Below are 144,179 nucleotides of genomic sequence, written 5' to 3' on the forward strand. Positions count from 1 at the left end.
TTCTTATATCACATGTTTTAGCAATAACGATAGCAATAGCACTTAAGGCTTATATACTGCCCCAATGCTCCATAGTGCTTTACAGCAGGGGTCCCCAATTACTGGGCTGTGGTCTGCTTGAAACTGGGCCATTTGCACATGAGCCCAAGCACCCTCCGTTCACATGCCCTGCGGAGTGAGTGGAGTGTGTGGAGGGTGCGTTCGCCCGCCTGCTCACACTAATGGAGCTGTGTGTATGCCTGTGCACCTGTCACTCACAACTCCTCCCCCCCACCCCCGTGCCATGCCGCCTAGGTGGAAAAGTTGGGGACTGCTCCTTTACAGCACTCTCTGAGTGGTTTACAGAGTCAGCATATTGCCCCCAACAATCTGGGTCCTCAATTTACCGACCTCAGAAGGATGGAAGGTTGAATCAACCTTGAGCCGGTCAGGATTGAACTCCGGGCTGTGAGCAGAGTTTACCTGCAATACTGCTTCTAACCACTGCGCCACCAGAGCTTTTTTAGTTTGTTTGATCATAGTATTATTTGAAGAAAGCACAACTGATTGGTTTCACATGATCCATTGTCACGAATAAATCACAGGAGCTGGGTGAAGGAAGCCCAAAGAAGCACAAGAGCTTAAGACAAATATGAATGGACTTCTAAGAAGACGACTGAGCTCAGGAAAGTTAGAAGTAAATACGATAACAGTGATAACTGAATAAGGTAGCCATAAGGTAGTCCCTCCTATCTATCTAGGTCAGGGGTCAGCAACCTGCGGCTCTGGAGCTGCATATGGTTCTTTCTGCTGCGGCTCCGTTGCTCAAAATATGCATCACAGCCGTTAATGTGTGACACCCGCCGGGACGCGATTTATTGAGCTTTTCGACTCCCGGTAGGCCAACCATGGATAAATCCAACTATATATGCTAGTTTTGTGGCAGCTCAGGAAGTAGTCAGGCACGGGAAGGGTTTTGTGGCTCCCGGTGTTTTCTTTTCTTTGGAAAACAGTTCCAAGTGGCTCTTTGAGTGTTTAAGGTTGCCGACTCCTGATCTAGGTCATAAATGAGAGCAGTGTCCACAGTGTCCACCAGCTGCCTGCAATTATTGCAGGGTTCGAATCTCACCAGGCTCAAGGTTGACTCAGCCTTCCATCCCTAAGGTAGGTGAAATGAGGACCCAGTTTGTGGGGGCAATAAGCTGACTTTGTATAAATATACAAAAGGATGAAGGCTATTGCTGAGCACATTGTAAGCCGCCCTGAGTCTTCGGAGAAGGGCGGCATATAAATCAAATTAAAAAAAAAAAATACCAGCAAGGTGTTGCCTGTGGCAAGCTACATTTAGAAATAAGGCATGCACATTCATGCAACTTCAAGTAAAGTTTGGCATGGGGTGATTTTGTTTGAAAGCAAAATTAAAACATGGGTTCTTCTGTATGTGGTGGTGGTGATGATGATGATGATGATGATGATGATATCCATCCAGTTGTGTCTGACTCTTGGCGATTCTATGGGCCTGGTCTCTCCACATCTTCTGATTTTGCACTGCTTCTTTGTGGGTTTTGTTTTGAATTTTTTTTTAATTTTATTTATAACACAACACAATATTACAAACACAAAACACATAGTATATGTTCCCTTTTTGCAACTGTTTCGTAGTGGTAATCTTCTGATATTTACATTTCCCCCAATTCCCCTTATACCATTCATTTCCTTCTTGTCCCTTTTCCTCTTAGACTATCATTCCTAACAATCATGATAACAATTTTATACATTTTATACATCTGTACATTATGCCTCTTTGCATTTAATATTTATTTATTTATTTATTTATTATTCAAATTTCTATACCGCCCTTCTCCTTTCGGACTCAGGGCGGTGAACAGCCAAAATAAAAACATCTATACATAACATTACAGTTAAAAATAGAGTTAAAATAATTTATAAATTTGGCCCATAATTTAAAACTTGTCAATTTAAAACCAATATTAAAATTTTAAAACTAACCCTAAAATCAAGACCGGCTAACTGAAAAAAATAAGTTTTTAGGGCCCGACAAAAAGTCTGGAGGTCGGAGATCACTCGTATCTCTGGGGGTAGATTGTTCCATAGGGTAGGTGCCACCACAGAGAAGGCTCTCCTCCATTGTCTGGCCGACGGCACCCTGAGGACGCCCTCTCTGTGGGAGCGAACCGGCCGGTGGGAGGCTATTGGTGGCAGAAGGCGGTCCTGTAAGTACCCGTAAATATGCTCTCTGGCTGGTGTCAGCTTTGATGGCGTCCAACTACCACGTTCTTTGACGGCCTGGTTTCCTTTTAGGGCTCATATTACCTCCTCAGTTACCTCCTGAGGTTGGGACCACCCCCACCCTATTGGCCTTCCGAAAAGCGGTGAAGACCTGACTTTTCCGGCAGGCCTGGGGCCGTTGATCTCGCTGTTGCGATCTTGTGAGATCCGGCCATGAATGGTGTGAATGGTTTTAATGTTTTAATTTTTAAATGTTTTTATAATGTTTTTTTAAATGCATTGTAAGCCGCCCTGAGTCTTCGGAGAAAGGCGGCATATAAATTGAACTAATAAATAATAAATAAATATATCTTCCAAATATAAGTGCTTCCTCCACTGAGCTCCCATGCGTAATTTTGGAGGCCTGGCTGGGAGCACTGATGTAGCTAAGCTCGCCCAGTTCGCTGAAGAATAAACTGCAATTGTCCATGCAACTTGGTCCGGGCCAAATCCTGCTTTCTCTTGCCAAGCAGTTCATGCTCCATTCCCAGAGTTATCAGGAGGAGAAGCAAAATCCAAAATGCCCTAGAATAATGCCAGAACAGGAACAGCCTCAAAGAAACCGTTTCATCCGCCAGATAGACAAATCGAAATGCTCTTTTAACAAATCTGGTTCTTAAAAGCTCTTTGATTGGGCCGGTCCAGATGCAGTCTTGTACTTCAAAGGCCCTTCCAAGTGGAAAGTTAAAAAAGAGTATATAGAAGAAGCAAGAGGGCCTTCTCAGATTCCAAATGCGCTCTTTCCCAAACTTTTTTTTTTTAATTCGCCTGATGGCCTTGGGCTTTATTTTTATTTTTTTCCCCTGCTGCAGCTTTCAAATCCATTGGCAAACAGCTCAAGCGCAGCTCCATGTAGAATCCTTTGGGGGTTAAAAGAAAGGTAGCTTGTGAACTCTGTTCTCCTTCAAAAACTAATGGACTCCTTTTCTTTTTTTCATTTCCTCCCCCCCCCAATCCCTTCTTTCTGTTTCACCTCTTCTCTGTGCCTTTCCTGCCCACAAACACAGCACGCTCGCTTGCGTGCACACATACACACACTCTCCTTCTCCCCTTTTGTCCACTTTTATGAATTGAAAAAATGCACTCCCAATGTGCACACACACGGGGAATCCAGCCCATTAATTAAAGGACTTGTCAACCCCAATCCTGGATTCTTACAGGGTAGGAAATCTCTCCCCTTTTAAGTGCAAAACCATAACATTACCATTTCCCCAGCGCTCTCTGTTTTAGGCTGCTTTCCTAATTAGAGGGATGATAACAGCCTTGCTGATTGGCATTATAAAAGCCGGAGTTTGGCTTCATCTGTCCCAGGTGTGCCATGTAATTTTTTTTCCCCCTTCCCCTCTTCTCACTATTTCAGAGCCGTACCTCTCTTTTTCATTGTTCCTTAAAGTTTTCATCTGAGGAATTAATTCAGATAAAAAGACATTAGAAAAGAACCTCAACTGCCAAAGCTCATCAGTGGAACCTTTTATCAAAAGTACAAACTATACAAGCCAGAGAGTTGCTCTTTTCTTTTTCTTACCCTTTTGTTTCAGAGGGTTAAAAGGGAAGGCGGAGGAGGGAAGGAGGGAGGGAAGGAGAGAGAGAGAGAGAGAGAGAGAGAGAGGGAGGGAGGGAGGGAGGGAGGGAGAAAGAAAGAAAGAAAGAAAGAAAGAAAGAAAGAAAGAAAGAAAGAAAGAAAGAAACCCCAAGAGTTCTGTCAATGGAGTGAATGCACCATTAAAACCCGCGTCACTACAAAGGTTAGCGTATATCTAACTGTCAATATAGTGAGTGGAGTCAAGTCCGGTGAAGGGAGGGAGTGTGAGCTTTGGTGAGAAAGAGATACTTTGATATTTTGGGATGTTAGAAGGGTGAATGTGAAAAATTGGAGGTTGGGGATCTAATTACCCAACCATAATTGGGGGCTAGGGAATAAGTTGCAGCCCTCTCAACTCACCGCAGATCAATTATGTTAAGAGAACATCTGTAAGTAGAACTTAATGAGGTCCATTAGAGCAACATGTACAGCCTTTTCTAACCGTCCTTGTCAGCTTCTTGGATGAGCCGAAGATTGCTGCTAACTAGGGACCTGCTTGGAGGTGTTTAAATAGTGAAGGAGGGCTGCCAGCGCACTCAGGTTTTTTTGCGCTGTGCTGAGGAAGAAAGTCAGGAAAGAGAGAGCAAGGAAGGAAGGAAGCAAGGAAGGAAGCAAGGGAAAGGAGGAATCGGAGGAAAAGAAGGAAGAAAAAGAGCTACAACTCAAACTTGGAGATAGAATTGAACAAGATGACCAAGGACCATTTGTACCTCCTGAAATAAGGGTGCTGCAGAAGTGGCTTCTTTGGGAAAAAAAAACAACAACCCAAAAACCTATACTTTGAAAGAGGGGGAGGGGAAAAAAAAACAAGATTATACATTTTATTCCTTCCCTTTGCTGCTTCGCAATCAGAGGCTTACCAATACGCCAGGCATCTCTCTGGGACTGTACAGAAATATTTCTCAACAGCAGGGAAGGAGGGGGGGAGATCCAAACAGATTTAAAAAAAACCTAAATATCTATATAATTGCAAGTGCCCCTTAAAAAAGTGTGTTTGTGGGGGACGGGAAAGCAGAAGTCTCGGAGCTGTGAAACTGGAAGGACTGCTGTGTCTCGGTATTTATTTTTCCTGCACAAGTCTGTTCTTGCACAAAAGGTAAGTCTCCCCCCCTTTTTTTAAAAGCAACTTTCTCTCCCCTCCTTTTCACTCCCCCCTTTGTGGGGGGGAAAGGCCCCTTTTTGGGGTGGATTTTATATACATAGGTGAACAAATAGCAAAAGGAAGAGGAAGCAAGCGGAGATTTGGGGGAGAAATGGAATCTTTCAAAGAGGGAAAGAGCTTAAATGCTGGAGATGTTTTTTTAAATAGCGAGTCTGTAGTTGTCTTTAAACTATCCTTCATCTCTTTCTCTCTCCCTCCCTCCCTAACCCCCCTCTTCAATCCTTGAACTGTAACTGAGAAAAGAAAAAAAAAAGGTTTTGTTTTGTCTAGATTGAGCCTTTACAGCTTGATTAAACAATAGAAGCAAATTCTGGCTGGTTTGGAGAGAGTGTTTGAACCACTTGTGAAGGGTGATTTGGGCCGGTGGTGGTATTTTCAGGGATGGGAGCAAAAAAAAACCCAACAAACTATACAATTTGTGGAGGGCAAGCAGGAGTCCAACTCAAACCAAGGGATTAAACTGTTTCTTTCCTGCCAGATGCCTTCGCTCTTCCCCACCCAGCCCCTTTCCTTACTTCTCCACCCCTACCTTCCCTGCATCCCATAGACCTGAATCTTTTCCAGCCTCGGCACACAAGATCAGGCAAACCCCGTGCATAGAAAGTGGTTTTCTTTTAAGCTAGTAACCCACTTCTCTATTTTTGTTCCTCTCCCTCCTTCCCTCCCTCCCCTTGCTTGTATGTGAATAATTCATAGGATCCCGAAGAAAGGATGAAACTTCCCCCCATTTTATTTTGCCTATATATATATATATCTATATATCTATAGATAGGCAACTTCCCCCCATTTTATTTTGCCTATATAATTATATATATATGAATGAGGGAAAGAGCCTGCTTTCAAATAATTTAATTCATGACAAAACCTAATTACTGTCAGGTAATACCCTGTCAGCTTTAATGCATTTCATCAGTCATAATGAAAAGAAGAGCATTTTTATGACCCATCTAATTATCATTACATTTTAGAGGGAAATGAATGGCATGGAGCGGAATGTTAAGTATTCTATTTTATTCCCTTACACATGTGGTTTGGCATATTACTCACCAAGTTTTTCTCTCCCACCCACCCCCCTTTCTCTCTCTCTCTCTCTCTCCCTCTCCCAAAAAGAGTCCTTGATTGGTAGAGTGGCGGTGGGGAGAGCAATTAAACGCTAAGCTGTTTGTTTCAGGCGCCCTTGCACACGCGCCCGCGCCCGCGCTCACGCGAAAAGTGACAAAGTGTTTAAAGGCTGGTGTTGACACCGGGTATCTTATTGCCGTAGTCCAAATAGAGGACTAATTACCGCGCGTGATGTCACCGTCGGCGGAGGAATAATCCCATCATTTAATTAGTTGAATGATTTAAACAAAGATTTGCATAGATGCACTAATCAGTTGCCATGAATTACGGGGGAGCGCTGCCAGCGAGGGGTAACAGATCATACAGACGGCGGCGGTGGGGGGGGGGGTGTGTGTGGAAGGAAGGAAGGAAGGAGAAAAAAAAAAGGAAGAAGAAAAAAAAAATCAGTGCACGCGGATTTTCATCTCCTTTAGCGTAATTAATTTAATTGTCCTCATTAGCTGTACCATTTGTTCTGATTTTAATTCTCCCGTTCTCTCCGCGCGCACAGCTCCGGCTTTGCTTCTCTCTCTCTCTCTCTCTCTCTCTGTCTGTCTTGTCCTCGCCGGCCACCGAACGCTTTTGCTGGAAAGAGAACCGGAGAGGTCACTTTGGAGAAGGGGGAAAAAGTGGCGTTTGCAAGACGGGAGGCGGTCTGAGGTTGCAGGGTCCGTCCTTTGGGTGGGAAAAGGAGCCGCAAGCCTTACTACTTCTGGTCCCTGCTTTGGGAATCTACGGCAGCCAGCCCCGCGGCCCCAAATAGGGTACCAAAGGGAGAGGTTGCAAAACTCGGGATGACCCGCAAAAGGCAGCAAAGAGTTAATATGTCCTTTGCCCACCCTCTATCGGCCATTGGGAGTATTGCAACCCAGAGAGGGGTAAAACTTCTGCATAAACTTACACTTGGGACTTTTGCCCGGGCTTGACTGTCCTGGAGCGGTGGCTACATAGATGCCAAGATTGGGAAACGGGAGACCGGGTGCAGGGATTTAAATAGGGCTCTTCCAAAACTGCAATTCTGCTCTTCTTTTGTGGCTTTGATGATTAATGCGGTTAGGGGTCAGGACTGCTGGATTATCAAGGAGTTTTTTGGGGGGTGGGAGGGGTGGGGAAGCGAGGTAGGATGTCAGATCTTCCAAAGCTTGAGATGATTTACAGGAGGGGTGGCCTTGAAAAGGGCCCTTTCCAATAAGAGATTTAACAAAAAAAATTAAAGGAGGAAAATCTAAACTGGCACCTTTAAAGAAAAAAAAAAGGGGGGGGGGGTTGAAGCGGGCTGTGGCTTAGTGCGAAGTTCCAAGCAAGCAGACAAGAGAGAATCCCTTTGAAGTCTGCAAAGTGCATTCACAAATTTTAATCGGTTCCCCACCCTTTTTCTCTCGCTCCCTAGATTGACTTAGAAATGGAAGAGAGGGGAGGGGAGGGGGGGTTATTTGCACAGTAAGTAGATCCGTTGTTGACCGACGGGTGTTTTACCATCCCAAGGTACGCCGAAAGAACACAGCCTCGCTTTTAAGAAATCCGTTGACTTTCATTGAGAGAGAGGGGGGGGGAGATCCATAGATTCCAATGGAACTGGGAGCAGAGTTTGGGCCAGGACAGCAACTCTGATCAACACCCCCCCCCCCGATGCTAAGACATGCTTCTTTTGGAAGGACGTCCCCGTCCCTCTGGCACCCAGGAAAGTTTAAAGGGCGGCCCGTCCCAACGACCCTTGAGGGCCCGGGATCCACGGCGCACAGGTCTTCGCGGAGGTGGCCTACGGAACTCACCGCTACAAAAGCCCTTTTCGGCTTTCTTATAAAAGCCTTAAAAGAGACGCGGCTCAAGACAGTGCGGAAAAACCTGAGCCGAGCACGGTCTCAAACTTTCCAAGAAAGTTTTTTTTTCTTTCTGGGCTCTCTTAGAAAGAGAGAGAGAGAGAGGGAGAAAAAAAATCTTCCCACTTTCCCAGGCGCCCGGATCGGCGATCGACCAAAGGGAGAAGAGCCCCAAAGTTTTACAAAACAGGCAGGCTTCATAATCCAAACATCATCATCTCAACCGGGGGGGGGGGGAAGCTTTTGCGAATACAATCCCACCAAACTCAGGGGGCGTTGGGCTCGGGGGTGGGATTGGCGGGGTGGAAGGCAAGGCGAGCCTTTCCAAACCGAGGAGGAAGAGGAGGAGGAGGAGAGGCGCCTGCAAGAGAGACCCCCGCTTGCACCGAGCCGTTACCCGCTGGGTTAACAGTGGAGAGTAGCCGCTCCGCTCCTTTTTTTTTTTCTTTTCTCTCCTTCGGCCAAGCGCGTCTCGTCGCCCCGCAGCAGCCCGCTCGCCCACCAGCCACAAAAGGTCGCGGCGGAGGCGTCTTCGCCAGCCCGCCACCAACAACCGTCCCCGCGGCTCGCCTCCAAGCGGGCGCGTGTGCAGCTGCTTGCTTTTTTCTTTTCTTTTTTTTTTTTTGCTGACTTGAAGTCGCAGGCTGGTAAATGTTCACCCTGGGAAATTAGCGACAAAACTCAATCTGTCTCCCGGCTGCTTTGCACTTTCCGAGCTGCAGATCGAGGGCGGGCTGTGGGGGGGGGGCGGAGAAGAGAGAGCGAGGGAGGGAGGGAGGGAAGGAAGGAAGGAGGAGGGAAAAGGAGGCGTCTGTATAAGTGTGTGTGAGTGAGTGTGCGTGCGCGCGCGTGTCTGGGTATATGTCAGAAAGACGGGCGGGGGGGGGGACCGGGAGAGAGTCGCGGTAAATAAGCCTGAAGCCGGCCACGAGACGCAGCCCCCATTCCGGCTTTTGGCAAGCGACGCCGCTCTTCTCCTCCTCTTCTTCTTCTTCTCCGCCGCCGCCGCCGCCTAACAAGAGTGACCTTTTTCCCTCCGCTGTATTATGTCTGGCTGCTTAAGGGATTGCGTGCAGCAACTGATACAGCGCCTGACTTCCTCCAGCTCGGCTCCAAGCAAGCTGCTTTAGGTAAGTTGCTTGCTGCAAAACCCGGACTTCCACTCGGGAGTGGGGTGGGAGGGTAGGAAAGATCTCTCTCTGTGTGTGTGTGTGTGTGTGTTGCAAGTGTGTGTGTGTGTTGCAAAGCGTCATACGGACACCATCCCGGGCCGGGAGTAGCCAGCTTCTTAACGTCGCGAGCCCAGTCTGGGGAAGACACCTGTAGCTCCGCCGCGAGCGAGCAAACCTGATTTGGCGGATGGTGGAGAGGAGATCCGTTCCCTTTTTTTAAAAAAACGCGCAGCTTCCCCACGTTCTCTGATTCCCTCCCCCCCCCGCAGCCTTTTCTTTTAACCTTCTGCAGGCTTTGCATTGACTCCTTCCTCCCGACCCCCCATATAAGCGATGCTGCTTTTATTTTTATTTTATTTTTTATCTTTTCCAAGGATTCCAAAAAAAACAACAACTACAAAGCAGCTTCGGGGTGGTGGTAGTGGGGGGCTTGAATTCACCTTTGCACAATCGGATTAGAGGTAAATTGAGGTCCTCGCCGAGAAAAGGGGGTGGGAGGGGGGTGCGGAGAAGGAAGAGAGAAAGTCGCGGTTTTATTTAGCTGCCTGCTTGCCTGGAGTTGTGCGGGTGGGGGGTTGAGAGGGGGGAGGAAAGTCGCCCCTCGCCGATGTCCTGAGTCACAAATTCTGGGTCTTGCGCTTCCTCCCCTTTTTTGCACCCCCTCCCCATCTTTTCTCTCTCTCTCTCTCTCTCTCTCTCTGTGTCTCACGCTCGCTCTTGTTTTCTTTCGGCGTTGGAACTTTATGCATCGGAAGCTGAGAAGGCAAAGGAAAGTGTGTGTACGTGTGAGTTTGTGTGTGTATGTGTGAGCGCGCGCCTGCCTGCCTTGTCTTTAAATCACGCGTGCCTTTCATTATTATTATATATTTTTTGTTATGATGACGAGGGAAAATTGCAGGAATAAGCGAGGGCCGGGCGAGATCGGGGCTTTTTGCAGGAGGGGGAAGAGCCGCGCGATTGGAGGGGCTTGGAGAGAAGCCGAGCAGGCGAACTTAAAACAATGAAAGCGAGAGTCCGCCTCGGCTCGCCCTTTCTCTCCGCCGCTTAAAAAGCCCATCACACGGCCTGCGCTCCCGAAACGCGATGGTGAGCAGCCCGGACTTCCATTTCCTCCCTTCTCAGCCTCGCAAAAAAAAACCCCACCGACTCTTTGTCGTCTCTCTCTTCTTCTTCTTCTTTCCCCCCCCCACCCCACCCCCAAATCTCCCCCCCCCCTATTTCAGAGCGTTGCAATTATAACCAGGCGTGTAATAAGGGGAAGGAGGGGAAGAGATGCTTTTAAGCCTTGATGCGTTCCTTCTTTAAAGGGAGCGGGGTGAATTTCAGCTCTGCAAGAACGAGGAGCTGGAAAGCCGGGGGCTCATTTGTAGGGAATTTGGGGTGGGGGGGGGAGGAAGTTGGTTTTTGATCGCGAAGGTGATCAAAACGCAGCCCCCAAAAATCAGTTCCGAGAAATCTACGCGGTCCGCGAAGTAGTTGAGCCGGCGCTGCATGGGACGGCTTAATCAAATCCATAATAGAGAGGAAAGATTAATATATATATATATATATATATATATATATGTTTAAAAAAAGTGGGTGGGTTTCCAGGGAAAATTAAGCGCGGAGTCTGAAGTCTGCCGTTTCGCCCTCTATATATTCCCTCTAATATATTCCATCGCTTTATATATTCCATCACAATCCGGATTGTGTGGGTTGCGTGTGTCCCTTTCCAACAACTCCTAACCTCCCCGTTTCCCAAAGCGGCCGCGCCGCCACCACAACCACCACCTCATTGGGGGGGGGGTGTCCCTCCTCCTGCGGGACTCGCTTCCACTTGACCCAAACTCGGAAGAGAGGACGGACGGACGGACCCGAGAAAGAGTCCGGCCCTGGCCGCTTCTTGCTTTTGCGCTCTTTTCTAAGGACTTCCGAACCCCCTTCCATGCCGGGAAAGGAGAAAAGTTTTGGTAAGATTGCCCTCGCGTCCTCCCACTCCCACCCACTTCCCCCTCCCATTCCATTTGTGTCACTTTCTCTCTCTCTCTATTCCTCCCTCTCCCGGCTCTTTCTTTCTTTCTTTCCCAGCGTGGGGTTGAGCCGCGTGTCTGTTTCAGTCTGGACACTTGGGGTTGGGGAGGGGGAAAAACGGGGGGATCGGACGTGTCCCCTCCTCCACGACGCCCCAAAAGACCCCTGCTTTAAAAAAAACACCCCGAGATTCTTAAAAAAACAAAAAAAAAGCTTTTTGAATTATTTCTCCTCCGGGTTGTTGTTTTTCTCGAGTTGATGCATCCACCAAAGGTGCTACTACAGACACCCCTTATTCTTCTATCACTGCCCACCCACCCCCCAAAAAACAACTCCTTTCCCTTCTTCCCTTCCAGCGGGTGGCAGATACTAAAACACCGACGGTAACAAAGCCAGCCCGGAGCCATCCTTCCTTCCTTCCCCGGCTTTGGCGGGGGCGGGGAGGAGAGGAAAAAAGAAATTAGCGCTGCTGGGTTTAAGGCTGAACTACACACACAGTCACACCAAAAGGAGAGGAGGAGGGGGCCGTTCTTTGTTGTTAAAAGTGTGTTTTCCCTCCAGGATGCCCTTTTCTTTTCTTTTCTTTTCTTTTTTTTTTTCCTTCTCCCCATGTTTCTTTCTTCCTTTCTTTTTTTTTTTAAAGAGGGGAGGGGGAAGCGTCCTTTATTTATTTATTTATTTATTTCATGTGAACCGCATCAAAATTGAGTTCACTCTTGCAAATCTCTGGTTGGCCTTTGCCAACCGCTAGTACTTTGCTGCCATGGTAACTGTAATTAAACTGATAAGAGTGGGAAAATGTCAGTATCTCTTGGAGTCTTACAGCTGCATTGGAAGGAAAGGGGGGGGGAGAGAATAAAATTAGCTTCTTCCACCCATGGTTCTCTATGGCTTGTCTCTTGTTTTGGAGAGTGGGAGTGGAATTGGTGGTCCTGTTTATTTAAATAGCATGGGGGGGGGAGGGACACTCTTTTAAAAAAAGGTCTCTTCTTGAGATCTTACTGGGTGTTTTGGAAAATAAATGTTTATATTAAAAGAAACTTTGGGTGCATGGAAGCTCTTGGGGGGGGGCAAAGAAAGGGGAAACTTTTCAGGCTGCAAACTTCCAAGAGGCTTCCAAAATTGTGCAAGAGTCCCCAGGGAGTTGGGCGGCATAGAAATGCCACAAATAAATAAATAAATAAACATGGTGACACTTTCTACCCTGCTTAGCAGTTAACCAGATTTTTTTTTTTTTGAAATGGGCCACACCAGTTGTGTGCCTTGCCTTTTTTGCCTCCTTTTCCCCTTTCATCAGTAACTCATTTTATTTTCTCCTTTATGTTCCTGAGATAGTTCTTCTTTTCTTCTTCTTTAATTGAATTGAGTTAATTGAATCCCACCCAGATTTCTGGCATGCATTAAGGGGGAAGTCAATGGGGAGGTAGGGATTAAGCTGGAGGAAGATGCCAATAATAATAATAATAAATATTGTGTCCCCCTCCTTTTTTTTTTTTTGGCGGAGCAATTAATGCAAAGTAGACATAAAAGTCCCATGTTCAGGAGTGGAAACGGATGACAATTTACTGTGGTGCAAACAAGCTGGCAGTTACTTTGTTTTGAGGAGGGGGGGCTGAATAACATTGAACATAATGGAGGCAATGGAGCATTGGGGAACCCGTACAAGGCAATCCAATCCAGGCAATTAAAAGCTCACCAGATTTCTTAAAAAATAAAACGGCCTGCCTTTTCTCCTCCCTCGCCATGCTTTTCCGACTATTATTTGTCTCTCTCTTCTTAATTATGATTTTCCTTAAAACTGTCAAACAACGGGCAAAGGCACAGGAGCCCTCTGGAACCATAGGACATTTTCTACCAACAATTTACATGCCAATCTTGATGACTCCTGAGGTGGTTGGGTTGTGTGTGGGGGGGTGGGGGGGCAGAATTTAAGAAGCTGTCTGTTGAGGAAAATGGCTTTTCCTCAGAATAGGCCTCTTTCTCTCCTTCTCCCACCCCCAAGCTCCTTTGCTCTCCCTCCCTGAATAATTATCTGTAGTGAAGGGAACTCGGCAATTACTTTTTGTGTTTGCCAAGCATTGCCTCAACAACTTGATCTGTCAGTCCTGGGGGGCGGGGAGGGGAGATTTTAGTTTTGGGAAAAGATCTTTGTTTCTTCTGGGGGCAATCTTCAATCTTGCAACTGGGGTGGGGGGGAGGGGCGAGTCCCGCAAAAAGCAAAAATTAGGTGGCCTTGCTTCCTAAACTCTTATGTCTTCGGGCTTTGCTTCATGCGCAAGCTTTGTAATCTAGCCCTGTATGCGCTTGGCCTGAAGTGAGCCACACTGGGGCCAGAGGGATAAGCTTCCAATTAATTGCAGCATTTTGCTTTTCCTTGATGAGCTGTTTTATACGTAAAAGGGAATTTCTGAAGGCTTGGCTGGTGTGCCGGTGCTGTTTGCAAGGAATCTTCTGCAAAGGATGTCTTTATTGCTGAATGAAAGGCATAGTTTTTCCTCAGTTATGCCAAATCATATTATTCGAAAAGTGAGGAAAATAGCTATATACAGAGTGCAGATAATAATTTTTTTAGGCCTTAAGGCCATTGTCCATGGTCCTATATCTCTAGAATTTTTATACACAGTATAGAACGCATCCTGAGCTCTAGCTAAAATTACTGCTCCTTACTTAGTTAAACCTCTGCTTAAAACCAACCATTCCAATTCCAGGGTTTGAAAGATCCTAGTATCTAGGTATCTTAAGGAAGGGTTATGAAGTCAGTATGTTTACGCCTCGCAGAATCGACATCTAATCCAAATTTCCATGTTTCTTGGTATCCTGAAGCTAACTTCCCATGTTTTCTGTTTTCTGGACTTGTTAGAGGTGCAGTGGAAGCATATCTACAAGGTGTCAGGATTGGGGAAGGCTAATCTAAAATCATCTTTTAACAGAAAAGTGGTTACTGATACATCATGCCAAATGTAGATTTGGCTTTAGCTTAGTTGGCTGTCAAGACATAACCAACTGTGAGATCTTCAGTCAACAATTTAAAAAATGGTTGTATATCTAGATTCTCAATCGTCTAGGAGGTCGTGATTATCCCAAAGATACTCTTTCCAAAAGGCAAATGGACTTTTTTGTGTCCCCCCCAAAAAAACATTTCACTTCTCATCCAAGAAGCTTCTTCAGATCTATTTTCTGTTCAGTTTAAAATTTGGCTGAGTGTTATTGTGAAATGACTTACCAATTGTTCAAAGACTACCAGCTTTTGATACAGCTGGTCTTTGACCTGTCACATTTCCTACACTACGAAGTCTGAAATTAAGAGTGCAGGCTACTGTCAGTCCTCAGAGTTCTATTAATCTGCAAAACTCCACCTTAAGTCAAGCAAATCTAAGACTGTTTCTCATTTCAAAACTTGGCCAGCTATTGAGCTGTGACAGGACCGGTGTCAAAGCCACAGTTTTGCTGGTAAGGAAAAGATCCTTTAAGTGGAACCTTCGGGAAAACTTAAAATTTGCTAATTAAGATGGGCTCATTGAGTTTTTGTTCGTGCTGGTTTGTTTGTACAGATACAAAATCCTAGAATTTTAAAGCTTAGAAGGGGCAGTTAGGCCATCCTTCCCTGCCCTATCCATAGTATAGGAATTAATATCAAAGCATGCTAGACTTGCTAGCCTCCCTTTGAACACATCCAGCAAAGAGGCAGTCACCACTTTGTGGGCAATTGGTTAAACTCTTAAACTAATTCCTGGACAGTTTGCTCTTCCAACATTCCTATAGCATTATTATGTGCAAAAGAGCATGTAATTGCAGTATATACGGTAGGTAGTCCTCTACTTAAAGCCGTTCATTCAGCGACTGTTCAAAGTTACAACAAAGTGACTTACAACCAGCCTTGCCCTTACAACCATTGCAGCATCCCCAGTAGTTACGTGATCAGAATACAGGTGCTTGGCAACCACTGTCTGCAGATTCCCAGGGTCTTGGGATCACCATTTTCTACCTTCCCAGCCAGCTTTCTATAAGCAAAGTTAATGGAAGGAGCCAGATTTGGTTAATGACTGCATGATTCATTTAACAACTGCAATGATTTGCTTAACAAGCATGGCCAAAAAAAGGTAAAAAAAAATAAATGAGCATGACTCGCTGAACAACTGCCTTCCTAAGCAGTGGGAATTCTAATCCCAATTGTCCTAGTTAAGGACTGCTAGTACTCTTGTGGGTCACAAATCTGAACTCCAGCTCCTACAGTCCATCACCACCAACACCATCACAGTGTTGATTCATTAGAATTAACCAGGTTCATTATTCCTGGTTACAGGTAGTCTCAACTTAGAATGATTCTTCGAAGTTACAACATACCTGCCCAGAGCTATTTATGACCTATTCTTGAACCTATGATGGCTATATGTGTTACACACATACACACAGTCACATGATGGCATTTGGGGTGTTTGACAATTAGCTCACCTTTATGGCTATTTGGAGTGTTTTGCTACCATGTGACTACAATTTGTGTCTTTTTTTCTGCTTTCTGGGTTTACTTCCAGTTTCATTGGGGGAAATAGGTTCGTTTAATGACTGATTTTCTCTTAATGACTGTTGCAAAAAATGTCAAAGAAAAATCAAGTCTGGTCACATAACACCTCAAATTACAACCACAATGATTTACAACCATAATTCCGCGTTCAATTAGGGTCATAAGTCAAGGACTACCTCTGTATTGTTTGGTGTAGTATATCTTCTCCAACCTGGTGCCTTCCAGGCAGGTTGAATTTTAGTTTTTATTGTTTCCAAATAACGAAACCAAGGGAAGTATGGGAGCTGAAGTTCAGCATTTAACAGAACTATGGGTCCGGAGAAAGCTGGCATGGGAAATCGATTTTAAAAGGAGTGAAAGAGCAGGAAGCTAGACCTAATCCTTTTTTATTATTTACGGTAATCTACCACTTTTAATAGAAAACAATAGTGCTGTATTGTTGCCTTTGCTTTCCTGCATGATGACCTGATACCCATAATAAAGAATTGATCACTCAAGGCTGAATATTTATTGGCTGATTACATTTTCTTTTAGAATTTCCTCTTGTTTCGGACTCCTCACAATTGGCATCCCTGGAGGTAGCTCAGGACCGCAATGATTTTAAAAGCGCACTCCCAAATCTGCAGCATTATTTTGAAAAGTTGATCAGGGTTTTTTTTTTTTTTTAATTTTGATTTATATGCCGCCCTTCTCTGGAGACTCAGGGCGGCTTACAATGTGCTAAGCAATAGCCTTCATCCTTTTGTATATTTATACAAAGTCAGCTTATTGCCCCCACAACTGGGTCCTCAATTTACCTACCTTAGAAAGGATGGAAGGCTGAGTCAACCTTGAGCCTGGCGAGATTCGAACCTGCAGTAATTTCAGGCAGCTGGTCTTAATAACAGGGTGCTTTAGACCACTGTACTACCAAGGCTCCTTGGTAAAACTTTTAACTCTGTGTTCCTCTTTCATGCAGAAACAACCAAACATTTGCACTAAGTTCTCATTCCCTAAGCTGTATTGCCGAACAACAAAGCTGTGGACTTGATAAGTCTACTACCATCACTATAGCTCAGTATGTAAAAATCCCTTTAAATAAAACTTTTTTTCTAGTAGCTTGTCATATTAAGGGGGGGGAGTCTTGTCTTGAAGTAGATTTTTTTTAGCTAATCTCCGATTGAAACCCAGCTTCCCTTACTAAGCCTTGCAAACATCGTGTATATTTTCCATCATGTTCTCAACGAGGTCCAAGTAGACTCTCTAACTTGATCTAGACTTGTCCGCAACTGTGTGTAGACACATTCCTACACTCTGCAGGGGTTGATGGATAAATGTAGGTTGCAGATGGTTGCAGACAATGCCGATGCACGCACCTCCCAAATCTCTACTATGCATTTTGTGGAGATTTGTGTCCTGCACGCTTGATTGGCTGATACAATTTCCTGTTGGGAGGCCGGCAGAAGGCAAGGCACATTCGCACGACAAAATTGGAGCAGCTAGATTTGCCAACCTTGGCAACTTTAAGCCCGGAGGACTTCAACTCCCAGAAGCCTGGCTGGGGGATTTTGGGAGTTGAGGTCCTCCAGGCTTAAAAGTTGCCAAGGTTGGAGACCCCTGAGCTAGAGGACAGACTTGTGGACGAAGTGAGGAGATATAAAGGCAGCATATAAGCATATAAGTCTAACCCTAACCTTACACAGAGTATCGGGGTAGGGTGGGATGGAGGCAGGCACCAGTATTATATCAAAGCATACCTATCCATCTGAAAACATCTTAGTCTTGGCGATTCTCAAGTCATCCAACTTGTCTCAAAAGTGCTTTTTTAAAGAGGCAACTGGACTTCCTTTGTTTTTCCTTGAAGATGTTTCACTTCTCATCCAAGAAGCTTCTTCAGCTCTAACTGAATGCCAGTCAGACCTGAAGACGCTTCTTGGATGGAGAAGCAAAACGTCTTCAAAGAAGAACCAGAAACTCCAGTGGCCTCTTGAAAAAGCACCTTTGGGGTGTCTTTAAGTGTGTGTATGTGTGTGTATAATGACAACTAGGAGAGGGTAAGGACTATGTGGGTTTTCTTCCCTTTCCCCTCCCTCCTCACCAGTGTAGGTCTTGAGAGTGACCATGAGTAGCCATAGCACGCTTGGGAAATAGCCTCGCTGGCATAGCTGAATGATGAGCAATCTAGCTGCGCAGGTCAATTCCAAAATGCTGCAGAATGCTGGTTCAGATGCTTCTTCTGTCTACCCTTCGAGAAATACAGGTAGTCCACGACCATTTGTTTAGTGACTAATTCAAAATTACAACAGCACTGCAAAAAATGACTTGCAGTAGATCCTCGCACTTAAGGACCGTCATAGCATTTCCCCGCCCCGCCCCCCTTCCCATTTACATGATCAAAATTCAGCCACTTGGCAATCCATTATTGTGACATTTGCGATGTCCCGGGGTCACGTGATCACCATTTGCAACTTTGCCCGCTGGCATCCAACAAGCAAAGTCGATGGAGGAAGAGCCAGATTCACTTAATAACGACAAGTCACTTAATAACTGCAGTGATTCACTTAACAATCATAGCAGAAAAGTTCGTAAAATTGGCTGTGACTTGCTGAACAACTGACTTGCTTAGCAACAAGGATTCTGGTCCCAATTGTGGTTGTAAGTCAAAGACTACCTGTCTTTTAGTTTCTCGGGCCAAAGGTAAGAATGATAGGTGAGGCTGGTGGGAACAGTGCAGTTTCTTCTATTTTGGATTAGTTTGATAAGTCAGGCATTCAAGCTAGATCAGGCTACTTCTATCGTAAACCTACAGTAAAAATCATGCATGTCTGAACTAGGGAAGTCTTGTCTGAGATGTTTACTCAGGTTACATTCCTGTCGTAGCCTCAGCCCTCATTTATCTATTGCCTTGGACAGCCTTCTTTCTGTACCTCATGGCCATTCCCCCAGCCCTCTACAATATACTGTATGTTCCTAGGCCCTGGATTTCCAAATCACAATTCATGGCTTAGTTTAGAGGTACATTAGAGGCTCCAAAGTTAAGAGGCAATCCCTGTATGCGAGTCTTTTCCACAGCTGTTTGCAAAAGCGGGAAAAATGCTAAGACCTTGGAATTAATCAGGGTGGAGGTTGGTTCTCCAAGCTTGTGGGTTGGTTTCCGAACGTTTCGTTACCAGACGAGTAACCAGGTAACATCTTCAGCGGAGTTTAAAAACTCCCTATACTCCCCTGAAGATGTTACCTAGCTTGGTAATGAAATGTTTGGAAACCAACCCACAAGCTCGGAGAACAAACCTCCACCCTCGTCGTCCACCCAAGCTGCAGATATTCATCACCATTGCAAACCCTTGGAATTATATTGACTCCATTAGCTTGTATATCACTATATCCTTTTTCTATTTTTGTCCTGACACCACATCCGTTTTTTCCTGAATCTACCTAACGGCTTGTGGGCATTTAGAACCTTAAAATGTCCTCAGGATATATGGAGGACATGAGGGATGTCACTTTTTAGCATTGCTGGTACTCTTCTAACTGGGTAGCAGAATCTGTGGAGATCATCTTGAAGTAAGTAAGTAGAAAGGGTCCAAGAATAGAATGCTAGGAACAATAATGGCAGGGGTTATGGCAGCCACAAAGATACAACCAAAGTCCCAGGTTTTTTTGTGTGTGTGTTTTTTTTTTCATGTGGTTGTAGCCACAATCTTTATTACTTTTGACTCCCTAGCAAAGACTCCTAGGAACATCTTTTGTACTTTGCTCTAAGGTCTAAATTCTTTCACATACTACCTATGCTTAGAGTTGTCTTTGCAATTTTTATATTCCCATTTCCAAATAATCCTAACTATAGCAATGAAAATAGAGTCTAAAAGAGCATAGCTAACTGGAATTGGCTTGCTTTTAATATAGCCTGGTTTTACATCTCCTAATTCTGGTTGGAAGTCTGAATATGTGTTGGGTTTGTTTTGTTATCTGCATTTTTTTAAAGTTTTAACTCCTGCTGTTTTTTAAAACAAACAAATGAAGGCAATGGCATATTTCCAAGGAAGGAATAGATCATGGTCTTGGCATCCTTTCTCAAAAAATCTATTCTGAATACCATCTGATTTTATGTAAGAAAAGACAAGGTCTCTATCTTAAATGTCAGGCAATTATTACACTGATATTTTCCACCAGTGTGAAGTCAGACCATAATAAATGCACAAACATGTGCCTGCTCCTGATTAGGCTACGATTCCCCTGGGGTGAGTGGGCACAGATATTTAAAATTCAGGTGTCAAGGCTGGTAGCCACGAGTCAAACGATGTTTCCCATTTTGGGTTCATTCTGCATTTGGAGTTGAACCATTTTAAAGATGTTCTGTTGATCAAGATATTTGCACATTTTGCAGACTTGTTAGCAAAAATGAAGTCAGGGAAAGTCTTACGTCTAATTCAATACACAGCTATTCCCTTGGTGCTCTCTGAGCTTGGTTGTTTTCTTGCAAATGCTTCATTACCCCAAACTAGGTAATATCATCACGCACTTTGATGTTACCTAGTTTGGGTAATGAAGCATTTGCAAGAAAACAACCAAGCTCAGAGAGCACCAAAGACCGTCTCATTTCAACCCTGAGCTACAAATATTCTCCTTTATCGGTACAGCTATTCCTGACATGGAGAACATCAGTTTTACTTTACTTTTAGTTGATATTAGAAACGAGGAGTCAGTCGGAAAAGCGGCCATGAATCAGGCAAGCTTAATTTGTCACCATAAATACAGCTGAACATACTGTGTTCAACGCCGGACTTTTAGAAGCGATCGAAACCTGTCTGACTGTATAGGGATCTTTTTTTAAAACTGAAGATCTGAATTCTTCCCATAAGGTTTTTGAATGCATGTTCCATTTTGATAATTACTTACGTGAAAAGCAAAAGAAAAGAAACTGAATTCTTCCCCATGTCTACTAAGTACAAGACAGAGCAACTAACACCCCATCATCAAACAAGATGAAGCTTTAAGAAACACTCAGAAATGTTTTGGGTTAGATTATAGAATGCTTTAGAGCCGGGGTATCAAACTCAATTTCATTGAGGGCCACGTCAGGATTGTGTTTGACCTCAGTGGGCCGGAGTGGGTGTGGCCAGGGTGAACATGGCTCAACATCACTTGTGTCAGGGGCGCCTGTGGTGGCCCAAGTGCTCTGCCAGTGAAAACGGGCTCCCAAGCTCTGTTTTTGGCTGCGATGGCCTCCTGCAACCCACTGCCAGCAAAAACAGAGCTCGGGAGGGCTGCCCGCGGCCCTCCCCAGCTCCGTTTTCACTGGCAGATGCACTGCGGGGCAGACGTTCGCTGTTTCCAGGGCGGCCCTGCGGATCAGATCTAAACACATGCGGGCTAGATGCGAACCGTGGGCCTTGAGTTTGACCCCCCTGCTTTAGAGCAACTAACTTAGCTGACTCTTGAATTGTACGTGTAAACAGTTTCTCCCGTAGGTAAGCCTTAAGCAGCCTTGACTCAGCAGTTGAGAGCATTCAGGTGACTTTCTGGTCTGGGAAACTAAGCCTTGGGAAGTTAAAATTATCCTGGAAGAAGGCACATTGTCAGGAGAATTACATGGATGGATCCACAAAGTCACAAAGAACAGTCCCGCCAATACTGATAGGGCATGCCACTAGTATATAAAAATAAAACAAACCCCTCTCATTTCCAGCACTGATGACGTAACCTAATTTGGTAATGAAACGTCTACAAGAAGACCACCAAGCTCGGAGAGCACCAAGGACTCCACAGTTCAACCCTGAGCTACAAATATTCTCTTCTATCTTAAGTCACAAAGAGTTAAGCTTGGATCAAAGGAGACTGCACTTGAAATTAGTTTTTTTTTTTCATCAATAATTTATTTCATTATATTTCTATCCGATTTTGATTTGTCTGGAATTCTGGTAGTTGTAATCCCAATGTGTGTGCAGTTTACTAAATTAGGGAATACTGCTGTGGACATTCAGATCGTGGACATTTTAAGATGGGTAGATTCAATTGGATCTGCCCATATGCTGTCTGTTCCAGTGTTACCTGAAATGGGAGCTGTGAGGGTGTGAACATGAAATGGTCTTCAGAAGATAGAGTGTTGTGCTGCTAATGATTTAGTAATGCTTTTACTCTGTTTTCATTGTTTTAGTTGGATTTATGTTTTTATTCTCTGTGCTACTTCTCTTGGGATTCTGTGGTAGAAGAAAGGTGGGATATGAATGAACGTATGTTAATTTACCAGGAATCAGATCTTGAACTGTTTTTTTCTGCAGAACATCTTCCAATTATTATCCGGCATTATCCAATTATTCTCTGCTGCTGATATGCCAACTTGATATAAAAGCTACAACACTTTGACCTGCTGTTAAACTACTTGATCCAATAATCTTCCTACCTACAATACGTGTTTGCTTATTTATAAACTTGATGTAGAACACCTCTCGGACCCATAGTAGCAATTGCAACGGCAAACAGTGTACTCTAAACCAAGTTGCAACCGATCTTGAGTTCTCTTGCATTGAAATGAACATTTAACGAAATATATATAAAGCATTTACTAACAAAGTTCCTGAAACAAAAAAACCCACACTTTTTAAAAAATAATAACCTCTGTTGCATTCATATCTTTGGAAAGATATTCTTTCCATTAACAAATTAAATAAATAAATATCCCTATACTAGTAAATGTCTAAACACCAACGGCATACAGCATGCATTTACAATATATTGCTTGCTGCTTGGGACAGCACAAAACTCTTCCAGAATAATACAGGTTTTAATCTTGATACCATCGTTACAACTGGCTCATAGTATTGGCTCTGCTTTCTGCACAGTAACCCTTAATGTTTTAGATACTACAATTAGGAAAGGGAGGGACAATAGACTGAATGCATGTAATTTCATCTTCTTGCACTGTATATAAGAATGAAACCTTAATTTCAAAATTTATACTTACCCGGTTTTGCATGATGGACACAGGTGTGCGCACATATTCATGACAATAATGGACAAAAGTAATTTTGCAGGTAAAACGCTGCTTGTAAAATCAGCTTGCTTTGCTAAAGTTTGAAGAAATATCCCTCCTCCCAAATACAATACAGTTTTTAGTATGAACTTTTAAGAGACAAAAGTTATGAGAAACCTCTTGCTAGATTTGCAAACTGCAGAAATAAAAATTGCTAGATTCTTCCATCTGGCTACTGCTGCACTTTCAGCCTTTTTGTTCTTTTTTTTAAAATTTGCAAACAGTTGCGGAAAGGGTACATTGCTTGACTTCAGCAGTGGGCGGGAAGGCATTTCTTTTTCTCCAAGTCTTGTAATTGAAACGTGTCCCTCCCCTTTTACTCTGACAGATGCCAGTCTGACCTTTGGCAAACCTCATGTATTTTTTTCCCAAGCCCCTCTCCTGAAGAACGGAGACAGTGATTCTGGCTGACAGTAGAATCTGGGATATAAAACCCGTTTTGCCTGTGAGTAAATACGGCCCAATCTTGCAAGCTTTCCTCTTATAATAATTCAAAACCAGCCAGGCTCACATGAATTAAATATGGATTTGCATATTTTCCCAGGAATACTTGCCATAGAATTTTTACTCCTAGAAAACCTGGAACATAACTGATGTGTTTTGCAGCAACATCAATGATGTATTAAAAATAATAAAAGTGGGTTTAAGGAAAAACCCACTTTATTTTCTGCTAAATTAATAATATCTGCATTCTCAGCTGAAGGAAGCTGTGTATATAAATGACACTTGCTCATATCCTGTTTTCGCTTCTCTCTCCCTCTCTCTCTTGCTGATACTTAAAATATTTATTTTATATCGATTTATTAAATTTATTTTATTGATTCATTAAATTTATATTGCCTCCCATCTCACAATTGTGACTCTGAGCAGGATATATAGTTAAAACATCGAGCAAAACAAGCAACATCATTAAAATAGAAATATTAAAATACAGTTAAAAACAGTTGAAAACTTAACCACAACAACTGAGTTCATTCTGGGTTTATACACAATGCAACCATTTAATGGGCTGCTTCCAAGTTTTAACGGTTTTTCAGAAGGGCTGGAGCAGGGGTAAAATCCAGCAGGTTCTGGAGAACCGGTAGTGAAAATTTTGAGTAGTTTGGAGAACCGGCAAATACCACCTCTGGCTGGCCCCAGAGTGGGGTGGGAATGGAGATTTTGCAATATCCTTCCCCTGCCATGCCCACCAAGCCATACCACGCCCACCAAGCCACACCCACAGAACCGGTAGTAAAAAAAATTGGATTTCACCACTGGGCTGGAGCCAAGCTTGCTTTGGGGAAGAATGATATTCCAAAAGGCATGTGCAACACCAAAAAAAAAATCTCCTTACCTTTTGTCATCCTGTCAATCAAAGCTTTGTGGTCACATGCAAAATGTAATATTTTAGAAATAAGGACTGGCTTTTTCCAGAAAATATTTTTGACTCTGGTAGCACTAGAATGTGTATAATTTCAAATCTCATGCATCGTCATATAGAAAAGATTTGACATGATGCTACACCAGGGGTGTCAAACTCGATTTCATTGAGGGCCACATCAGGGTTGTGTTTGACCTCGAGGGGCCGGGGTGGGCGTGGCCTGCTCAATGTCACTCATGTTGGGGGCGCCTGTGGCAGCCTGAGTGCTCTGCCAGCGAAAACAGGCTCCCAAGCTCCGTTGCTGGCTGCAACGGCCTCATGCAACCCTCTGCCAGCGAAAACTGAGCTCGGGAGGGCCGCGTGGAGCCTACTTTTTGCTGGCAGAGGCACCACGGGCCGGCCCCTCACTGTTTGTAGGGTGGCCCCACAAGCCAGATCTAAGCCTCCGCGGGCTGAATCAGGCCCCTGGGCCTTGAGTTTGACACCCTTGTACAATACTCTCATTTAAGCATTGTGCCATCCACAACAGTTTTGTAAATTGTTTCTACTGTGATGTGGATGTGTAGTTTTGCCTCAGAAGAATAGGGAAGCTGCTTTCAACCCTCAGCTAACCATGATTCACATCTGTGGATAGTTTTGTTGCATATATGAACAGGTGCCCTGTAGCTTTGGTTCGGTCTGATTATTATTTCAAGTAGTTCTGACGAGTAGCAGCCAAATAAATTCCACCATTGGTTTTCTTTAAAAAAAAAATAAAAAAATCTAGGGATGCACAATTCTGTCTCATGAAGGTTTACAGAACTGGCATTCAAGTCATGTGTCATGTTAAGCCGTTCTTTTACTTAGTTGCGGTTTATTGAATTAATCACAATTGGATGAATTCATATCATGAGCTAAGCCATCAACTGTGACTGGACTTGCCCCAAACCTTAAGCCAAAACCAGATAAACCACATTATTAATATAATTGGTGAGTTAAGTCAATATGTTTCCATGAGGCTTGCATATTCAATAAAACTATCTTTGATTATTCTAAAACAAGAACAATTGGTTGTATTTCCTTTCTTCATCTCCAACTAAATCTCTATTCCTTTGATATAAGGAATAGAACTGGTCCTTCTGAGGTAATCTCTCCCCCTCCTCCTCCTCCTCTTTATTACTTTTTTCTGCAGTAAGTTATACATTTGAGAATGCATTCAACCTCTTTAGGGACCTGGGAATGACCTGGTCCGGCTCAGAGAAAATTGTCTTGTTAAGGATCAAACAAATTCCTTGCCCAAGATCCGTGACTCCATTCTCCGTTTGGCAGTGGAGTTCCCCAGATTTACAATATTGGGGGACTTTAATCTGCTTTCCCTGGAAAATGGGCTCTGGGGTAGTTCAGAAATTCATGACTTCCATGGAAGTCATGACCTCAGGTCATCCAGAGTCCAATTTGGGACAGTGGTCTCACTTTGGATTTGATGTTCCTGTCAGAGCAGTGGCAAGGTGGAGTGTGAAGAGACCAGGTTCACACATGAAGGTCCAATGTAACTGATTTATGGCTAAACAGCCTATATACAGTAATCTTCTCAATGAATGGTTAGCACCTGCTTGGAGTTAGATAAAAGTTAATAGAATTCACGGGAGGTTGGACTTAGTCCGCTTGAGTCTATGTAGGGATTCTAGGCTGATCCCTCTTTTATCTTTACTTCCAGGTTCTGCCATTTCTTCTCCTACATCAGTAGAGCTCACACTGTCCCCTTTCGTCGTGGTTGGAGCATGCTGTGATTGTGTGCACCCACTGCATGGAGTTGGCTTGGTCCACTCCCAGTGACTGATGAATGCTAAGTGGTTTCAGAGGGAGCTGGGGGTTATTCCTATTGGTCTGTTGCATGGTCCATCCAAAGCCTTGGTTCTTGCTTGGAATAAGGGGATTGGATTGTATCCATGCATTCTCTCCTTTCTCAGGGATCCTGCCATTCCCCCTTGGTTTATGGAGGAGTTGAGGGAGATGAAAAAGGAGAAGAGACATCTAGAATGTCGCTGGCGCTCAACAAGAAACGAATTCAATCGAATGTGGGTTAGAGTTAAGGCCTTCGTTGACAGTAAGGATGACGAAGCCCCAATACTTCTCCATGCTTATTGTATGGCCCTTCTAGATAAGGGGGACTCAGAGTACTACTTATAGGGGCATGCAGAGGAATTTGCATTTCATCTGCTGGATAAAGTTGCTGGGAATAAAGTTATTCTCAATTGGACACTGGCATTGTCACAATCCAGAGGAGGTATTTGGGGAGGATTCTTGCCTGGTTGTCTAGGAACAGTTTGAGCCTGTTGGACCTAAGGAAGTGGACAGGATCCTCGGGACTATAGATTCACTGCTCTTTAGATCCATGACCCTCCTGGCTTATGAAACCAGGCCAGAGGGTGCTGTGTTAGCGGGTACTAGCAGTGCTTAATTCTTCTGTTAACTGAGGGGGTTTTTCCTTTACTTATAGAGGACTTGGCTTGCCTCCTTCTCAAGAAGCCATTGCTGAATCCCACCGTACTGGATAATTTTCATCCGGTTTCTCACTTCCCTTTCTTGGTGAAGGTGGCAGGGGAAGTGTTTGCTCAGCCGCTTCAGAGATTCACGGAAGAAATGGATTATCTACAGCAGTGGCCAAAATTGTGGAAACCTTTTGGGAAAAGTGTACTTTCTAAAACTAGCTAATAACACCACTTATTTTGGAGTAGTACCATAAAATTGTATATCAACGGAAAGATCATTTAATCAAGAATGTAATGCAATGATTTTTATGAAGGGATGGCTATTAGAATAGCAATTACAGTATAAAGAAGAAAAGTGAAACACGTAGAAAAAATGAGATATACAAAAATTATCACCATGTCAGTTAATACTTAGTTGGGTAACCTTTAGCATGAATTACGGTCTTACAACGTCTTCCCATGGAGTGAACCAAGTCTTTTAGTTCTGCAGCTGTTCTAATGTGAAACCAAGATTGAATTATTGCTTCTATTAACTGGGTTTTATTGCGGGGTTGCTTCTGACTAACAAGTTTCTTTAGTCGGCTCCATAGATTTTCAGTTGGGTTAAGGTCTGGGCTATTCCCAGGCCATTCCAGCAGTGGAATAGGATTATCTTGAATCTCAAAAAAAAAAAAAAAAAAAAGTGGTATTAGCCATAAAACCTCAAAAATGTACTTTTCCCAAAAGGTTTCCACAATTTTGGCCACTACTGTAGATCTTTTTTTTAGTCAATGTCATTTCTGTCAGGTATGGATCAGAAACAACACTGGTCGGGGTTTTTTCAGTGTGGTGGGATGGGATGGTGGTAGTACACTCATCCTTGCCCTACTTGACCTCTTAGTATCAGCTTTTGATACCATCAACCCTAGTGTCCCTCTGGACTGGCTTGGAGAAAGGGGAGGATGGCACAATGTTGTGTTGGTTCACTTCCTTGCTTCAGGATCAATTCCAGCCCAGGTTGATTGGAGTGGGTAGAGGTCCCTCCCACAGGACCTTCTATGGGACTTCACAAGAGTTTGATACTTCCTTCTGTCCATTTTAATATCTACAGGAGGCCACAGGATGAGTTCATCCATCACCATGCTGATGATGCTTAATTATATACCTCAACCCCTGGCAATTTAAGAGATGTCGTATCCTGTTGTTTGAAGATTGTAAGGGTCTGGATGGGGAACAATAGGTTCCAGAACTTGAAAAGACTGGCTCACTTTTCATTGTGGGGCCTTCTGGCTGCAAGATTTTGTCCTCTTTGGTGCTGAATGGGGTTGCAGTACCTCAGACCTGATGTACACACAGTCTGAGGGTTCTTCTAAAGTCATGACTCCTGCTTGATGAGCAGGTAAGAGCCATGGCTAAGAGGACGTTAGCTTGGCTTTTCTTGTGTCCAATTGCTCCCATTCCTGGATTAGCAAGCCTTACTTGTACTCACTCATGTCCTGATAACCTCCAGATTGAACAACTGTGATGCAGTCCATATGGAGCTTCCCTTGAAGAGTATTCAGAAACTTCAGCTAGTATGAAAAGCAGTGGTACAGGTAATTAGGGTGGGCACTCCAAGTACATGTTACACGTTTGATGAGTTGCATTGGTTGCTAGTTTGCTCCTAGGTCCAATTCAAGCTGCTGGTTTTAGCCTTTAAAGCCCTTCATGGGAGCCTTGGTAGTACAGGGGTTTAAGGCACCCTGTTATTAAGCTTATTAAGACCAGCTGCCTGCAATTACTGCAGGGTTCGAATCTTGCCAAGGCTCAAGGTTGACTCAGCCTTCCATCCTTTCTAAGGTAGATGAAATGAGGACCCAGTTGTGGGGGCAATAAGCTGACTTTGTATAAATATATACAAAAGGATGAAGGCTATTGCTGAGCACATTGTAAGCCGCCCTGAGTCTTCGGAGAAGGGCGACATATAAATCAAATTAAAATAAAAAAAAAATGGCAAGGGATTGATTATTATCTGAGGGACCCAATTACATCAGCCTGTTCCATTAGATCTGGCAGATAAGATGTGCTTCAGGTCCTGTCTGCTAGGGACTTATACTTGGTGGGCCCAAGGAGGTTTTATGGAATATTCTTCCCTGAAAAAATTAACCCCATCCTTTTTGATATCCCCAAAAGTCCAAAAGACTTTGCTATCTCCTCAGGCCTGGGGCTCCCAAGCAACCAAAAACACTTTCTGATGGCTCCACTAATGAATGCGCCATTTTATCCTTCTTTGCCCGGTGTTTGTAGGTCTAATTTTTATGGTATTTCTTAATACAGATTTTATATTTTCGCTTTTATTGGTTATTTTGATCAGAACTGTTGTTCTCCATCCAGAATCGCCTCTGGTGAGATGGGCAGCTACATAAACTTGATTAATAAATAAATAAAATCGGATTGATGTTTACATGCTCATTGCTGATTTTGTTTAAAGTATCTGTGTCCCAAGTGTGCCTGATTGAACCTAAAGAAAACAACAAATCCTAGTTACAGCAAATTACTTCTGCCTTCTAGTTGGCTAGTAACCAAATATACATCTGTACTGCTAAAAGTTGGGTTGCATAAAATCAGAGAAGGTTTTCAGCGGGAGGCAATCTTTAGATCCAACCTATTGAGAGTTCAGGTGATCATGGTGAACAGCTTTAAACATTAAGGTCACATGTGTAGTGGAGATAGTATATGAATCTCTTTATTTTATTTTACCTGTTGCATCTATTTTTCCTTTTCTCTGGAAGTTTGAGGTAAAATGCCTTCATTTTACCCTTGTGACCACAATCCCATAAGGTAGAGTGTGCTGAAGAATAATGGTTCCCCTAAAGCAGGGGTGTCAAACTGGATTTCTTGGAGGGCCGGATCAGCATTGTAGTTCTCTGCCGCAAGCTGGCAGGGAGGGGATGGGGAGCCGGAATGGACGCCTCCTGCAGCACCCTGCCGGTCAAAACGGGGCATGGGGGGGCGTACCCGGCACCTCATTTTTGGCCTCCATCGTTTCAGCAGCACTCTCCTGGCCGAAAATGCACCCCACAAGGCCCCTGTGCAGCCCATTTCTGGCTGGCAGAGTGCTTCTGGAGGCCAGGGTGGCTGAAAATGGGCCTTGCGGGGTCTCCACGTGGCCCATTTCTGGCTGGCGGAGTGCTGCTGGAGGCCAGGGAGGCTGAAAACGGGCCGGTTCTTTGATATTGGCCCTAAGGGCTGATGTGGGCCGCGGGCCTTGAGTTTGACACCCCTGCCCTAAAGCAATACAGTGAATTCTACAGTTGAGGGAATTAAATTGTGGAGTCTTCTTTCTCTTTTTTTTCTAATTTCATATTTATACAGGTGGTTGTTGAATTACAACCGTTCGAAGTAACAACGGGCGGCACTGGGGAAAAAAAGTGATTTACGATTGTTGCAGTATCCCCATGGTTACGTGATCAAAATTCAGGCATTTGGCAACTGGCATGTATTTATGATGGTTGCCATTTCCCAGGGTCATGTGATCACTGTTTGTAACCTTCCCAGAAAGCTTCCCACAAGCAAAGTCAATGGAGGAAGTTAGAATTGCCTAATGACTGATTGATTCATTTAACAACTAAAGTGATTCACTTTACGACTGTGGCAAAAAGGTCATAAAATGGAACAAAACTCATTTAACAACTGCCTTGCTTAGCAATGTTAATAAAAGGAAAAATAAGATGAATGGAACAAAATTAACAAAAACTAAAATGCCAAAAGCAGAAAAAGAGAAAAATGGAAATGGAAAAAGAAAGGATTCTCCCTTTTTTGTACATAATTTGCAATATTTATAGACATTTAGGTCCTCTTAGAAATCATATGGTATGTGCTTATATTTGTCTTGCTGTTATGATGTGTTGTATGTATGATCTTGTATGTATGTCATATTCTCACAAATATTTTAATGTTCACCTACTTTAAATAAAATTTACTCTCATGGAAAAGTAAAATGGGAGACTACGGTATCCTTTTAGGGTTGTTATTAAAATTGCTTAGATGCACTTTGGCTACAAGATCAAACAGGAACGTATAAAACTATGCATAGTATATAGAGAGTGGATAAAGAAAAGTCTTTATCTTGTAGTAGGAGAATGGCAGGGTCACCCGGTGAAAATTTATGGATAATACCTTCAGGAAGGACAATAGGAAGGAAGCTTTTTGTCATAGAGCACAAAATTAACTTGGGAGATTTATTGCCACAAGAGTTGGCAGTGATCATCAACTTTGATGACTCTAAACCAGGATTAGACAAATCCATGTTTAGGAAGGAAAATGTGTCACAACTGAAATATGGAACTTTGCTACATGTTTATGACCACAATTGAGCCCCATTTTTGCTCAATTTTTGCTCCATTTACGACCACAATTGAGTCCCATTTTTTGTCGCAAAAAAAAAAAAAAAGATCACATAAGCCTGGGACACTACAACTGTCATCAATATGAACCAGTTGCCAAGTGTCTAAATTTTGATCACATCACCATTAGGGATGCTGCAATGGTCGTAAGTGTGAAAAACAGTCATAAGTCACATTTTTCACTGCCATTGTAACTTTGGTCATTAAGTGAATAGTTGTAAATTGAGGACTACCTCTATTTAGGAGATGCTAGAAATCAACAAAAGAGACGTGGTGGCTCAGTGGCTAAGACGCTGAGCTTGTTGATCAAAAGGTCGGCAGTTCAGCGGTTTGAATCCCTAGTACCGCGTAACAGGGTGAGCTCCCGTTACTTGTCCCAGCTTCTGCCAACCTAGCAGTTCGAAAGCACATAAAAAATGCAAGTAGAAAAATAGGGATCACCTTTGTTGGGAAGGTAACAATGCTCCGTACGCCTTTGGCAGTTAGTCATGCCAGCCACATGACCGCGGAGACGTCTTCGGACAGCGCTGGCTCTTCGGTTTTGAAACAGAGATGAGCACCGCCCCCTAGAGTCGGGAACGACTAGCACATATGTGCGAGGGGAACCTTTACCTTTACCTTTTTAGGAAACAACAGTGGGAAGGCCAAAAGCCCTACTAAGCAGGTATATACAAAAGTATGAAGGCTATTGCTTAAAAGCATTGTAAGCCGCCCTGAGTCTCTGGAGAAGGGCGGCATATAAATCAAACTAATAAATAAATAAATAAATAAGGAGATTGTTGTTCTCAGGTGCTTTGGTGGACTTCTCTGGAAGGAGCAGGTGCCAGATCTGTCTTTGATCTAAGAATCTTTGTTGAGCTCTTCTGCCACTGAAGATGACTACCAATAAAATGGGAAGGGAAGTACTCTGGAGAAACTTTGAGGAACACCAAAGGAAGACCACCAGAATTCCTCTGTGGGACATGGGTCCATCCTGAATATCCCAAATAAATTCTCCTTTCTTCTTTCTTCTGCTTTTAGGTATACAAATGCTCTCTGTCCAGCCAGACACCAAACCGAAAGGTTGTGCTGGCTGCAACCGTAAGATCAAGGACAGGTATCTCCTCAAGGCCCTGGACAAATACTGGCATGAGGACTGCCTGAAATGTGCCTGCTGTGACTGCCGTTTGGGGGAAGTGGGCTCTACCTTGTACACCAAAGCCAACCTTATCCTCTGCCGCCGAGACTACCTGAGGTAGGACTGACATTCTTCAGCGCACCCATTGCAATTTTTTTTTTTTCATCATCCCTCTTTGGTTCCCTTCCCTTGCACCGCATGCCGTGTAGCCCAAATGAAGCCGGCCATTTTTGACTGTTGCTACGGATACCTTGCCACATGGATACACCATGGCAAGCATACAAATGTGGCTTCAAGCAGGGGGAGTAGCGCATAGTCTATAAACTGATTTGAGTCCATGCCTTCGCACATCTATTCCACTCAATGGGAGATTTTTTTTTTTAGACGCGCTAAAGTAGCTTTGTGCTGATATCAGTGTGTTCTGCCATGTCTTTATTAACACTAGTGACAAAATAAGTTTGTAGGCAACTGTTTAACACAATTGCTTAAAAATCTGTCAGATTCCTGTTTTTCTCTTTGCCTCTAAGCCAATAGTAAGAACATGATAAAACTATTCCCAGTGCAGACCAAGGATGCAGGTGATGGGAAGGTTGACAGGTAAAACAGTCAGGGGAAAAAAAATCCTTTCCTAATTTGCCACAGATCTTTGCTTTGCAGGACACTGCTATCAATACATTCTTGATTCAGTAAATTAAAAAGTAATATTTCTTGGGCTCAAATCCCAACCCTCCTTCTCTTTTTCCCCCCGAGTTTTCTGCAGTGAACATTGCTAGAATTTGGGCCATTAAGATTTCCTGACAGGACTTGACCTGCTTATTTTATTTTCCTAAATAACAGTCAAGTGTCGCTCTCACCTTTGTTCAAATTGTGTAACCACAAAGTCGTTTCTGTGCGGTGGTTGACAGCCAGCATTTTAAATATCAAGGAAGAAGAGGCAAGCCACAAAACACACAGGGCCAGAATGCAGGCTTATTTTCTGAATCTGATGATTATAAAAGTCTTTTTCAGAGCTTGTGAGGATTCATGGATGAACTGTTTTATTTTCGTCAAAAGACGAAACAATGATAAAATCTCTGAAGCAATGATGGTGACAATTATTGTTAGCAGAGACCTTGCCATTTATCTTTAGAATTTGTCCAACGCACTTTGTTATAGGCGAACAAGCTCAAAGACAATAAAAAAAAAACCTTCTTAATTTCAGCAATAGTTTGAGATATCTTATCCTATCCCCTTTGCACATTTTAAAGTTCCAAATGGGAAACAGTTCTTCATTCTTTCTTGTTAAGACTCGTGCAACATTTCATACAGAGATGCTTAAGTATGTGATATTGTATGCAAACATTTCAGATATTGCTGGCTATTATCCAGCTGATCCTGCTGAGAGCTGACAGTTCACATCAAAATTATTTTACGTGTCAGTCAGAGATGCTAACACATAATCAGCATGTTTGCTTTCAACATTCAGATGGGAATGTTTAAGGCAAACATCGGGACCTCTTTCGAGAGAACGTAGTAAGGGAAGTGAATTTGGTTGACATATGTTTGCAGCTGTCTAGATAGCTGCTGTGGTGGTGGACACAGAAATTCTCTTTTTTTAAAAAAAACAGTTTCATGGGGGGTGGGAGAGAGAGTTCTGATATCTTTCCATAGAACTGAATGGAAAAAATGAGAAACTGAGAAGCTGCTAATTTCTAGAGAGATAGTCCTGTACTTTTCCCACTACCAGAAGTCACACAAATACATATATATACCTCTTGGACACTTTGCTATTAAATAAATTTCAACACCCCATATTCCATCGATGAGTTTCCCCAAATTCCTCCTTTCGAAGAAATTTCAAGGCAAATTTCTTTTGTCCAGAACTTTGGTGAAAAGTTTCAAAAGGTCACTTCCTAACTTCAAGCAAATGCCAATGAGAATGTTAGAATGGGTCTTTCACAAAAAAGATATATATTGATCTTTTTCAGGAGAACTTGGTATGGTGGAATATACAGCTAGAGTGAGGAATGGAGTTCAGATATTACCGTACTTTTCGGAGTATAAGACACACTTCCCCCCCCCCTAAAAAAGGGTGGAAATTGTGTATTTTATACACCAAATACAGCCAATTTTGACCTCCCAAAACCCTGCACATCCCGTTTTTGCCAAAAACAGGGCCATTTTTCAAAACGGGTTTGGGAGGCTTGCAGAGTGCTCCTGGGGGGCGGGGAGGGCAAAAATGGGACGCACAGAGGCCAAACTATTTTTTTCTTGTTTTCCTCTTCGAAATCTTGGTGCGTCTTATACTGTTCTGCCCCAGCTCCGGATTCCCGAGGATATTGACACACACCAACGGTCCTTATCAAATTTATTAAGTAGCAAGAATAAACCAAAGTCTGGCAAAGGTTGGCAACCAGCCTAGAAAACAAGATACGATAAGACTTTTCCAAAAATGCTCTGATGATAATTTGATAATTAGAAGTTGTTTCCAGCAAGAAACTTACTAACAGTGTGTGACTTAAATAGGCTAAGGGAGTGGCCAATTATCCTCAAGCCCTTCTCTTGAGTAGACCTCCTCCTCCTGAGTAGCCACTCCTGCCTTTTGGCAGCCCTGCATTGCTCGAGCATTGAGGAGAGGCTCCTCCACTTCGCTCTCTCCACTTGAAGGAGCCTCTGGAGGTTCTGAAGGCCCTGGCTGAGTCTCTGCCTCTGGCACCACATCCTCTTCAGCCTCCTCGCTGTCCGACGTGAGCGCCGGCTGCGGGCCGCTGGTGGGCCACAACATATACTCTGGTGCATCTTCTAGTCCGAAAAATACGGTAACTAGCTTGGAATCACTGCATAGGTGGAAGCAACAGAGACTTGCGCCCCCCCCCCCCCCAGAAAAAAAATCCTTTGAAACTTTACCTGGTTGCTCCCAAGAGAGTGAAGTTAGTCTGAGAAGATTCTTGTTATAGGCGAGTGACAATCAAGAAACTTTGCTGATCATCTCATGGTGTCGTTCTGTATGAATCAGAATCAGAGTAGATTCTGGAAGGGACCTTGGAGGTCTTCTAGTCCAGTCCCCTGCTCAAGCAGGAAATCCTATACCATTTCAAACAAGTGAATGTCCAGTCACTTCTTAAAGTCTCTTCTGGTTCTTTGCATCTCACATTTGGCCATTTGATAAACTCAGATGTAATACAGGTAGTCCTCAACTTCCAACAGTTCATTCATTGACCGTTACAACGGCCCTGAAAAAAGTGACCGTTTTTCACACTTAACAACCTCTGCAGCCTCCTCACAGTCACGTGATCAAAATTCAAGTCTTTGGCAACTGACTCATATTTATGACGGTTGCAGTGTCCCAGGGTCATGTGATCCCTTTTTCCAATCTTCTGAAAAGCAAAGTCAGTGGAGAGGCCGGATTCACTTAGCATCCATGTTACTACCTTAACACCCTCAGTGAGTCACTTAACAACTGTGGCAAGAAAGGTTGTAAAAGAAATGTTGGGTTCCATTGTGGTCATAAGTCAAGGACTACAAGAGCCTTGGTGGCATAGTGCTGTTAAGTAGCACCAACTGCCTGCAATTACTACAAGTTCAAATCTCACCAGGCTCAAGGTTGACTCAGCCTTCCATCCTTTCGAGGTAGGTAAAATGAGGACCCGGATTGTGGGGGCAATAAGCTGACTTTGTATAAAAAAGAACACAGCTTGGGGTGGGGGGAAGCGAAAGCCCTACTAAGCAGGTATATACAAAAGTATGAAGGCTATTGCTTAACACATTCTAAGCCGCCCTGAGTCTCCGGAGAAGGGCGGTGTATAAATTGAACCAATAAATAAATAAATACCTGTAGTTCTTCAAGAATTCCCTTCCATTATTGGAATAAGACAAAAGCTGAGGAGAAAAGGACGCAGTATTCTCACCTACCCCACCCCCGGCCTTATTATCTGTCTTTGTTTTAATTTGTTGAGTACAATGAAAATAGGTAGCCTTATTAATTTAGAGAAAGTTAAATTAAAAGACTGAAACATGGAATTTTTTTTGGAACCCAGATGGACTAGGAAAAAAGTACCAGGATCAACCAATTTCTTCATAACACCTTTGATTATTTCTGGGGGAAAAAACCAAGTTGAGCTTTAGAAAATTCACCCGCCAACTGTCTAGTGAGCTCGTAAGCCAAGAAGCAAAATAAAATGGATTGCACAGCAACTTGATTGTTCTGTAACCCATGGGAAACATTAAAAGAAAATGAAATAATTGCCTAGGAATTCCACCGGGGAAAGTGACGGTTATTCAAAGTAGACTGCATGTTTTGCATACAAAAATTCCCAGGTTCAAGCCCTGGCATTTTCAATTAACAGGGTCAGATAAAGAGTGACGGGAGAATTATTCCTTGTCCTCCTGGGGCCAGGCCTGTGTTTACTACAGGTAGTCCTCAACTTAACAACAGTGACCATTCAAAGTTACAACAGCACTGAAAAAAGTGACTCAGTACCGTTTTTCACAGATATGACCTTTGCAGCATTCCCATGACCATGGGATCAAAATTCAAATGCTTGGCAACTGGTTCATATTTACAATCATTGCTGTGTCCCAAGATCATGTGATCACCTTTGCAACCTTCTGAGAAGCAAAGTCAACAGGGAAACCAGATTCACTTAACAACCGTATTACTAACTTAAAATTGCAGCGATTCACTTAACTACTGTGGCCAGAGAGGTCGTGAAACGGGGCAAAACTCACTTAACAAATGTCTCACTTAACAACAGAAATTTTGGGCCGAATTGTAAATCGAGGACTACCTGTAGTTATTTTGGATCAAAAAAGTTTTGAGCCAAAAAAAAAAAAAGCTTGATTCCTATGATTTCATGGACACGTCCGCCTAGATTCTTGCCCAGGAAGTATGGAAGTAGCTTACCACTTTCCTTGTGTTTTAGTATTCCTACATGGACTCCCACCCAAGTGTTAAATAGGCCGGATCCTCCTTACCTTTCAAACACAAAGTCAGACACCCCTGCCTGCAATGGCTCTCCTAATCCAGTGGTGGGTTGTCCCCAGTTCGGACTGGTTCGCAAGAACCGGTAGTAAAACCGGCGGGAGGCTCTGCCCACTGACTCGGACGTCATCAGGAAGCGCGCGGCCCCATTGCGAACCAGTAATAAAGGTAAGTAGAATCCACCCTGCCCTAATCCATAAATGTCTTGAGGTCTCCCAGTTAATACTTGCCTAAAGATTGCAGTACAGGAAATCCTCGACTTACGACCTTAGTTGAGCCCGAATGTTTACGTTGCTAAGCGAGAATTTGTTAAGTGAATTTTGCTCTATTTTAAGAACTTTTCTTGCCACACTTGTTAAGTGAATCCCTGTTAATAGCACTAGCAATAGCACTTAGACTTATATACCGCTTCACAGTGCTTTTACAGCCCTCTCTAAGCGATTTACAGACTCAGCATATTGCCCCCAACAATCTGGGTCCTCATTTTACCGACCTCGGAAGGATGGAAGGCTGAGTCCAACCTTGAGCCTGGTGAGATTCGATCTGCCAAACGGCTGGCAGCCAGTGATCAGCAGAAGTAGCCTGCAGTACTGCACTCTAACCACTGTGCCACCGCGGCTCTGTACTTAACTCTGTTAAGTTAGTAACAAGGTTGTAAGTGAATCTGGCTTTGACTTTGCTTGTCAGAAGGTTGAAAAAAGGTGAGATCACATGATCCCGGGTGTCTATGCAGGGGTGAAATCTACTTACCTTCCTTACTGGTTCGGAAGTGCACATGCCGTGTACGCAGACCTTCTGCACATGCACAAAACCAGCACATGCGTAGAGGGTAAAAAACACATTACTTCCTGGTTAAAACCAGGAAGTAACGACACCCGGGCGGGTGGGCGGAGCTTTGCGCCGCCATCGCTACCGGTTCTCCGAGCTACCGGCCATGATCGCTACCGGATCGTCTGATCCGGTCCAAACCGGGAGCATTTCACCCCTGGGTCTATGACAATTCACTATGGCCATCTTGCCACAGGACAAGTCACTGCAGGACAAGAGTTATACTAATAACAAAGAAATGGTATAATGGAATAATTATACTAATAACAAAGAAATGGAATAATTAAAGAAAGGATGCAAAAGGGAGGACAGAATAAAACCTTAATGGCAAAAATTGAAATATTTATTTGTTTATTTTAAATAATTAAATAGAATTGTTACACTGTCCTGCAGCAAGTTGTCCCATGGTGAGTTTCCCCACAGTGTGTTGGCCTGTGGTGAGTTGGCCATGGTGAGTTGGCAAGTTGACTATGCAAATTGTCCCATTCCCTGAGCCCGGGGCAGTGCGACCGTCATAAATATGAACCACTTGCCGAGCATTCAAATGTTGATCAGGTGACTATGAGGATGCTGCAACTGTTGTAAGTGTGAAAAACAGTCATAAGTTCACTTTTTTTTCCCAGTGATATTGTAACTTTGTATGGTCACTAAATGATCTGTTTGTGAGTCAAGGACTACCTGTAGTCTCTAGTGAGGTCAAACTACGCTAGATTAAACCAGCTAACATACCTCATATGTGGGCTCATTCTCCCATTTTCTGATCTAGCAATAGCACTTAGACTTATATACCACTTTACAGTGCTCTCTAAGTGGTTTACAGCCTATTGCCCTCAACAATTTGGGTCCTCATTTTACCCACCTCGGAAGGATGGAAGGCTGTGAGCCTGGTGAGATTCAAACTGCCAAATTGCAGGCAGCCAGCAGTCAGCAGAAGTAACCTGCAGTACTGCACTATAACCACTGCGCCACTGCGGCTCATCTAGCTAAGGAGCTCCCCCCTCCCCCACCCTGTTGCTTATGCTTAGACGTGCTATTTATGTTAAACTTCCAGTTGTTGCACTTAAAGTAATTGCAGATAGTCATTTGCCTCATTACATCCGTATGTACTTAGCTATGCGATGAACCTCTTTTTTTTTTAAAGCTCTCATTTTTAATGCTAATTTTGGAGGTCATTAAATGTGTTGTTCCCTTTTGTAGGCAAATAAGCTTTCCTATTGAGTCACTGATTTGATATGGATCTGAAGGATAAATTACATCTACTGATGATCAGATTCAGGTTAAGTTGTGGCTTCAAGGTATAAGCAGTCTTTAATTTGCCACCACATTCGGGCCTGAAATTTCTGGTAGCCATTAAGTGAGTCACACCCAATTTTACAGCCTATTTTGCAATGGTTGTTAAGTGAATCACATGGTTGTTAAGCAAATCCATCTTCCCCCATTGGCTTTATTTCAAGAGCCGTAGTGGTGCAGTGGTTAAAATGCAGTATTGCAGGCTAATTCTGCCAACCGTCACCAGTTCGATTCTCACGAGCTCAAGGTTGACTCAGCCTTCCATCCTTCCAAGGTCGGTAAAATGAGGACCTGGATTGTTGGCGGGGCAATATGCTGACTGTGTAAGCCGCTTAGGGAGGTCGGTAAAGCGGTATATAAGTCTTAGTGCTTTGCTAATTTGGGCACTTTGCTAAGGAGCTGGATAGCTCAACAGACAGAGCACTGTAATTTAACACCAGCTGTCTGCAATTAAAGTAAGTTCGAATCTCCCCAGGCTCAAGGTTGACTCAGCCTTCCATCCTTTCTAAGGTAGGTAAATTGAGGACCCAGTTTGTGGGGGCAATAAGCTGACTTTGTATAAATATACAAAAGTATGAAAGCTATTGCTTAACGCACTGTAAACCACCCTGAGTCTCCGGAGAAGGGCGGCATATAAATCAAATTTTTTTAAAAAAAATGGTTGTAAGACAGGTGGTAAGATCACAGATCAGGGGTGGTATTCACTTACCTTTGCTCCCAGTTCGCAAATGTGAGCGCGCGTGAGCATGCACAGAGCATCAAAAATGGGACGTGATGACATCTGGGTGGATGGGCGGAGCCTCCCGAGACCGCCACTACCGGTTTGCCCGAACCAGATATAATCGACTGACTATCACCCACTGTCACAGATCCATGTCAAATCAGTGTCTCCTAACCCCAAGGCACTGCAACCATCATAAAGACATGCCAATTGCCACGTGCTTGAATTTTGATCGTGTGACACGTCGGGACACTGCAGTGGTCATAAGTATGAGGATCAGTCATAAATCAGCGTTTTTTTAAAACGCTGTCATAATTTTGAACGGTCCTAAGCCAAGGACTACCTGCACCCCTTTCATAGGCTTTTAAGGAATCTATTCTTTTGTTTTAAGCATCTTCTGAGATGCTTAAAGATAGTTGTTGCAGATGATGTTTAAACTGTGTTGCTATTAACACGTAGGGTGGCTGTGCTTTGAGAGGAAATGGTGTTCTGCTTCAAGTCCTACCAGAAGGCAATTCCCTTTTTTTTTTTTTTTAAATCTATTTTACCCTCTGGTGAGAGGTGGGATCTTTGATGACTACGAAAGAGTCAAATAGGTTCATCTGATGAAAAAAACAGCATCACGCTGTTGTAATATAAGCCATGGCTCTTTGCATAGCGATATTGCACACCATTGAAAAAGGGGCAGTATTTATAACATGACACTGCTTTTGTCGTTTTGATAAAAGCAGCCAGAGCTGTGGACACCAACGGCAAAGTAGTTTTCCCTCTTCCTCCTCGGTTGTCATTTAGTGGCAGCCAAAACCTCTGATATCTCTGTTTCTCCAAGTGAGCCGTTTGAAAGAGCTGCAATTTTAGAACATGTTTCCTGCCCTCGTCTGTTCTTCCCTCTCTTTTCTTCCCCTTCCCTTTTTCCTTGTGTGTTGTGCAATTTTAGACATCAAGGATGGGGAGTCATTGCCCCCCCCAAATCTTTTTTTTTTTTAAGCTAATATGTCTTACTCGATATACTAAGAATTAGAATTTTTTAAAGATGTGTACCGGAATGGATGCAATAAAGAGGAAGGCTAATAACATTCAGCAAGACATATTTATCGGCTGCGAATTTGTACAAAAATGGGATCTTACATTTTATAGGTGGGAACTGTTTCTAGTAAGGTATGGGTAGTCCTCGGCCATATGACCATAATGGAGCCTGCCCATCACAGTTGTAAGTTGTAATGGTTGTGAAATGGGTTCACCCATCTGACCTGATTTTACTTTTGTGCAGTGGTTCTTAAGCAAAGGCCACAGTCATTAAATGAATCAATTTTGCTGAAAACAGGAAGTAAATGATGGGTTTGTTTGTTTGTTTGTTTATCTGTAAAACTTGTCATAAAACTAAGTCACATGACCATGAGTCACTGCATACGGCCGTACATGCAGGCTGGTTGTACGGTCGTCAGAACTTCAGAACGGAGTCATTAATACTCCCGAGGGGATTCGTTGTAACTTCAAATATTGACTAAGTGACCAGTTGTAAGTTGAGGACTACCTATTGCTTTCCTATCTACCCTAGATTGCTGATGCATTGCAGGAGATTATGGGCAAATCCCAACATTACCTTTTCAGCTGTTCACAGAAAGGACAGAATTGAAACGCTGATGAGCTACCGTATTTTTCAGAGTATAAGACGCACCTACCTTTTTTGGTGAGGAAAAGAAGAAAAGAAATCTCCCTCTGCCTCTGAGCAATTTTGCCTTGTTGTAGCAAATAGCCTGCTTCACTTTCATTTTCGTTTTCAGCATAGCTTGATTAGCACAAGAGGAAAAAAAATCTGCTCCAGCAATTTACCTCTTTGCAGCAAGCAGCAGAGCCCTGCGCAAACCAGCTGAGAGCAAATCAGCTGAGAGTCGGGAGGCCGATCCAATCAACTTGTGCTAATTAGGCTGTGCTGAAGCTGAAAGTAGCTGTTTTTTCTTGCTGTTTGCTTGCAAGGAGGTAACTGCTGCGAGGCAGAGGCCAAAGGGTAGGCGGGGCTATATTCGGTGTATAAGACGCACCTAAATTTTCACCCCCTTTTAGGGGGAAAAAAGGTGCGTCTTATACTCCGAAAAATACGGTAGTTTGCCACTTGACTTCTCTATGCGGGTTGACACAACTGCTCCAATTCCTCAATTTCACGGCTAGAAATTCTGCAAGTGATTGTCCCAACATCTCTGGACACAGAGCCAGGTTGTGGTAGATGACAAACAATTAGGCAATAAGAAAAACAAGGGACCGGCTAGGTTTTAGCTGTCTAAAACAGTGTTAAAAAGAAAGAGGGAGAGAGAAAGAGAGAGAAATATTGAGCCCAGTGTCAGAAACACAGAGGCAGAGGTGTGTTCTGCAGAAAACCAGCAATTCCCTTCTGTGTGTAGACATCACAATATTTAATTTATGAACCACTGTACTAGTACTGACACATCTTTCCCCCTCGGAGATGAAGGATGTTTGTTTAACGGGCTGATCTTTTCCCCGTCATTCAGATTGGCAGCGATTCCTCTTACAAGTACGATATTTCCACTTCTATACAATCTGTTATCTCTGACTAATGGCCAGGTGTTATCTTGAAGATGGTTTTTTTTTTCCCCCACTTTAAAAAAACTCATAGGTGTCATCTCAGGAAGGAGGTATTTGAATTCCAAATGCCTTTTCACACTTTTATTAGGAGGAATGTATACAATAGCTAAGAATCTAATTACAAACGAAAATCGAAACAAACCTTTCGTGCGCTTCCCAACTTAAATGTCTTCAGGCTGGTTTCCACTTCGCTTTGCATTAAAATCATTTTAAAACGTCTGTACAAGAAATGTTGTTCATCTCTCTGAATCACACGTTTGTAAACAGCATTCAGGTTTGCTGCATTGCCTACGTGTGGTTCATTATTTTCTGTAACGAAGATGTTTTTTAAGGTGCATTTTTACATTTGGAAACCCCTATTAACTTTTAAAGCGGCGTGGTTATTGAAGGACAATTACGCTAAATTTAAATATTAGTTCTGAAAGTATGAATAAAAGTTAAGTGCTTGGCTAAAATCCTTCACTGAGACTAACGATGCAAAGAAATAAGTTGCTAGTTATCAGGAACAATTTTGTTCTAATATAAGGATTAAAATGTGTACCCATCACAATGCTCTTCATCCATATCTCAGCCAAGTTAAATTATGTCTTCTTGTATAATATATATGGAATGGCAGTTAAGGTATTGGGAGACCCAGGTTCAAATCTATACTCAACCAAGGAAAATTACTGTGTTACTATTTTTCAGCCTAATCCATTTTATGTCTAAAACATATGAAGAACGGTTGCAGGAACTGGGTATGTCTAGTTTAATGAAAAGAAGGACTAGAGGAGACATGATAGCAGTGTTCTGATATCTCAGGGGCTGCCACAAAGAAGAAGGAGTCAAACTATTCTCCAAAGCACCCGAGGGCAGGACAAGAAGCAATGGGTGGAAACTAATCAAGGAGAGAAGCAACCTAGAACTAAGGAGAAATTTCCTGACAGAACAATTAATCAGTGGAACGACTTGCCTCCAGAACTTGTAAATGCTCCAACACTGGAAGGTTTTAAGAAGAGGTTGGATAACCACTTATCTGAAGTGGTGTAGGATTTTCTGCCTAAGCAGGGGGTTGGACTAGAAGACCTCCAATGTCCCTTTCAACTCTGTTATTCTATTCTAATCTATTCTTATAGGTTGAGATGGGAATCCTCCTTAATCTCTTGGGGGAATTTCAAGCTAGAAATCCCATTATTCTTGGTAAATCAGATAAATTGATGAGTCTTTTTAAAATATCTTTTATTAGAGTTTATTGTAGTATAAAATACAAAATGGGAATATAGATCAGGAAAGAAAGGAGTGCAAGAATACAAAGAAAAAGAAAGAAAAGCAGTGGTTCTGACTCTTTTCCGTGAAGTGGAATACAAAAATAAAATTGCAACCTCAACTTTTGGTTTTGCTATCCAGTGGATACAATCCATTTCTATAAAAGTAACATTAATTTAATCATCAAATCTAAAATCAAAATTTCATATATATTTTTTCTGTTTTGAGCAGAAAGCCCAGAAGCCATTTCCAAGTGAAAACAAAACTGGATAAGTTCTTTTCTTTAATTCAAACAATTAGCTTTGCTATCTCAGCCAATTCTATCACTTTTTAAATAACTGAGTCTTGAGTGAAAATGGTTCCTATGCCTTCTTTTTCAATCTCTTGCAAGTATTTAATATTAGTCCATCTTTATGTGGGTGCTCCAATACTGGAGGTTTTTAAGAAGAGATTGGACAACCATTTGTCTTAAATGGTATAGGGTTGGAGGTTGGTCTAGAAGACCTCCAAGGCCCCTTCCAATTCTGTTATTATGTTATTCATATTTAAATATTGTAGACCAGTTGGAACTTTCCGGATAAGCCCAGTTATATGCATCAGTCTCAGTTCCAGGGTTCTTTTGAGGAGGGAACCATTAATTATTTTGAGTCACTTATCAGTTGGTTGGTTGATTGATTGATGCAGTTGACATGAACTGTGGGCCCCCATGGTGAAATAAAATGGTTTGTGACAACTAGCATCATGTTCTTTCAAATAAATAACTAAATAAATAACTAAATAAATAACTAAATAACTAAATAATTTTATTTCTATACCACCCTTCTCCCGAAGGACTCAGGGCGGTGTACAGCCTATTAAAAGCACAAAGACAAACATCAGTTAAAAATAATTAAAATTATTAAATAATTTCAGCTCCAATTTAAAACCCCAAAAATTTAAAACACCCAATTTAAAAATCATTACATTGATAGCCCGGTCTGGCGGAACAACAGGGTCTTGAGGGCACAGCGAAATACACAGAGGTCGGAGATCTTACGCATTTCCGGGAGCAGTTCATTCCACAGGGCAGGGGCTCCCACAGAGAAGGCCCTCCCCCTGGGTGTCGCCAGCCGACATAACTTGGCTGATGGCACCCTGAGGAGACCCTCTCTGTGGGAGCGAACTGGCCGGTGGGAGGCTATTGGTGGCAGAAGTCGGTCTCGAAGGTACCCGGGTCCTATGCCATGGAGCGCTTTTCCATTTTCTGCCTTCAGTGAAGCTTTGGGTTCACTCCCCTTGTACATTTCTTTCCCCTAAATAATTTTATACCAACTTACAATGAGCACGCACTTTTGCAAAGTACCGTTAGAATTGCAGGGTAGCTGATTGTATCATTACATTTGGGTAGCTGCCCCTCACCAACCTGAAAGCTTGATGATTCTCTGTAAAAGGAGAGGGGTTGTTAATCCAAGCTCCCAACATGAAATGTCTTAAAAATTAACCTGCCCAGTTCTGTGGGTGTTTTTCTCCCTGGAGGACAACCTAGTCAGAAGATGAGAAGCTATTCCATTTTTTTCCTCCTCTGTGTGTGTGTGTGTTTGTGTGTGTGTTTATTGAGGGGGGGGGAGTAGCTAAACTGATGGGAGGATTAAACTGAGGATGCTGTCTAGTTCAGGGGTCCACAACCCCCGGTCCATGGACCGGCACCAGACCGCTTCATGCCAGAAACCGGGCATTTGTTGAGTGTTTAAGCCTTGCAAAGCTGAAGGCATCTCTGAAGGGCCTTAATTCTCCTCCCCAACAGAACCATCCCTGCCCCACCTTGTGATAACAACTGTCAAGCGCTGGAGAAATCAGGTAATCCAGGCAGTTCAAATGAACATAGCGGTTTATTACAAGCTTAAGCTCTCTACAAGAATCTGAACTACTAACGGTCAAAGTATAACTTGATGATAGATAAGAGTCAAAGGAATTGAAGGTGGGCCGAACTTATATCTCTTGTGGGTGTGAAATGACTTATGAATGAAGATGTGCTTGACTCCTCCCTTGGGCTCAGCCTGGTCATTTCCTAAAGAAGCCCTCAAAGGCCACCCAACTTTCTTGGGGTATCCACTGATCTAAAACTGCTCAATGGAGACTATCCACCCTATTGCATACAACCCTCAACTGCCCCTCCTCCCAAACAATCATTGTCCAATGACCTTCTCATTCTCCAATCAAGTTGACATACTGTGGGGTCCTTGGTGCTCTCTGAGCCTTGTTATTTTTCTTGTAGATGTTTCATGGCCTGCCTAGGTAACATCATCAGTCCTAGAAGAGAGTGTGGTTTGCTCTCTTTTTAAATAAAATGGCTTGCCCTGTCAGTGTTGGTGGGAGAGTTCTTGGTGGTTTTTTGATTAGGTTGTTATTTACTGTTTGACTGAGTTGGTAGTTGCTTGACTGTCAATTACAGGTACCGCAATTGAACCCAACATTTCTTTTGCTAAGTGACACAGTTGTTAAGAGAGTTTTGCCCCATTTTATGACCTTTCTTGCCACAGTTGTTAAGTGAATCTGGCTTCCCCATTGGCTTTGCTTGTCAGAAGGTCACAAAAGGTGACCGTATGACTCCAGGACACTGCAACCGTCGTTAAGGGTACCTACCCTCTGGAATCAGCTCCCCTTGGAGCTCCGGGTGGCCCCTGACCTTCGCTCTTTCCTCCGTGACCTTAAAACATCGTTGTTTCGCCAGGCTGGCCTGGACTGAATGGGGTTTTAATGGGAATTTTAGTTTCTTTTATTGTTTGAATTTTAATCTGGACTTGTTGCTGCTTATGGTTGTGAGCCGCCGTGAGTCCTTGTGGAGAAAGGGTGGCATATAAGTCCGATAAAATTAATTAATTAATTAATTAATACGAGTCAGTTCTGAAGCGCTGAATTTTGATCACATAACCATGGAGGTGCAGCAACGTTTGTCAGTGTGAAAAATGGTCATGAGTCACTTTCTTGACTGCCGTTGTACTTCGAACAGTCACTAAATGAACTGTTGTAAATTGAGGATTATTTGTACCAACTCAGACAAATGATCAAATCGTAAATAACAGCCTAATCAAGGCGGTTGACATCCAAGATCATTGCCGCCAACACTGACAGGCCAAGCCACTTGTATATAAACCCTCTCTCCCTTCCAGCATTGATGATGTTACCTAGGCAGGTTGTCAACTCTGAAGCTGGCCTGACCGAGGCCATCTTGGAGGCTTCAGTGTTGCCACAATGGTGCTGAGGGATAGGGAGGGGGGGAATAGAGATATTTATTTTATTTTATTTTATGAGATTTATATGCCGCCCTATCTCCAGCCGGACTAAGCACAGCTCACAACAGTAAAAATGAAAAAGTTAAAAAGAAACTAAATCCAAATCTCATAATTTAACCGTTAAAAGTGCAATTAAGACTAACAAGTTAAAAATTAAACCCCAGATAGCTGGGATCTTGTAGCCAAAACAAAATAGTTTTCCCTGAGAACCAAGGACATACCCACAGGTGGCTGAAAAGAGGAGGAGTGAAGTTTCCAAGCAACAGAACAGCACCTTGATTGGACCATGTGACTGATTGTTTGGGAAAGGGGGGAAAACTTTTAATTAGGTGAAAATTGTGTTACCTTTAGAGTCGGTTTTCAGCAGTCTGTGCCAGTGTGGTGTATCCAATAAACTTGTTCTTTGAGGAACCTGCTTGTCTCGGAGTTCTGTTTGGTATGGGTGTATTACTTGGAACCCTGACACAGGTAATGAAAACATCTAGAAGAAAACAATCAGGTTCAGAGGACACCAAGGACCGCACAGCTCAACCCTGATCTACAAATATTCTCATCTAACGTTGATATCCTGCCTGGCAGACCGAGAGCAAAGATTTTGACCTACTGCAGATCAAAAATTATCCTCGGTGGCAAAATTGCCGCATAGGCAGACCCAGCGGGGGAGCTCAGAAGTTCTCCTAGGAGTTTACATGGTGGGGTGCTGTGCCATCCTGCTGCTGAAGCTGCTATCTAGCCATGTGGCATGAAACTAAATGAAAGCTTGGCAACTATAGGCAATTCAGTTGCATTAACTAATGAGCTTCATCGAATGCGATGAAAAGGCGGAAGTGCAGCTGCGCCAATAGGAGCAATTTAGGTCAATCACCCTTTTCACTTTGGGTTTTTAACTAGGCATACCCTGCTGAGCATCCAATGACTACAAAGTGCCATTTCGTTTCCGATTTAATTTTGGCAGCATTTTTACCGAGGCACAAGCCATTCACACACGCAGCTAAATTATCTTGCAGTTGGAGACTTTAACTCCAGCACGGTGATGCTAAATATCGGAGTGTTTTGCATCTTGGCAAACAATACGGTTCCCTTCTCTGACTCTCAATTTTATCCACCCATCCCTTTCCGCCTAATGTGTCTTGAATTAATACACTACCTGCCACCATAATAATAATAATAAATATTTCGAATAGACAAAAGGCTGGCCTAGAGAAGATGACCCAACTGACTATATTCAGAGGCGGAGAGATGTAGAAATCTGTTTTCTCTTTTTTAATTCTCCTATGTCTATTAAAAGTCTCCTTAACAATCTTAATTAGGCTTACACTCTGTTGCAAGGATTTGCTTGGACAGACGGTTCTTTCATGGCTGAAGTAGTGCTGAATTGAAAGTTTGGATAGAAGCACAAATAGGCCGACGTAAATGCTGATACGGAAAAACGATTGGCGGCTTTTCTCCCATCCGTTCCCACAAAGCAGGGGTACAGCGTTGTGTTAACTGACTTGCAAGCCCCTCTTAGCGTTCCATCGTTTAAATTAAATTTACATTATTTCATTTTTTAAAAAAATCTGAAGATCTCCAACTCGCCTCTGAGTCTAGAAAGGGCTCTCGGCCAAATTGCAAGACGAAGAAATTTAATCTCAAAGTTATAAAACCAGTGGTTACAATTTGATAGTGTAATGAGGAAGAGACAGATGTGACCCTACAGAATAGCTTACATTGTAGATGTATGTAGATTAGTTTGATATTTGTGCCTAGAACAGCTTGGAGAAAACATTCAATGGCAATGACTTCGAGCAAAATTATGAGATCAGCCTGTGGAAACAAGGAAATATGCTCCTCCTTGGTTCTCTTTGAGAGCCAATTGGATTGAGATGGGTGGCTATTTCTGAATAAATACATTGAATAATTTTTTGTTATAACAGAGGTAGTCCTTGACTTGAGACTGAATGATACTGAAAGAACATTAAATTTTGAAAGTCTGTGGTTGTTTTCCCGTGTCCTTTTCTTAACACACTTTGTGATATTTTGATTTTGCAAGCATATAAAGGTTCTTACACTCTACAAAAGGATATATATTTTATAATAAAGATATTAAGAATTAAAATCAACAGCAATAGTCTATTCCAGTGGTGAAATGTAAAATTTGTTACTACCAGTTCTGTGGGCGTGGCTTGGTGGGAGTAATATGACTCGGTGGGCGTGGCCAACTTTTTTTTTTCTTTTACTTTTAAAAGCAATTTTTTTTACAGCCGAAGAGGTTGTAGAAAAAATGCTTTTAAAAGCCTCTGACGATCCCAGCTGAGCTGCCCAATCATCAGAAGCTATTTTATTTTTTACTTTTAAAAGCATTTTTTCGGCCGAAGAGGTTGTAGAAAAAATGCTTTTAAAATTTTTCTAAAAAGCCTCTGATGATTGCGTGACTCAGCTGAGCATGGGGAGAGGCAGGGATTTTTGCTACCGGTTCTCCGAATCACCCGCTGCCATCGCTACCGGATCGAGCGATCCGGTCCAAACCGGGAGCATTTCACCCCTGGTCTATTCCCATTCACTATATTTTTATTTATTTATTTGTATCCTAGTTTTATTATTTTTACAAATAACTCGAGGCAGCCAACAAATTCATCACACCTTCCTCCTCCTATGTTCCCCACAACCACAACTCTGTTAGGTGGGTTGGGCTAAGAGTGGATAACTGGCCAGAAGTCACCCACCCAGCTTTCATGGTTATAGAGAGGCTAGAACTCACAATCATCTGCTTTCTAGCCTGGTGCCTTAAAAATTGACCATTAAAAATGTTTTATATAACAAAATGTTATTCAGGTAAATTAATTTATATACTGTATTTCACAATATTTTCTGGAGGAGATTTTCAATTGTGCTAGAACAGTCTATATCAAGGCTCAGTAATGTGGTGCTTATAAAGGAAGAACCTGCTCCTAGATATTTATTTATTTACTTATTTATTCTTCCTAAATCTCCATCAGGTTTTTTGACCCATCTGACTTTTTTTTTTTAATTGCTAGCTTCTAGCTCTGTGTTTATTTGCAGGAATGCCTTTGGATCAAAAAGTTCTTATTGGGATGGAGAGAAAGAGGTATTGAGGTACCAGAATTCTAGGATTCTAGGACTATAGAATTCCATAGTGTCAGGCACAAGAAATCAGGAACCAAGGTTGTTCAAATGAGTTCATGTTTAATCCATCACTAGAAGAATCTGAAGTACTAATGGTCAAGGCAGAATCAACGGAATTCAAGGAGGGTTGGACTTAGTTAGATCTCTTGGGTATGAAGGGACTCCAAACTGATGATGCACTTGATCCCTCCCTCGGGCTTAGTCTGATCATCTCCTACACATAGGTCTCTAGGCATCATCATCCTTTTTTTAGGAAGGTGCCATCGTAGACACCATAATGAACAGCAAAAACTGCAGGTAAAATAAAATATTAGCCGCTCACTCCATGTGAACACTTCAATTCACTTTCCGGACCATGGCTCTGTCATTTGTTTTAATAATTCTGTTCTGTTTAGTTAGTCTGTTAGTGTGCATTTCTAAAAATAATCGGGCTGAAAATGAATACTTAAGCATGTTCTTAATTGCATAATTTTATGCACTTGTTCACAAAGAATGTGGGTTGATATTTATATATACCTCAGTACTGAAGGGCTGTCACAGAGCAGAGAGGGCCGTCCTATTCGCCAAAGCACCTGAGGGGCAGGACAAGAATTAAAGTGTGGGAGATCATTAAAGAGAGATCCAACCTAGAATTAAGGAGAAATTTCCTGACAGTGAGAGCAATTATTCAGTGGAATAGCTTGCCCCCAGAAGTTGAAGATGCTTCATCACTGGAAATTTTCACGTAGAGACTGGTCAGTCATTTGTCTAGAATGGTATAGAGCCGTGATGATGAACCTATGGCAGGCGTGCCCAAAGTAGCACACGAAGCCATGTCGGCCAGCACGCATGGCCTTGCCTGTTTGACTTCCAGGTTTCTGCCACATGTGCACGTGACGATCAGCTGTCCTTCACGCATGTGGCAGTGCCGAAAACCGCTGTTCACTTGTGCACGGCCAGCTGATCATCAGGCGTGTATGCGTGCTAGAACAACAGAAGTTCGGCTTTTCCGGAGCCGACGAGCGCGCATGCGGAAGCAACGTTTCTACGCAACCTTTTCAGCACTCGGTGCCAAAAAGGTTCGCCATCACTGGTATAGAGTCTTGTTTGAGTAGGAGAACTAGAAGACCTCCAAGGTTCCGTCCACCCCTTTTATTCTATGTTCTGTCGTCTATATAAATGCATTATATGGATCCATATAAATGTTGAAAACATTGTTTGCATGTACTGAACCAAGAATAGCATTATATAGTTCAGAACAGGGGTCGGCAACCTTAAACACTCAAAGAGCCACAAAGGTCCTAACCGGAAGCCCCCTGTTCAATTCTGGAGCCAACCGGAAGTCCAGTTCCCTCACCATAGAGTCTCCTCCTAGCATGGCGTCCTTTTCCCACTGCTGACAGGAAATCCAGTTCCCCCACCATAGAGTCTCCTCTTAGCGCGGCATCCTTTTTCCTCTACCTGTCCTAACCGAAAGCCCTATCAATTGTGGAGCCGACTGGTGACAGGGAGCCGCAGCAGAGTGATGAAAGAGCCATATGCAGCTCCAGAGCTGCGGGTTGCTGACCCCTGGTTCAGAAAAACAGAAAAGCTAAAAAGATTGTAGAGCATGAACCAACCTTGTGTGTTGACCAATCACACTTGGCCAATAAAGAATTCAATTCAATTCAATTAGCTGTGAAAGTGTGCATCCCAGCCACTTCCAATTAGAATTAATTAAGACCTATTTTCCGAAGTATCCCAAACTTAGGATGTTGTGTCGTGAAGCCAGATTTAATGCTTTACGTAGGGAGGGAGAGATATATGGCGTTCTAGTTAAAGATTTTTCTTATTATACATTCAAGAGGGTTTGTACCAGGGATGCACAGATTAGCTGCTGGGCACTGTCAGCCCCTGTGCTTCCAAATGTTGCTGAAAGTAATCAATTGAGATTTCTGGTAGGATAAAAGGACACCAATATTTTGGCAAGAGAATGAATGTTTCCTAAACATCTCCAGAAGAGGGGAAGATGCTTTACCTTAGAATCAATTTCCAGTTCTACTTCACTGAAGTTGAAAGCTGGGTGATTAAGCTGGTTCAGAGGTGGGGAGACAGAGTAAGGAGATACAGATTAGAGAGAAGTTAGATGCTGGAGCTGAGATTTAAGTTCAGTTGCTGGAATCCTGTCAAATCGTGTTGAGGTGGCAGGCAGAATATCTCTGTTGAGAATAGGGACTCGGGTTTTAAGTATGCAACAAAGAATAACAGAATTGGGAGGGACCTTGGAGGTCTTCTAGTCCAACCCCCTGCTCAGGCAGGAAACCCTGTACCATTTCAAACGAATGGTTATCCGATCTCTTAAAAACCTTCAGTGTTGGGGCATCCACAGCTTCTGGAGGCAAGTTGTTCTACTGATTAATTATTCTAGCTGTTAGGAAATTTCTCTTTAGTTCTAGGTTGGTTCTCTCCTTGATTAGTTTCCATCCATTGCTTCTTGTCCTGCCTTTAACTGCTTTGGAGAATAGCTTGACTCCCTCTTCTTTGTAGAAGCTCCTGAGATATTGGAACACTGCTATCATGACACCCCTAGTCCTTCTTTTCATTAAGCTAGACATACCCAATTCCAGCAAACATTCTTTATACGTTTTAGCCTCCACTCCCCTAATCATCTTTGTTGCTCTTCTCTGCACTCTTTCTAGAGTCTCAACATCTTTTTTACATTGTGGCGACCAAAACTGGATGCAATATCCCAATATGTGATCTTAACCAAGGCATTATAAAGTGATATGAGCACTTCACATGATCTTGATTCTATCCCTCTTATTAGTGCAGAGATTATTGTTAAAAGAAGCAGAGGATGAATTGGAAAACCTGTTTAAGATGGCTGAGTAAGCGCAACTGAGTAATGAATCTCAATCAATTGCATTCAGTAGGATGAATGGATTGCTTTCCGGCGGATATTGGCGTGCTTATTAAGGACAAAAGACTCCTTCTTGGTTCTTACTATTTCGCTACTTTTTGAGGCAGGAGAAGTCATCAAAATGTTTTTCCCCCCCATTTTCAGTTTCAAAGAAAAGAAGATGCTGGAATTCCATGCTAAAGCCAATTCTGCAAATTTGCTGTGTTCTTATCTGATATTACACAAACATGGGGCTATTACAAACAGTATTACAAATGCTTGTTTATTTTCAGGGCTGCGGTTTTATTGGAAATCACAAGATTTCATTGGAAATCACAAAAAAAGAGTGAATCCTTTTTTTCCCCCTCACTCCCCAGATTTTATTTTTATCTTATGATTTATTATCATCAATGACAGGTCAGCTTGAGGGAGAAGTATTAGATGCTAAACAATAGAACAAAGAAAATAATTTTGTAGTATTCTACTTATATAATTTTATTTTTAATATTGTAAGCAGCCCAGAGTTATCCTCGGTAACCAATGGGCGACCAATAAATTTGATACATAAGTAAGTAAAAAATAAAATATATAAGAAATAATCAAATTAGTGACAATCAACATAAAAAGGATGAAGACTATCAGAATATCTAAAACATGTTGTCTGGCCATGACCTAAAATCAAACCAAATTGCTGAGAGTAAGCTAAAATGTTGCTTGCGGTCAAGGGCGCACTTAAATACACTTATACAAGCAAAAATGAATACTGGAACCAAATTCTTTGTGATATAGAATTTAGTAGATTTGGAGGTCAGTTATAGATGAATCTACATCAGTCTAAGATCTGTGACCACAGATGATATCTGAAGAATATGGGGCTGTGGGAAGCTCTCGCTGACTTCATTCATATATAGCATTAAATTATGGTGTGCTTCAAAATTTGGTTTGAATAAGCAATAATAGGCAGGATTCATGCGACAACTTATAACCGCTATGCCAAACATTGCTTTATTTTTAGTGTACCAGAATCCTTTTTCCTTCTACTGAGTTGTTGAACTTGATCTATGTAGAAATCTTTAGGCGAGCCTTTTACGTGGAAAAAAGTTGATTTGTTTGTAGAGTTTCCCTACTTATAAAATCAGCTCATGTCTTGGAGATTGCTTTTGAACGTAGGAAAGTCCATTCAACTTTTCTTTCGAGCACAGCTAGATTCTACTAAGGTCTGCTTCCACTGACTTTAATCATAAAGTCAGCTGGGTGACTTTGAGCCAGTCCTTCTCTCTCTCTCTCTCTCAGCCCCAGGATAAAGAAGACAAGGAGGAGGAGGCAGGGAGTTTAAATGAATGTGTAAATTATCATTTACATAAAGAGCTGATTATGAGACCAGAAGGGAGCCCAAAAGATGCATCTTGGTAACGGAGAAGGTGCAAGGTTACTGTAACACAGTGTAATGAATTTTACAAACTCCCATGTCCTTGAGAGCGGTTTAAAAAGCCTTCAGTGGTCGATATGGGTGATCCAGGGGCCTTCAGATGATCTGTATTGACCATTCAATTTACTAATGCTGCGAAATTGCAACGGTGAACCTGTTAAATGCAGAAAGAGTTATGCGAATAGAGCAAAGGCTGAAAAAAAGGAAACAACCCTCCTCTCTCTCTCTCTCTCTCTCTCTCTCTCTCTCTCTCTCTCTCTCTCTCTCTCTCTCTCTCCCCCCTTTCTCTCTCTGTATTTCTCCTCTCGCTCTGTTCCTCGCTCTCGCTCTCTGTTTCTCTGTGTGTGTTTCTCTCTGTTTCTCTCTATTTCTCTCTCTGTGTTTCTCTCGCTCTCTGTTTCTCTCTGTCTGTGTTTCTCTGTTTCTCTCTCTCTCCCCGTTTCTCTCTATTTCTCTCTGTGTGTGTGTGTGTGTTTCTGTGTGTGTGTTTTTTTCTCTCTGTTTTTCTCTCTCTCTCCGTTTCTGTTTCTGCCTGTGTGTTTTTCTCTCTCTGTTTCTCTCTGTTTCTGTCTCTCTCTCTCCATTTCTGTTTCTCCGTGTGTGTGTGTTTCTCTCTGTTTCTGTCTCTCTCTATTTCTCTCTGTGTGTCTCTGTGTCTCTCCCCCATACACACACTCTCTCTCACACACACACAATTGTTAAACCTCTAGAAAAATCAACCTCTAGCAATTCACTGGTGGGTTACCTTGTGAATTCTCAGCCAGACGATTTGAGCAGAATTGTTTCTGATGTATTGTTTCTGATCACGGAGCTACAGAATTGGAAAGGGTTGTTTTAAGCTATCAGGCCCAGTCGGTGCTCCCTACAATAAAACAAATTCAAGTATCCATTAGCAAGTGGTTGTCCAACCCTCTGCTCAAAGCCATCCAGTGAGCAGACTTCTTTAGATTATTGGGCTGAGTGTCAAACTGCTCTTACTATAAGAACATTTTTTTGGGCTAACACTCAATTGGAATATGGTGTTTTTTTTCCAGTATAACTTAAACCCATTATTCCATAACCTCCCTTTCTCAATGATGGAGGACAAGCTTTCTTCTGTGACAAAATCTTTGAAGAGTGCTGTCATATCTGCAAACAGACGCGCAGGCTTCTTTTCCCAAGCCAGACATGTCCATTTCTTCAATCTGTCTTCCCTAAAACTTATTTTCTAGTTCTGTGATCCTCTTTATTACTCTTTTCTAAAGCTATTCCTGTACAAGCACTGGAAAATGCAGAATATAGTGGAGCAATTACTTCCCCTGATTTGGACTTCTGTGGAGGCAGCCTAGAATCACTCTTGCCCGTTTTATAGCTGTTTCGCACTCCCGGCTCGTATTCAAATTGTAAGCAACAACTGTGCCAAACTCATTCGCACAAGTATTTTTATCAAGCCAAACGTCCCCATGCAGGACTTGTGCGTTTTATTTTATTTCCTAGATGAATAACTTTCCAATTGTGTCTTGTATTTCCTGCTGGTGATTTTCAGAACATTTCTCTAACCAGTCAGGATCATGTTGACTTTTTTTAAAAAAAAATAATAATAATAATCCTAAGGAAGTAACTGAGCTATCCTTTTCAATTTTATGGCATCAGAAAATTTGATAAACATCTCTTCTGCCTCGTTGAAGATGTTAATAAAATGTTGAAGTATTCTTTTCTCATTTCTCTAGTTTGAAATAATCTAAAGACCATTTTTGTTGCCCAACAAACCCTGTTTATTCAGAACTTCAGGGTTTTTTATGGTCTTACTTTAGTTTTAAGCTGGTGAATAATCCTTCCTTCCATCTTTTTCTTCTTTTGTGTTTTTAGATCTGCATTATATTTTTCGTGCAGTTCTAGTGATTTATTCTGCCTTTCACTTTTCCCCTGCAGTGGACTACCGTAGTTTGCAATTCTGCTTTTAGTATCTTCATTGTTAGCAAGTCTCACCCATCAGCTTCTCTTGCTATGGAATTCTTCGTATTGTTGTTGTGAATTTATCAAAATCCACTTTCTTGAAGTTCAGAACGCATTCCTAACTAGTTCCTTGTTCAGTTTCTCTTAAAAACCAGAATTCCAACCTTGTATAAACACCTTCTCTCAGTTTTCCTATTCCTTTCAATTTCCTTGACCGAGACCTCCCTTATCTGTAAATATCAAGTCAAGGATAGCTGATCCTCGTGTTTTTTTTTTCCTATCGTCTAAAGAAGAAAGTTGTCAGCAAGAAAGTTAGAAAATTCGACAGAAGTACCATGTTGCCCACAGTTTGTCTCTCAATTTAGAGTAATTAAATTCCTCATTACTATTCACTTGAAGACGTTTCTCTTCTCATCCAAGAAGCTTCTTCAGTTCTCTTGGAAGCTTCTTGGATGAGAAGTGAAACACCTTCAAGCAAAAACAAAAACAAAGAAAACCCAGTTGCCTTTTGAAAAATATCACCTTTGAGATGTTCCTCCTATCTTTTATGCCCACTCAGATGTGGTTAAAAAGGTAAAGGTTCCCCTCGCACATACGTGCTAGTCGTTCCCGACTCTAAGGGGCGGTGCTCATCTCCGTTTCAAAGCCGAAGAGCCAGCGCTGTCTGAAGACGTCTCCATGGTCATGTGGCCAGCATGACTAAACGCCAAAGGCGCACGGAACGACGTTACCTTCCCACCAAAGGTGGTTCCTATTTTTTTACTTGCATTTTTTACTGCTTTCGAACTGCTAGGTTGGCAGAAGCTGGGACAAGTGACAGGAGCTCACCCTGTTACGCGGCATTAGGGATTCGAACCGCTGAACTGCTGACCTTTCAATCGACAAGCTCAGGGTCTTAGCCACTGAGCCACCGCGCCCCTCCAAAATGTGGTTAGAGACAGCATAAAGATTTGAGGATTTTCACAGAATATGTGGGTTAAAAACGATTTGAAGGTAATCTAGTCCGACTTCATGACTATTTCAGGAATCCTTTAGCATAACTTCTCCAATTCGTCTCCAGCACATGGCCATCAAATAGATCCCTTTTTAAAATCCTCCAGGGAAAGGGGTGGGGGAATTCAGCACTTTCCAAGGCAGACAGTTCCAAGGTGGAACAGTTTTTACTGCTAGGAATTCCTTTTCCAAAATCCAACGGAAATCTCCTTCCTTGTAATTGCAGTCCATTGCTTCTCACATGCAAATCCACATAAAGATAAGGGAGATTTCATGGAATTCCATTTGGAAAAAAAAAGACTGGGTATTTGTGGAGCACCACCTTTTGAAGCAACCTAGAACTAAGGAGAAGTTTCCTGACTTTTAAAACAATTCACCTGTGGAACAACTTGCCTCCAGAAGTTGTGGGTGCTCCAACACTGGAAGTTTTAAAGAAGAGATTGGACAACCATTTGTCTGAAATGGTATAGGTCAGTGATGGCTAACCTTTTTGCCATTGTGTGCCAAAAAAGCGGGGGTAACGCGAGGGGGGGTCGCGCGCACCCATAATGCAATGCACCCCATCCCCCCCGTGGATGCACTTGCTCCCCCCTGCTTTTGGCACATGATGGCCCGATGGGCCCGGTAGGCCTGTTTTTCACCCTCTCCAGGCTCCAGAGGCTTTCTTGGAACCTGGGGAGGGCAAAAACAGCCTTCCCCAACCCCCCAGAGGCTGGAAACAGCCTGTTTCCCAACTTCCGGTGGGCCCAGAAGGCCCAAAAATCAGCTGGCCGGCGCGCACAGGTGCGCTGCAGCTGAACTAGGACAACGCTCACGTGCCCACCAATATGGCTCCGCGTGCCACCTGTGGCAGGCGTGCCATAGGTTCGCCATCACGGATATAGGTTTTCCTGCCAGAGCGGGAGGTTCAATTAGAAGATCTCCAAAGTCCCTTCCAACTCTGTTATTCTGCTAAAACGTAGAACACAGTCCTTTTTTGACTTCAAATTGTACTCTGCGGAAAGAGCTGCTTATTTAGATTCTTATTCAAAAACTAAATTCATACTGGAGAAACCATTTGACTTTTTGCAGGGATCAAACCTTCTGGTATATCACCAGAAAGACCATATTCTTTATTTCAAAGGCCATTTCAAAGACTGAATATTTAGATTAGATTGAGATGACAACTTACTATGAACATGTCCTGTTGTTTCCTTTGTATCTCCTTATACATTTGCATTAGTTTTATACTTTCGATATGGTCAAGTGACTAAATCAATAAAGTTTCTAGATTATACTACAACCAAATCCTATTTGCATGCACTGCAGTCTGGACAACAAAACATGCACTGTCCCCACAGCCCTATCCTCATGCCTTTTGAATTTTCTTACAGCCAACAAGTAGACCTTTTTGTATTTATCCCTGTTGAATTTTATCTTTGCTGGCTTTTGCCCATTGTGCCAGCTTGTCAGGATCTTCCTGAATCTTAATAATGTCTGTTAAGGGTTTGCCATTCCCCTTATCTTTGTGTCCTCTGCAAATTTGGCCATCATATCATCGGTCGCATCATTTATAAACATATTGAATGGTATGGGGCCTAAATCGCAGCCCTGTTGCTACACCAGTCAATACTTCTTTCCAACTTGACGTTGAGACATTGACATAAACATGGTTGGCTATGATTGTTCAGTTAGGGTATATTGTATCTCTCTAATGGATAGCATAATTCACCCTGCCTTTTGCCATTCTTTTCTCCTAAAATCTCATGACAGATGCTTTGTTGAAATACCTGCATCCCCACACTCAGCTAAATTGGGGGTCATGTTATTTCCTCCCCCCCCCCCCCACACACACACACAAGACCTGGTTGTCTTGACAGGATTTATTTTTGCTAAATGCATGCTATCTCCTGTCAAAACAATGCACTGTTTTTCAAATCCTCTAAAACTTCGTGCAGGTTTTTTTTTTTCCCTTCCTTTTTTTGCTAATGCGAAATGCATCCATCCCTCCTTTCCGTTTCTGCCAATGCATTGTTACACCTCACTTTGGAGTACAAAATCTTTTCTGTAGGCTGCGTAGTATATTTATATCAAGGAAAAAGAAAACGTGAAGGTTTTCTATGTATCCCTCCCCCTGCTTCCCTCCTCTTCCTCCCCCCACCACCACCCCCAAGATTTTAAATAGACCCTAATCCGCCTTCCCTTATTTTCCCGCAGTCTCGCAAAAATAGTCAATCACGCTCTTGTTTTGTGAGAAATGTGACAGAGCATTGCTGGTACTTTACAAAAGTTCAGCCTTTGGCAATCATTAATGAGGCAAAGTTTCCCCCCTCCCATCGCCAGTCTACAGCCCAATGAAATTTTTTAGACAGATGAATGCTAGCAAACCTGTATGAACCAAAGGCAATGTTTACCGCAAAAAAAAAAAAAAATACATATCATTGTTTGTCTCCTGTAGTGAAAAATACTTGTGTCATGCTGTTAAAATGTACTTCTGACAGAACAATGGTTGCAATGATAGGGTCTGTTGCTTCCTTTACCCCCCTCTCTCCCTTTAAATGATATACTGACAGAAAATACAATTTACGAAAATTTAACACCAAGGGTAGTCAACCATAGAGGCTACTATTAAAGGGCCAAAAATTCAAGGCCAAGGTTTTCCTTGAAAAAAAAAGAAAGAAAGAAAGAAAGTCTGTACATTTGCCGCTAACTGGAAAACTTTTAAAATAAAAAGGAAAGAAAGTGGGGAGAGAGATTCACATTTCCACCCATAAGGTATACAAAGGGGGTAGGGGTGGGGGAGGGGAAACAGGTTGGTTGCAGGGATTGTTCTCTGAAAAGATCTGGATGATTTTAAACATGGTAAAATTATAGTCCAGAGCATTACATACATTGGTCTTCATTTGTAGATCAGTGTTGTTGGATCCCAGGTGGATACACAGCAGAGGTGGGTTTCAGCAGGTTCTGACCAGTTCTGGAGAACCGGTAGCGGAAATTTTGAGTAATTCGGAGAACCGGTAAATACCACCTCTGACTTGCTCCGCCCCCATCTATTCACTGCCTCCCGAGTCCCAGCTGATCGGGAGGAAATGGGGATTTTGCAGTAACCTACCCCTGGAGTGGGGAGGGAATGGGGATTTTACAGTATCCTTCCTCTGCTACGTCCACCAAGCCACACCCACAGAACTGTTAGTAAAAAAAATTTGAAACCCACCACTGATACACAGCCTTGATTTAAATGGATAAATGGAACTGGAAAGATTTAGTGATTAATGGCGGAACTTAAATCTTCAATGTGGCAGGTTTAGATAAAGGGTGAAGAAAAATGTGGAAATTTCTAGAAAAAAAAATACTTACTGAATACAGGTAGTACTGGACTTACAACAGTTTGTTTAGTGACTGTTCGAAGTTATTGGAAAAAGTGACTTATGACCATTTTTCCCATTTACGAGCATTGCAGCGTCCCCATGGTCATGGTATTAAAATTTGGATTCTTGGCAACCGATTCATATTTATGACGGTTAGAGTGTCCCTGGGTCATGTGATCAACTTTTGTGACCTTTTGACAAACAAAGTCAATGGGGAAGTTAGATTCACTTAACAGCTGTGTTACTAACTTAACTTCTGTAGTGATTCACTTAACAACTGTGTCAAGAAGGGTCGTAAAATGAGACAAAATTCATTCAACACCCATCTCAAATTTTGAGCTCTATTGTAGTTGTAAGTCAAGGACTACCTATACCGGAGATGCACTATTTGGAAATAGCTTGGCTCAGATCAAGACAATATCCATATGCTTGCATAATCATATTTAACTTAGTGGGATTGGGATCAGCAGTATGACATTACAGGAATTATGATAAACTTGAAATCCCTAGATATCAGTCACAGACTCCCAATATTTGCCTGTGGATATGTGTTTAAATGGCTGATAAATCTCAAGATCACCAAATATTTGGTGAGAATGCAGAAATGTCACGTGATTTTAAGGAACAAACCCAATGTATGTTCATTCTCCATTACTCTCCATCACTGGGGGTGTTTTTAAGGAGAGACTGGACAGCCATTCATCTGGAATGATATAGGGCAGCGGTGAAATCCTCTGAAGTCTGCTACCGGTTCTGTGAGTCTGCTACCGAGCGCGTGCTTCGTGCGCGCGTGCGTGTCTGACACGCACCCGCGCAATGCTAAAAAAGGAACATTTTGAAGCCTTCCGAGTCTGCAAAGGTAAGTAGAACAGCGAGGAGGGGGGGAATCCTCTATGCCACGCAATTTAGATTAGCTAGAAATCCAACAATTCTAGCTAATATAAATCGCGTGTCACAGCTGATCGTCACCCAGCTGATCGTCAGAAATACCAGTTTGCCTGAACCGGTACCATTTTTTACTACTGGTTCGTCTGAACCGGTCTGAACTAGTAGCATTTCACCCCTGGTATAGGGTCTCCTGCCTGAGCAGGGGGTTGGAATATGGAAGATCTCTTCCAACTGTCATTCATTCATTCTATTTGCAAAACCCATCAGAGTCACACTAATTGAATTGAACAGTCTAATAAATAATCTCATAAAATTTTGACTTACTTCATTTAAGACCTTGAGCAAACATTGCATCATATAAGACAGGGGTCGGCAACCTTAAACACTCAAAGAGCTACACAGGTCCTAACCGGAAGCCCCCCATTCAATTCTGGAACTGACCGGAAGTCCAGTTCCCCCTCCATAGAGTCTCCTCCTAGTGCAGTGTCCTTTTTCCTCTGCCGACTGGAAGTCCGGTTCCCCACCATAGAGTCTCCTCCTAGCACGGCGTCCTTTTTCCTATGCTGACCGGAGGTCTGGTTCCCCGCAGCATAGAGTCTCCTCCTAGCATGACGTCCTTTTTCCTCTACCTGTCCTAACCGAAAGCCCTATCAATTGTGGACCGACCGGTGACAAGGAGCCACAGCAGAGGGGTGAAAGAGCCACATGCGGCTCCAGAGCCACGGGTTGCTTACCCCTGATATAGGATGACCATCCTTTTTAATATTTTGCGGAAATTGTTTTGGACATAGCCAAAATATAGCCAATTTCCAGTGTGTTTTATGAGATATAATGTATCTCATTTTTTCATCCAGGAAGTTGAGAATGTGTGAACCCTTTATATAAGACCCACGTACACTTTACATGATTTAATGCTGCACAATTTTTCGAAGGAAAGAAGTTGCAATTTTTAAAGATACACATACTAAAGCCTGTATCTTAATATCGGATTGACTGCGAACTATATGAAGTAACCCAGTAGTGAAATCCAATTTTTTTTATTACCGGTTCTGTAGGCGTGGCTTGGTTGGTGTGGCGTGGTGGGTGTGGCAGGGGAAGGATACTCCAAAATCTCCATTCCCTCCCCACTCCTGGGGGAAGGATACTGCAAAATCACCATTCCCTCCCCATTCCAGGGGAAGGATACTGCAAAATCACCATTCCCTCCCCACTCGGGGGCCAGCCAGAGGTGGTATTTGCTGGTTCTCCAGACTACTCAAAATTTCCGCTACCGGTTCTCTAGAACCTGTCAAAACCTGCTGGATTTCACCCCTGAAGTAACCTAGTTCTGAACAAAGCTGTATGGCTGTCAGACGTTTTATAAACCCTGTTCTAACATCCCTGATTTAAATTCCTTGAAGTATAGTTATGCTAGGAACGGCTGTCTTATTGCAAACTCCCTGAGAAGCTAATAATCAAAAGGAAATTATTATTTTTTAAATAAACAGAACAAAAATACATCGCTGTGGTGTATACATATATTAATGATGATTGTGAAATGGCCTGTGTGGTGGAATGGTTAAGGTGCTGGATTAGGAGTGGGACAACCAATTTTTAATCCCCTCACAGCCACATATATGACTTACGGTCATTTTCTCTCAACCCCCCCCCCCTCCCCCCAACCTACAAGGAGGAAAAATATTATCTGTGCTGCCTTGAGCTTCTGAAGAGAAGACTGGATTTAAAACATATATAAAATGGCTGCCTTTCAAATTTGATTGCTTGTGCAATCCTGTATATGTCTTTTCAGAAATACATCCCACTGAGTTTAAAGGGGCCTTGCTCCCAATTAGATTATGACTACAGATAATAATAATAATACTTACAAAACCTGTGCCTTGACAAAATTTCCATCTGTCAATTGCAAAAGACCACACTGCTTGAATCCACACATATACCATGCCAATACATTATGACATCCTAGGTTATTGGGAGGAATTTGATGTGTATATATTTTCTAGTACACTTACAGCTTTTATTTATTTATATTTTTTTAAAAGAAAAACCTACTGCATTTTGTATAAATGGGAGACCAGAATTTAATAGGCAAGACTGATTTCTCTTTTCATCCCCTTGCTTTCCTCTATCAGCATGAATGAATAACCAAATTTCATTCAGCATTAAGCAAGCTAACATTTCCCAGAAGGGGAGTTTTTGAATAATTTTAGCCCCTTTTCTCTGAACTGTTAGCAAATTTTCCTTCTCTCCCCCAGGATGAGAAGCTGCACCCTCTCCTCTTTCTGTTTCTCACAAATATGTTGGATAATTTATAGCTGCTGCTTTTTGCTCTGATGTGATTTTTGCTATCGAGTCGGCCAAGTCTCAGAAAAGCAGAGAGGCCGTCGATCACCAAATCTTCCAAAGAAAGTGTCAAACTCATCTCTTTGGGTGGAAAAGTTGTGTTTGATGTTCTTCCCAGCTAGCCACATTTATAAAGCTAAAGTAAAGTATCTTTACCTACTGTACATCATATACAAGTATTCCTTGACTTACGAGCACAAGTGAAGCCTATTTCTATTGGTAAGTTGTTAAGAGAGTTTTGCCTCTTCTTACGACTTATCTTGCCAGAGTTGTTAAGTGAATCACTACAGTTATTAAGTCACTGTTGAGCCAAGGTGGCGCAGTGGTTAGAGTACAGTACTGCAGGCTACTTCAGCTGACTGCTAGCTGCAGTTCAGCAGATCGAATCTCACCGGCTCAAGGTTGACTCAGCCTTCCATCCTTCCGAGGTGGGTAAAATGAGGATCCAGATTGGTGGGGGCAATATGCTGACTCTGTAACCTCTTAGAAAGGGCTGTAAAAGCGCCTGAAGAAGCGGTATATAAGTCTAAGTGCTATTGCTATTGTTAAGTGGATCTGGTTTTCCCATTGACCATACATATCTGAAAGCACAAAAAGAGATCACATGAACCCAGGACACTGCAGCCATCATAAATATGAACCAGTCGCCATGTGTGTGAATTATCATGTGACCATGGGGATGCTGCAACGGACATAGATGTGAAAATGGTCATAAGTCACATTTTTCAAAGCTGTTGTAACTTCAGACCGTCAGTAAAAGAATAGTTATAAATCAAGGACTTCCTCTGCCGTGTACTTAATTCTGAAATCCATCATTCACTAGGGCTGTGTTCTGAATCCTCAGCACTTACTGTAGGCATACTGTTTCTGTAGCCCAGTTTTAAGTATTGAATTTCAGATCTTTCTCTTACATTATGTTGAGACTCTAGAAAGAGTGCAGAGAAAAGCAACAGAGATGATTAGGGGAGTGGAGGCTAAAACATGTAAAGAACGGTTGCTGGAATTGGGTATGTCCAGTTTAATGACAAGAAGGACTAGGGGTGACATGATAGCAGTGTTCCAATATCTCAGGGGCTGCCACAAAGAAGAGGGAGTCAAGCTATTCTCCAAAGCACCTGAGGGCAGGACAAGAAGCAATGGGTGGAAACTAATCAAGGAGAGATGCAACCTAGAACTAAGGAGAAATTTCCTGACAGAACAATTAACCAGTGGAACAACTTGCCTCCAGAAGTTGTGAATGCTGCAACACTGGAAGTTTTTAAGAAGAGATTGGATAACCATTTGTCTGAAATGCCTAAGCAAGGGGTTGGACTAGAAGACCTCCAAGGTCCCTTCCAGCTTCTATTCTATTCCATTCCATTCTATTCTATTCTGTTCCAGTGGGAAAGTTACAGTGCATGTACTTATGGGTCTGATAAAGCAGGCAGTTGCTCCCCCCTACCCCAGATATGCATTGTAATAAACCACTTAATCTTGCAATGAGAAGCTGCACCCTCTCCTGTTTCTGTTTCTCACAAATGCGTTCAGGTTTGCGCTCGGAACCCCCATCAAAAAAGGGTTGCCCTGAATCATGACCATCTGCATTATGGTAATGGAAGCTGCCTCTCGAGGTGGCATGGGCCGGCCACTTAAGTTTCCTCCTGATGCATTAGCAGGGTAATTCAAGCGGCTGCTTTGACCCTTCCGCTGATGTATGCTGAGTGGAAGGCAACACTGTAATCAAGGAACCCTCCCCTAACTCTGGTGTAAGAGGCAGACCAGAAATCATGGCTTGGCTTGATAAGGCCTACCTGATTGAAAGCCTGTGTGAATGCATGTTACCAAGGATGTTTCCGCTTTATCAGAGAAGCCAACGAGGCTCATTCGTCTAATAACCAAGATGGCTGTTGCCATCACACACACACACACACAGAGAGAGAGAGAGAGAGAGAGAGAGAGAGAGAGAGAGAGAGAGAGAGAGGGAGAATACTTGGGACCCCCTTCAAATGTGTTCCTTTCTCTAATCAACAAATAAAAAGGGAGAGAGAGTCATTTCTGGAAATGCGAATACCTGGACAAATTTAATTGCATGAAATGGAATAGAAATAGAAATAGAAATAGAAATAGAAATAGAAATAGAATAGACTAGACTAGACTAGACTAGACTAGAATAGAATAGAATAGAATAGAATAGAATAGAATAGAATAGAATAGAATAGAATAGAATAGAATTCTTTATTGGCCAAGTGTGATTGGACACACAAGGAATTTGTCTTGGTGCATACATTCTTGGTGTACATAAAAGAAAAGATACATTCATCAAGAATCATAAGGTACAATACTTAATGATAGTCATAGGGAAACAGTCAATATAATATTTTTGGCATGAAGCTTTACTGAACCTGTTTTTCTTCAGCAGGTACTTTATTCACTTTTCTTTGCTGAGTCGGAAACTTTTACCAATGACACATCATAACGGGGGTCCATCCTTCCAACTTGATTGTGTTAGCTTGTCATTCCAGACCTCTTTGTTTTCTCTGAGATACTTTTGGTGGAGTGGCTTGTTTACACGACATGTTTGCACGTATCCCTGGGGTTTTAGACCATCACTATCCTTGGAGTGGTGTTACTCGTTCCCTCAAGTCAAAGCAGTTAGTAACCCTGGCGTGTGGCATTCGTTGTGCCAATAGTATCAGGCAGCAAGGCAAGCAACCTCTGCCTTATTCTGAGTTGCAGGATTTCATCAGTTGGGCATACAAGGTAATATTAAAAATTCTAACTCTTTTTATAATGGAGAAGAAGCTGGAGAAGAAAATTCCAAAGTCTGATTATGCAATAATACTGAGCGAAACCAGGAATCTGTGTTTCTAAAATCCTGCTGAACTTTTTTTTTTACATCTCAAGATTTATGAGAAAAATTATTTTAAAATGAATGGGGATGTTTAGGAAGGCAAAAACAGAAGAGAATATTTGTAGTTTGGGTTTGGGACTGTGGGGTCCTTAGTTCTGTCTGACTTTGATTGTTGTCTTGCAGGCGTTTCACTACCCAATTAGTTAACATTATCAGGAGCAGAAGGGAGTAGGGTTTCCTCTCTGCTTATATACAAGTGGCTTGCCCTTGTTAGTATAAAAAATGCAAAATGGTAAGGAAACGATGAATCGTTGCTTTTACCTAAATCATCGACTTCTTTTTAAAAGTAAAAGAAAAATTACATATTTAATATAATGTCTTGTCTGGCCCTTATTTGGCAAACATGATAAAAAGAGTTACTGACATTTTTGGAGAAAGTGCCTGAGAATAATATAGAGAGCCAAGAAAAGAAACAGTAGGCTCATAAACGTAAAAGTAAAGGTTCTCCTCGCACATATGTGCTAGTCGTTCCCGACTCTAGGGGGCGGTGCTCATCTCCGTTTCAAAGCCAAAGAGCCAGCACTGTTCGAAGACGTCTCCGTAGTCATATGGCCGGCATGACTAAATGCCAAAGGCGCACAGAACACTGTTACCTTCCCACCAAAGGTGGTCCCTATTTTTCTACTTGCATTTTTTACTTGCTTTCGAACTGCTAGGTTGGCAGAAGCTGGGAGAAGTAACGGGAGCTCACCCTGTTACACAGCACTAGGGATTCAAACCGCTGAACTGCCGACCTTTCGATCGACAAGCTCAGCATCTTAGCCACTGAGCCACCGCGTCCGGTGTAGGCTCATAGAACAAAGCAATCCAGAGTTTCATTTAAGGTACAGATGATCAGTTTCCATTTTCATATTTTGTTCTAATGATGTGAAGACCTGGCTCCCCTGAGAAATACATAATGCTGGGAGGAATGGTAGGAAAAAGAAGTGGATGACCAACATCAAGGTGGATGGACTTGATTACATTGGCAATGAGTACATTTTTGGAAGACTTGAAGGACCAGGGAGAGAAGACAGATGATCCTGGAGAAAATATATGTGATCTCTAGATGTCAAGTTTGATTTGATGGCACATCATCAAAAAAAAACTACGGATTGTTTATCTGTCATATTAATGCAAATTGCCATCTCAGTTGGGGAAAGCTCCCTCTTGATAAAATGGCCTCTGTAAGGACCTCATATATCAAAGGGTTGAGAGTTTAGCAGTTTAATTAGAGTGTTCAGCTATTGCTACCAGGTTGAGTTGGCGTTGATATGTTTCCTTTCTTGTGGTCTTTAGTTTTTGTTTCCTTTTGCTCTCTCTTATAGATAGATATAAAGATATAGTATTGTAATTTATGTAGAGCATTTTTATCATTAGTAGATTAATTGAATGAATGAATGAATGAAAAAATTCTGAGCAATGAGTTCATCATTCATCCAGAGACAGGCATGAGAAATTTCCACCCTATAGGCCTAATATGACCCTTGAGATTGCATCTGGAGCTGTTGCGGCCCGCCAGTGGCCAGCAGAGCTGGCAGCAGATTCGGACAGTGAGGAGGTTGGGGAGGAACATGGGCCAGTCCTGGAGTCTGGGGAAGGCACTGATGAAGACTCTGCATCGGAGGCAGAGAGAGGGCCAGGGCCATATGCCAATCATCAGCTGTCTTCGGAGTCAGACATCAGTGAGGAAGACGAACAGCTGGAGCCTGTTCCCAGTGTGCGCATGCACAGAGTTGCCAGACGAAGGGAACAACTAAAGAACAAGGGTCGACTGGGGAGTAAGGCCACAGGTAGACGATGAATGGCCCCTCCCAGAGGGAATAAAAGAGTGAAAGGGGAGTGGAGTTTGCGGTTGGTGACTTCTTGCCAAGTTTTGAAAATATCGGCCTGGCAGCTCTCCAAGCCAGATAAGGTCTGTGACTGTAAATTCTCCTTTGAAAGACTTTGCTGGATGTGAATGAGAAGAATTCACAGTAACTTAATAAAAAGGGCTTTTTTGTCGGGACAAGGAGTCTGCTTCATGCTCTTGGGAAGCCTAGGTCAGAACAGGGGCCCATAAGTTCATTTTGCAGACCTTGTCCTCGTTTTAATAAAGCTAACAGAGCAAGGATGATGTCTTTCATAGCCGAAGAACCTTGAGAAGTGCCAAGGACCACATTTCAAAAAGCAATGCAACTTTTCCATTCCGTTTCAGTCATATATTTATTTTTCCTGTGCTAAGATATGTTTTTTAAAAGTACAATTTAGTAACAACTCCTGGAAATATCTGAGGGCCACATCTTTTAAGATGTCCAGGGACTCTTGACTGCACAATGCTGAACTGAAGCTTCAAAATAAGGCAGTGAAAGTTTCATTCAATCTAATAGGTTTAAGCAAAGTGGGATGCGCAGCACGGATTCAAGTATGTCTCTTGGTTACTTTCGCTCATGGTTGCCATTATCCTACATTGGATATGACGGAGCAAAAAATGGGCTGTATGCGAATGTGTATTCATGCATGCTTCTGATGATGGTTATTTTCAGGAAACAGGGAAATGCTGAAGTAGGTAAGAGTCTACTGAAAGGTCTAACTGGCTTCTAGAAAACTAACTATCTGCCTTTCAGCTATCAACATCTTTCTTGAAGATTCTGACTTTCCTGCACTTGGCATGAGCACTTCTGCATCATCCCTCTGAATGGTAGCTGATTGTCCTGAATGCTTCTCGGCCTCTTGATTAGAACCTCTTCAGTGTCAATTAAAACGCAGTCTGGAAAGCATGTTGCATTTCTTTTCTTTCCTTTTTTTCCCCTCCCTCTTCATCCTTTCTTCGCCTGCCTCTGATGATCCTGATTCTCTTTTCATCTCTGAAATCAAAACCCCAGTCTAAGCTCTAAAATTAGCCTTCCTTTTAATACAATTCAAATTCTAATAGGATGGAGGGGAAAGGAAAAGGGTTTTATAATTCCCCCCCCCCTTCTTCCTCCGTTCCTGCTTCTATCCTTATTGTGTTGCTGAAATTTCAGATAAAGGCTATGAAATATGCTCAGGGGATTAATCTAAAAATGTAAACGAAAGGAGGGGGAGAATTAGAGTTTTATACAAAATAATAATGGGGGAACCATATAAGCAAGGAAGGAAGTTCACATGGTTGGAAAGTGTTTCTAAATGGATGGTGTATCTCTCTCACACACATATGTGCCACACATCTACACACTTCTGTTACATCACTGAATTATATATCACATTGCTGAATTCTAGATTGAAATGAAAAATGGTTGCAGGAATTGGGGGTTCCTAGAAAAGGGGTGACGTGATAGCAGTGTTCCAATATTTGAGAGGCTGCCACAGAGAAGAGGGAGTCAACCTACCATACTTTCCAAAGCACCAGAAGGCAAGACAAGAAACAACGGATGGAAACTAATCAAGGAGAGAAACAACCTAGAATTAAGGAGAAATTCCATAACGGTGAGAACAATTAATCAGTGGAACTGGTTGTCTTCAAAAATTGTGGGTGTTCCATCACTGGAGGTATTTAAGAAGAGATTAGACAGTCATTTGCTAGAATGGTATAGGACTGTGATGGCGAACCTATGGCACGCGTGCCATAGGTGGCATGCGTAGCCATATCAGTGGGCATGCCAGCTCAGTTCTGCTGCGCGTGTGCACTCCGGCCAGCTGATTTTCGGGCCTTCTGGGCCCACCAGAAGTAGGGAAACAGGCTGTTTCCTGCCTCCTGGGGGGTGGGTGGGGAAGTCCCGTTTTTCTTTCTCACCTGGCTCCAGATCCTCTCTATGCATCTGGGGAGGGCGAAAAGAGAGGCTCTGGAGGCTGGGGACAGCAAAAAAAGTCATTTCCTATCCAACTGGGAGTTGGGAAATGGCCTGTTTCAGGCCTCCGGAGGGCCTCCGAGGGGGTAGGGAAGGCTGTTTTCACCCTCCCCAGATGCATAGAGAGGATCTGGAGCCAGGTGAGAAAGAAAAACGTAGGCCCTCTCGGAGGCCTACCGGGCCATTGCGTGCCAGGAGCAGGGAGAGGAGGGGGGCTGTGCACGTAGGGAGGGGTGTATAGAATTATGGGTGTGGGCATGCGCACGCGCAAACCTCCCCCGCCCCCCTCCTGGCACGCGATGGCAAAAAGGTTAGCCATCACTGGTATAAGATCTCCTGCTTGAGCAGGGGGTTGGACTAGAAGTCTTCCAAGGTCCCTTCCAAGTCTGTTATTCTGTTAAATGTAGAAAAGAAAGCCCTTTCCCCAACAGACTGCAAATCTGTCATATTAGCTGAGAATTTGGAGTGACCATTCCAACACATCTGCTGACTATTAAATTGGCAAAGGTTCCTATCCCAGTAGGAGAAGGCTGAGTTAATGGATCATCTTTGAATGATTTGAATTTGATACCACCTCCAATGCATCAACCATGAACTGCTGTAGTTGCTTGGCTCCACTTTCTGAGTCTACTTCCCTCCATTAGTTTATACTTGTTTGCAGTTAATGGACCGTGGCTATCTAGGGGGAAAACGGTTCCTAACATTTGAATTTGAATATCTGTCTGTATATGTGTTGGTGACCACCTTTAAAGTGCTCCATGGCTTAGGGCCGGGGTACCTACGAGACCGCCTTCTGCCACCAATAGCCTCCCACCAGCCAGTACGCTCGCACAGAGTGGGCCTCCTCAGGGTGCCGTCCGCCAGACAATGTCGGCTGGCGACCCCCAGGGGGAGAGCCTTCTCTGTGGCGGCGCCCACCCTCTGGAACAACCTCCCCCCAGAGATACGTACAATAACAGACCTCCGGATTTTTCGTCGGGCCCTAAAAACTAGCTAACTATTTCAACTAGCTGGGCTGGCTTGAGTTAAATTTTAAATTGATTTTAAATTGGGTTGTTTTAATTTACGGCCAAAATATTTAATTATTTTAAACTGTTTTTAAATTTTGTATGTCCTGTTTTTTACTTTGGCTGTTCACCGCCCTGAGTCCTAATTGGAGAAGGGCGGTATAGAAATTGAAACAAACAAACAAACAAACAAACAAACAAACAAACAAACAAATAAATAAATAAATAAATAAATAAATATGTACTAGGGTCCTACTATAGCTAGCTAGATGTCTTTGCAAGGTCATACCTGACCCCTTTAGCTTCATTTTCCAAGATGTGAGTGATGATTTTGCTAAGGACATAGACTTCACCTATTACCAATGATTCTGAGTTTTTATTTCGAATTAACATTACCAACAAGAATTTAGCATTACCATTAAATGCTCAAATTTTGTATCTTCTCTTTATATATTTTGTATTCCTAGATTTTTTTAAACCGGGGGTACAAGACGATATTCCAGGGGGTGCAAAAACTTTGGTTTAGAAGTTTCAATATTATAGTGTATATTTATAATTATATGCATATAATTTTTTTAAAGAGGTGCAAGAATATATCAGAAGCATTCTAGGGGTGCGAGGCAGAGGTGGGTTTCAGCAGGTTCTGACCAGTTCTGGAGAACCGGTAGCGGAAATTTTGAGTAGTTCGGAGAACCGGTAGTAAAAATTCCGACTGGCCCCACCCCCATCTATTCTCTGCCTCCCGAGTCCCAGCTGATTGGGAGGAAATGGGGATTTTGCAGTAATCTTCCCCTGGATTGTGGAGGGAATGGAGATTTTACAGTATCCTTCCCCTGGAATGGGGTGGGAATGGAGATTTTACAGTATCCTTCCCCTGCCACGCCTACCAAGCCACACCCACCAAGCCATGCCATGCCATGCCATGCCCACCAAGCCACACCCACAGAACCGGTAGTAAAAAAATTTGAAACCCACCACTGGTGTGGGGCATAGAAAAGGTTGGGAACCCCTGAGCTTTCACATGCCATCTTTGTTGTGGTGTAGTAAGGGTATGTACTGGTAGTCCGAACTGCAGTTCCTTTTACATGAAACCTTTTATTAGCATTTAAATTTAAAGATTACTTATCCTGCTCAAACGAAAGGTTGCCAAAATAAAAAGGAGTAGCAATTAATGCTGGAGAGAATACATGACAACAGTTTTTCAAAGTCAGGAGATCCAAATTGGTTTCTCTTTGCAACTGACCAGTCCTTTAACCTGCTGCCCTTCAGTTATTTTAATTTATAACTTCTATACTTCCCAAATAGTAGACCTGGTTATTCTATTAGTTATATTCTGAAAACCAACCCTAGACCAGAAGGATTCTTTAAGGCAGGTGACTAGAATTGTGAATCCTTTTTCACGGATAAACGGCCTCATAATTATTTCTTTTTCCCTAACAGATGTTTTGCTTGGAATAACAATATGTTGGTTTTTCAGCTCTTCCAGACTTAACTTTGTTGGGAATCAAACTATATAAACTGAATACTGTAAACACAAGGAGAGAAAAATAAATATGTCACCTCAATTTCACTCTGTTTAAAATGCAAGAGTCTGAAGTTAGAAGCTCTTCTACCGTATCTTTTAAGCCATGTATATGCTATTTGAGCTTTATAAAACTCTTAATACGTAATCAGTGGTACAGAAAGCAAGTCCTTTTTTTTTCTTTTAAATGTTATTAAAATTCCCAAAGTAAAATGTTAAAACAGAAAATTAAAACAGAAAGGGAAAATGGAGAAAAGGGAACAATTTAAAGATCACACAAACAAAACAAAAAAATAAGATTAAAAACATTAAATATTATTTCCAACCCTTTTCAGTTCAGATGCAGTTATAAAATACTCTCTTGTTTTAGTTTAATAAAAGGCAGATACAAAACTAAAGTATAAAAGATAACGCAGTATGTATCAAACAGTCAAATAATAACGCCAATATATAATGGAAAGATTTGATAGGTGGATGAAAATGCCAAATCCAGTCTCGATATCTGGCTGACTGCATAATGAGCCATCATTATCTTTTACTCCAAATAAAACACATAACTGATAAATGCATCATAACAACAATTCCACAAAATACATATAACATTACTAAATATTTCTGTAATCCAATGTCTATAATGAAACATTCTCTTAGGTTTAGGCAAGTACATAAAAACGTAAAATAAAATGTGTGCCTATTAAACTCCCAACCGAAAACAAGCCCTGTGAGAAAAATTAGGTGGGGGTATATGCTCAGCCTGGGGGAGAGAAGACTTAAAAGACATTATGAAACTCTTCAAATGCTTGAAGATCTGTCTCACAAAAGAAGGCTAAGGACTTGTTCTCAGCTTAATTTACAAGAGGGGTAGATTTCAACTGAACAGTTAGAAAAGCTTTTTTGACAGTAAGAGCAGTTCAACAATGCAGCCAATTACCTCGCAAGACGATGTGCTTCTCAAACCGAGACAGGACAGCCATCTCTGAAGACGGTCAGATTCTTGGGTTTTCTGGACCAAGCAGAGAAGACACCCCCTCTCCTCCTCTCCTCTCTCTGAGGAGTCAAAGTAAAATTTGAGTTGGCTTGGCAGGACACCTTTGTTGGTTGGGTTTTTATTAAATTTATACGCCACCCATCTCACTTTGGGAAGCTTGCAATTAAAAGTATTAACATTTTCAAGACTTAACAACAGTTTGTTTAGTGACCATTCGAAGTTAAAATGGGTACTGAAAAAAGTGACTCATGACCGTTTTTCACACTTATGACCATTGTAGCATCTCCATGCTCAACGTGATCAAAATTCAGGCACTTGGCAACTGACTCGGATTTATTTATTTATTTATTTTGACAAGTTTTATTAGTTTTCCCCCCCTTAATACACACCCACATATTTTATGAAACAGAGCATTGACCATATATCATATCATATACAATTTGTCATATCCAAATATATTTTGCTTGGTTACAGTTTCTGCCAAAGTGTTCTTTTTCCATATTTTTTAATCAAATCTGAATATTTCTATTCTTATTTCTATAAACAGTATCTTCTTTCGCCCTCAAATTCTATTTTCTCCATTTTTAATCATACATATTCTCTTTGAATTTATGATGGTCACAGCTTCCTGGAGTCACATGTTCACCATTCGCAATCTTCTGACAAGCAAACTCAATGGGGAAGTCAGATTGAACTTCACAACTATGCTACTAACTTAACAACTGCAGGAATTCATTTAATAACTGTGGCAAAAAAGGGGGGGTCATAAAATGGGGCAAAATTTGCAACAGCTGTCTCATTTAGCAACAGAAATTCTGGCCTCAATTGTGGTCATAAGTCGAGGACTACCTGTAGATTCGTTTAAACTGGCCACAGTCCTTTGCACCCAAAGACTCTGAGCAATTGGAACAGGATTCCCTGCCTTCAGATATTGCCATGATTAAAAATTAGAACGTGATGCTACCATAATATTACCAGGCTATCTAATCCAGTGATTCACAAATTCTTGGTATAAGAATAGGGCATGTAAATGTCTCTGTCTTTGTGTCTACATTGCTGGAAGATATGATTAACATTAAAGAGCTTTGATTATTGCTTTATTGTTTTATTTAATTTGCCTGTTACTCTACTGCCTATAAGTCTATATGCATCTCTCAGAGGGTGTGCAAACTGAAATCACCTTTTCTACGAAAACAAAATGTTAAAAACCAGGGGCAGGTTTCAAAACCCGTTGCTATTGTTTCGCTCGTGGACGCACGCTCACTCGCTTCTGCGCATGTGCAGAAGCGTCCAGGCGGATGGGCGGAGCCTCCCACCGCCGCCACTACCAGTTCGCCCGATCTAGGGCGAACCAGTAGCAACCCACCACTGGTTAAAACAATAAAATGGTGTATGCATAATATTTATACCAACAGTGGATGTCTTTTCCACACAAAGATCCTTTAAATCGGGTGTCAAACTCAAGGCCTGGATCCAGCCCGCAGGGCCTCCATGGAAACAGCAAAGGACCGGCCTGCGGTGCCTCTGCCAGTGAAAACAGAGCTCGGGAGGGCCGCGTGCAGCCTTCCCAAGCTCTGTTTTCACTGGCAGGGGGTTGCAGGAGGCCGACACAGCCAAAAACGGATTTTGGGAGCCTTTTTTCACTGACAGAGCGCTCGGGCCACCACAGGCACCCTGACACGAGTGATGTCAAGCTGGCCACACCCACTCCCGAGGTCGAACGCAACTCTGATGCGGCCCTCAATGAAACTTAGTTTTGACACCCTTGCTTTAAATCCTATCACCCCTTTCCAAGTGGGGGATCATAAACACGTCCAAATTTTGCAAAGGTGTGAAACAGTTCTTTTAAAAAAAATACCAGCACAGTGAGGAGTGGGCAGGTGGCTTTGGGGACGGGAGAGAGAATTGAACAACAGTGTCCTTGAAAAAGTATGACCCTGTTTGTGCCAACTCCACCTTGCAATAAACAGTATGTTGCCGTGACTCCCTCATGAGGGTAGAATTTTAAGTTTTTTTTTTTATTTTTCTTTCAGCTGGCAGCCTTCTCCATGGTGGTGTAAAAGTGCAAAAGAGATAATGGCATCTTTCCGATGCTTGAGTAGGATTTGATACTTCTAAGGGACCTAAAGAGGCTGCAATTAAGCCTGTCCAAGTCACGCTTTTAAAGGGCAGGGGCTCCGATTCTGTAATCCATTCCTTTCTTAATGCAACTTGATGTAGATGGAGTGAGGTCCTATCAGGTGTGAAAAGCCCTGCTGCTCCTGGCTTGGAGCGGGCCTCCAGACGGTGATTTGGTAGCGTCAATCCAGTCATGCTTGATTTCAAAGCTTAATGTGGTAAAAAACAGGATCCCTCTACCCCATATCAGCTTCTCAATTAGCAGGCTGCCTTGTGTAACAGCCTTGTTCCACAATCCCTCTGGGTTTGGTGTGTGTGTGTGTGTGTGTGTGTGTGTGTGTGTGTGTGTGTGTGTGTAGGAGAGAGGGTCATTAGGGTGAGAAAAGGGATATCCAAAGTGTGTGGCTTTGAAACGAGGAAGAGGAGGAGGTGGGAAAGACGCTTCTGGTTTCGTCTCTCAAACTTGCTTTCTTGGATTTCATTCATTAAGGAATTTAAAGCAGCAGCTTTTGCTTTTTAAATGGACATCTTGCAACCTTGGCTGTTGCCTTCGCCTTTGAAGACAAGCACAGAGAAATTAGAAGGTTAGGCAGAGGCATCTCTTCTGAATTTTTGCTGAATAACCTTCTCTCCTTTCGGAAGGATGGCAAATAGAAATGACCCAAACAGCAAGCGGTACTGGGGATTTTATTCCAAGGTTTCCAAACATGAAGAGCTACTGAAAACAAAAAGCAGCATTAAATATTTTTTTTTTCCAAAAGCAGTTGCTCGCAACACATACGTTTTTATTAGCTCTCATGTTTTCTTCTTCCTGTTCGAAAGAGAGCTCGCATAACCTTGTATTAACTATTCAAACAGGCTGTATTTTCCTTTTGGAGAGAGTGTGTCAAATTTACTAGTGTTCATATAAAGGAAGAATTGTGATCCATACACAATGAGCATCTTTGTTAATGAACAGTATTGTGTCAACGTGGCACCTGTTGCTTTTTACCCCGAAACTTAACGTTACAATAATTGAGACAATTACTAATATATTTGAGGGATTATTATTTTTCTTTTACATATCGTTTGGTGATAATCACTCAGGACACAAAATGTATAGAATAATCCTCCGGTACCTGTTTCTACTCAGCTATTCTGTAAAAAAGATGGGCAAAAAAGTGGATCACGTTCAATTTAAGGATCTTTTATTTTGTTCTCAATAGGATAGGATAGGATAGGATAGGATAGGATAGGATAGGATAGAATAGAATAGAATAGAATAGAATAGAATAGAATAGAATAGAATAGAATAGAATAGAATAGAATAGAATAGAATTCTTTATTGGCCAAGTGTGATGGGACACACAAGGAATTTGTCTTGGTGCATATCCTCTCAGTGTACATAAAAGAAAAGATACGTTCGTCAAGAATCATAAGGTACAACACTTAATGATAGTCATAGGGAAACAGTCAATATAAATCTTAAGGATACCAGCAACAAGGTTACAGTCATGCAGTCATTAACAATGTCTAATGTATACGGCATGACGCAGTGCAGCACTGAATTTCGGCAATGGCCCATTTCCCGACTTCAAGTGGGACCAGAAGGCCCATTTTTCACCCTCCCCAGGCTCCAGATTCTTTCTAGGAGCCTGGGGAAGGCGAAAAACGGCCTTCCCCACCACTGGAGACCCTCCGGAGGCCAGAAACAATCCGTTTCCCAACTTCCGGTGGGACCGGTTGGCCTGAAAATCAGTTGGCTGGCACGCACATGCACGCTGGTGCTGAGCTAGGGCAACACTCATGTGCCCAATGATATGGTTCCACGTGCCACCTGTGGCATGCATGCCATAGGTTCACCATCACGGCTTTAGAGACTTTTTTTTTTTAGTATTTGAATTTTATGACTATCTTGGTTAGAAATAGTCTATCAAATAGAGTGGAAATGAAATTGAAGACATGATGGTTAATATTAGGGACATCTTGGGGAGACGAGAGAGCAAATGGAATGTTTTTTTACTGTTTTGTCTTTAAAGCTAGTGTCGCCCTAACATGTTCATGTAATTTGATAGAGGAAAAAATGCATTTAAAGTGGGAAGAGAAGGATATTCTTTTAACATGTGGGACAATTCCCTTGACATGAGTATGTCTTATTCTACCTTGTACAATCCAGATCTCTCCTTTGGATTTCAGGCTCCCCCTGTTTATCCCTTCCTTCCTTCCTTCCTTCCTTCCTTCCTTCCTTCCTTCCTTCCTTCCTTCCTTCCTTCCTTCCTTCCCTATCTATATGTCTGTCTGTCTGTCTGTCTATCTATCTATCTATCTATCTATCTATCTATCTATCTATCATTACATTTAGGAATCCCCAGTCTCCCTCACAGTGGCATTCTGGGTACAAATGTACAAATAAAAGTTAGTGTACAAATAAAAGTTAAAACATAAAAACTAAATATAAAAACTAAATATAAAATTTAAAATACAGCAAGGATTATTTTAAATTGACATTAAAAGTTAATTAAAAGATGGGAGAGGTTCTTTCAGGGTGCTGATCAGCCCCATAGCTGCCTGTTCCGCTGTGAGCTTCAAATGAGATGGAAGAGCTAGATCTTTAGATATATCAGGAAAGCCAGGATATTGGGGGGATGTACCTCACTTCTGGGGGTAAAATGTTCCAAAATGTGGGGTCAATGGCAGAGAAGGCTTTCTTCCTGGACCCCACCAGTCTGAATTCTTTAACTCATGGGGTCTGCAACATACTTTTCTCTCCCTGACCGAGTGGGATGGGTTGAAGTGATGAGGCGAAGACAGTTCCGTAGGTAACCTGGCCTCATGCCATGTATGGCCTTCAAAGTCATAACCAACACCTTGAATTGAACCTGTAAACAGATCTACAATCAGTGAAGCTCATACAACAGAGGGGTTACACGGACCATTCCTTGGGCACCCAAGGTTGCTCACGGGCTGCAATTTGTACCAGCTAAAGCTTCCAGATATTTTGGTTTGGTCTTAAGGAACATCACCAAGAGGGGATGTCTCTCATGGTCTTTATTAGAAAGATGGGCTGTGAAATAATGGAGAGATGTTAATAGGGGATTAAAAAGAAATCTCTCCACCACTTGGAAGTCGGAAGGTAAGGTTCGAACTCACCACATTGAAACATTCTAAAGCAGTGGTGTCAAACTTGATTTCATTGAGGGCCGCACCAGCTTGGGGGGGCTGGGGTGGGTGTGGCCAACTCGATCTCATTCATTTAGGAGGTGCCTATAGTGGCCCAAGCGCTCTGCCAGTGAAAATGGGCTCCCGAGCTCTGTTTTCGGCTGTGACAGCCTCCTGCAACCCTCTGCCAGTGAAAACGGAGCTCAAGAGGGCTGCTTGCGGCCCTCCCGAGCTCTGTTTTCACAGGCAGAGGCACTGCGAGCCGGTCCTTCACTGTTTCACTTGCAGCCCTCCCAAACTCCGTTTTTGCTGGCAGAGGCACCGTGAGCCGGTCCTTCGCTGTTTCCAGGGTGTCCCCGTGGGCCAGATGTAACCACCCCGTGGGCCAGATTCATCCTCCAGGCCTTGAGTTTGACACCCCTGTTCTAAAGCAGCGCCCCCCAACCTTTTGCACGCCAGGAACCGGTTCCATGGAGAGAAGTTTTTACGCGGACCTGAGGGGGCATAGTTTTGTCTGAGGCCTGCATCTTGCAAATGGGCCTTCCCTTGTTTGCGTGGACCGATTTCTGGCATGTTGCAGATCCACAGACTGGGAACCGGGGAGGCTTTTCTAAAGCATTCTTTGAGGTAGAAAGCCATAGGCGAAGAATTTTTCAGGAAGTTGAAGAAAAGCTTTCAACACAGTATAGTTGAAAATTGTGTGTGTGATTGTTCCTCAAGCACATCTATACTGCAGACGAATTATTTGCTTCTGTGCAGCCGTAAACCTGTAATTCTTAGAAATCCTGTAGAAACTACTCCTTCCTTTGCAGCTGTTGTTGCTTTAATGAAAGTCTAAGTATGTTGTTGGGGCTATCAGTATGTGGTATCAATAGGCTGTTGAGTACAAATATTTCTTTTTAGTGAAACGTAGATTTATTCTGAATAGATTTTAAAAGCCCATTGAATATCAGGGCTCTTGCTGTGCATTCTATTCTCCCTCTTCAAAAGCTGAAATTATGCCTTAAATGAAAAAAAAATAAAGAAAGAACTTGATCACAGTGGTTTTGAATTCTATATGTTCTTGAACAGTTATCAGAATTCTACATTTACTCCTTTGGACACAAGTGGAAAAACACTGACCGACTCAAGTTGTTGGAATCGCATCGTATAAAACCTCAAAAGGAAGAAAATTATATCAAAAAAAGCTTGATGTAGTAAACTTAACCGTGGAAAAAAATTGATTTATTTTGGCAAACACCTCTTACTGTGGCATGTGAGACAGAAAAGTAGTTAAAACATGTGATTCCAAATGTCAAATTGATTGTTTCATGTCAGAATATAAAAGGTAAAGGTTTCCCTCGCATATATGTGCTAGTCGTTCCCGACTCTAGGGGGCGGTGCCGAAGAGCCAGCACTGTCCGAAGATGTCTCCGTGGTCATCTGGCTGGAATGGCTAAACGTCAAAGGCACACGGAACACTGTTACCTTCCCACCAAAGGTGGGCCCTATTTTTCTACCTGCATTTTTTATGTGCTTTTGAACTGCTAGGTTGGCAGAAGCTAAGACAAGTAACGGGAGCTCACCCCGTTACGTAGCACTAGGGATTCGAACTGTTGAACTGCCGACCTTTCGATCGACAAGCTCACCATCTTAGCAATCTTTGACATCCCTATGACATCTGTGTGTAACATCTGTGTGTAACTTAGCCTATATTAACCATACTCTGTGTAGGAATGCAAAAAAGGTGATTCATTACATGGTAGTCCAGAAAAATTCAGTATTCCTTTCAGTTGAGAAACATTCACTTCGCTTAACAAAGAATGGAAAGAAGACAAAGTTTTCTGCAAATTTTAACATGTGTTCCCAAAATCCAAAGTATATTTTTGGTGTATAAGTTGATGGAGAAGATGTTTTTGAATACAGTATTGCAGACTAACTCTGCTCACTTCCAGGAGTTCGATCCTGACCGGCTCAAGGTTGACTCAGCCTTCCAGCCTTCTGAAGTCAATAAAATGAGGATCCAGATTGTTGGGGGCAATAGACTGCCTCTGTAAACCACTGTGAAGCAGTTTATAACTCTAAGTGCAGACCAGCAAACTTTGATCCCTTCATTGGCTTTCTGAGAAGGCAAGTCTCAAAAAACACAGAATATATTAATACAGAATGACAAACAGATGGATCTAGCAGTTTCTGGACACAATAAGGAGCTCCTTAATTTCCTCCTTCATAGGTTTCTACAGATCCTGCATTTCTTCTATCAAGGATATGATCCTTATTGCTTTTTCCACTATGTTAGAGTTTCTTCAAATCAAATTCAAATTCAAATCTTTATTATCAATGCACAACCTATGTACAATGAGATTGGTTGAGCTCCCTCAGTGCACCCCCCCCCAACACAATACAACTCCAAGTGAAGACAGAAAATTCCTAACCCAATAAATCATATTAACAAAACACCCGGTCCTATTGCACCAGTGTGAACATGTTACACATTGCGGCGGCCCTGCAAGTCCATCATACTACATAGTTACGATGTTATTTCTCATTCAGGAGTCTGACAGCCCACGGATAAAAACTGTTCTTCAGCCTGTTTGTGCGGCTGGCTATACTTCTACATCTCCTTCCCGATGGTAGGAGGGTAAAGAAGTGGTGACCAGGGTGAGAGTCGTCCCTGAGGATTTTCCTCACTCTTCTAAGGCAACGAGCCCTTGCGATGTCATCTAGTGGTATCAGGGGACAGACCACGATGTTTTGTGCTGTACTCACCACCCTCTGTAATGTTTTTTTATCTACGGCTGTCAAACCAGCATGCCACACTGTGATGCAATAAGTGAGGACGCTTTCCGGAAGTCCAACACCATCTCCTTGCTGATGTTCAGGTGCAGGTTGTTTTTTAAGCACCATGTGGAAAGTTTTTGAACCTTCCCCCTACGCCACTCAGGAGCCTGAGTGGCGTAGGAGGCTAATGCCTCCTACTAAGGCAGCATTTAACATCCAGCTGCCTGCAATTACTGCGAGTTCAATTCTCACCAGGCTCAAGGTTGACTCAGCCTTCCATCCTTTCTACGGTGTGTAAAATGAGGACCCGGTTTGTGGGGGCAATAAGCTGACTTTGTATAAAATATACAAAAGTATGAAGGCTATTGCTTAATGCATTGTAAGCCGCCCTGAGTCTCCGGAGAAGGGCGGCATATAAATCAAATTTTTTAAAAAATTTTTTAAAAAAATACAGGTAGGGACTGAGCACACAGCCCTGTGGGAAGCCAGTGCTAAGCTTCAGGGGGTTAGATCCTCTTCCTCTTCCTCCTCCTGCTCTTCCTCCTCTCCCTTCCCTTCCCCCTCCTGTATTTTTTTCTTTTTGAATTATAAAGCCTGTGAATTGAAATTCAAATTAGCTTTCTGCTTTGCAGCCTTCAATTAGTCCTAATGACACCGTGTCCGAGTTAACAGAGGTAGTGGTAGAGAGGGAGAGAAGGATACAAAGGTGAGATAGATGAATAGATAAGACTTTTCTCAATTATTCCATGTCATAGAACACTCTCTAACCCACCTGCTCCTCCAGGGTGGAAAAAAAATATCTCCCTTCTCCTTGAAGTCATGGCATTAAGATCTGCTCAGTGCTCCATTCCTTAATTCCATCTCCCCTGTCAAGATCCGTGGCAGGGCTTCTTCTGTAAGACTTGTCACCCGAGATTTCACATTTTCATCTCGTCACTTGGTTTATAGATACATCGTTAAACCCAAGGCACGGAGACATTGTGGGAAGTAGAATGGCCTTGCAGTCTTTCCTTTTTCTTTGAGCGGTGTCTTTCACCAACGACGCCGTGAGCTTTGAATAAAATATATGTTTTCCAAGGTTGTCTTTCAGAATATGCTGCTCACCTGGAATGACCTATATGTTTATATTCAGAGCGGAGCACCTAGAAATATATTTTTATACACGGTACATATTTTCTTCTCTTTCCCCTTTCCCACCTCCATCTCTTAAAACACCCTTTATTAGCTAAGGAGTGCTTAAGGCATTCATCAATTAGCGTGTTCTGTATTGTTGCTGAAACTGCTGTTTACCTTTAATAAAGCAGGTCACAATTTATTTCAGGGTCTGGCTGCCTCCTAGCTGTTATACCAAGGGGAAAGAGTCAGCTGCGACAGTGTTTATAGTAGCAAATGAAGGTAGGCATAGACCTATGAATAAGATTTCACCTGCCTCCTATTCACCCTTTAAATACACAATGTCTCTCACATGCTTCTGCATTTTTTTTCCTTTTAAGTTTTGGTTTTCAGGATGCCCAGTTTGTGGGGGGGGGGTGACCCCTAATCTTCCATCTTTCAGTCTACCAATTAAGGGATTGTTTTAATCTGCTGTAGCAGAGTTTTCTTTTTCTTCAGGTTATTGTAGAACAGGGGTCTCCAACCTTGGCAACTTTAAGACTTGTGGACTTCCAACTCCCAGAATTCCTCAGCCAGCAAAGCTTTGGAGGAATTCTGGGAGTTGAAGTCCACAAGTCTTAAAGTAAGACCTGTGGACTTCAACTCCCAGAATTCCTCAGCCAGCAAAGCTGAGTCTCAAATCTTAAAAGTTGCCAAGGTTGGAGACCCCTGTTGTAGAAGAGAGGTTGATGATCAAAGTGGTTTCTATGTGAGCCTTGCAAGGTCCTTAATGTAGGCTTATTCTCGTGCTGTCTTCACACTGACTGTATAAGGAGGCAAGCCCAAGGAAAAGTGACCAAGATCGTTCAGTTGTGGGCTTTCTTAGTCGTTACAACCACAAACATCTAAGGTAGGTTTGGCTGAAAAACCGTGACTTGCCCAATCATTTCCATGGTTTTGTGAAGACATGAACCTGGGTCTTTACGGTAGTCATCTAACATAGTAACACCTACATTATGCAGTGGTAGCATATAGAATGGGGCCAATTCCAAATACTGCCGTATTTCATTGATAGCCATAATGGTAGACATATCTTATAATGGATAGTGTGTATTTTATCTCACTCATGATCCAGTCTTCCTGTTAAGCAGTCTGGAGAGACTTCCAGATGTTATTTTCAAATTGTTTTGTAAAACCGATCAAAGAAGAAAACTCTGTAATCTATTATTGGAAATAATCAGATCAAATTTAGAATTTTTTTTCATTGCTTCAACTCCTACTATAGACTAGACTAGACTAGACTAGAATAGAATAGAATAGAATAGAATAGAATAGAATAGAATAGAATAGAATAGAATAGAATAGAATAAGAGTTGGAAGGGACCTTGGAGGTCTTCTAGTCCAACCCCCTTCTTAGGCAGGAAACCCTACACCACTTCAGACAAATGGTTATCCAACATCTTCTTAAAAACTTCCAATGTTGGAGCATTCACAACCTCTGGAGGCAAGTCGTTCCACTGATTAATTGTTCTCACTGTCAGTAAATTTCTCCTTAGTTCTAGGTTGCTTCTCTCCTTGATTAGTTTCCACCCATTGCTTCTTGTTCTACCCTCAGGTGCTTTGGAGAATAGCTTGACTCCCTCTTTTTTGTGGCAACCCCTGAGATATTGGAAGACTACTATCATGTCTCCCCTAGTCCTTTTCATCAAACTAGACATACCCAGTTCCTGCAACCGTTCTTCATATGTTTTAGCCTCCAGTCCCCTAATCACTTTCAGGAATGTTGCCTTCAATAAATGGCTTAAAAGCCAGCAATTTTTTGATCCAGAAAAATTGTCATTCTACTCTTAAATAATGTACTGATATCTTCACCACCACCATTTTATCACCAAAACCATCAAGCATGGTAGGCTAGATTGAGAGAGGATGGCTGCTTACCCGATGATCATCTTGGAGTTAGAATAGGATTTTAAGCTAGGCTGTCCCTCTCTTACCCCAATTGTCAAAAGTCCTATTTAATGGACTCTAATGGTAGGTTGGAGTGGCCAACGACGTTAATTGTTGATGCATTTCAATACGATCAAACAATTTTATATCTAGTCCAGTATCTAGCCAATATTACCTGATTTATAGCCAAGCCAGATAACCCTTGATCAGTATTTGGATGAGAGTCTCCCAGTGAATTTGAGGACTGTAGACTAGTGTCTACAGGGATGTGGTGGCTCAGTGGCTAAGATGCTGATCTTGTTGATCGAATGGTCGGCAATTCAGCAGTTTGAATCCCGGGTGCCGCGTAATGGGGTGAGCTCCCGTTACTTGTCCTAGCTTCTGCCAACCTAGCAGTTCGAAAGCATGTAAAAAATGCAGATAGAAAAATAGGGACCACATTTGGAGGGAAGGGAACAGCGTTCCGTGCGCCTTTGGCGTTTAGTCATGCCGGCCACATGACCACGGAGACGTCTTCGGACAGCGCTGGCTCTTCGGCTTTGAAACGGTGATGAGTACCGCCCCCTAGATTCGGGAACGTCTAGCAGCACATATGTGCGAGGGGAACCTTTACCTTTAGACTAGTGTCAGAAATGGAAAGAACAACCTAGAAGGCAATAATAACTTACTACTATATTGTGGTGGTGGGGGGGTGGAATGTGATTCAAATTAAAAGTGACTTTATTTTTTGGTATGTCTAGTATTTTTCTAGACTATGTATAATTTATATTACTCCAATTTAGCTTGATCTTATGTGTTGGGATTTGAACTCCTAGAATACAGTACTGTGCCATGTGTTTTCAATTTTGGGAAGTTATAGCCCATTACAATGAGAGGTCACCTTTTGTAGAGGTTGTTACCGAACCAATCTATGGAAATAGTCCATATCCTAGCAATGCCTCATTGGTTTGCTCACATCTGTCTCTAGATGCTTGACTCTGGAGACAAAAATTCTCAGAGATGGGAAAACGCTGCTGAATATTGTGCCCAAGTTATCCTAAGTAAGAGCAAATCGTGTGTGTTTGATGCAGAGGATGAAGGCAAGAGCATTATTTTTCACAAGGCAGCTGTTGATAAAAATCACCCTGAGAAAACCACTTTGGAGTCTTACAATGCATTAAACATAGCCGAAACGTTTCAGGTAGCTAGAATTCAGATATTTCATCTGTATTATATGATTGTCAGGAGGCTGAGATTCTAAAGACCAGGCTGACTTTGAGAAAATAATACCTTAGTTTTTAAAGCACGATTTCCAGGGTTTTTGTTCATGCACGCAGCCGCATCTCTTTCTTCTTGCAACGTGGGCTTAAATAAAAGGCAAAAAAGTCTATAACCAGCCACCACTCGTTCAAGTTGAGACTGTAATTACCAGCTTCAGAACATGGAAAGGTATTAAGTCATGGATTGAATTTAAGGCACAGGTAGTCCTTGACTTACAACGTTTTGTGACAGTTCGAAGTTACAACAGCACTGAAAAGGTGACTTATTAGACTGTTTTTCACACTTTTGACTGTTGCAGCAACCGCATGGGACACGTGACCAAAATTTGGGGGCTTGGTAATTGATATGTATTTATGATGGTTGCAGTGTCACTGGGGACCTTTGATCACCATTTGCGACCTTCTGACAAGCAAAGTCAAAAAGCAACCGGAGGGTCCAACTGGTCCAGAATGTAGCCGCGCGGGTGATTATGGGCGCAGCTCGTTGCGCCCATGTAACACCTCTCCTACGCGAGCTGCACTGGCTCCCGGTGGTCTTCCGGGTGCGATTCAAGGTGTTAGTTATCACCTTTAAAGCGCTCCATGGCTTAGGACCTGGGTACCTACGAGACAGTCTTTTGCCACCAATAGCCTCCCACCGACCAGTTCGTTCTCACAGGGAGGGACTACTCAGGGTACCGTCAGTCAAATTATGCCGACTGGCGACTCCCAGGGGGAGGGCCTTCTCTGTGAGGGCTCCAACCCTTTGGAATGAACTGCCCCCTGAGATAGGAAATACCCCTGATCTCCGTGCTTTCCGCCGTGCCCTCAAAACTCTGATGTTCCAACAAGCGGGGCTAAACATATGAACATGTGAATGTTTTTAAAATGTTATCTAATTTTAGATTCTATTTAATTGGGCCAAACTATGTTATAATAATAATTTTAATTAGCAATTTTATGATGTTTGTGTATCTATATTTTTCTTGACTGTACACCGCCTTGAGTCCTACGGGAGAAAGGCGGTATAGAAATATAATTAATTAATTAATTAATTAAGTCAATGGGGAAGCCAGATTCACTTAGCAACTTAACTCAGTAATGCACTCAACAACTATGGCAATAAAGGTTTTTAAAATGGGGTAAAATTCACTTAACAATTGCCTTGCTTAGCAAGGGAAATTTTGAGTTCAATTGTGATCGTAACTCAAGGACTGCCTGTACTAACTTTCCATACATCAGTATCTCCAGATGCTAGACAACGTCTTAAACTGTAAGTATGGGTGATAGTTGCTTTTTTTATTTTGACATGTGAGCAATGGAGCAAACCAAAGTGTCAAATAACTCAATTTAGAGTTTGCTCCCTTTTTTTTCTTTTGTAGGTCCTATTTTTACATGTGTATAATAGTGTCTGTACACATAGTCCAGCTCAGAGTTTAAGATAGTTGGACTTCAACTCTCAGAATTTCTGCAAGAGAATTTTGGGTTACTGACTAAAACAGTAAGGAAAAGTCAAGAGTTTTTACATGTGTTGCATTCAAGTTCCTGACTGAACTGCTGAATGATATGGAGAATCCTCTCTCTCTTTCTCCTTCTCTCTCTCTCTCTCTCTCTCTCTCTCTCTCTCTCTCTCTCTCTCTCTCTCACGTACTCACTCACACACACACACTTCTTATGTTTTAATAAGGTACTCCTTGGCTGTGTTTAACCAACACACTTAATTAGTGCTCAAAATTTAGTGGTTTCATTTGTGCAATATGCAAAGGTTGATATGTATTAACATTGGTTAGTTTATTTAGTGGCTTAGCATGTTACATGCTACATACTCAGTGTGCTGGTTAGTTGATGGTTCAGAGTATTTGAGAAACCAAAAAAATTGGTTAACTCAGCAAGCAGACACAGGTAACTCTACCACTTTATCAGAGTGGCTCCTATTTGAAAAATGTTTAAAATCAATATTCTGGGAAAGAGATATCTGTTGGCCCAAACTATATCTCCAAGTAACCTCAAGCAATATGGCTATTAATCAAGGTTGCGTGGAGTCGTAATTCAGCAAACAGCTAAAGAGCCACAGCTCCATCAATGTTGCAGGACATGTCTGTTTCTCTTTTTGAACCAAAACCATTATGCTCTTGGCTTTGATATAATCATTACATTACTAAATATTGCCTGGAGTGCAACTTGGAGAAGAATGTGGAGTTTCTGGCATGGCCCAAAATATCAACCTACTCTTTTGATCAAAAGGTCAAAAAATAAACATGAATAGATATTCTCAATCAGCTAATAACTATGTTTTTTTAGAGTACCCAGAATAGTAGGTGCCCTATTAATCGTTCATAGCTGGTACCCTTCATTCGGTGAAGTTTCTTCAACTCTTTTTGTTGTTACTTTGTGGGAATGATTTTCCTTGTCAACCTTTCTCTTAGATCAGCCTTCACTAACAAGTAACACCAGATGCCTTGGGACAACAGTGCCAGAATGTACAATTGTTAGGGGCAGGATCTCTTATTGATTCATTGATTTCTGTACAACCCACCGAATACGTTGTGGTTGTTCCTAGTATTTGTATCACTTAGCCGCAGGGTTTGGTTGTTTTGCCCTCCGCTCACTGCAGTCCTTTCAACAAAACCTATTAATGCATGATTACAACAAGGGCTTCCATTTTTCATCTGATTAGTTGTAGAACCTTCTGCTGATTAGCCGTGAGAGGGAGTGATGGTCTCAAGGGGACATAGGGAGGACTAGAACCTGGATCTCTCCCCCCCCCCCCGGTAGTCCATGCTGACTCTTGACACCCCAAATCTGCAAATGCAATATTCTAAGTCCATCTAATCACGGAAGCAGTTCCTCTGTAAATTATTTGTTGCCTAGAGAATTTCTTTCCAGGGCTGAAGGCAGTGTGGTTAGTGACAGCTTACGATCTGCAAAATTGTTACCTATAAGGAACCTTGTGTGCAACAACCAAATACTGACCCTCTCCTACTAAATACTATGATACAAAATAATGTGATGCTAAAGTCATGTTCTAGTTTACATGCAGATATATATATATATATGCAGATACATACATACACACACATACACACACACACACATATATAAATACGTACATACACACACACACACATATATACATATACAGTGTATGTATGTATGTATCCTGTTTCCCCGAAAATAAGACCCAACCGGAAATTAAGTCCTAGCATGATTTTTCAGGATGCTTGTAATATAAGCCCTACCCCCCCCCCAAAACAAGCCTCAGTTAAGGTTGTCAGCCAGATGGATGCATTTAGTACCATATATTCCCCAAAATAAGACCTAACCAGAAAATAAGCCCTAATGCGTCTTTTGAAGCAAAAATTAATATAAGACCCGGTCTTAATTTCGGGGAAAGTGTGTGGGTGGGTGTGTATAGAGGGGGGGGAGAGAGAGAAGGGGTAGATCTGAATAATTTGGAAAGAATTCTAGGTCCTATCTGTAACTTTAAACCAGTGATGGCTAACCTTTTTGCCATCGCGTGCCAGTAAGGGGGGTGATGGGGGAGGTTCACGCGCGCATGTGCCCACACCCATAATTCTATGCGCCCTGCCCCATGCATGTGATCATGACACACACACACACACACACACACACACACACACCGCTCATGGCACGCGATGGCCCGGTAAGACCATTTTTCTTTCTCACCTGGCTCCAGATCCTCTCTATGCATCTGGGGAGGGCAAAAACAGCCTTCCCCACCCCCTCGGAGGCCCGAAACGGCCCATTTCCCAACTTCCGGTTGGACAGGAAGTGACTTTTTTGCTGTCCCCAGCCTCCAGAGACTCCTAGCGCCGGAGCTGAGCTGGCGTGCCAAGACACATGGCTCTGGGTGCCACCTGTGGCACGCGTGCCATAGATTTGCCATCACAGCTTTAAGCCTTTCATGGTCCTACTTGTTTAATATTCAAGAACCCATGGTGGCCACTGATGGGAGATATTGAACATCCTCCTATTGCATACAGAATGCAATTTGGAGATACTGAGTAAAATAATATTGACTGCTGCCGTGTGCTAAGGTTCTATATTGGGATAGTCTTGATGTAACAGAAGAAGAAAACAAAAAACTTCTCAAGGAGATGTACATAACTCTTGGGGTTCCTGGGAAAACAACCATGGTCTAGGCAACAGATGTCACAACGTTTCACTGCAACTATGGCTGGCATCTTCAGAGGCAAGGTTTAGGCACGAAACCTTGAAGCCCAACACTGTCCAACAAAATACCAGTGATAAAAACCCACACTACTTACTTTGTGTGCTGCAAGTAGCTGTATGGACTAGATGTATCCAGAGCCTCATTCACAGTCAGTCAGTCAATCAATCAATCAATAACTTTATTGTCACTGTACGTGTATACACAGTATACCCATACAACGAAATTCACTTAACACCCAAAGACCAGGTCCAACACACATAATCCCCAAACACACTCCCACCCACCACAATTCCCCACCCTTAAACCACCCAAACACCCACACAACAGACCAAGTAATGCTGTCCAACAGCTCACTGATGGTGGCCCTTTAGTTCATTGTTGAGTGCAATTATAGCTCTGGGATAAAAACTATTCAGAAGACCGTGTGGTCTGAGTTTTAATTGTTCTGTATCTTCTGCCAGAAGGCAACAGTCCAAAAAGATTGTAAGCAGGATGGGAAGAGTCTCTGAGAATGTTATGCAACTTTCTCAAACAGCGAGATTCGAAGATGTCGTCCAGGGCTGGTAGCTGGAGTCCGATGATATTCTGGGCAGTTTTAATGATTCTCTGTAGAGTTTTTTTGTCCACTACAGAGCAGTACTCTATGAATTAGATGTGTGGTAGAACTCAATATTTTTTAACTGGTTAACACTGGTTGATTGAATAATCACAATGGGGTCTGAACAGCCCATACCCTCCGCATTTCCGCAGGGCCTCCAGCATCCTATTAGTTTTGTCTTCAATAACAGAGTCTGTCTCTTCCCCACCAAACTTTGTTCAAAGCCTACCCACGAATTGCAGGATCCTCTATCCCCCAATCTCTGGGTACTGTCCTTCTGAACTGGGTTTTATCACTCCAGTCTTTGATTTGCAAAATCAAAAACTAGAAGCTAAACTAACAATGGGCGCGGAGACATTTTAAAGAAGCCAGTAGAGGACTGAGAAACAATGGGTAGGACTAACATCAGAAGAGAAGCTATATGGCTGGTGGTAAGTTGATTTGTTCTTCCTACACAGCATCAACAAACTCGGTTTCAGTTCTCATTATCGTGAGCCTCCTTTGAGAAGCTAACTGATGCCAACCCTACTCATTCTTTTTCTTCGGTACACGAAGAGGCCGCGCTGGCTACTGACTGATCTCTTGATCCTTGGGAACGAAACCGAGGGAGAAAGTCTAACAAGTGCATCGTTTTGCAGTAAATTAGATCAGATTTCCGCATCTCCGCACTCAGTTTGTGAGCTTGACAGTTCAGTAAAATGTTCCCTTGTAAGGTTCGCCCTCTTAGGAAAAAGGGCAATAATTCATCATTAGGATTTCAGAGTCCAGGTGCAGATGAAAACTGATGGAGCCTCCAGCGAGGCAGAGAAAGTCAGCGGAAGAAGAAAATTTTATCTGAAGTCTAATTCCCTGCTTACAGCAGAGAATAATTAAGATAATATTGCTCCAAGAGTTCTTTAATGATTAAAAATCACATACGTAGGATCCATAAATTGGCGAGCAACAAATTGAGGAGAGGTATAGCGTCAGGAGATGCAGTTCTTCCTTTGTTTCTCCATTCCCCCCACCACCAACTCTCTCTTTTCTTTTAAATGCGCATTATAGTAAAAAATTCACTGATGGCAGAGCGCACAACCAGCCTAGGAAAACCACAGGAGACCAGCCCCATTCCAAGGACTTTGTTTAGATGCAACAAATCATTTGTCTGTTATTAACCTAGAGCTTGTAATTATGCAGATTGCCATAGATTTTCCTGGGCCTGGAAGTGAGATTGAGGGTTGTTCATACTATAGCAGGAAGCTTGGGGCTGGCCATGCATTACTGAACTTGCCACATTTATCATGTTGACTGATGGCAGGAGAATCAGGTCTCGGGTCCCAGTGGTTAATGTAGTGGGTAATTAACTGTCATTTGCCTAGTAATAGGCTGATGATCAATGGTTTGTGTGGAAACAAATTCTAATCAGGTAGCTGATAAATGCTCGGGGAAAGAAAGCAATTGAAATTGAGGACAGCAGAAAAGAAAGAACTAAGTCCAGAATTTCAACATAGGGCTCCAGAGTTATATGATAATAACGGCAAAACAAGAAGAAAAAGTAGAAGATCAACAATAACCGGAGTGGGGGGGGAACCTTCTAAATAAATAGCCATGTTCAGAATTACCCCTTGCTAAGGTTACCATTCTGCATTGGAGCATAACACGAAGGACTTCTTGCATGGCCTTTAAATGGCGAGCTTTTGAACGGGGATTTTAATAACTAAAACCCGCAAGGATGCAACATTATTGGACAATATGTCTGAGGTTTTTTTTTTTTTTAAGCTATCCAAATGGAGATAATCCACCGAGCCGTTGGGTTTGGTTTTGTTTTTTTACTTTAAATAAAGATTTATTTATTTTTTCTGTTTGAGTGAATAAAGATGTGATTTTGAATGGTGATTACTCCAGCTCCTTTTTCTTTGGGACATCCACAGGGGTTTTTTTTTTTTCTTTTCTTCTCCTTTTATTAAGGATTTTGGACATTTGTAGGCCTAGTTCAAGAACTAAACGGGATGGGTCTCCAGCCCCAAAGTCAGCACATGATATTTCTAAACAGGTTCAATTTACAGCTCTCCTGCACGATTGTGACTTTCCCAAGACTATTTCTCTGTCCTCTGATGGAAACCAAATGCCCTGTTTCCCCGAAAATAAGACATCCCCTGATAATAAGCCCAATCGGGCTTCTGAGAGCATGCGCTAAAATAAGCCTTTCCCCCCCAAAAAAAGCCCTCCCCAAAAATATTTAAACGCAGAGCTGGAAATCAGGTAAGATGGCAAGAGGAGCCCCATCCTGCTCCACGCGCCCCAAAATAATAAGACCACCCTGAAAATAAGGCCAAGCACTTATTTTGGGGTTTAAAAAAATATAAGACAGGGTCTTATTTTCAGGGAAACACGGTAGTAAGAGGTTGAGCGTTCTCAGTATTTGAAAAAGTGTTTCCCCCATACTAATTTGTGAGAATAGAATAGAATAGAATAGAATAGAATAGAATAGAATAGAATAGAATAGAATAGAATAGAATAGAATAGAATAGAATAGAACAGAACAGAACAGAACAGAACAGAACAGAACAGAACAGAACAGAACAGAATTCTTTATTGGCCAAGTGTGATTGGACACACAAAGAATTTGTCTTTGGTGTATATGCTCTCAGTGTACATAAGGAGAATAAAATACATTCATCGAGAATAAAAAGATACAACACTTAGTGATAGTCAAGGTTACGAATAAGCTATCAAATTGTACTAGGAAACAAATAAAAACAATATAAATTGAAAGATACAAGCGACATGGTTATAGTAAATAAGTGGGAAGAGAGAGATATTATAGGAAGAGAAGAATAATAGTAATACAGTCTTAGTAAATTATTTGACAGTGTTGTGGGAATTAGTTGTTAAGCAGAGTGATGGCCTTCGGGAAAAAACTGTTCTTGTGTCTAGTTGTTCTGGTGTGCAGTGCCCTATAACGTCGTTATGAGGGTAGGAGTTGAAGCAATTTATGTCCAGGATGCGAGGGGTCTGTAGATATTTTCACAGCCCTCTTTTTGACTCGTGCAGTATACAGGTCCTCAATGGAAGGCAGGTTGGTAGCCATTGTTTTTTCTGCAGTTCCAAATCAGACAGTTATGGAGGTGCAGACGACAGACTCAATAATTCCTCTTAATATATCCCCAAGATGTTCTTCTCTATATCTCCTTTTCAGAAGTAGGTGAGATGATAAATCAAGATCCTTCTCAGTCAGATCTACAATCCCATCATATTGCTTCTGGATGCAAGAGACTAAATGGGTTTAAGTTGTTGGCAATCGGTTCCAGTTGAGGAACCCACCCACATGTGGAAATCCACCCACAGAAACCCATGTGTTTCAACATGTATGAACTAGATCAGTGTTTCTCAACCTTGGTAGCTTGAAGATGGGTGGACTTCAACTCCCAGAATCCCCCAGCCAGCGCTGCTGGCTGGGGGATTCTGGGAGTTGAAGTCCACCTATCTTCAAGCTACCAAGGTTGAGAAACACTGAACTAGATGATCCTATTAAGCTATTACATTACTTATAAGACTGGACTACCATGTTAGGGTATTATTTATTTATTATATCAGACCAATATGCTGCTCTACTCTGCACACCTTACAATGCATGCCTAAACATAATTAAAATAATTTTTAAGTTATTTGAAAACAATGAAAAAATAATACAATCAAAACTGAGGAAAAGTATCATCAACAATAATTAAGGACCCTTATGCAACAGGACAAATCTAATTCAGGGTTCTTCTCCCATCTCAAAAGTTGTGTTGAAATAAATAAATGAAGTTTATTTCTTGGGGCATTATGTATGTATGTCAACACTGCAGCTGTGTTTGGGTGATGCAAGTTTAAAGTTCAGTTTGTTGGATAAACCCAATCTTAATGTTTTTTCAATGCTGGATGAAAGTGCAGTTATTCATCCCAACATTTTATTTATGTGTTGGATTTATAGTTCACTTTTCTTCCTAATACTGAAAAGCAGAATAGAATTCTCCTCTCTCTTTTTTTTTGTTCAACAAAAGCTTTGTGAAGGCAACTAACAGTCCACTACGAACTGGCCATAAGTCCCTCAAGAAGAAAATAGCATGACAATTGTTTTATAGAAGTATTATAATTAATGTTATTTCAATATGTAATATAGCATTCTACTCTAGACAGTGGCCTTATTTTAAGAAAATAATAATCAGGATAAATTTATTTCTAATAAAGGAGAATATTTGTAGCTGAGGATTGAAATGAAGGGTCCTTGATGCTCTCTGAGCTTGGTTGTTTTTTTGCAGACATTTCATTACCCAAGTAGGTAACATCATCAGTGCTAGTAAAGAGTGGGACTGATTTTCTTTCTTATTTGTAATTTGATGCACCTTCTACTCTTGAGACTTGATAGAAGATCCTGTTTAGTCTGTACAAGTCACCCTTGATTTATAAATGTTTGTTTAATGACTGTTCAATGTTACAATGGCAATGAGAAAAGTGACTTATGGCTTATGACCAATTCTCACACTTATGACCATTGAAACATCCCCACAGTCACGTGATCAAACTTCAGGTGCTTGGCAGTCAACATGTATTTACAATGATTGTATTGTCCCAAGGTTCTGGGATTATCATTGGCAACTTTACTTGGGTGTTTCTAACAACCAAAATCAATGGGGAAAACAAAATTCCCTTAATGACTACATGATTTACCTAAGAACTGTAGTGATTCATTTAACAACCATGGTAAAAAAAAAAAAAGGTCATAAAATGGGGCACGACTCATTTAACAACTGCCTTGCTTATCAATGGACTTTATTGTGCTTGTAAATCAAGGGTTGCCTGTACTTATAGTATTATGCCTTTACAGTTTTCCATCATCTGGATTTTCTTTCTTTTTCTTTTTGTCTATAGATCTTCCTTATTCCTGTTGTAACTAACAAAGCTATAGGGGATTAATTTAATCCAGTGGGACCCTTGTTAGTAGTTTGTGTTTTTTTTTAAGTGATCTCAGAGCTGCTTGTCACCGTATCCAGTGTGAGTCTCTCAGAGACATTACTAATCAAATATTCTTTAAAAGGAACGAGATGTTCCTCAAGAGATATCAATGCAGTTACCCTCAATGATATCCTAGTGGTATCTGATTTATTTGATGTACACAGTGTGTTAGGAATAAGCTAAATTTGCACTGGACAATTCCTGAGTTTAGTAGATTATGAGGAAGATTGGTTTAACAAATTATGCAAATCAGTTGTGAGGGTAAACCATAAGTAACCATGAGTTACAATATTTTTTGGAAATAGTGTGCTGTGGAAACGTAGAAAAATATATTTTATTTATTGGTAAAGGTAAAGCTTCCCCTCGCACATATGTGCTAGTCATTCCTGACTCTAGGGAGTGGTGCTCATCTCTGTTTCAAAGCCAAAGAGCCAGCGCTGTCCAAAGACGTCTCCGTGGTCATGTAGCCGCCATGACTAAATACCAAAGGCGCACGGAATACTGTTACCTTCCCACCAAAGGTGGTCCCTATTTTTCTACTTGTATTTTTTACGTGCTTTCCAACTGCTAGGTTGGCAGAAGCTGGGATAAGTAACGGGAGCTCATCCCATTACGCGGCACTAGGGATTCGAACCACTGAACTGCCGACCTTTTGATCGGCAAGCTCAGCGTCTTAGCCACTGAGCCACCGCATCTCCAGACATTTTGACTCAGTTGTGGTCATATATCGAGGACTGCTAGTAATTGGGTGAGGTTTTGGTTGCTTTTAATTTTTTTGAAGCTTCTGCTCAGGCCTTTTTTTTAGTATATTCATCACTGATAGAGGCTCACAACACTATAAAAACCAAGGATCAGCGATTTTTCAAGCTTTGGGCATTACTGTGCTATCTCAGAAAAAATAAAATAGCCAGATCGTGGGATGTCATTACAAGTTTTCAATGATATCGCCTTCATAATCTCACTACAGATTTGCAAGATTATGGATTAATTTTATTCTTGTATTTAGGACACCCCATGACTCATGGGAATTTTATTAGAGTTTTTTTAAAACTATCTATTGTCTTTAATCATTGTTGATCAAAAGTTTATTTTGCTGGCCTTTGGCTGTAATAAAGATTTTATGGTATTATTTGTGGCTGATCAAAGCTGTAAAATCACAACATCATAAAATAAAGTGAAAATACATTGAATAAAGCCAAGTAGAATTAAAGCACATTTTAAAAGCCAACAAAGGCAGAATTGTAACAGAGCTCAGCTTTTCACACAGGGGTGCCTATAGGAGGGGCTAACAACACCAAAATAGGGGATCCTACTCAGGGGTGGGTTCTACTTACCTTTACTACCGGTTCGTAATGTGGCCGTGCGCATGCACAGAAGCGTTCTGATGACGTCGGGGTTGGTGGGCGGAGCCTCCCACCGGTTTTACTACCAGTTCTATAGAACTGGTGCGAACCGGGGGGCAACCCACCACTGATCCTACTGGGCAATCAAAGCCCACCCCCTACCCCTTTTAACATACACCCGTTAAAAAGAAGCAGGATTCATTCACACTTTCACTATTTTGAGAAAATAGATTGTGTTGTATGCTGCCCAGAGTTACTTTCTGTGAGACGGGCAGCCATATAATTTGATTAATGAATAAAATAAATAAGTTGACGCATACTCATAGACATCCTGCGAATAACCATTTACATAATAAAAGTTTAGGCTGCTGAGAAAAACAAAGGGGCCATTTCACAAAGTTGGTGCAACCACCGAGAAGGCCCCGTTGCATATTATTATGACTAGATGATCCCTTGGTCATCCCCAAATGGAGCATCTGGATTTCTGTGTGTTTAGTAGACATTTGATCTTACATTCGATTAAAAATAAAAAGAAGAATTGTATCCACAGTTTCCAGTTCAGTCATTTCAATATTGACGTGCTGATATCATTCAGTTTAGCCCAGATGCGTGTACAAACTGGCTGTTGAAAGTGGGAATTTAGGTCACTGAATCCATTTGGTTGCCCAATTAAAGTATTCGGATCAAGGAATCCACAATAATTAACCATCTGTTTAGTAAGTTCCAACAAAGAATAATGCCTACGATGGCACGGAATTTAGGCATACAATATCTCCTGGCTTCATTGAGGTCCCGTTTCATAAGTGTCTCAGGGCTGTTGGTAACAACAAATATCCTTCAGTCCAGGCTGATTTGTGTAATGCTGTCAGACTAAGGATGTGTTATGTGACACCACAATGTTCAAGTCAGGATGGATAGCAATTGTTGAAGCAGAACCAAAGGCATGCTAAAAGTTTATTGTACAGACTGACATTTAAAGAAGATAATATTTATAGGTCCAGGGTTGAACTGGGAGGTCCTTGGTACTGTCTGAGTACTTTGGGTTTCTTGCGGACATTTCATTGCCAAACTAGGTAACATGATCAGTGCAATGGAAGGAAGGGACGGAAGGATAGATCAGGACCTAAAAAATGACTTGAACCAGCCTTTCAAATGATGTTTTCCTTCATTCTGGACAGCAATTCCTACAATTCTTAAGGCAATAGGATTTGATCATGCGTACCAGGAGTTTCAGCCCAACGTATCTAGGTGTGAGTTGCATGTAGTAAAAATTGTTTGTGGGTTTTGTGTAGATATGTGTGTGGGGAGCGGGGGGATCTGTGGGTATATGCAGATATGCTGGGATGTTATTCAAATTGTGCATAGCGAGGAATTCTTACTGAATCAGAACTCGTTCAATTTGGTCTGGGTGGTGCAGGTTTACAAAACAGGTTTCAAATTCATTGTCCGTGTTGTCAGTCCCGAGATTTCTCGTATAGCACCTTTGAATTCATTACCTTAAAACTGTTTTTAATTTGGAATTTCCCTGGAGAGCCATTATATTTTTCTGCTGTCAGCCTGATGTTGAAGAGCAAAAAAGCAAAGGGGCGGATGTGGCATTTTCATCTATTTTCTATCATACTTGCAAATGGCATTAGCAGGTTGTGCACAAAGAATAGCATTTTTTTTTCCAGAAAAAGAAAGTCTATTTAGATGTATTAAGTAGCTTCACATTGGCATTGATAACAAACATGGGCCATGAGTTAAGCCCAAACCCAAAATTTATAATGCAGCATTCCAAAATAACCATTCTTCCTGCATGTGTGGGGAGCTAGTTTATTTCTTGTAATATCAGTTTTGGGGGCGGGTGGGAAACACCCATGGTACAGTTTGAACAATGCATTCAAGTGTCTGGTGACTTAAGTTGCTGGCACACACATACTGTACACATCTATTTTTGCAAAAGGTTAACAGACTCCTAATCACCCAATGATCTTAGCACTGCTTTATAATGCCTTGGTAATATCACACTTGGACTACTGCATCAGGTTTGGTCACCGCAATATATAAAATATATATTTAAAAAGTTGTTGAGGCTTTGGAAATAGTGCAGAGAAGAACAAGAAAGATAATTAAGGGCCTGGAAACTAAAACATATAAAAAATAGTTGCAGGAATTGGGTATGTCTAGTCCAGTAAAAAGAAGGAGTAGGGGTGATTTGATAGCAGTGTTCCAATATTTGAGGGGGCTGCCACAAAGAAGAGGGGGTTAACCTATGAGCCGTGGTGGCGCAATGGTTAGAATGCAGTACTGCAGGCTACTTCTGCTGACTGCCAGCTGCCAGCACTTTGGCAGTTCGAGTCTCACCGGCTCAAGGATGACTCAGCCTTCCATCCTTCCAAGGTTAATAAAATGAGGACCCAGCTTGTTGGGGGCAATATGCTGACTCTGTAAACCACTTAGAGAGGGCTTTAAGGCAGGGGTGAAATCCAGCAGGTTCTGGAGAAGCGGTAGCGGAAATTTTGAGAAGTTTGGAGAACCGGCAAATACCACCTCTGGCTGGCCCTAGAGTGGGGTGGGAATGGAGATTTTGCAATATCCTTCCCCTACCATGCCCACCAAGCCACACCCACAGAACCGGTAGTAAAAGCACCTGAGGACAGGACAAGAAGCAATGGATGGAAACTGATCAAGGAGAGAAGCAATCTAGAATTAAGAAGAATTTTCCTGACAGTGAGAACAATTAACCAGTGGAATGACTTGACTTCAGAAGTTGAAGTTGATCCATCATTGGAGTCTTTTAAGAAGAGACTGGACAACGTCATTTGTCTGAAATGGTATAGGGTTCCATCTGAACAGAGGGTTGGACTAGAAGACCTCCAAGGTCCTTCCAACTCTGTTATTCTGTTTTGTTCTGTCCCTTTATTGTCCAACATATCCCCAGACTACACGACACTAGCAACAAAGCAACAGTATCTCCATCAATCTGCTTTCTCATCACTCTCTTAAATCTAGATTTGTTTTTCCTCCTTCTCCCTGCTTCAGAGATGGATGAATATTGAAGGAATGTGCATATTTCTTACTTTATTTCCATCGGATGGCTTGTCTGCCTCTTTGACCCAACACCTCCCCTCTAGGCTAACTCGCTACACAATGCTTGATAGAAACACGTAGCACTGAATACTTCTGTGATGATAATTACACTGCCCATGTACGCAGGCAGTGTGGGATTGCTAGTGAAGCAGACTTAGTTGCTACATGGGTAGTATATAATTTTTACTTATTCGTATTCATTAAATTACTACTTCACCTGTCTTTACAACACCGTAATGAAACCATATAACTGCATGAATAAAAACATAGCTTAAAAACAAGAGTTAAAAAACAGGTAAAGATAAATCAGGTTAAAAAGGCTAGGATCAGGGGTGAAATACAGCAGGTTCTGACAGGTTCTGGAGAACTGGTAGCGGAAATTTTGAGTAGTTTGGAGAACCAGCAAATACCATCTCTGGCTGGCCTCAGAGGGGGTGGAAATGGAGTGGAATGGAATTGGCCCATAGAGTGTTTGTGGATAGCTATTATTTTAATGAGCTTTATTATAATATATTTTCTGTCTACTGTATTATCTTGTTGATGCATAAACCAGAGTCTTACGGTTAAGGGTGGTCCATTTGGGATCCTTAGATGATAAAGATAAGAGTTGGTTTAAGGTATCTTTTATTAATTATCTGTTCATATACAGTATTAAATTTATATGGCCACCCAACTCACAAACAGCACCATACAGCATTAAAGACCCACAAGATAAAACCCAGAAAACATCACTATCACCAGTGGTGAAATCCGGCCAGATCTATCCGGCTAGTGTGAACTGGTAATGCCAGTGGCAGGAGGCTCCGACCACCTGCCGGGACGTCATTACACCCCGTTTTTGACCTTCTGCACATGCGCAGAAGAGGCGCACACATGTATAGCACCCGCGCACTCCCGTTCCCAAACCGGTAGCGAAGGTAAGTAGATTTCACTGCTGACTATTACCCCATGGTGGCAACAGTTAACAGTCACACTAGCCATGTTATTTCCTTCATATCAGCCTGGGGTCGCCTGGCCCACTGACAGAATAACATCGCTGGGGTTTCCTGGCGAAGTAACATCTAAGGGAGATGGGCGTTTCAAACATTGAAAAGTAAATAAAAACAAATAACTGGCAAGGTGGGGTCCAATCTTCTCCTTTCAATGTCTTGGAACAAAAGGTAGCATGGCAGAGCTTGAAGTTAAAGCATTTCAATAGAGTTTTAAAATTGCTCCCACAGTATAATATGCCGGCATTTCTAATGTGGCTATATATAGTTGACTGCCTCATTTACTTTAATAGGCTCCTTCTATAACATAATCATAGCTATAAGCATTGCTTAGGGTTGGAAGGTGCATGAACCACTAATGCTTTCTGACACTTTAAATGACTTCTTCATAAAACGTTCTTTAATAATGGTAAAGCTTTTAGCACTAGGTGTCAAAAATGACTGGGAGACTAGCTTCTCCCCACCAGGCCCAAAGTATTATTTCCTCTTATGCTGAAGTGCATGCATATTATAAATAAACAGCACCAAGGCCATAGTTGTTGCAACGTGGTCCCATAGCTGCTTTTCAAATCTTCAGCCTTTTCCGTGCTGCACTTTCAAACCGTGTGTGCTGCTCGCTAATGTGATTTTTTTTTTAACTTTCTTTCCCCCCCCCCTCCTCCCCCCATCTTGAAGTGGTTAGACTTTAATGCACTTCAGATTAGTAACAGTTCTTCTAGAGCAGTGTTCCTCAACCTTGGAAGCTTGAAGATGGGTGGACTTCAACTCCCAGAATCCCCCAGTCAGCGCTGCTGACTGGGGGATTCTGGGAGTTGAAGTCCACCCATCTTCAAGCTTCCATGGTTGAGAAACACTGTTCTAGAGACAAGCGGTAAGCATTATGTTACGACGGTGGAGGGCTTATTTGCAAACAATTAACCAGTGGAACAGCTTGTCTTCAGAAACTGTGGGTGCTCCATCACTGGAGGTTTTTAAGAAAAGACTGGGCAGCCACCTGTCCGAAATGGTGCAGCAGGGTCTCCTGTTTGAGCAAGGGGTTGGACTGGAAGACCTCCAAGGGCCCTTCCAGCTCTATTCTGATGGATTCTTGGGCGCCTTGTTTCTTTTTGCTCAGCCGATCTTTGTTTCTTTCTCTGTTCCCCTCCCACCATCGGCAGGTTATTTGGTGTGACTGGAAACTGTGCAGCCTGTAGCAAGCTTATCCCCGCGTTTGAGATGGTGATGAGAGCCAAGGACAACGTTTACCACTTGGACTGTTTTGCGTGTCAACTGTGTAATCAGAGGTAAGAGACTTGGTCAGGGAATCGCGCAGCCGGTGGTGTCCAAATGAAGCCAGAGACGTCGACACAAACTTGTAGTTTTATATGAATAAATATATTCGACGTCTATATATATATACAGAAAGCAAGATCGTCAGGCAAAGAGGAGCATCATGAGGTAAAGCATGAGGTAAAGCACGCAGAGCACCCACAGCAACCAATCACAGCGCAGATTGCCTCACGCAGGAGCCCGCACACCAATCAATCAGTCAATCACAACTGTGTGTTCTGGCTGACTGCACAACCCCACTGCTCCAGCTAGTAAATTTAAATACCTTAACCGACTTTTCAATGCATTTCCATGGGCTGATGCCGATTGGCTCTGTTTAGAAAAGAACAGCCATAGGCATGAGATTTTATTTATTTATTTTATTTATTGGTTCGATTTACATGCTGCCCTTCTCCGGAGGCTCAGGGCGGCTTACAATGCATTAAGCAATAGCCTTCATACTTTTGTATATACCTGCTTAGTAGGGCTTTCGCCCCCCCCCCAAAGCGGTGTTCTTTTTTTATACAAAGTCAGCTTATTGCCCCCACAATCCGGGTCCTCCATTTTACCTACCTCGGAAGGATGGAAAGCTGAGTCAACCTTGAGCCTGGTGAGATTTGAACTCGCAGTAATTGCAGGCAGCTGGCAGCTAAGTGCTACTTAACAGCACTTTAGTCTGCTGCACCCCCAAGGCTCTTTGCCCAATGGGGTCTGGGCTGAATTAACTTTGATTAACAAAGTAAGATAAGGAATGGCTTCATTTCTTCCATCCCATCCTTTGGATGATATTCAGATGTATCATGAACAAGAGTATCTCATCATGGGTTTAAATCTCAGGCTCATCTGCTCTACTTCCCGATTTAATCGTACCTTTGATTAGGCTATGCCTTGCAATCAACAACCTGCCCCGGGTTTCCGAGAAAATGAACAGAAGCGTCTGACATCCACTGAGTAGAGAAAGGAAGAAGGTGTTGGCACCTCCAACCATACTCCTACCATACTAGTTGATGGGTTTCAGGTGCAGCACACGGGAAGGGAACCATAGTGAGGACCTATGGGCTTCCTGTTCCCCCTGGGAATTTTGAGGGCACCAGATTGGAGAAGAATGATCTTAGTTAAGGATGGTGGCTAAAAACCCTCATCTCCGAGCAGGAATTTAACGGGGTGCCTGCTCTTTCTTTTAGAGATTTAATTTAATTTAATTTAATTTAATTAATTCCATTTATATGCCGCCCCTCTCCGAAGACTCAGATCTGTTTCATTTCTCCTAGTGCATCTTGGAGAGAAGCCTTGCAAATTTAGATTAGGTTCATATTTTGGAATCTAGAGTTAAAACTGATTCAGCCCTCGAACCTTCCGTGGTCGGTAAAAAGAGAACCAGGTTGTTGGGAACAATATGCTGGCATTGTAAACCGCTTAGAGAGTGCTGCAAAGCACTATGAAGCGGTATATAAGTCTAAGTGCTATTGCTATTGCTATTGCTAAAACTGGAAGAAAACTTCAAAACTTTATTATCCACCATTTTTAGCTTAGTGTGAGGCTGTGCTAAAATGTACAGTGGATGCATGAGTAAAACATTTATTTATTTATTTATTTATTTATTTATTTATTTATTTATTTATTTATTTATTTATTGGTTCTATTGATTGATTGATTGATTGATTGATTGATTGATTGATTGATTAGATTTATATGCTGCCCTTCTCCGGAGACTCAGAGCGGCTTACAATGCGTTAAGCAATAGCCTTCATACTTTTGTATATACCTGCTTAGTAGGGCTTTTGCCCCCCCCCCAAAGCGGTGTTCTTTTTTATACAAAGTCAGCTTATTGCCCCCACAAACCAGGTCCTCATTTTACCTACCTCGAAAGGATGGAAGGCTGAGTCAACCTTGAGCCTGGTGAGATTTGAACTTGCAGTAATTGCAGGCAGCTGGGGTTACTTAACAGCACTTTAGTCTGCTGCGCCACCAAGGCTCTTTTTATATAAAGAGCCTTAAACATAAAGGAAGAATTCAGATTTCTTGAAAACAACCCCAGTTTCCTGTAACAAAATAGGTTCTCACTAGTTCTTTACAATAGGGTGCATAGATATCGGTTAAACTTCATTCCTGACAAGCCTCTTTCATTTTTCTATTTATGTTTTAAGTTGTACTTAACCACATTTGCCTAGGACAGTGTTCCCTCAGTGCCAGATATATTGGATTTTTAAATTCTCATATAGTCTCAGTCGGATCCAAGACATCTGGAGGATGCCAGGTTCGGGAAGTTTCATCTAAGAAATGGCATGTAATTCATGGGCAAAAGTGAGCTGCTGGCTTATGGTAGAAGACCAAGGGAAACGCTGAAAAAGACAAGGCTTAATTCTACATATATGGAAAGCATTATCTTACATGGTGACACTCCAATAGGCGCAATAGAAAATTAAGCTCTAATTTATAGCAGGAGATTATTACTCTTCGTGAAACTTGGAGAGGGATTAGTATATGGCTCTTTAGAAAATCAGCATGTAATGTTCAGATAATAATATTAGTGGAGCTATGCTTTAAATCATGGAGAAAATCTTTGTGGTTGCTAAGAGGCAGCAATGAGTTGATGGCACGTAATCAGTCAATCAAGCAATGTGGTTTAAGCCATAAACCATTAGAAAAAACACATTTGTTTTGCCTTTATCAATTATAAGAGTTAGGAATGCTTCTCAAGAACATAAGGTAGTCACATCTGCCCAACCTTGACTGATCTTTAAAAGCTAAGCGGAGGTAGACCTTACTACTTCCAGGAAAGGAAGCTTGCAGGAAAACTCAGGACTCTGGAGTAGGAAGGTGAAAACTTAATCTGAAATATATTAATGGCAAATAATTTCCATAATATTTCTGAGAAAAATAGATGGATGTGACCAGGAAATCACCAGAGTCAAATTCAACTCAAAGGAATTATTTCTTTTTTTTTTTTAAAGAAAAAAAAATTGTGGGAGTAGAGACTAAAGGTTCTTTGGGACTGAAGGTGTCAGGCATAATCATATTTATATCTTAATTTCCCTAACCATATTCCTAGAGAAAATTGCCTTCCATAGGAAGAAATAGTCCCAGTGGTCCAATGTTGAGCTCTACCCCCAAAAACTGCTTTGAGATTTGATTTTAATGATGAAAAGTAGATTTTAAATTGATACAAAATAATGAATAAGACTCTAAGCCTCACCAGAGGTTCTCTCTCTCTCTCTCTCTCTCTCTCTCTCCCTCTCTCTCCCTCCCTCTCTCTCTCTCTCTCTCTCTCTCACACACACACACACACACACATACACACACATACACACACACACGTGCAGAGCTTAAATTAAAGAAGATAGTAGTAGTAGAAATACTGGATTGAATTTGATCTCTGCAGTTAAAATTCTGCCAAACTGAACCCCTTTTAGGTAAAGGTAAAGGTTCCCCTCACACATATGTGCTAGTCGTTCCCAACTCTAGGGGGCGGTGCTCATCTCTGTTTCAAAGCCGAAGAGCCAGCGCTGTCCAAAGACATCTCCGTGATCATGTGGCCGCCATGACTAAACGCCATAGGCGCACGGAATGCTGTTACCTTCCCACCAAAGGTGGTCCCTATTTTTCTACTTGCATTTTCTATGTGCTTTCGAACTGCTACCGTGTTTCCCCGAAAATAAGATCCTGTCTTATATTTTTTTGAACCCTGAAATAAGCGCTTGGCCTTATTGCCATGCACTCAAAAGCCCAATTGGACTTATTATCAGGGGATGTCTTATTTTGGGGGAAACAGGATAGGTTGGCAGAAGCTCGGGCAAGTAACGGGAGCTCACCCCGTTACATGGCGCTAGGGATTCGAACCGCCGAACTGCCAACCTTTCTGATCGACAAGCTCAGTGTCTTAGCCACTGAGCCACCATGTCCCCTTTTATCTTGCTGCAAAGTCTATGAGCCATCACATTTCCATACCCCGAAAAGAAATATACTCCAGAATTTATTTGCTTTCTCCTCAGTCTGCTTTACAGTAGAGATCTTATTCACATGAGGTGTTCAGGAGAGGTGTGGCAGGTTGGAACCACTTTGGATCACCTTTATGAAGAGAAACACACTTGTTACGTGTGCTTGGAACCAGTCACTCAAGTTTCAGAAGAAGTAATTGCAAGAGAACTGTTCAGTTGAGCTTTGAAAAAGGAAAAGGGTTCAGGGAGCAGGGCCAATCTGGATTGAGATTTTTATCACAGCAAATCTCTATTAGTCATAGACCAACATATCACAGTTTTTTTTCAAAATGCATTCTTAACTTCAGTTCATTTATAGTGCAACTAAAGTCAGCTGTTTACCCACTTTCACTAATCCAGGTGTCTGCAAACTAGGCAGCTTTAAGACTTGTAGACTTCAATTCCCCAAATTCCTCAGCCAGCCTAGTTAGGATCCCTGCCCTAACCAATGTTGAGAATTATTTTAAAGCAAACACTAGATATATTTAGTGAAGGAACATCACATATACATAATATAATCTTTGAAATGTTGGTGTCTGGACCCCGCCTGCTAATTGTCACAGAAGGCAGATCAACCATACCTACCTATCGCGCAATTCAAGCGTTGGGTTCCTCCACCATGATTCTAGAAGATTCCATCCATTGGCAACCTTCAGTCTCAAAAGACTGTGGTATCGTGCTCTGGAAAGAGGTCCTAAAACAGCATCTGGTGGATTAAAAAGGCCAATCCGAGAGTGGCAATCCCTTCCACACTGAGGGCAGATACATTCTGTCCCCTGCCCAGCCCCCAGATTTCTAGAAGATTACTCCTCAGTATATACCATGTTGTTAGTTTTGCCAAAGAATCAGAAAAACAAGCAATGTGATCTCAATTTGAGGAAGAAGAAAAGAACTTAGATGCCATTTTTCTCTGGCTGTCCAGAGTCCTCGGAGAGTGGGCAGCATAGAAATATGACTAATAATAATAATAATAATAATAATAATAATAATAATAATAATTCCCAAACTGTGCCTTCTTCCATACACCAAATGCACTCCTGTCTTAATACCACTCCTACTATTCTCTTTCTTACCATATACTCATATGTTTACTTTCTAACTGCAATTTGGAGCATGTTAGTGCTACCGGTTTCACACCATTGCATGCTAGCAAACCTACAACTCACGAGCCACAAAATTTTACCTTGAATTAACCCTGTGTTGGGAATAGGATGCTTGATGAAGTACCTACAGGTAGCTCTCGCCTTCAACAGTTCATTTAGTGACATTCAAAGTTACAACAGCACTGAAAAAAGTTTCACACTTATGACCTTTGCAGCATCCCCATGGTCCCATGATTTACATTCGGATGCTTGAGAACTGACTCACATTTATGACGGTTTTGCAGTATCCCAGACTCATGACCCAGACCTACTGACAAGCAAACTCAATGGGGAAACCAGATTCACTTAACCGTGTTACTAACTTAACAACTGCCGTGATTCCCTTAACAAATGTGGCAGGAAATGTTGTAAAATAGGACAAAACTCACTTAATCTATGTTTTTCGCTTGGCAACAGAAATTTTGGGCTCAATTATGGTCAGAATTGAGGACTACCTGTATTTACCCTTTCCTTTACAAGGCAAATTCGTAACCTGCCTATTTTTCGCATCCGTTGGGTTTTTCAGAAGCTGCAATGCCAAACATTTAAATTCTATTTCAAGAGTGTGTGCATATACCATCTTTCCCCGAAAATAAGACCTTGTCTTATATTTTTTTGAACTCCCAAAATAAGCTCTTGGCCTTATTTTTGGAGATATCTTATTATTTTGGGGTGCATGAAGCAAGATGGGGTTCCTCTTGCCACCTTACCTGATTTCCAGCTCTGTCTCCCTAACCCTAACCAGAAGAAATGGCGGGGACTGGCTGCATATGTGTTTAAATATTTTCAGGAAGGGCTTATTTTCGGGGGGGCTTATTTTAGTGCATGCGCTCAAAATCCCAATTGGGCTTATTATCAGTGGATGTCTTTATTTTCGGGAAAACACGGTATGTATATCTGGTGCACACATCCATGTTGTCACACAGCTTTACTTGGGAAAAAGGGTTGATTTATGAGCCTGCAAAAAAGGGACAGTAACCAGAAGCAATTAGCATGGGACAGTAAAGTAATGGGAGAATCAGCCCAAGCTCTTCGATAGTGTTGTAGTAAGTTCTTTTTTTTCCCCCCCCAACTGTAGTAACTTTCCCCCCTCCCCCATGCAGTGTGAATTGTGCAGCTGCCATAATTACAGCTTTCTACAATTACATTCTAAAACAAAGCTAAATTGACCTTTCTCATCACATTGTGCAGAAAATTAAAATATCAGACAAGTAATAACCACTGTTTAAACAATGTAATAATGCTAAGCAATTAGAAGTTACAGACCCATTTACAGCTCCTATACATCAAGCTTGTTTTGGTGCAGAACTAAAGAGTCTGCATTCAAAATAAGGTCAGTCTTTACCCTACTAGGAGGAGGATCTACTCAAGGAAGAAATAATTGCAGCCTCTTTTGAATTGAGACTCAAAAGTCGTTCCCATTGTCATTCCTCCAACCCCTCTTCCAGGGTCTTTACTAAATGTGCCTAATAGGTACCCCTACTTGTTCGCTTCATTTATTCCGTGCCTCAGCTGCATATCTTTAGCATTGGTTATGCACAATTAGCACTTAGTTATTGTCTTCTCGCTTCTGTAAGATAAAAGCTCTTTACCGGGAGAAGACAACTAATTTTTAGCAGTCAAGCAAGGCAGGTAATTTTTGATACCCTCAGAACAAAATGTTTATGGAGATTCTCAGTCATCCAGTCATGGTTATCCCAAAGGTGCTTTTTCAAAAGGCAGCTGGACTTCATTTTTCCTCGAAGACATTTCGTTTCTCATCCAAGAAGCTTCTTCAGTTCAGTCAGTTCAGTTCAGTCAGAACTGAAGAAGCTTCTTGGGTGAGAAGCGAAATGTTTTTAAGGAAAAACAAAGTCCTGTTGCTTTTTGGAAAAGCAGAACGGGACCCCAGAACAAATGAAAACCTTGCTACAAGAGTAAATACAATGATGGCTATGGCTTCTGCTACCAAAGCAGGGATTAAATTTTGTAAACCTCCACAGCAGTGGTGAAATCTAAAATTTGTTACTACCGGTTCTGTGGGCGTGGCTTGGTGGGGGGGGAGTAATGTGACTGGGTAGGCGTGGCCAATTTTTTTTTTTTTTTTTTTTTTTTTTTTTTTTTTTACTTTTAAAACCATTTTTTCTACAACCTCTTTGGTGAAAAGGTTGTAAAAAATGCTTTCAAAAGGCTCTGACGATCCCAGCTGAGTTGCCTGATCGGCAGAGACTTTTTTTCTTTTAAATGCCTTTGCCGATGAGGCAACTCAGCTTGGATCGTCGGAGGCTTTTAAAAGAAAAAAAGGGTTTTTTTCTTTTAAAAGCCATTGATGATCCCAGCTGAGCCGCACGATCATCAGAGGCTTTTTTTTTTTAAAAGCATTTTTTCAGCCGAAGAGGTTGTAGAAAAAATGCTTTTAAAAGTAAAAAAAAAAAAAAAAAAGCCTCTGATGATTGTGCGGCTCAGCTGGGCATGGGGGGGGGGCAGGGATTTTAGCTACCAGTTCTCCGAACCACCCGCCTCCATCGCTACCGGATTGGGCGATCCAGTCCGAACCGGGAGTATTTCACCTCTGCTCCAGAATACAGAAAAGGAGAGTTCCAAACTTGGAAGAAATATCAAAAACCATGTAGAACATGGCCAGATCATCTAATAATAGAAATTTCAAGTGAGACAAGGCAGTGACTAGAGGTATGCTATGGATTACAGTGCAGATTCTTCCCAGATGTTCACCATATACCACAAGGTATATGATGGCTCAGTGGCTAAGATGCTGAGCTTGTCGATCAGAAGGTTGGCAGTTCAGCGGTTCCAATCCCTAGTGCCACGTAACGGGGTGAGCTCCCGTAACTTGTCCCAGCTTCTGCCAACCTTGCAGTTTGAAAGCACATAAAAAATGCAAGTAGAAAAATAGGGACCACCTTTGGTGGGAAGGTAACAGCGTTCTGTGCACCTTTGGCGTTTAGTCATGCCAGCCACATGACCATGGAGACATCGTCAGACAACGCTGGCTCTTCAGCTTTGAAACAAATGAGCACTGCCCTCTAGAGTCGGGAACGACTAAACGCCAAAGGCACATGGAACATTGTTTCCTTCCCACCAAAGTTGGTCCCTATTTTTCTACTTGCATTTTTTATGTGCTTTCGAACTGCTAGGTTGGCAGAAGCTGGGAAAAGTAACAGGAGCTCACTCCGTTACGCGGCACTAGGGATTCGAACTGCTGAACTGCCGACCTTCTGATCAATAACCTCAGCATCTTAGCCACTGAGCCACCATATACCTTGTGGTATATGGTGAACATCTGGGAAGAATCTGCACTGGAATCCATAGCAATTCATAGCATACCTCTAGTAACTGCCTTGACTCATTTGAAATTTCTACTATCAGATGATCTGGCCATGATCTAGATGGTTTGTTATATTTCTTCCAACTTTGGAACTCTCCTTTTCTGTACTCTGAAGGTTTACAAAATTTAATCCCTGCTTTGGTAGCAGAAACCATAGCCACCATTGTATTTACTCTTGTAACAAGGTTTTCAAGGGGCGGGCCCCTCACCCCGTTATGCGGCACTAGGGATTCGAACCGCTGAACTGCCGACCTTTCGATCGACAAGCTCAGCGTCTTAGCCACTGAGTCACCGCGTCCCAAATTTCTGAAGATTAGAAACCCATTATACAAATGGCTGAAGAGATACTTTCTTTGACCTTCCATTTGTCCTTGTTCTAGAGAGCCTATGATCCCTCACCAGACTTCTGCTTGTAACTTCTGGCCATTGTGTTTGGAATGCCAAATAGCCTTCTTCTTTGGTTTTAAAATGGGAAGGGCTGCATAACGGCCCAGAATTTCTCATTCAACATACAGCGGTAGCATTTCCTATATTCGGCACTGCTCCAGTTGCTGGAATTGCTAACACTGCTCCACTGCTCCAGTTGATAGGAGGTGAAGTGAAAAGAGGCCACTGCACACACTCCCTTTTAGATATGATCTTGAAATAGATTTGCAAGCAGCGGGGAAAAGGAAACGCCTTCCGTGAGTTGTGCTCCGTTCCTGCTGATTATGCGGGCAACATTAGGATCGTAGCTTGCCCTAGACTTCTTCTGAGGTGCTCTTTCAGCTTCTCAGTCTAGACTACTCCTCTGAGATTTCTTAGCTGTCTCCTAAATATAAATCAGTCAACCCTTGCTTGGCTGTTTTTAGCTGTTTCTCCTGTGAACTTGCATGGATAGGAAATTTAATTAGAATTGGGGGTGGGGGGAGAGAGAGCTGTGGTACAAATTCTGCCTACTTCAGCCCTATGAGCCTTGGATCTGATGCAATGGTGAAATCCTACCGGTTTCCACTGGTTCGGGCGAATTGGTAGTTAAAAAAAAAAACCCTACTGGTTCCTCCGAACCGGTATTTCCGACGATCAGCTGTGCCGTGCGATTTAAAATCTCTAAAAAGCAGGGAATCCTGCTTTCTAGTGAATCTAAATCGCGCGGCACAGCTGTTCCCCCCAGCTGTTATACTTATCTTCCCAAGGCTCCTTTTTCCGCGTGTTTTTTGCGTACCGCGCATGTGTGCAGTACATGCAGTACTGCATGTGTGCAGGAGCCCTGGTAGCGCAGCAGACTAAAGCACTGTTATTAACATCAGCTGCCTGCAATTACTGCAAGTTCAAATCTCACCAGGCTCAAGGTTGACTCAGCCTTCCATCCTTTCTAAGGTAGGTAAAATGAGGACCCAGATTGTGGGGGCAATAAGCTGACTTTGTATAAAATATACAAAAGTATGAAGGCTATTGCTTAACACATTGTAAGCCGCCTTGAGTCTTCAGAGAAGGGTGGCATATAAATCAAATTAAAAAAAAAAAAGTGAACCGATGGCAAGCCAGTTCAAATTTCACCACTGATCTGATGGACTTCGTCAGTGGATTTTTACAGAGAAATAGCATCTTGTACCAGGGGTGAAATTTCCCCCGGTTCGGGCTGTTTTGGCTGAACTGGTAGCAATGGCGGCCAGTGGTTCAGAGAACCGGCAGCGATGGCGGCGCGAGGCTCCGCCTACCCACCCGGTCGTCATTACTTCCTGCTTTTAACCAGGAAGTAACCTGTTTTTTACCCTCTGCACATGCGCAGAAGAGTTTGTGCATGCGCAGAGGGTCCAAGCACACATGTGTTGTATACGGGCACTTCCAAACCGGTTGAGAAGGTAAGTAGATTTCACCCCTGTCTTGTACTATCTCCCACCATGGTGCTTGTCAAGGGAGAGATGAAACTCTTGTTGTGTTTTGGGGTTTTTTTTGTCCACTGAATGATGTGAAAGAATCACTCAAACTCTCCGTTTTTTCTAGCATGAGCGGTGGAATTGGTCGAAAGAATGGGATTTCACACTTTCCTTCCACATTTTATATTTAGATGATGGTTCGTGCATCTCCATGTTTTCACATGGATCGCTTTTATCTTACTATATATACATACATGGATGGGATGAATATTTCCTCAAAAGGCAAGAACCTGATCGTTTTTTTGCAGAGGACTAGCAATGCCCACCCAGACGCAAAAGAAAGAGAAGCTATAAAAGAAGATTTGCTCCCTCGGTCGAGTCTCTTAGCTTTGTTCTGTAAGAAATATATAATGAAATATAAAAATAGGCTGCAGGAGACCACAAATTGGGAAATAAGACCCGTTTGGTGAAACTGATTTGTCCATAAATAACGCCAGCATTTTCAGGATCATTTTATAATCTGTGTTTATAGAGAATGGGTTTTAATCCACGAATGGAAGAAAGACAGAAAGAGAAAGGAATGTGGGTTGAAGTTTGGAGGGGGTTTTTTTGGGGGGGGGGGGGAGGTGGTGACAGGAGAGAGACTGAGAGTCCACAAATAAACAGTCCAATTTTCCTTCGGGAGCCGAGCTAATTCTTTTCAATTCACTTTTTTTTATTACACTATTTTCTCCCCTTCTCTCTATTTAGCAAGCATAAGGATGAATTTCCAAAGCTACCCAGTTGGAAAATAAATGGCTTCGCTGTTTGTCTAGCATTCCAATCTTTACAAATGTAAATCAGTCCAACTGCTGTTCCATTTAAAACCTCACAACTTCACAAAGCATTCAAGGCCTCTTTTCAGTATACAATTTACTCGGTGACAATTCCCTCAGATTTCGGCTTCCAGCGTCATTAGAGAGTGACTGACTAATAAAATACGAGGGAGCCGCTATCAGAGGTTCGGCAGGTCAGCGCGTATAATTCTGTGTACTTTTCCTGGGTCAGCTACGCCAGATCCTGCTATTTGAAGGTTAAATTGTTGCAATTAAGTACATATACAGCCTATTCCCATAGCTACTCTGTTGTTCAGTGTACTGTAAACAATGCATGCATTTATTTCGGCTCTTAATTGGGTCCAAAATGTTGCGGTTTGGAAGATTATGAAGCGGGGGGGGGGGAGAGAGAAAGGACAGTGTAATCTAAGGCCAAATTAAAGACTGCTTTGCAAGACCAAGGTGGGTAATTAGTTGAAGCAAAGGCGTTGTCCACGTCAATGCAAAAGAAAAAAAGTTCATTTGGGTGACTCTTTTTTATTATTATTATTATTATTTAATTGGACTGCAGCAGGCAGTTCCTCCAAGGATGTTTTTATAGATGGAGCTCTTGTAACAAACCGATTATGATACCACACCTCCCAATAGCATCATTCATTAGCTAAATTCTTCTGTAGGCTGAAGGACCCCTGGCTGTGTCTGGGGGGGATGGTCCATTCTCTTCTCCAGACTGCATTTAAAAAGTTCATTCTTTTGAAGGGGGGGGGAAAGTAGACTCATTGTAGAAACCATCTACTCATGCCACTGTGCTAGACAGTTTGGGTTTTGTAAAAAGGCCAATTTTTACCGCTTTCGAGCAGTGGTGGAATTCAGCTGGTTCTATCCGGTTCAGGTGAATCGGTAGCGGCGGCTGTGGGAGGCTCCGCCCACCCGCCCGGACATCATCACGTCCCATTTTTTACCTTCTGCACATGTGAGGAAGGCTCTGCACATGTGTGGAGGTTGTGCGAGCAAAGTGAACATGCACGCTCACATTTGCGAACCGGTAGCAAAGGTAAATGAATACCACCAGGAATACGACTGATCCCGGACCTCCGTACTTTCCCTCGAGCTTTGAAGACCTTTCTATTTCAGCAAGTCGGGCTGTCTTAAAATTTTAATGGGTTATTTTATGGGTAAAGGGTTTTAAATTTTGGGAAGCCAATTTGATTTAATTCTGCTTTAATTCATCTTAATTTTTATATTGTATGTATTTTAATCATGGCTGTTCACCGCCCTGAGTCCTTCGGGAGAAAGGCGGTATACAAATTTAATAAACCTAAACCTAAACCACCCCAATACCACAGCAAGAATCACATTCGCAAAAAAATTGGAAACAAAAAAATATACCGTCAGACGAAACTGTAATTAGGAAAATTCTAGAATGCGCAGAGATGGATAAAATGACTATGGAGTTGAAAGAGAGAGAGGATTCAGACTATTATGAAATATGGAATAAAATGTACAGTTGGCTCGAAAATAGAAATCAGAACAAGAAATGTTTAACTTAGTATTGATGAAACTTAAAGTAACTGAACAACTTTAAATAAAGAGAGGTAAATATAAACGAATATAAATGTGTGGATAAGAACAAATGTATATTATAATGTGTATATATACACTGCTCAAAAAAATAAAGGGAACACAAGCAGAAGACATCTGAGATCTGAATGAATGAAATAGCCTTATTAAATACTTTGTTCGTTACATACAGTAGTTTTGTGTTCCCTTTAGTTGTTTGAGCAGTGTATAAACTACTGTATGTAAAGAACAAAGTATTTAATAAGGCTATTTCATTCATTCAGATCTCAGATGTCTTCTGCTTGTGTTCCCTTTATTTTTTTGAGCAGTATATATATGTCGGAGTAATGCGATTATTCTACTATTGAGTAGTAAATAGAAATGATAGAATAGAGAACTACAAAAGCAAAGTACGTAAGTTGATACGAAATGCTGTAAAATTACCATTAATGTTATGTAATGTTCAATATGTTATGTTTTGACATGTTTTGTTTTCATATATGTGTGATTGTTTTTTGTGTTGTTTTTAAAGACAAACTGTTTAATAAAAATTATTTTTTTTAAAAAAAATACCACCCCTCCTTTTGAGCCCCAATTTTGGATTAAAAAAGATGCGGATAGAAGGAACCCTACAAACCTTTCGTTGCTTAATATTTCCCTGCTCTCCTGTAGCACCTCATGGTGACATAGACCTTAATTTGGTGGCATCCATCACATGTGTGCAAGCGATAGATAAATAGCTAACATCAGATGCATCATTTCATCTATTTTCCTGGAAATTTGCTTTCACCATAAAATTATTTCTGTTTATTACGGATGTTTTTGGCTTATGACTTCTCCCCAGGTATTACACTTTAGCCACAATCGAGTATGCTATTTCTTCTTCACCTATATTCTTAAGCTCACATCTCACCGAGCCATAAAGTGGTTTGTTTGGCTAGAGTTCTGCATGTTGTATAAACCCAACTAATCGTGGTTCATTTATATCGACGTAATTTAATGTATCTGCAGCTTGGGGCATTGTGAAATTTCAGAATATCGGTTTTTCTGATTTTTGCAAACAAGTCCGTTACTAATTGTATTAACTAAAGTGATCCTGCTTACTTATTTTGTCAACGTTTTGTGCGCCTATTAATGTATCTTAAAATTAGTTTGAGAGTTACTGTATATTTAACTGCTGTTTCAAAGGCATGCTACAGAAGGAGATCAAGCTAGCCAAATGATAAATGGGCAATCAGTAAATGCATCCATTTGAAACTTAATTTGTATTTCTTACTTTAAATACTTTGCTGTTTAATAACTAAAAGGCATGTATAACTGTATGTTTATGATTCTTTTTCTTTTGTAGTGGCCCAAGGCTCTATTCGTTAGCCTTTCTAGTGTAACGTTTTAACAAGGGGCCTACAAGCATTACATAGCTTAGGGCAGGGGTCCCCAAACTTGGCAGCTTTAAGACTTGTGGACTTCAACTCCCAGAATTCTGCCACGCCAACCAAGCCATGCCATACCCACCAAGCCACGCCCACAGAACTGGTAGTAAAAAAATTTGAATCCCACCAGTGAATAATCCCTCCAAGCCTGGATAACCAAACATGAACTATATTTTATTTATGTAGGTATCAATCAAATTTATATAGCTGCCCATCTTACCAAAAGCAACTCTGGGCACCATACAACAATTGGATCCTAGTGCGGATCTTTCTGTCAGGCCATACAAAATAACCACTGCCTCGGTGGCGCAGTGGTTAAAGTGCAGTACTGCAGGCTACTTCCACTGCCTGCCAGCTGCCTGCAATTTGGCAGTTTAAATCCCACCAAGCTCAAGGTTGACTCAGCCTTCCAAGGTGGGTAAAATGAGGACCCAAATTATTGGGGGCAATATGCTCTGTAAAACCGCTTAGAGAGGGCTGTAAATGCACTGTGAAGCGGTATATAAGTCTTAAGTGCTATGAATAAAACAATTGGATAAAAATCACAAATATAAAAACAACAGATACAGAAATCAACCTACAAAAAAAACAAATATACAACCAATTTGTATATTGAGCAGTGGTGGTGCAGTAATTAGAATGCAGTATTGCAGGCTAATTCTGCCGACTGTCAGCAGTTTGATTCTCACCGGCTCAAGATTGACTCAGCCTTCCATCCTTCCGAGGTGGGTAAAATGAGGACAGCATATCGTTGGGGGCAATAGGCTGACTCTGTAAACTGCTTAGAGAATCGGTAAAGCCTAAATCTTAAGTGCTATTGCTAATTTGGGCCACTGTCCCAATCCATTCCTATTCTTGTTGTTAAGATTTGCTGAACAACCAAACAGCATTCTAAGTCTTGTTGGGATGGGGTTGTGAGGAGAAAGGGCTGGGTGTAGACAAGGAGATGCTAGAAAAACATGAAGAACTGTGGTTGGCCATCTTAAAGGTTCCCCTCCTGGTTGGAAGCGTTTGTCATAAGATCCAATACAAACTGAATCATCTCTTTTCCCTTTTGTATTTCCAGATTTTGCGTGGGAGACAAATTTTTCCTAAAGAACAACATGATTCTCTGCCAGACGGACTATGAGGAAGGTTTAATGAAAGAGGGCTATGCACCCCAGGTCCGCTGATTCAGCCCCTCCAAACTTCTCTGATTATGGAAGCCCATCGTTCTTTTCTCTTTCTTTCTGTTCTTTCCTTCTCTTTTTAACATGTATATAAGAAATGACACCAGAACCTACTAAATAGCATAGATATAGGGAGACAAAATGATCCTGTGGAATAAAAAGAGAACTGCACTTATCTGTAGTAAAAAAAAATTGCACCTGTTCACGCCTGGATGTCCATTAAAAATATTGTACATACTGCTGAAAGTTTAGTTTTGATTTTGGCTTGCTGGTTTTGGGAGGGTTTTTCTTTTTCCCCCCTTTTGTGTCCTTTGGCATGAGATGCTTATTTTGGACTAATGTACATAATATATTGTAAGATTTGAAGCACAAATGTAATACAGTTTTATTGTGTTACGATTTGTGTTCCCGTTTGCTTCTTTGTATTGTTGCATTTAGTACAATCGGTGTCTAAACTTTATGATATATTTATGCTTTCTGTATCTACCAGCTATTTTGAAAAAGCTATATCTTTCTAGTAAAACCAACAAGCAAGGGGGGGGGGAGAGATTTTAAGAGCCAATCCCATTGCATTCTTCTCTGTATTGGAAGCTGTACAACTGTGCAACATTGACCCTTGAACTATTCGAATTAAAAATAACAGATGAGATTGAGCCAATATTAAGTACCTACTTCCATTGAAATGGATAGGATATATTTAAGTGCACGCTTAACTCCTCTGTTTAAATCAGTGGGCTTTAGAATTGCTTAACTTTTTACTAGATTATTATGCTAGCAACAGACAGTGCTGAATTTGCTGTGGTCCGAGATATTTTAGAAGATCATTGGAAACCTGCTGCTGCTTTTTCCTTTAAAAAAAGAAAAGGAAAGGAATGATGTTAGCTCTTTTCGTTCACTCTGCGTATTGAAAATTTATTTCCTGTTTTGCCATAATTGGATATGGCTATGTTGTCGCCTACCGACAATAATTTTACAGACAGGAATTTTCAACTTTTGCCAAGCAGGTCTTTCATTCTTTTGGGGGCTGCTGTGCTCCACGCCCTCCCTAAGAAAATATAATATTCTCCATTTCCAATATAACTGGGAATGAGGAGCTGAGCCCCAATGCAACTCAGTGCCTTTGGGTGTCATGTAAAATATTTTATATGTGTATATATAAATATTTCTGAAGTTATTTTAATGTAGCATAGTGATTTCTGCTCCTGTACAGGAACATATTATTTAAGAAGAAAAACACCCTCAAGTGTCTTTCCTAAATTTCATCTTGTCCGGTGGATTTAAGAGATTGTGTGGTCAATCCCAACTTGCAATATTGACCATGAGTGCCCTCTTGAGGTTACTATCTATGTGCTAATGCAAGACAACTGGACAACTGGTCCGAGACACTTCCGTGGTGTCTGTCCCACCATGGTGGCAATGCCTTCATGCCGGAGACTGACCAAAACCCTGTTTCATCGTTCAGAAGCACGATCCTCTGTTTTGCTTTGGCCTGCCATTTGTGGAAACAGAAATGAAAAGCCTCCAGTAGAGCCCTAAGGTTTTTTAGCATCTGTTCTTTTGTAGATGTGTTTGCTCAAAACTTAACTGGATATTGTATTTTTTTTTTGTTCGTTTGTTTGTTTCTTAATTTATTGTTATCCATTCCAAATTGTTGGGGTGGGAACTTCTAAAAAGAAATAAAATCTAAGGATTGGATGGCAATATTTGAAACTGGTGCTTCTCCACATCCCGTCGCCTTCTTTGTTGGCCAAGTGCTAGTTTTCTAATAAAAGGTGCCATTCGCATTGTACACAACAGCTGTTCAGAAAAAAAACACCAACTGAAATGGGGAGATTCACAATTTCTCTGCTTGCACAATTTCCCTGGAGTGGTAACACTGGGACCGTGATGGCGAACTTATGGCACAGGTGGCACACGTAGCCATATCAGTGGGCACGCGAGCTCAGCTCCCGCATGCATGTACGCACCAGCCAGCTGATTTTCGGGCCTTCTGGGCCCATCAGAAGTAGGGAAACAGGCTTTTTCCTGCCTGCAGAGGGCCTTGAGGGGGGAGGCCCGTTTTTTGCTCTCCCCAGCCTCCAGAGCCTTTCTAGGAATCTGGAGAGGGCGAAAACGGCCTTCCCCACTCCCCCGGAGGGCCCCACCACCACCACGCGATAGCAAAAAGCACTAGGACTACTGCACTAGGACTACTCCTTCTCCAGCCCGCTGGCCATCATTTGGAGTCCTCAAATAAATGCATTGTGAGTTGAGCAGGGCACCTTCCTGGGCTCCCAATTTCATGATCTATTGCTCTAAGCACAATCTTCCAATTAAGGGGGCTTGGCACCAGTTCATCAGTTATCCTGGTCTGCCAAGCAAAGTGATGCTTCATTCTGTCCGTACTGGGAAGAGGACAACTATATTCCCTTTTGGTGTTGCATTTCAAAGAAAATCTTTTACGGTTTCTTTCCCTACCTGGCTACTTTATGCAATTCCTGTAGCCAGGTTTATCATTTACACAAAGGCTTTTGATATCCACAAATGAGGACCAGGTTCATTTCATCCACAGTGTCATATGAACCGATCTAGGTTGCACTTTCCACGCTAATAGGCATAGTGAAGCACAATTATTCTTCCTTTAGAAGGTGGAATGCTGCGATCCATTTTAAAAATAAATAGTGCACAAATATGTCAGCATTAGGCAAATGATCTGCAAGAAAACATTTTGAGAGCGTTCTTATACAATCTTGCATCTTTCTGTAGTACTCTGCATTGTTTTAGAAATTTGCATAGAAATTCACTCTGCAAATTTCTAAAAACAATGCGAAGTGCTATGGAAAGATGCTGAAATATTTGCATTTGGAAAAAAAAGAATGCAAGTACAGTATTGCAAAAACCAAAGTGCACAAATTCAATTATTTCTGGTCATATCAGAGTGATATCACTAGTTCCTCTTTGTCACTGCTGACTTCTTTTTAGTGAAACTAACGTGTTTCCCCAAAAAGAATGGATATTATATCAATTTTTGCTCCAAAAGATGCATTAGTTCTTATTTTCGGGGAAATATGGTACTAAGTGCGTTCATTTGGCTGACAATCTTAACAGGCTTATTTTTGGGATAGGGCTTATATTACGAGCATCCTAAAAATCATGCTAGGGCTTATTTTCCAGTTGGACCTTATTTTTGAAGAAACACGATAATAGTTTGCTTATTTGTTTAGTTGGTTATTTATTCATTAAACTTATATGCTGGCCATCTCACAGTGCAGCAATTCTGGGCCGCTTACATACTGTTTTAACACAAAAAACATTAAAATACTAAATATTAAAGTAAAAGGAGAGTAAATAAATTATAAACCAAAAAATTAAATGGCGTGTGGGTAGGATCTTCTTCCTAATTTACTAAGTGAAAGTTGAAGCCCAAAACCAAAAGGCAAAACCCAGTTTTGAGGCTCTTTCAGAAGGCCAAGAGGGTGGGCACAGATTTCACCTCAAGGGGCACAATATTCCAGAAGGCAGGAGCAAAAAACGTCCTTCTCTATCCCACCAGCTGGAACTCCATGACTGACAAGATCTGCAACATGCCATTTCTTCTGCAGCGAAGGGAGCAGGCCAATCCCATCCGGGTGAGACTGTTTGATGCAAGGTGATGGATAAATCTGACTCTAGATTTTGCCTTGGCTAACGTCTTTCAAAAAGCAACCGAGTCAGAAGATCATTTAAAAGCAATTTATTAGAGTACTCGAAGTGGGGTCTCCCTATGAAAAGGGGGAATCTGGACAAATGACTTAAGATTTACTTGTATAGTTAGCACAAGAGCTTCAAAAGTTAATTCGTTTAGAAATAGTCATCTGAGAGTTACAAGAATTAAAGCCAGGGGTGAAATCCAGCAGGTTCTGGAGAACCGGTAGCGGAAATTTTGAGCAGTTCGGAGAACCGGTAGCGGAAATTTGGAGTAGTTAGGAGTAGTTTGGCAAATACCACCTCTGGCTGGCCCCAGAGATTTTTGCAATATCTTTCCCCCAGGAGTGGGGAGGGAATGGGGATTTTGCAGTATCCTTCCCCTGCCATGTCCACCAAGCCACGCCTACCAAGCCACACCCACAGAACTGGTAGTAAAAAACATTTGGATTTCACCACTGATTAAAGCATTAAATAATATGTGAACCGAAAAGAACATTGCGTTCTGAGCAAAAGTAAAAGAAACATTTGCAATGGAAAAACATCAAAATGGAGCTGGGTAAGATACATCCTCAGCACTTCCCAAAGTTGGGCTTGACTATTTTCTTTGTTCATGGATGTGAGAACAGCTCAAAATGAAGCTGTTATCCACAACATATCAAACACTCTCCTACCAGTCTTGGTTTCTGAAACAGGCTATTTCTTGAACGTTAAGGCAAATTATTAGCAATATATTTGAACAAGCAAATTTAAAATACAACACCAATCAAGGTGTTGGTTCTCACCTTTAAAGCGCTCCATGGCTTAGGGCCCGGTTATTTACGAGACCACCTTCTGCCACCGATAACCTCCCACCGGCCAATTCGCTCCCACAGAGAGGGCCTCCTCAGGGTGCCGTCAGTCAAGCAATGTCGACTGACGATCCCCAGGGGGAGAGCCTTCTCTGTGGGGGCACCCGCCCTCTGGAACGAGCTACTCCCAGGAATACGACTGATCCCGGACCTCCGGACCTTCCGTCGAGCTTTGAAGACCTTTCTATTTCAGCAAGCTGGGCTGGCTTAAAATTTTAATGGGTTATTTTAAGGGTAATGGGTTTTAATTTTTGGGAAGCCAATTCGATTTAATTCTGTTTTAAATTATTTTAAATTTTATATTGTATGTATTTTAATTTTGGCTGTTCACCGCCCTGAGTCCTTCAGGAGAAGGGCGGTATACAAATTTAAACAATCAATCAATCAATCAATAAATGATAGATAGATAGATAGATAGATAGATAGATAGATAGATAGATAGATAGAAAACCCATGTTGGTTAGCCAGTGCAACACTACTACAAAAATCATGTTTCAAATATTACAAAGTCCACCCTGGGCAGCCCTCAAAGGGGTGACCTTCAGCTTACTTTCGCACTTCAGCTAGCAGAGAGAATCCTAATACTGATCCCGGGATCATATAGCCTCTGAATAACTATGCCGTCTTATCTTCGTGCGCCTAAGCCCTGTTTGTGTGAATCTACCTCTCATTATTACATGACAGGCCCATTGAAAAGCTATGAGTTTCACAGACATAAGAGTGGAATGCGTGCATGTCAGAAAAGATGCAAAGCTCAGGAGAAAAAAAGATAACGTTATTTAGCACGCAGTAGCAACCTGATGGATGCGTAGAGGTGCAAGAGCACAAATGATGATCTCAGGCGAAATGAAAACAAAAAGATGACTATTAGCCTCACATGCTAAATTGAATTTGAGGCAGCACATGAGTTCTGGATGATAAGCTGTTAAGATAATATTGCTTGCTTGCTTGCTCACTTGTTTTCTTTATAACAAGGGTGCCTGAATTCATTTCCTAATAGGTTGTTTTCCTCTCATTTTGGGAATTTGTTTATTTTTATTTTTTGCCATTTCCTTTTAAAAAAAAAACCATTCAGACAACTAGAGACCAAGGAACAGAAAAAAGATCCAGGGTGCTGCTCAATATTGTCGCTTGCAAATTCAGCAAAATAGTACAATAACATATTGATGGTTGATTGGGTCCTTTGGCTTGACCCAGGCTTAATCTTTTGCATGGCAGCTCTGATGACCACACTTGGAATATTGCATCCAGCTTTGGTCACCACCTTATAAAAAAGATGTTGAGATCTAGAAAGAGTGCAGACAAGGGCAACAATGATTCTTAAGGGACTGGAGGATAAAACATACGAAGAATGGTTGCAGGAACTGGGTATGTCGAGTTTAATGAAAAGAAGGACTAGGGGTGCCATGATAGCAGTCTTCCAATATCTCTGGGGCTGCCACAAAGAAGAGGGAGTCAACCTATTCTCCAAAGCATCTGAAAGCAGGAGAAGAAGCAGTGGATGGAAATTAATCAAGGAGAGAAGCAACCTAGAACTAAGGAGAAATTTCCTGAGAGTTAGAACAATCAGTGGAACAACTTGCCTCCAGAAGTTATGGGTGCTGCAAAACTGGAAGTCTTTAAAAAGAGATTAGATAACCATTTGTCTAAAATGATATAGAATTTCTTGCTTGAGCAGAGGATTGAACAGAAGACCTCCAAGGTCCCTTCCAACTCTTGGTAGTCTGTTCTGCTTTTCTATTATTATGATCCTCAAACAGTTAAAACATATAGGTGCTCTAACACCAGTGGTGGGTTTCTACCGGTTCGTCCTGGTTCGGGCAAACCGGCAGCGGTGGTAGGAGGCTCCGCCCACCTGCCTGGTCATCATCATGGACGCTCTGCACACACACACACACACACACACACACACACACACACAGAGTTCCAAACCGGTAGCGAAGGTAAGTGAAACTCACTTCTGTCTAACACAGGGGGTCTGCAACCTTAAATACTCAAAGAGTCATTTGGACTCGTTTCCCACAGAAAACACCGGGAACCACAAAACCTGGGTGGGCATGGCCAACTCAATGTCACTCACTTCCACCATTCACATGACCTCCCCCCTAGCCACGCCTACCCAGCCAGTCATTAGGGCAGAAAACCAGTTGTTAAAAAACACCAGGAACCACAAAATCCTTTTGACATATCTCTCTCTCCACTCCCTCCTTCTCTCCCCCACTCTCTCTCTCTGTATCTCTCTCTGTCTCTCTCTCTCTCTTCCCCTCTCTCTGTATCTCTCTGTCTCTGCCCTGGCCGCTTCTCCATCTCCCGCCATCGCCCTTAACCTTCTCAGGCCAGGTGAGGAGTGACTGGGAGGGGAGGGCGAGGGGCAGGGCCAGCCAATGGTGGGATCACCTGACAGGGAGCCAAAGCAGAGGGCCCAAAGAGCCGCATGCGGCTCTGGAGCCGCAGGTTGCTGACCCCTGATCTAACACAACAACTGTCTTGTTTGGCAACGGAAGTTAGGACAGCACTGAAAAAGTAAATTTACAACCAGTTCTTACATAACCATTGTGGTATCTAGCAGTCACATGATTATCAGATTCCAACAAGCAGAATCTGGCAGTAAAATTACAAGTCAGGGACACATCATGTCTCACTTAAAAACCATGGATCTTAACAACTACTAGGTTGCTGGTTGCCATTGTTTGGAAAATGTGTTATAGAGTTGACTTAAAAAAATTCAGTGGCTGGTTCTCTCTTCCTATAAGAAAGTGACATCAATATTAGAAGCAGTCATATTTTTAATTCTGCTGGTGCATTGTTTTGGTTTAATATCCCATCTAGACCCTTAAATTTTCCAAAACTAAACTAAAAAGGGTAAAATGGTTGTTCACAGGATGAACAGATTCATACTGAAGTAGGTTGCCCTTTGGGTAATCAGGTTCTAATATACTCAATTACGCTCAAAGCATCTATTAAATTTAGTATAGGACCAGTTTGGTACAGTGGTTAAGGCAACAGGCTAGAAACTGGGAGTTCTGTTTTAAGCATAAGGCCAGCTGGGTGGCCTTGAGCCAGTCATTTTCTCTCAGCCCTAAAAAGGAAGCAGTAGCAAATCACTTCTGAAAACATCGCCAAGGCAACAGCATGAACTAATCGAGGCCAGGAGTCATCACTGACTGGAGAAGGCACCCTAAAAAAGGATCTATGAATGTGCTTTTGCAAAGTAACTAAGCGAAGACCAAGTTTCTTTCAATATAAGTCTCACATGAACCTGATATTGGGCATTTGCTGGCAACCAAACTATTTTATTTTATAGTCCTGTACTGTATATCCTTATGACCAGTTGCTTTGCAATCATTTGAAGTTGTGGTAGACCACTAAAAAAACCCTAAAATTCCCCTAAAAATCTACTTATGACATGGCCCTGAAATTATGGCTGTTACACTGCTCCCAGGTTCGTTTGCCATTATGATCAACCGTAGGGATGCTATAGTGCTCCTCCCATGTCCCCCCATTCCCGGAAGCAGCCGCCATTTTCAGGGCAGCCACATTGAAATGTAACTGCTCAAAAACCGGCAGATACTTCTGGGATGACGTCACGTGGCCTACTAACAGAGCGGCCTGTCTTCCTTCATCCTGGCACTCTAAAGTGAAATTTGAGAAAGGAAATTACTAAGCTGATGATTGGAGCTACTGCAGCTCTATGTAATATCGAAGCTCTAGGTAATAGCTAAGGGACTGAATATCTATGGAGATTCTCAGTCATCCAGGTGATGGTTGTCCCAAAGTAGTGGTGGATTCCACCCGGTTCAGCCCGGTTCGGCCGAGCCAGTAGCAGTGATGATATGATATCACCGAACCGGTTCTATTCCTTTGAGAGCTGGACCCTCCCGCCCGCCCCTGCGTTAATACTACCTTTTATTTTGTCATTTTCAGCCCAGCTGAGAGGTGTGGCAGAGTGGATTGTCGCACCTCAGCTGGGCAGATTCGCAACGCGCTTACGCGTAGCGCAAGTTTGACCCGCATATGAGCGAAGCACATGCGTGGAGAGGCGATCGCGCGCGAAGCGCGTGCACAAACAGAACCGGTAGTAAAGCCGGTTAGAACCCACCCCTGTCCCAAAGGTGCTTTTTTCAAGAGGCAACTGGACTTTCTGGTTTTTTCTTTGAAGACGTTTCGCTTCTCACCCAAGAAGCTTCTTCAGCTCTGAAGATGCTTCTTGGACGAGCTGAAGAAGCTTCTTGGATGAGAAGCAAAACATCTTCAAAGAAAAACTAGAAAGTTCAGTTGCCTCTTGAAAGTACATAAGTGGTTAGAAAAGATGATAAGAAAATATGTAGATCTTAACCTGAACTATTTTTATTAGGCGTAACATCAGAAAAACCAAGAGGTGGAGATTAAGAATGTAATCTGTACTGTTAAGCAAATCAAATAACTTGGACGACACGATGTTTATTAAGCACTAACAAAATGTAAACAACAGAAAATCAATAAAATCTATTATATATATTTTTAAAAAACCACCTTCGGGACATCTAAGGGGCTGCCACAAAAAGGAAGAGGTCAATCTATCGTCCAAAGTACCTGAAGGCAGGATAAGAAGCAATGGATGGAAACTAATCAAGGAGAGAACCAACCTAGAAAAAATAAGAAATTTCCTGACAGAACAAAAAATCAGGGGAACAACTTGCCTCCAGAAGCATTTCAAAGGAAGGTCGGACTTCTAGAAGTGAAGGATTGGTTAGGATAAAGAAGGATGCCACAAACCAAAATGAATTTGTCTTGTGAGTTTTCCCATTGGGAAGCACCCTTAAATGCCTTTGCGATGATTTCACCAATTCTTTGCAAAGAAGACTAGCAAAAGTCTTCCTTGCCATCTTCCCTTTCTTTGCAGTGTCGTCGGATGAAAGCTTTCTGAGAAATTTTATGTAATCAATGTGTTCAGAACATCATCTGATACAAATTGCTCATTAACTCAATAGCACATCATAATAAAAGACAATTAATTAATGAGTCACCCTTGGATCACTTTGATTACAACACGGCTTGTAGAAATGGCAGTTATAAATTATGCTGCCTCTTTGTTTGAGGGGGGGGGTGCCTGTGTATAAAATCACCTGATCATAGCCAATGCGGTATTTTAACCCATGCTTACAATTGGCAATTGGAAGATTAGCTTCATAAAGGAGTGAATGCCATGTGTCCTATAGATCCTCAAACAATGGCTAGATGCTATCTGACAAGGAGGTCAACCTATTCTCCAAAGCACCAAAAGGCAGGACAAGAAGCAACGGATGGAAATTAATCAAGGAGAGAAGCTACTTAGAATTAAGGAGAAATTTCCCGACAGTTAGAACAATTAATTAGTGAAATGACTTGCCTCCAGAAGCTGTGGGTGCTCCATTACTGGAGGTCTTCAAGAAAAGATTGGTCAGCCATTTATCCAGAATGGTATAGGACAGTGATTGCATGCCAGGAGCCAGGGGTGGGTTCTAAATTTTTTTACTACCGGTTCTGTGGGCGTGGCTTATTTTGTGGGTGTGGCTTGGGGGGTCATGTGACTAGGTGGGCGTGGCTATCTGGTCAGAGTCATTTCTGGAAGGTCCTTGCACTTACGACCAGTCCTCGCACTTACGACCCGACTCATTTGTTTGCTTTTAACACTGATCAGCTGTAGGGCGGCCCTTTGAAGAGTTTAAACAGTTTTTTCCTTCTAGTCATCAGCTGGGACTCAGGAGGCAGCAATAGATTGGGGGTGGGACCAAATAAAAGGTAAGAATAATGTGGGTGGGAGGGCGGGGGGGGGAGAACCGGTTCGGTGACGTCATATCGTCACCGCTACTGGCTTGACCGAACCAGACCGAACCGGGAGGAACCCACCACTGCCAGGAGCAGGGGGGTCACATGCGTGCGTGCCCACACCCATAATTGTATGCGCCCTGCCCCTGCTCACGACCCCCCCACACGACCCCCGTTCCTGGCATGTGATGGCATGGTAGGCCCATTTTTTGCTCTCCCCACCATCCCCCGAGGTCCTTCGGAGGCAGGAAACAGGCTGTTTCCCTACTTCTGGTGGGCCCAGAAGGCCCGAAAATCAACTGGCCGGTGTGCTGAGTGACACGCATGCCATAGGTTCGCCATCAAGGATTTAGGGTTTCCTGCTTGAGGGGGGTTTGAACTAGAACAGGGGTGTCAAACTCTGACCCATAGTAATGTAGGTAATGCGGGTCCAGCTAGATGATCACTGAAGGGCCCTCTTTATTCATAGTATTGTAAGAAAGAAAATGTGCTTGTTTGAGAGAAGCAACTATATCCAGTTGAAACAGTACAAAGGCAGACAAATTCCTTTGAAGTAGAAACATTCTATAAGAGGGGCCCCTCGGTTGTCAGAGATAGAGACATTTGGTGATGTACAGTTTGAAGGTTAAAGAGACCAAGGATGACCACATGAAATATCAACAAGAGATAATTTGAATCTGTGCTTCGGTGATTTACAAGAAGAATTATGACTGTTTGGCAAAGATAATGTAACGAATGTCTGCAATGATAAAACTGCTGAGTTAACAGAATCCTTTGTCTTAGAAGTGTATAAAACCATTGTAACTAAGTTCTGTCTTTGTTCAAAGCTTCATGTACAAACTGGCTCTGAACCTATTGCGCAATACACTGTCTCTGACTAACCTAGGAAAGTTGTGCTGGTCTAATTATTCCACAACAATAGGCCCGCCCTGCAAACAGGAAAGGACCAGTCTGCAATGCCTCTGCCAGTGAAAACGGAACTCGGGAGGGCCGCATGTGCCACCCCCTGGCTCTGTTTTCACTGGCAAAAGGCTAGCAAAACAAACTAAAAACAAAACAAAAGGAGAAATGTTTCCCCTTTTGCATTTGAGCATCCAAGAAGGGACAGAAAGGAGAAAGGGAAAGAGGAAAGAAAAAGAAAAAGATGGGAAGAGAGCAAAGAAGGAAAAAGAAGGAAAGAGGGGAAGGAAGAAAAAAGGAGAAGGAAGAAGGAAGGAAAAAGAAAAGGATGGATGGATGGATGGATGGATGGATGGATGGATGGATGGATGGATGGAAGAGAAGGAAGGAAGGAAGGAAGGAAGGAAGGAAGGAAGGAAGGAAGGAAGGAAGGAAGGAAGGAAGGAGCCGAGGTGGCGCAGTGGTTAGAGTGCAGTATTGCAGCTACTTCAGCTAACTGCTAGTTCAGCAGATCAGGGGATCAAATCTCACTGGCTCAAGGTTGACTCAGCCTTCCATCCTTCCGAGGTGGGTAAAATGAGGACCCAGATTGTTAAGGGGGCAATATGCTATTTAGTATACTGTCTTTGGTGTAAGCCCCCCAGAGTTCTCGGAAAGTGGGCGGCATAGAAATATGAATAATAAATAAATAATAAATAAGGAAGGAAGGAAGGAAGGAAGGAAGCAACAGAGTGGTCAATGCCTGGAATGCACTACCTGACTCTGTCGTTTCTTCCCCAAACCCCCAAAACTTTAACCTTAAACTGTCTACTGTGGACCTCACCCCATTCCTAAGAGGTCTGTAAGGGGCGTGCATAAGAGCACCAGCGTGCCTACCATCCCTGTCCTAATTTTTCCTCTATTTGTATCTATTTTATGTATTCAATTCATGCTTATACTTATATATATTACCTAGTATGTTCTTGACAAATAAATAAAATAAATAAATAAAAAGAAAGGAAAGAAAGAAAGGAAAGAAGGAAGATTATAATGAGAAGGTGGGTGGGTGTGGGGGAAGTCCTGCCTTAGCACTTGGCCACCACAGGTGCCCCCGACATGAGTGATGCCGAGCTGGCCACACCCACCCCAGCCCCTGAGGTCAAACACCACCCTGATGTGGCCCTCAATGAAATTGAGTTTGACACCTCTGGACTAGAAGATCTCCAAGGTCCCTTCCGTTATTCTGTTAAGGAGCTTGCCTATGTTATCCTTATCTTCTCTAAAAATATATCATTGTCACTGTTATTCCCATTTTACAGGTAACTGCTCAAAGCCGAAGGCTTTAGCAGGTTATTGATTTCTAATTAAACAATTATGCAGGTTGTTTTTCCCATCAAGGTTACCGGATGGAGAGAAGACGCCATGAAGGAGACACCTGTTTGTCCTCAAATAAGCTGAAGGAATGATATGCGAGTAGCTTTTCCTCCCGTGTCAATTAGGTTGTTCTCCACTGGGTCTCAGATACGATACGATGTCTGTGTGAGTGTTTGTGTGGGTGTGTTACAACTCAGTGAAGATCATACACATTATGTGCAGAAGCTTACTGACATTTCATTCCACTCATTAAAAAGAAAGGGTATCACAATCAAAGCAGAAATTACTTTTGATATTTATAAACAAATTAATGTGCAACATTTGGTGGAAAAATGCAAATCAATGGGGAAGAAACTAACAGTTATTGACATCACAACTGGCACAAAAGTGGAATGTCACCCAATTAGTACTTGATTAGTGCCCAATTTTTTCTTCCTTAAAGCAAATATTAAATTTAGAGGAGAGATTTTCTCTACCGCTAAAATAGGAGGGAAGGGAATTACTGTATCTTTCCTCTTCATGGGTTCCATGTTTCAAATTACTAGAAGGGTAGTCGCCAAAGTTACAAATTAAACCCTGAAATGCTTAGCAGTTCTATTTCAACTTCTTAGTTGTTAGGAAATATGAAACTCCAGACTTCAGATCAGGGGTGGGTTCTACTTATCTTTACTACCGGTTCGCATTGTGCCCATGCGCGTGCTCTCGCTTTGCTCGCTCGCGTGCTCTTCTGCGCATGCGCAGATCACTTCTCATGACGTCTGGGTCAGTGGGCGGAGCCTCCCGCCAGTTTTACTACCGGTTCTTGCGAACCGGTCCAAACCGGGGGCAACCCACCACTGCTTCAAATCTTCGGTAGTTCTCCTTCTTCCAGTCAGAGAAGACAATATAGGCTGGTGAACTATGCCTTCTATCCCCCCATGTATGATGCCTATGTTGGTAAATATTGTACTTAAGTTTACCATTCAGCTCTTGGATAGAATCTTAGTCCCTGTTGATATCAGTCCTTCCCTTGTACTGAGCCGATCTTTTAAGACCATGCTTTAAAAGAAGTCCAACCCTGAAAGTTGAGAAGAACTGTTTCAGAGGTTTATCAGTGGCATGAATACTGCCACCCAGTGGTGGGTTGCCCCTGGTTCAGACCGGTTCGCAAGAACTGGTAGTAAAACCGGCGGGAGGCCCCGCCCACCGCCCCAGATATCGTCATAGGCAATCTGCGCGCAATCCCGTTGCGAACCAGTAGTAAAGATAAGTAGAACCCACCCCTGCTGCCACCCTTGCTATCTGCCTTTCTGAAAAGCGAGGAAGCTGGATGTTTGTGGACTCAGTCCTAGACCAGTTCAGAACTATAACAAAAGGCGAAGAACTCAGCCTTGATGACCATGTTGGAGGAAATATCCATCTGGTTCAGTTCCAAGCTGGGAGAAAGACACTGGAAACATGGAGGTTGATTGGAAAGATGGCTTATTGACGAAGCAGAACCACGTGATTCTGGGCAGCTGACAAAATGGGGTTGAGAGCGGAGGGTTTTATACCTTCTCTGGGCTTTGAATTTGAGCTTCCAGTTCCTGTGCACGAACATGTCCTTTAATTTTCTATTGGCTGTTGTCAGATTCCTATGTAGGGGTTATGTAGGGGTCATAGCTGGCTCTATTGGCAAAAGAGGAAATGCAAATCCTGGGTGTCTGTCTGTGGTCCCAGGTCTGGTTGAAGTTTGGACTGCTCTGAGATGATGCAATGAAGGGGCTTGTATTCTGAAAGGATGTTGGGCAATTCCTATTGTGGCTTAATGGCTTTATCCCAGAGGTGAAATCCAAATTTTTTTACTACCGATTCTGTGGGCGTGGCTTGGTGGGTGTGATGTGGGTTGGTGGGCGTGGCAGGGAAAGGATACTGCAAAATCCCCATTCCCTCCCCACTCCAGGGGAAGTATACTGTAAAATCCCCATTCCCTCCACAATCTGGGGCCAGCCAGAGGTGATATTTACCAAAATTTCCGCTACGGTTCTCCAGAACCTGTCAGAACCTGCTGGATTTCACCCCTGCTTTATCCTGGTTTGGATCTTGAGTGAAGGCTAATCTTACCATTCTGCCTTTGTATCCTGTCTTGAATGGATTACCAAATCCGCATTTCTAAAAGCTGGCCTCCTCAGCTTGTGTTTGGGGGAGCAGGGAGATTGAGTCTGCTTTCTGTCTTTTAAGAGCAGGTTTCTCCATTTCTCCTTTAGGGAAATACAATATTCTGCCTTTTTTAATACTTCCCAAAAATATTTCATTCTCCTGGGGGTGGGGGCTAACTTTCTACAACCTTCATGATACATTCTTACTCAGCAGGCTTGTGGAAAGGATGTGGTTCATAGCTTCCAAGAGGGTCCCACAATCTTCAGCGAGGTTTGTCTAATTATCGCTGTAGAATTTCCAATCATATCGTAGTGTAGCCACCGAAGTGTGTTCAGTGGTTGCTGCTATGTTTGTAATCAGAGGTGGTATTCAGCCGGTTCGGACCGGTTTGGGTGAACCGGTAGCGGAAATCATGGGTGCCCCCTGCCCCCCGCCCCTCCCCCCCAGCTCTATGCTGTCCTATTTAGGCACATTTTTGAGGCTGGGCGCATGAGGGGAAGGCCGGTCGCATGTGGGGAAGGCACACGCACCAAGCGAGTACGCACGTGAGTGGCGAACCGGTGGTAACCAAATGTGAAACCCACCGCTATTTGTAATGAGCCTTTCGGTCATGAGGCTCTTCTAGGCTTGAAGGCTATTCTCTGGTGGCCCCTCCTTTGACTGTGACAAATTTCCATTGAAGTCACAATCTGGGACACCAAATTAAAAAGTGCTACTCATGGTGTTGTGATGCGGTGTACAAAGCTAAAAATAATACCCATAACTACAGTAACTACAAGCACACTCTTGTACTGCAGTGAGTCTTGGACCCTTTACGCACGGCAGGAGAGAAAGTTGAACACCTTTCATATGCGCTGTCTCCGATGAATTCTCGGCATCACCTGGCAGGACAAAGTTCCAAATAGCGTAGTCTTGGAACGTGCTGGAATTTCTAGCATGTATCCACTATTGAAACAGCGATGTCTACGCTGGCTGGGGCATGTCGTGAGAATGGCTGATGGTCGGATTCCGAAAGATCTCCTGTATGGAGAATTAGTGCAGGGAAAGCGCCTCAGAGGGAGACCACAGCTGCAATATAAGGATATCTGCAAGAGGGACCTAAAGGCCCTGGGAATGGACATTAACAACTGGGAAACCTTGACCTCCGATCGTTCAGCTTGGAGGCTAAAGACGCAGCATGGCCTTCTCCAATTCGAAGAGACGCTTGTTCGGCAGGCTGAGGCAAAGAGGCAGTCCTGGAACCAGCGAAATCTGGGGGCTGGGGACAGAATGTATGTGCCCTCAGTGTGGAAGGGATTGCCACTCTCGAATTGGCCTTTTTAGTCATACTAGATGCTGTTTTAGGACCTCTTTCCAGAGCACGATACCATAGTCTCTTGAGACTGAAGGATGCCAATGAATGAATGAACTACAGTAAGTTCTTTCCACACAGGGGTACTGCCACCACAGCCCAGATGGCGCAGACTTGATCTGCTAACTTTAGCTCTTTAGTAAAGTCAAAAGTAAAGTGCAAATGCATTTTAAAGCTATTAGATCAATTACAGGACTCAGCAGGATAGCAGTAAGTCAGGAAGACATCTAAAAAGCTTGATAACAAAGCCCCAACAGGACATCTACGGTGAAGAAATAGCTGGAAATATATTTCAGGATTATTGTAAAAAGAATGCATTAAATATCATGCAGTAGCAATGCCACATACAAAAGCAAATAGTTTTAATGATTAAAAAAAAAAAAAAGTACCCAGTGATCCTGGCAGTGATTCAGCAGACTCTAACTAGGGTTAGTTAGTTGGCTTTGTACACATCGCTTTTAGGAGGAGAAGGTGTCAACCTATTCTCCAAAACACCTGAAGGCAGAACAAGAAGCAATGGACCGAAAGTAATCAAGGAGACAACCAACTTAGAAATAAGGAGAAATTTCCTGACAGTGAGAACAATTAATCAGCGGATCGCTTGCCTCCAGAAGTTGTGGATGCTCCAACACTGGAAGTTTTTAAGAAGAGATTGGGTAATCATTTGTCTGAAACAGTATATGGTCTCCTACTTAAGCAGGGGGTTGGACTAGAAGACCTCCAAGGTCCCTTCCAACTCTGTTATTCCAAGTGGCAAAACCTAGGGATGGGGTTAATAGAAGGATCTGCCTAGAATCCTTATATATCCACAAACGGACTATGTCCAACCTCCAATTCCGTTGACCCTTATCTAATTCTATGCAGGTGCCGACAGTTAGTTAAGAAGAGTCCTGTGCCTAGTCTTTTTAGCAATAAATCATTTTAATTGGACTTTTATGTGTGGATCTCGTCTTTCACTCCTGCTATTGATTTATATTTAGGATAAATGTTTCCTGTAGACTTTTATTTATTTATTTGTCTGTCTGTCTGTCTGTCTGTCTGTCTGTCCGTCCGTCCGTCCGTCCGTCCGTCCGTCCATCCATCCATCCATCCATCCATCCATCTATCTATCTATCTATCTATCTATCTATCTATCTATCTATTTCCCACCTTTATTATTTTTACAAATAATTAAAGACGGCAAACATATCCGACACGTCTTCCTCCTCCTATTTTCTCTATATATCCTAAACAAGAAAGCAAAGCTTCCTCTTTGTTCTTCAGAAAAAACTGCCTTGATGGTGAGATGGGCAGAATATAAATCAAATAACATATAAGATATAACATAATATCTTTTCTTGGGGTTGGGTTGGATCTGCAGTGCATTATCATGCGATGCACATTTTAAAAGACATGGGACTTCACAGTGGCAGCCAACATTTTGAGACTTTTCTGCCTTTCCATCCTCAGATACCCCTTGATGTGGTTCTGTCCATAGGGACCACAAGGTCCTGGACAGGGTCATCAGAAAGTAGAGTTGGAATTTCCAGACCTATTTTTCCAAGTTGGCTTCCTGGAAAAGAGGAGGGAGTAAAATTAAGATTCGGAGTGATTATTTGGTCATCTATTGACTATCTGGTGAACCATCATATTGGTTTTCTTCTTCTTCTTCTTCTTCTTCTTCTTCTTCTTCTTCTTCTTCTTCTTCTTCTTCCTCTTCCTCTTCCTCTTCCTCTTCCTCTTTCTCCTCCTCTTCTTCCTCCTCCTCCTCTTCTTCTTCCTCTTCTTCCTCTTCCTCCTCTTCCTCCTCTTCCTCCTCTTCCTCCTCTTCTTCTTCCTCCTCTTCCTCCTCTTCTTCTTCTTCCTCCTCTTCTTCTTCCTCCTCCTCTTCCTCTTCTTCTTCTTCCTCTTCTTCCTCTTCTTCTTCCTCCTCATCCTCCTTCTTCTTCCTTTGGGTTTCCTCCGCTGATATTCTAAATCAAGTTTTTAGCAGGTTGCTGGTCGTGGTTGCTTTTTGCTCTTTTTTTATTTATTAAGAGAGTGGTTTTTACATATTGCTCACCATTGGCAGAGAACACATGTCTGTCTCCATGTTCTGAGGCAGATTCTAAAGCCCCAGATTGTGAAATATGGCAGATACTAACAGATTTTTTTGTAGAGTTCCTTGTTACTTCACTTTTACTCCCCTCAACCCCCAAGAGGAAAATCTAATAAAAGAACACAAAGTCTCCACCTAAAGTTTCTACACTACCTTGGTTAAATGCCATTCCACAAAGCTTATAGTGTAATTATAATAGTTCCCTTAGGTAAGTAAAAAAACATCTGTTAGTAACACATAGCAGGTGCTAGCAATTACACATACTGGGTTTTTTTCCCCCCTCCCTGTTACCAAAAAATGGTTTTAATTAAAAAGAATTCTGCTGCCTGAAAAGCAGGGCATGCTAAGTCCAAACACACTTTTGTCAGTGTGTCCACGTCTAATGTAGTCCTCAAACTTACATAAAGATAGTTCACTCCAAGGGAATGAAAAGGAGTCAAAATGAACAAAAGGCTTCCATGTTGCGACAGACTCCAGAGCCTCCGTTCCGAATTGGGTTGCGATTTCTCTTCTTTTCCACTTTCATCTATAATCCACACCCAATTTGTATTCCAGAATGAAACTCTGGCCAGCTCTCAAATCTATACGGGTTGTCCGATTACTAAATTGCCTCGTGAAAATATTTGTGCATAAAGTAGAATGAATACACACCAACAATAATAATAGATGCTCAAGATCATGAAACTTAATTTGCAAAAGGACTGAATAACAGAATAAGAATAAAAAAGTTGAAAGGGAACTTGGGAAGTCTTCTAGTCCAATAACCTGCACAAACAGACCAGGGAAGGGCTGCTGGGGGTTCGTAAGGGTTCAGCAGAACCTCTAGCTAAGATTCTGTGCAGTTCGGAGAACCCCCAAATCCCACTCCTGGCTGGCCCCGCCCCACCCCGCTCACCCCTTCCAGGAGTCCCCACCTGGCCTATTTTGGATGAAGGTAAGTGCAGGGCGCATGCAGAGGCTTGGGGAGGGCGAAAAACGGGCCTACTGGAAGTTCGGGAAGTTGGGGCTCTGTTTTGTGGTCATAAACGAAGTACCTGTGAGTGGTGCGGTGGCCTACAGGTGGAGCTCTCTCCTCACGATCAGGAGGCTTTGCGTTCGATCCTAGGTAGAGGCAGATATTTCTTTCTCTGGGCACAATGAGAATATATCTGCCGCATATAATTCCGCATTGGTGACAGGAAGGGCATCTGGCCAGTAAACACTCAGCACCATTCAGTTGCCCAGACTTCACCCTGCAAGGGATTTTTTGGTCATTAAAAGAAGATGGTGAAACCAAGAACTACCTGTATATAAATTTGAACACTAAAGGACTAAATGTGGACCATCAGGCCTACCCCTAGAGGAAGATGTCCAGCACCTGTAGCAGTGGTGAAATGTAAAATTTGTTACTACCGGTTCTGTGGGCGTGGCTTGGTGGTGGTGGGTAATATGACTGGGTGGGCGTGGCCAACTTTTTTTTTTTTACTTTTAAAAGCATTTTATTCTACAATTTTAAAAAATGCTTTTAAAAGGCTCTGACAATCCCAGCTGAGTTGCCTGATTGTCAGAGGCTTTTGTTTTCTTTTAAAAGCATTTTTATTTTATTTTTCTTTTAAAAGAAAACAAAAGCCTCTGATGATCAGGCAACTCAGCTGGGATCGTCAGAGCCTTTTTAAAGCATTTTCAACATGCTTTTGAAAGGCTCTGACGATCCCAGCTGAGCCGCACGATCATCAGAGGCTTTTTTTTTTTACTTTTAAAAGCATTTTTTCTTCAGCTGAAAAAATGCTTTTAAAAGTAAAAAAAAAAAAAGCCTCTGATGATCGCGTGGCTCAGCTGAGCATGGGGGGTGGGCAGGGATTTTTGCTACCGGTTCTCCGAACCACCCGCTGTCATCGCTACCGGATCGGGCGATCCGGTCCGAACCGGGAGCATTTCACCTCTGACCTGTAGGAGACACCTCTGACCCCTTGTACTAGGCAGACTCCAAAACAAGACTGCCATGCTATGATCTGGGGAAAAACAAATAAATAAATCCAAGCCTTGTCCATCCTTGGGGGAAAAAACCCCACAGACCTTCCTCCTTGTTTTGTCCCAGGGACGAATAGAAGATGCCTTCCATTGCTTTGTTCCTCTCTTGTGGGTGTTTCTCTGGGCAAACTGCCTACCGTGTCCTTTGTCCTCCTTTCCAGGTCATGATTCACATCATACCTTGGAGACAGAGGTGCCTTTAAGGCGTGGTCAGGATGGGATCTGCAATGGTGGACACTGAAGCTTCTTCTTCAATCTCCTTGTCACGAGCGCCCCTTTGGGATGAAATACAGTGCAGGTAGTCCTCGATTTACAACGGTTCACTTAGTGACCATTTGAAGTTACAACGGTACTGAAAAAAAGGACTTATGACCATTTTTTTCACACTTAGGATCATTGAAGCATCCTCGCGGTCAACTGATTTGCATTAAGATGCTCGATAACCGACTCGATATTTAGGACGGTTGCAGTGTCCTGGGGCCATGTGATCACTTTTTGCGACCTTCTTTTGACAGGCAAAGTCAATTCTGACAAGTTGATTGTAGGAAGCCAGCTGAGAAGGTCACACATGGCGATCACAGGGCCCCAGAAGGCAGCAGCTGTTGCAAATAAATACATACTGGTTGCCAAGCACCTGAATTTTGCTCACGTGATCCTGGGGGTGCTGCAATGGTCATAAGTGTGAGGACTGGTTATCGGTGACTTTTTTCAGCGCTGTTGTAATTTTGAAAAGTCATTAAATGAGTGGTTGTAAGTCCACTCATGTAACTATGTATATTAAGTGTTTTTCTATCGAGACACCTGGTCTACCCCAACATGTGGGAGGGGGCATTCTGCTCCCTTTCGCCTTTCAGCTCCAATCCAGCAGCCCTCAAGCAGTCGCATTCACGACAAACCATTTTATACCAAATTTATATTTTGCTGATAATTCTTTATCAGCAAAATATAAATTTGATATATATATGTATGTATGTATGTATGTATGTATGTATATATGTGTATATATATATATGTGTGTGTGTGTGTGTGTGTGTGTATAAGAAAATATATCTATAAGAAAATATATATGTGTGTGTGTGTGTGTATATATATATATGTGTGTGTGTGTGTGTGTGTGTGTGTAGGTCTTTGGTTATTCAGGTTTTCTCCCACATAAAATTGGAAGTGTCTTGGTGACTTTTCGACAAAGTCTCATTCGTCATCTTCAGGCTGGTGTTTTCGGCTTCGTGCTTCTAGGAGCAATGTGAGATCGCAGCTGTTTCTTCCTTTTAACTGCTAGTGGGGGTGTGAACTGATTGGGTGGGAGCTTGGCTGTGTTCTGATTGGTTGGGGGTTTGGCTGTGCTCTGATTGGATGGGGGGTTGGCTGTGCTCTGATTGGATGGGGGTGTGTTCTACTTAGGTGGGGGCTTGGTTGTGCTCATGTTAGTCTGAGTTGCAGGGGGATTTGAGCTGGTGAGCTGCATTGCTGTTGTTTGGCTTTGCGTTCGTGGTCGTGCCACATCTTCATGGTGGGTGTCAGTTTGCTTCAGGTATGGATTGGAGGGATTTAAAGTGGCTAATGATGCAGCTGTGGTCTGGCTTCTGGTTTGTGGTCGTGCTTCATCGGTGTGGGTTTGCTTTTTGCATGGATGTGTGGTGGTGAAATCCTGTGTGGTTTTCGTGAGTGTGGGTCTGGTGTCATTCTTTGTGTTAGGGACTCGTTTGTCAATGAGAGCGGGTTTCCAAATGGCTGGTAGGCGGGAGGTATCATCTCGTTTATTCATGCTGTGTGGGCGTTTTTCTATCTCGATGGCTTCTCTGATTATTCTGTTATTAAAGTGTTCAGTTTTGGCGATAATTCTGGTCTTTTTAAAGTCAATATCATGTCCTGTGGCTTTAAGGTGTTGGACCAGGGAAGAAGTTGGTTCCTCTTTTCTGACTGAGTTCTTGTGTTCTTCAATGCATGCACTTATTCTTCTGTTGGTTTGTCCGATGTATGTGGTGGGGCAGGTGGGGCATGGGATTTCATATACTCCTTGATTTTCTAACTCAATTTTGTCTTTGGGGTTTCTTTGGATGGTGGATATTTTTCGGTTTGTGCAGAATGCTGTCTTGATGTTGTGTTTGTGGAGGATCTTGATATATTCTGTCTGTGGTGCCTTTTATGTATGGGAGACACCACAGACAGAATCAGCAAGAGGGAGAGAGCTGGGGGAGAGATACACACCATATTTTTTGGAGTATAAGACGCACTTCCCCCCCTAAAAGAGGGTGAAAATTTGAGTGCGTCTTATACACCGAATGTAGCCCTGCCCACCCACTGACTCCCACCCTTCAGCCTCCGTGCGTCCACTCCACCAGTGTAGTAGATGGTCCCTCACTAGATCCATGCTTGTAGGGCTTTAAAGGCGATCACCAACACCATGAATCGCACCCAGAAGCAGACTGGTAAGCAATGCAGCTCGTGGAGCAGTGGAGTTACAGAGGTCATTCTTGGGAGCCCAAAACTACCCACACTGCCACGTTCTACACCAGCGGTTCTCAGCCTGGGGGTCGCGACCCCTTTGGGGGTCGACCGGCCATTTCACAGGGGTCGCCAAAGCCCTCTCTCGCCCCCCCCCCACGCCTTCACTCACCCTTACTCTCTGCTCTGTTGGATCGCTGGCCGTTCGCTTACCCCGCCCATTCCCAATCTATTGCTGCCTCCTGAGTCCCAGCTGATGGCTAGAGGAAAAAAAACTGTTTAAATTCTTGCCGCGGGACTTCAAAAGGCCACCCTATAGCCAGTGGTGGGATTCTGCCGGTTCTAGGGGGTTCAGCCGAGCCGTTTGTTAAATTGCTGGCTTGCCCCGCCCCTCCGCACCACTATTTATTGCCAATAAATAGTGGTGGGCGAGGGGCGGGCGAGCCAGCAATTTAACAAATGGTTCGGTGTTTTTTTGTAATTTTATTGGCCCGAGGAGCTTCAGCATAGGCTAATTAGCCCTTGATTAGATTGGCTCCCGACTCTCAGCTGATTTGCTCTCAACTGTTTTGCTCAGGGCTCTGCTGCTTGCTGGACCAGATTTTTTTTCCCCTAGCTATGCTGAAAAATGAAACTGAAACTGTTTTGCTGTTGCTGCAAGGTTGGAAAATTAGGCAGGCAGGTTTCTTTTCTTTTTCCTCACCAAAAAAGGTAGGTGCAAACAATGGGAAATTTAGGGAAAAAGAGGAGAGTTCAAGATTTTAAAACACAAAAGAAAAAAAGCTCTATTTAACTAGGGAATTGTAATAATTGAGATACTATTAATTGTATATTGTGTTGAAAGCAGAAATGGTTAAGTTGTGGTTTGGAGGAATATATGGGGGAAATTATTTGGTTTATTATTATTGGTAAATATAATTAATTGATTTGTAAGAAATTGGATTGCATGGAAATAATTGGAATATTCATGTTCATATTGATTAATATACAAAAAAGGTAGTTATATAACTAATTGATTTATATTAAAATGTTGAATTTATATTAAACAACTGTAATATTACATAATTAACCAATGTGAGGATGGATATAAAAATAGATGACAATGGGAAGGGGTATAATATAGAATAGAAGGGAAAAATTGAATTTGATTAAGATTAGAGATGAGGATGAAGGGTAATATTGGTTTTTTACAAAAATAGATGAGGAATAAATATGGCAAAAAGGAAATATAGAAATCGTAAATTTAATTGAAATGACTAAACGCTGTTTAAATTTGTGAACCGGCCAAATACTCTGTTCAAAGAAAATACATTGTATGTTTGTATGTGTGTTTCTAATTATTGTTATTTATTCATATTTGTTCTCTTTTATTCTTTAAAGTTTAACAATTAATTCTTTATCTTGATATCTTTATATTTGTTTGGGGTTGGCTTTCTTCCCTTTCATCTTTTTTATTGTACAGCAATCTTTCTTCTCAAACCTACCACCTCTCTCTTTTCTTTCCTTCTTACTTTCTCTTCCTCCCCCTCTTCTTCTCCTCCATACTTCCTCTTCCTTTCTCCTTCTCCTCTCTTCCTCCCTCTCTTACCCTCACTCCTACTCCCTTCCCTTCCTTCATCCCTCTCTATTGCTGTATCCTTTTATGCATATGGACTACTCAGAGGGCTGAAAAAGTTATTTCTGACTGGTCCTCGCACTTTTGACCAGTCCTTGAACTTACGACTGTCCTCACATTTTACGTTTTTGCCCTATCTTGTCACCACGGTGAAGAGAAGCAGTTGTAAAATGACTGACACGGTTGCTAAGAATGCTACAATGGGCATAAATGATAACCAGTCATAAGTGCGAAGACCGGTCAAAAGTGCAAGGACCTGTCAGAAATCACTTTTTTCAGCCCTCTGGGTAGTCCTTTTGTGCACATGGACTACTCAGAGGGCTGAAAAAGTTATTTTTGACTGGTCCTCGCACCTTTGACCAGATCTCGAATTTACGACTATCCTCACATTTTACGTTTTTTGCCGTATCTTATCACCATGGTGAAAAGAAGCAGTTGTGAAATGAGTGACACGGTTGTTAAGAACGCTGCACGGGCATAAATGTGAGGATGGTCATAAGTGTGAGGACCAGTCAAAAGTGCGAGGACCTGTCAGAAATGACTTTTTTCAGCCCTCTGAGTAGTCCCTATACACATAGCCATGGCCACCCGGTCACATGACCAGCTAGCCATGCCCACCCAGTCACATGACCCCCCAAAGCCACACCCACAAAATAAGCCACGCCCACAGAACCGGTAGTAAAAAAATTTAGAACCCACCCCTGGTTGGGGGTCACCACAACATGAGGAACTATATTAAAGGGTCGCGGCATTAGGAAGGTTGAGAACCACTGTTCTACACTATCTGTAGCTTCCAAATGGTCTTCATGGGTATACATACATACACATATACATACATACATACATACATACATATATACATACACACACACACGATAAATATACATACACACACATGATAGATAGATGATAGATAGCTAGAGAGAGAGAGAGAGAGATGATAGATAGATAGATAGATAGATAGATAGATAGATAGATAGATAGACAGATAGATAGATAGACAGATGTAGATGATAGATAGATAGATAGATAGATAGATAGATAGATAGATAGATAGATAGATAGATAGACAGATAGACGGATATAGATGATAGATAGATAGATAGATAGATAGATAGATAGATAGATAGATGATAGATAGATAGATAGATAGATAGATAGATAGATGATAGATGGATAGATGATAGATACATAGATAGATAGATATAGATGATAGATAGATAGATAGTCAGATAAGTAGATAGAAAGATGATAGATAGATAGATGAGAGAGAGATGGAGAGAGATATAGATAGATAGATAGATAGATAGATAGATAGATAGATAGATAGATAGATAGAGATAGATAGAGATGATTGATATAGATAGATAGATAGATAGATAGATAGATAGATAGATAGATAGATAGATAGATAGACAGACAGACAGATGATAGATGGATAGATGATAGATACATAGATAGATAGATATAGATGATAGATAGATAGATAGATAGATAGATAGATAGATAGATAGATAGACAGATAAATAGATAGATAGATGATAGATAGATGAGAGAGATGGAGAGAGAGAGAGAGAGAGAGAGAGATGATGATAGATAGATAGATAGATAGATAGATAGATAGATAGATATAGATGATAGATATAGATAGATAGATAGATAGATAGATAGATAGATAGATAGGAGAGAGAGAGAGTTACAAATGTGACTTTTTTACATGAGCACAAAGATGATGGAAAATGGTTTCAACAAAGACTTGAGAAATTTAGTTATTGAGCTTCAGCCTCACGAAGCTCATGCTAAAACAGAAGTTTAAAAAAAGGCATTGAATATTTTGTCCAAAATCCTATTTATTCCACTCCTGGGGAAACTGCTGCATCAAAAGGACAGACTCAAACTGCAGTATGAAATTACTTTGAAGAAATAGCCATGAGCAATTCATATTTAATGAAGTGATTTGCTGATA

General features: G+C 42.2%; 1 protein-coding gene across 5 annotated transcripts; it reads left to right on the forward strand.

Moving 5' to 3' along the window:
- The first annotated feature begins 4,299 nt into the window (after positions 1–4,299).
- Positions 4,300–119,744, forward strand: LMO3 (LIM domain only 3). Of its 5 annotated transcripts, none has more exons than XM_034402717.3 (4): positions 4,300–4,946; positions 31,868–32,081; positions 102,616–102,741; positions 117,941–119,744. In XM_034402717.3, the coding sequence occupies exons 2-4, from the start codon at positions 31,876–31,878 to the stop codon at positions 118,044–118,046; spliced, it is 438 nt and encodes a 145-aa protein (XP_034258608.1). In that variant the 5' UTR covers positions 4,300–4,946; positions 31,868–31,875; the 3' UTR covers positions 118,047–119,744. The 5 variants fall into 5 exon arrangements, with proteins under 5 accessions (XP_034258608.1, XP_034258610.1, XP_034258609.1 ...); XM_034402719.3 differs by lacking the exon at positions 4,300–4,946 and adding an exon at positions 8,721–9,063; XM_034402718.3 differs by lacking the exon at positions 4,300–4,946 and adding an exon at positions 9,998–10,191.
- The last annotated feature ends 24,435 nt before the right edge of the window (positions 119,745–144,179 follow it).

Source organism: Pantherophis guttatus, chromosome 7 (assembly GCF_059756535.1).
Source record: "Pantherophis guttatus breed Tessera chromosome 7, ASM5975653v1, whole genome shotgun sequence".
Taxonomy (NCBI): domain Eukaryota; kingdom Metazoa; phylum Chordata; class Lepidosauria; order Squamata; family Colubridae; genus Pantherophis; species Pantherophis guttatus.

Coding starts and splice junctions, on each gene's coding strand:
- LMO3 (XM_034402716.3), top strand. CDS start 11,030: ATGCCGGGAAAGGAGAAAAGTTTTG. Junction 11,055..31,867: donor GGGAAAGGAGAAAAGTTTTG/GTAAGATTGCCC, acceptor TTCTGCTTTTAG/GTATACAAATGCTCTCTGTC. Junction 32,082..102,615: donor TGCCGCCGAGACTACCTGAG/GTAGGACTGACA, acceptor CACCATCGGCAG/GTTATTTGGTGTGACTGGAA.